Here is a 144,179-nt window from a genome sequence, read left to right as displayed (position 1 = left end):
CCCTGGATTTTATAACATGCGCGCGGCTTGCGCGCATGTTATAAAATCAGGCGTACATCTTAAAATCCAGCCCTTAGTGAATAAGCCCCGTAGAGCTTACAAACGTGATTTTGCATTGTGGATGACTTGTTTGAACTTTCATTTGTAAAAATGATTATGTATGGTCAAGGAATCATATCTTTATCTTTCTTTATCTTTATTAAAATTGTCTAATTGCTAATGCCTTAGCTCTAAGCGATTTACAGCCAACATACATAATTCCAGGTTACATAAAAACAAATACTACAACAATATAACATGCAAACAAAATAGAATCTAAACATTTTGGGATAAAAGCTGCTCAGAATAAAAAACATCATCAGTTGCCCAGGAAAGTAATGCCCGCAGAACAATATGGCTTGAGATATAAGGATTGTCTCATAAATAAGCCTGCTTGAAGAAAAATGCTTTCAACATTGTTTTGAAAGATTTTACACAGTCTTTCAACTGCAACTCTGCTGGGAGCGAATTCCACAGGGTAGGTGGCAGGTGCTGCTATTGAAAAGACACCGTTCCTTGTGTCTGCAAGGCACGCTTGCTTTACAGAAGGAATGGCCAGCAAGCCTCTCTCACATAGAAAACTAGAATTACTAACGTCTGATGGTTGCTCCGGTATTGCATGCTTTCATTCTGGTCAACTTTTTGAGCAAAATTCTTTGTCTTTTTAAGTGTATTACCTCTAGTACTTAAATGCATGGGCTCCAAAGTGGGAGGAAACACTTTAGGGGCTTTCTCTCTCTGTAGCAGGGCTATGTTGTGAACTCACTTTCAGAAGAAATTAGATTAACAACTGACAAAGCAAAATGTAAAAAACTACTAAAAAGGTGTCTTTTTAAGAAGGCTTTCAATATTGAAGCATAATATTTTCAAATCAGCTTCTTTGTGAAGGGAAGAATGGCATGTGAGCCTAATTTTGCATACATGTATAGTATGACCTCGCTGAGTTGTATGTTATTTTTCTATTGTTGTTTTCATTGATTTTTATGATTTTTTTTTTGTTGTAACCTGCTTCTAACGTTGAAGAAGCGGGATAGAAATCTTTTTTCAATACATTAAATAAATAAATAAGTTAATTAATTCATTAATTGATTAATTAATTAAATATTCAGCCACTGGCCAGCTTGCAAAGTTAACTGGATAAATTTATCTGGCTAATTTTGTTGGGATATTCAGCAATGCAGGAGAGCCACTGAATCTATTTAAAGATAGCTGGATAATTTTATCCAGCCAGCTTTAGAACTATTAAATTAGAGTTAGCTAAATAAGTTATACAGCTATTTATTTATTTATTTATTTATTTTGGATCTTTTATATACCGAAGTATAGCATTCTGCCTTCACTCTGGTTTACATAAGAACAATATGAATATTGAAGTTAGCCAGATAACTTATCCAGCTCCCTTAACTCTGCCCCAGAATGCCCCTACATTATTCTGCTAAATTGTATCCATACAAGTGGCAGAAATATTCAAAAGTCGGCATTTAGCCATATAACTCATAAGTTATCCAGCTAAATGCCATTGAATATGGACCTCTTTATCTTAGCAAAGAGGGTCTCTCTCTCTCTAGTCCTCACCCAACCATCCCATCCAGCTTTTCTTTTATATATTATAGGGTAGAGTCCTGATTTTTGCAGTTTTACCTGATTAGATCAAGAGGTCCCTGGGCTCAAGTGAACCCCACCTAATCATTCTGTTTATAATGGATTGTTTAAAATTGCTGAGAACTCTATTAAGATGGCTTGAAATAGTAATGAGTTTGGATTTTGTAGTGCACGTGGACACTTGGGCTGAGGAGAGGTTGGCGCTACCTGCAGGAATGAGCCCTGCAAGTCCTCTCTATTGGTAGGCAGAGCTGACTGGAGCAGAGACCCAGCAGGACCTTTACCAGTACCAACCCACATTCCCCTCAGGTTAAGCCCTTGGGTGCCGGGGCTGGCTGGACTTAGGTGCGGGCCTCTAGATGGCGAAGGATCCATTGTAAGGTGAAGGCCAGCAGAAAGGTTTAGGGAGTTCAGGACAAAGTCGGCAGGCGGCAAGCAGCAGATTCGAAGGCTTATCAGAGGTTGGGGCAGGTGGCAAATGAGCGAAGTCCAGAGAAGGTCCAAGATCAGCCAAGAGTCAGTCCAGGGAAGAAACGAAGTCGAGCAATCCGAGGTCCAAGCCAAGAGTCAATCCTAGGAAGAGAAGGGCCAACGAGGCGAGAAGGAATCAGGAATCAACACCGGAATGAGCAACTAGCTACTCACATGGAGTTTGACCTGTCGCTGAGGCATCTAGGGCTGGTCCGGACTGGCCTTAAATAAGAAAGGCCTGGTGACATCAGCACTGGGCATCAGGGTGGATTTCCTGCCGCAGACACTTTAAATAAGGTTGACTTGCAAGAGACAGAGGGAGCCTATATATCAGGGTGTGTGTGTGTGAGAGAGTGAGGGAGCCTGTATGAAGGGGGGGGGGTGTTTATGCACTAGAGCCTTTCTCTAGTGCCTTTCACTAGAGCCTATGTGAGAGCCTATGTGAGAGAGAGAGAGAGAGGGACAGAGGGAGCCTGTGTGAGAGGCAGTACTGAGAGAGGGGTCAAACTATGGAATTGGAGATAGAGTGGAAGGAGCTGAGCCTAGAGGGGGAGGGGAGAGATATTGGCAGGTGGAGGAGTTGGGGTCTGAGAGGGCAAAGTGGCCAAGGAAGTAGGGAGAGAGTGGAAGGGACACTCTTACAGTGAACTTCTAGGGTAATTCTGCTCAAAATATTTAAAATTCAGCATTTTTAAGTAAAAAATGTTTTCTGTATTACATTTTAAATTAATTACTTAGAGACTGTCATGTATATTGTGTTATTTTGACAAATATAAAGTATGCAGAATTTTGCAGAATTTTAAATTTTGGTGCACAGAATTCCCCCAGGAGTAGCATTTGTTTGAAATGAATGAGGTAAAAAACAATGCATGAGCCTATTTTCATTTCATTCATGGACCCTGAAACGAATGGAGGAGTCCCAGGAATTTGAATGAAAATTATTGTCTCCTTCATTTATGTTTCCCATTCAAGTCTATGGTATATTCAAGTATATGCCTGTGTTCTTCTGAGCAAAAAAACAACTGGTAACTATATCAATCAACTCTTGCCCGTGTAGTATAACAATCTCGTCAGAGCCAAGGCAGAAAAAGTTGGCAAGGAGACTAGACAGAGGACAACTTACAGTGCATCATCTTTTTAATTACCCTATAGCTGCTATTTGGATCAAGTGATGCTGACATACTCTCACTGTAAAGTCTGAGCATGTGCAAGAAGCTCTGTATTTCCTCTCTAGCAGTTGTTATTGAAGGACCTGCTTTGAGCAGCTCTCTCAGAGTTTAAAATAAAAAGCAATAAATGTTGGATTTGGCACTGGTAAAGGGCTGTTTTTGTTCTTCTCTACTGCAGTAGTCTCACTCTCTGTGCCAGAAAGACAGCAGCATTGGCACTGCTGCTTATTCCCTTTACTGAAGGAGGATCAAAGTAGGAGTGTAGAGAGTGTCTGAGACAGGACAACAATGAGGTTAACTTAGCACACTGACAGACTAAAGAGAAGATAAGTCTTACCAGGTTGCCAGTCTAAGTTCTTGGTTCTGTTTAAATAACAGGTTTTTTTTGTGTGTGGAAGGAATCATTCAGCTCTGAGTGCACACAGCACACATATGTGCCACGAAATTGAAAAGAGACTTTCTAAGCCACAGAATGGCAGGAGAAGAAGTCATTTCAAGGCAGAAGCAATTGAAATTTGGAGAGCATGTGCTATCGCTGCTTGTTCCTCTACATCTTGTTTTGGAACAGAGGGAAAAAGAGGAAGAGCTATCTTGGGCTGACGTTAACAGGGAACATAAGAACATGCCATACTGGGTCAGACCAAGGGTCCAGCAAGCCCAGCATCCTGTTTCCAACAGTGGCCAATCCAGGCCATAAGAACCTGGAAAGTACCCAAAAACTAAATCTATTCCATGTTACCGTTGCTAGTAATAGTGGTGATTATTATCTAAGTCAACTTAATTAATAGCAGGTAATGGACTTCTCCTCCAAGAACTTATCCAATTTTTTTTAATCACAGCTATACTAACTGCACTAACCACATCCTCTGGCAACAACTTCCAGAGTTTAATTGTGCATTGAGTGAAAAAGAACTTTCTCCGATTAGTTTTAAATGTGCCACATGCTAACTTCATGGAGTGCCCCCTAGTCTTTCTATTATCCGAAAGAGTAAAAAAACGATTCACATCTACCCGTTCTAGACCTCTCATGATTTTAAACAACTCTATCATATCCCCCCTCAGCCGTCTCTTCTCCAAGCTGAAAAGTCCTAACCTCTTTAGTCTTTCCTCATAGAGGAGCTGTTCCATTCCCTTTATCATTTTGGTCACCCTTCTCTGTACCTTCTCCATCGCAATTATATCTTTTTTGAGATGCGGCGACCAGAATTGTACACAGTATTCAAGGTGCGGTCTCACCATGGAGCGATACAGAGGCATTATGACATTTTCCGTTTTATTCACCAGTCCCTTTCTAACAATTCCCAACATTCTGTTTGCTTTTTTGACTGCCGCAGCACACTGAACCGACAATTTCAATGTGTTATCCACTATGACGCCTACATCTCTTTCTTGGGTACTAGCACCTAATATGGAACCTAACATTGTGTAACTATAGCATGGGTTATTTTTCCCTATATGGATCACCTTGCACTTGTCCACATTAAATTTCATCTGCCATCTTGATGCCCAATTTTCCAGCCTCACAAGGTCTTCCTGCAATTTATCACAATCTGCTTGTGATTTAATACTCTGAACAATTTTGTATCATCTGCAAATTTGATTACCTCACTTGTTGTATTTCTTTCCAGATCATTTATAAATATATTGAAAAGTAAGGGTCCCAATACAGATCCCTGAGGCACTCCACTGCCCACTCCCTTCCACTGAGAAAATTGTCCATGTAATCCCACTCTCTATTTCCTGTCTTTTAGCCAGTTTGTAATCCACGAAAGGACATCGTCACCTATCCCATGACTTTTTATTTTTCCTAGAAGCCTCTCATGAAGAACTTTGTCAAATGCCTTCTGAAAATCCAAGTACACTACATCTACAGGTTCACCTTTATCCACATGTTTATTAACTCTTTCAAAAAAGTGAAGAAGATTTGTAAGGCAAGACTTGCCTTGGGTAAAGCCATGCTGACTTTGTTCCATTAAACCATGTCTTTCCATATGTTCTGTGATTTTGATGTTTAGAATACTTTCCACTATTTTTCCTGGCACTGAAGTCAGGCTAACCAGTCTGTAGTTTCCCGGATCGCCCCTGGAGCCCTTTTTAAATAAGGGGCAGCAGAAGTGAAGCCAGCAACATGCTTGTCTATTATTATTGTTTCTGAGGCAGTGAACACAGTATTTCCACCAACTGATTCTGAAGAAGAATCTTGTCTGAGATTCTCTGAATCAGAACTTGAAGAGCTAGTAACTGAAGAATTTTTGGATGGATTAGTCAGTAGCTTCTTAGCCTCCAGTACAGTGATAGGGGAGATAGATGATACAGACAGTGTTGAGTGCACCCCCCAGGAAGAGCAAGCAGAACAGGTAAAGAATGTAAATGGATCACCTGGCATTTTACCTCATGGTCTAACCTCTACCTCAACTCCAGTGCCAGCATCAACCCCCAAGGATGTAAAGAGATCACAGAAGACATCCAAGATCTAGAGGCATTTTAAAATGGGAGAGTACCCATATTTTGCAGTATGGACAGAAGTTGAAGGAAGTGGGGCATCTGACAAATGCTGGTCTGCAGCAGCACCCACAAACATTAGCATCAGGGGAGGGTGGCAGTATTAGCCTTGGAACAACTTTTGCCACTCAAAGTAAAAGCCAGAGGAAAGTGGTTGAAAAGGGGAAGACATTTCCCCAAGCTGTTCCCTTGGCCCTTTCCACCAGTCAGATGGCAGGTTAGCAGCCCCATGTCATGAGTCCACAGTGGCATCCCAACATAGAGGAAATGGGGTGGTTCTCCATAACACTGTCCCAGGGTAAGAAGCAGGCAGCATCCAAAATAGTAGCGAAGAGCCCTGGGAAAATGATTGCCCTGGATGACTAGCCCCTTCAGGTAGTGGAGAATGTGGGCTATAAGTGTCTGCTGCATATGTTAGCCTACAATTACAAAATCCCCTCCAGGACTAGTAGACAGGTTATCCTGATCCTGTAAAACAGGGATGGCGAACTTCAGTCCTCGAGGGCCACAAACAGGTGGGGTATTTTTGTTCCCAGAAAAAAAAGTGAAAAATGAAAAGAATAGAAATTTCTCCCATCACCCTACCTCTTTTCTGGTTTTCTGTCTTCCTGTCTATACCTGTCTAGGCCTTTGTGCTGTTTGCAATGTACCACACTCTATGCTTGGGGCTTTAGACATCTTTGTGTTGTTTGTGATGGTCTGTAGAGTCATGGAGTGTGAGTCCTTTGGGCTGTGGCACAATTGGAACTGCCTGGCTGATGATCCAGCTAGGCCCCCACTGACAGCAAGCAATCTTGTTCATGCAGGTACAAGACTAGGCTTTACCTGTACCAGCCTCTTCTCCTGCAAGTTAAACCCTTGGGTTCTGAGGCCAGCAGGACTTAGGCGAGGGTTCCATAGAGCGCGGACATTCAGTATCAGTAACTGGGCCAAGGTTAGGGCAGCTAGAGATCAGGTGAAGTCAGAATTCAGGCTGGGATCAGGAAACAGGAGGACGACAAGGACAGGAACAGACACAGCATGGACAGGCAAGACAAGGATTGGAACAGGGCAGGGCAAGGAGCAGGACTGGAACGCAAAGAGCAGGACTGGAGCAAGGCAGGGCAAGGAGCAGGTGAGGCAAGGCTGGATCAGGAATGGAGGCAAGGCAAGGTAAGGAGCTAGAACAAGGCAAGGCTGGAACAGGAATGTAGCAACACTTACTGCAGGCAAGGCAAAGCAGGGGACCTGTTGCTGAGATGCTGGCTGGTGGAACATAAGAATATGCCATATTGGGTCAGACCAAGGGTCCATCAAGCCCAGCATCCTGTTTCCAACAGTGGCAAATCCAGGCCATTAGAACCTGGCAAGTACCCAAAAACTAAGTCTATTCCATGTTACCGTTGCTAGTAATAGCAGTGGCTATTTTCTAAGTCAACTTAATTAATAGCAGGTAATGGACTTCTCCTCCAAGAACTTATCCAATCCTTTTTTAAACACAGCTATACTAACTGCACTAACCACATCCTCTGGCAACAAATTCCAGAGTTTAATTGTGCATTTGTGCATTGAGTAAAAAAGAACTTTCTCCAATTAGTTTTAAATGTGCCACATGCTAACTTCATGGAGTGCCCTCTAGTCTTTCTATTATCCAAAAGAGTAAATAACCGATTCACATCTACTCATTCTAGACCTCTCATGATTTTAAACACCTCTATCATATCCCCCCTCAGCCGTCTCTTCTCCAAGCTGAAAAGTCCTAACCTCTTTAGTCTTTCCTCATAGAGGAGCTGTTCCATTCCCTTTATCATTTTGGTCGCCCTTCTCTGTACCTTCTCCATCGCAATTATATCTTTTTTGAGATGCGGCGACCAGAATTGTACACAGTATTCAAGGTGCGGTCTCACCATGGAGCGATACAGAGGCATTATGACATTTTCTATTTTATTCACCATTCCCTTTCTAATAATTCCCAACATTCTGTTTGCTTTTTTGACTGCCGCAGCACAATGAACCGACGATTTCAATGAGTTATCCACTATGACGCCTAGATCTCTTTCTTGGGTTGTAGCACCTAATATGGAACCTAACATTGTGTAACTATAGCATGGGTTATTTTTCCCAATATGCATCACCTTGCACTTATCCACATTAAATTTCATCTGCCATTTTGATGCCCAATTTTCCAGTCTCAGAAGGTCTTCCTGCAATTTATCACAATCTACTTATGATGTAAATACTCTGAACAATTTTTTATCATCTGCAAATTTGATTATATCACTCGTCGTATTTCTTTCCAGATCATTTATAAAGGAACTGAGCTTCCTTATATACCAGAGCTGGGATGACATCATTAGTCAGTTCCCACAGGAAATGCTGGCTGCATGGACTATACAAGTTCTACAGGAAGTGCTAGTGGTATCAACCAGGCCTTCAGATGCAGCATATTGCAAGAAGCTCTGCCAGAAGTGCTTGAGATAAGAAACATTACATGCAATCTATTCCTTGGGGCTTTAGATACCATAGTGCTCTTTGAGATAGATCGCACTGTATGCCTTGGCACATTAGACATCTTTGTGCTGTTTGTGATGGACTGTACTCTGTGCATTGGAAGCTTTAATGACTTTGTGCTGTTTGCAAATCCCCATACTGTATGCCTTGGGGTTAAGATTCCTTTGTGCTGTTTGCAATTCCCTGCACTATGTCTTGGGGGTCAACTCTCGACTGCATGTATTAGCCCTACAATTACCACAGTTATCCAGAACACACATGAACCATAACTAATTTAATAAGCCATTCACAGTTTCACTATACAGAATGTATGCATTTAACACATGTATGCCTGTATGGCTCAATCCTTACTTTTTGACAGAAACATATGCTACTGGTAGGATCAACCAAGTATTAATGCCTCTGACTGTGACAGGCACCCCCTACTTCAGCTAATGTTAGTTCTGAATTGTCCCCTCTGGAACATCATATCATAACCCCTAGTTCTACAGTTTCCTTTCCAGTGAAAAAGGTTTGTTTTTGCATAATTAATACCTTTCAGATATTTGAAGGTCTGTATCATATCCCCTTGCACTCCTCTCCTCCAGGGTTTACATATTCAGGTTCTTCAGTCTCATCTGTTATAGCTTTTGTTGCAGACCCCACACTATTTTGGTCACCTTTCTCTGGACTACTTCTAACCTGTCCTTATTCTTTCTGAGATAAGATATCCAAAACTGAACACAGTACTCCAAGTGAGGCCTTACCAAAAACCTTATCAGGCAGCATTATCACCTCTTTTTTCCTGCCACTTATTCCCTTCTCTATGCAACCCAGCATACCTCTGGCTTTTACTACCACCTTGTCACATTGCTGCCTTCAGATATTTATTTATTTATTTAGAAGATTTATATACCGATGAACGTTGGGAACATCTCATCGGTTTACATTAAAACAAAATTATAGCTAACCGAGCTTTACATAGAAATTGGAACCAATTGTAACAAGGAACAGAACAGATAATAACAAGACAGCATTAGAACTTAAGAAGAGGAATAAGTAAAAATGGATCAAACACATATCTGATAGGGAAAGGAAGGGAGGATCTATTTACAGGAAACTGGGGGGTATAGTAATAAAAATATAATAATATTAAGGAATTAAATTACAAGTAGTAAAGTGCCAGGGTAGGATGTTAAGCGAAAGTTTGCTTGAAGAGGCAAGTTTTTAGGTTATGTTTAAATTTTTTTGATAGATAGCGAGACATTATCTTTTTTTTTTTTTATAGATAACGAGACATTATCATCTCAAGGTCTCTCTCCCAGTCTGTGCACATTGAAAGACATGTTCTTTTAACTGGTGCAGTGTGCATAATGTCTTACCTTTTTCTGTTCAATTTTTAATAATCTCCAGTGCCACTGCTGCCACCACTGGTCCAAGCCGGTCTTATCTTAGGATGCTTCCTCCATTACTGCAGCTGTTTTCAAGCTTCTTTTCAAATTCCCTTCTCTTACTGTACTTGCTGATTCTTAGTCTTGCCCTGGCCATCCATTGCTTTGCATGCTTGCTGCATACTTGCTGATCTTTTGAATCCATTCTGCCTCAGCCTTCGAGGTACACCTTGGGTTTTTTTTTTACTACTCTTGCTGCATTGCTCTGCTACTACAAACCCCCTTCTTCTATGGTTATTGCTGATGCTTGGTATTTCCCTGGCCATCCAATGCTTATATAGGCATTACCCACTCAGTCATCTTTAATGGTTTCATGCTCTCTTGGACATTTTCTTAAAACTCTGTTCCCTTACAGTTCTTCTGATTATTGATCTCATTTGGTATGTAGCCTTCAATGGTTTATACCACAGCAAATGGTAAGGGCTGCAAAAGTATAGCTCCTAGAACTAGGACCAAGCTCCTCCATAATTACTGCTTCTGGGGTAAAGGAGGCAGTGTTTGCAAAAACTGATTCAGAAGAATACACATGTCCTGGATTCCATGAATCATGGGAAAGTATACAGCTAGTGGCTAAAGAGCATTTGGTGCTTCTAATCCAGGGATGCCAACTCTGATCATCAAGAACCACAAATAAGCCTGGTTTTCAAGATATCCACAATGAATATGCAGGAGATAGATATGCATGCACTGTCTATGTTATAGGTAAATCTATCTCCTGCATATTCATTGTGGATATTCTGAAAACCAGGCCTGTTTGTAGTTCTTGAGGACTGGAGTTGGCCAACATTGCTCTAGTCAGTAGCATCTTAGCCTCCAGTGAAGACCAACTTCAAGCCTGAATAGCTATCTCCTTCACCTAACGATGCCAGTTAAGTGATGATATTGTTAAAAAAAAAAAAAAGTAGCACATGGATTGGCAGCCTAATTTCCAGACCCCCATCCAATGATTAAAAAATGGGCCCTACTGGGCTGAGCAAACCCCTCCAAGTATAATTTTAAAAGCAATCATGGATACACTCACTTGCCTCCCCCCTATTACCCTTCTTCAGTTAACCAAACTCAGCAATCAGTTCCCCCTTCTCTTCCCCCACCCACCTGGCACCTTTCCAAAGCCCTTTCTGGCATCAGGATTGCAATATTGTAAGCAATATAAGGATATACATAGCTGGGAGGAGACTGCCTGTTCCTCCTCCCCTTCCCTCTCTGAGGGATATTGGTCATACTGTTATGAACCCTCCTGTAGCGAGGCTATGGGAGGCTCCTTACCTCTTCCTGGAGGCCGCTCCAAGCCAGGGTCTCGCCTGCGAACTGTCCAGGATTTGCTCCAGGGCCTGGGAGGCCTCAATGTCCATGGGGCCTGCCTGAGGCTGCTTGTGCTTGCATGGACTTCCTGGTTTGAGCCACGCCCTTCCCTAGGGGCCGGCCCGCAGCACTTCTCCGTAGTTATAGGGCCAGCTAGGTGTGGGCCTGCCAAACTCCTCCCAGGGAGTCACCGGTCTGCAGCCCTATAAAAGGACTTCAACTTCAGTCTATCTTTGCCTTGCATCATCGTGACTTCCCTCTGGAGGCTCCTGCCTGCCAGAGCCTTGTAAGGTCTTCTGTTCTTCGTGGAGCTCCTCGTCTCGTCTGCTTTTATACTACGTCTTCGTGTCTTGATGTCTTGCCTGAGGTCCCTGACCATGTCCTGATGTTCCGCCATAATCTTCCTCGTCCTGATGTGTCTGCCTGCCAGGATGTTCTTCCCTGCGTCTTCGTTTGGTGCTCCTGAGCCTTCTGTTCCTACAGAGCCATGGTTCCCGGATGGTGTATGCCCGAGGTTGGTGCGGTCTGCAGGTGGGATTGCTATCTGCGCTCCGGAGCCTCCGTTTCCGCCAGCCTTAGAGGGAGCTTCGGGTGACACCAGCTTCGTCATTGGAGTCCCTCCTTGCCTGGGTCTTTCCTGCGCTGTCCCGTTCTCCTCGTGGTCTGTGACCAGCCCATTGGGTCCACCCGTGAAGGTGGACTGAGTAGGGCGCCCTGAGAGACAGTACCAATGTCCTCCTGCCTTATGTCTTGTCTTGTTTGGATCAAGTTCCTCATCATGCTTGTGATGCCGTTGCATCAACCCAGTCTCGTCTGAGATGCCCTTGCATCCATCATAGTCCTGTCTACATGTCAAGGCCTCTGTCTGCCCTCAACCTCAGGCCAGGCCTGCTGCTCCAATGCCGATTAAGCGGCAGGTCCGAAAGGGCTTGGAACAGTCGGAGGACTGTTCCCCTACCAACATCACCTGTTGTTGGTTCTGGGAGCTTGCAGGCCTAGCAGAGGGTCAGCCCATCAGCCATGCGGAGTCACCGTCCACCCTCAGCTCGGCCCTGAAGGTCTGGGCCTGGCTGAGGCCAAAGGGCACACTAAACACCCCTGTTCACAACAGAATGCAAGGCCTGCCAAGGCCGCGCTCACAACACATGCTATGGAAACTTACCACTTATTACTTTATATGTGATCCAAAAGGTCTAAAAAAGGTCACTTGTTTGTCTCAGAATCAGACTGCTTTATTTTCAGATATTTCAGGCTTAGCAGTTTAAATAAGATAGTCACATGACTCTAATATCCTTAACACAGAACAAGTTTATACTGAGTAAAGCTCTGCAACATTACTAAACATAAACATATCAGAGGCGTTAATTTGCTTTGGGTACATTAAGAAATATAATTAACTAACTATCCTGATAAACTTAGGAGATTACCTTCCATTTCATGCTGGAGTAGTCGCTGGCGGAATGTCTCAGAGACAGTCTTTGCTGAAGAGAGCTTGCGTTCTTTGTTCCTGTCATTTGCTGAGCTAAGAAGGCTTGTCTCAGCCCTGGGGAAGAGCAGCCAGGTAACAGCAGGGCTTCTTGCAGACGTAGGACATTGGAGCTCATCTGCTTCATCGCATGGAGTGCACCCTAGTCCTTCTATTATCTGAAAGAGTAAATAACCGATTCACATTTACCTGTTCTAGACCTCTCATGATCTTAAAGACCTCTATCATATCCCCCCTCAGCCATCTCTTCTCCAAGCTGAACAGCCCTAACCTCTTTAGTCTTTCCTCATAGGGGAGCTGTTCCATCCCCTTTATCATTTTGGTCGCCTTTCTCTGTACCTTCTCCATTGCAGCTACATCTTTTTTGAGATGCGGTGACCAGAATTGTACACAGTATTCAAGGTGCGGTCTCACCATGGAGCGATATAGAGGCATTATGACAGTTTCTGTTTTATTCACCATTCCCTTTTTAATAATTCCTAACATTCTGTTTGCTTTTTTGACTGCAGCACACTGAACCAACGATTTCAATGTATTATCCAGTATAACACCTAACTCTTTTTCCTGGGTGGTAGATAAAGGTGAACCGGTAGATGTGGTATATTTGGATTTTCAGAAGGCGTTTGACAAAGCCCCTCATGAGAGGTTTCTAAGAAAACTAAAAAGTCATGGGATAGGAGATGATGTCCCTTTGTGGATTTCAAATTGGTTAAAAGGAAAGAGTAGGAATAATGGTCTGTTTTCACAGTGGAAAAAGGTAAACAGTGGAGTGCCTCAGGGATCCGTACTTGGACTGGTGCTTTTTAATATATTTATAAATGATCTGGAAAGAGGTATGATGAGTGAGGTGATCAAATCTGTGGATGACACAAAATTATTTGGAGTAGTTAAATCAAAAGTGTATTGTAATAAAGTACAGGAGGAAGCTGGAAGATTGGGTGTCCATATGGTAGATGAAACTTAATGTGGACAAGTGTAAGGTGATGCAAATAGGGAAAAATAACCCATGCTGTAGCTACATGATGTTAGGTTCCATTTTAGGAGGTACCACCCAGGAAAAAGATCTGGGCATTATAGTTGATTTGCATTGAAATCACCAGCTCAGTGTGCTGTGATGGTTAGAAAAGCGAACAGAATGTTAGGAATTATTAGGAAGGGAATGGCAAATATAATGGAGGATGTCATATATTGCCTCTGTATCACTCAATGGTTAGACTGCACCTTGAATACTGTGTGAATGCTGGTTGCTGCATCTCAAAAAAGATAGTTGCACAGAGAAGGATGACCAAAATGATAAAGGGCATGGAATGGCTCCCCAATGAGGAAAGGCTAAAGAGATTAGGGCTGTTCAGCTTGGAGAAGATATGACTAAAGGAGGATATCATATAGGTCTACAAAATCATGAAAGGACTTGATTGTGTAAATGTGAAATGGCAATTTACTTTTTCAGATAATACAAGCAATAGGGGGCACTCCATAAAGTTAGCAAGCAGCACATTTAAAACAAATCAGAGAAAATTCTTTTTCACTCAACACACAATTAAGCTCTGGAATTCGTTGCCAGAGGATGTGGTTAATGCAGTTAGTGTAGCTGGGTTCAAAAAAGGGTAAGTTCTTGGAGGAGAAGTCCATAAACTGGTATTAATCAATATGGAATAGCCACTGCTTGTTGCCGGCATTAGTAGCATGGGTTTTATTTAAATTTTGGGTACTTGCCAGGTTCTTATGGTCTGTATTGGCCACTGTTGGAAACAGGATGCTGGGCTTGATGGACCCTTGGTCTGACCCAGTATGGCATTTTCTTATGTTCTTATCTTGTTCTAAAGTAGAGTAATGACATTTGTGCTCTTGGTTGCAATAAGGTGTTTAGTTTAATTTGGGTCACCGCAAAAGTTTCTTTGTGTTTAATTGAGGGTTTGGCAGCCAGCTTCTTTTTCTCAATTCACCATGGATTTTCAAAGGTTATAATATCCTTGTGTATATTTTCCTTTTTCTAATCAGACATAATGTAATTTCTCCTCTCATAACAGCTTTAGCAGTTTCCCCAAAACAGAATAAAAGTATTCATATGAATTTCATTATGTATGGCATATTCTTCCAATTTGGATAACGGGACGTCCTTAACATTCGTTTCTGATATCAGATATGAAGAAAATCTCAAGTAGACATGAAAAGCCACTGACTATCCTTGGTTATGAGCAAGAGCAATGGGGTCTACTCTTTTGGATTCTGCTGGGTACTTGTGACCTGGATTGGCCACTGTTAGAATCAGGATACTGGACTTGATGGACCATTTGTCTCATACAGTATGGGAATTATGTTTCTGAAATTGTTGTCTGAGAGACTGACTTTACATCTTGCCACCCTCCTATCTTCTTCCACCCCTGAGTTGATAATAGATTCATGTGGCCAAATATTTGAACAAAAACTGAAAAACTGATTCAGAATCTAAAGCTGTTCAGTAGGTGCATGCTGTTTATTTTCTGTCTGTACTAGTAGTCAGACTTTGACTTGGGAGCAAAGTTCTATGCCTGAGTGTTAATTATTTACAATACGTTATCATAAACTTTGGTTTGCAATTGAAGGGAGATCAATAGATGGGATAGACCTGAGTTTCTAAGTGAGAAGCTCACTATTGTTCTTTGAAAAACAAGGTGGGCACTATTTTGGTAAATACGATGTCTTATTTTTCAGATCACAGAAACCAGAGGAGCAATTCAGTGATCTGTATCTTATTTGGATGTCCCTGTCCACAAGCAGGCTATCAGATATAAACCTATAATGGAGAGCAGTAGGAAGCCCTGGAGTGGGTCAGAAATCAAAATGAGCAGGCCAACTTCTTTTCAGAATGAAAACCAAGGATGTGAATGGGAAAAGTTTTTGACTGATTTTTTTTTTCAATTCAAAAGAAATTTTCTCACATTCTTTCTGAAATACCCAGTGTTCAGTTTGTTTTCAGAAGTTTAAATATGGTTTTACATGCACAAATTGAATGTTATGCACCTAAGTTATACTTGCACACATAAAATCTAATTTTTTTTCAGGTAACAATGTTTTTAATGCAAAACGGTTTTTATTGATTGTAAACATAGGCAGGGATACAGAACAAAGTATAACTGATCATTAGGGGTGGTACATAGAGAAGGTAAGCCAGCAAACAGGAGATCTGTATAAAGTCGATACTGTCCCCTAGAACACTGAATATATCCACCCACTGCCTCCCTTCCCCCCTCCCCTCCCCCAATAGAAAAACCCTCCCCCTGGTCAGCTCTCCGGATACCACCAATGGTCCACATAATCCCCTTCCTCAACAGATCCAACCTGTGTTCCATATATCTCAAGCATTCAGAATTTGGCTGCGGATTCGGTGAGGTAAAAATTGAATATAAGAGTCCCAAATGTGAAAAAATCGACGGTCCTGCTGAAAAGACGCAGCAGCCCACTGCTTGTCCATCTGCATCAATCGATGAAAATGATTCCTCCATTGCCAGTATGATGGTGAGTCCGGGGATTTCCAGCTGAGGAGGATACTCTTTTTCCCCACCGCAAAGGCCTTTCTCAGCAGTAACTGTGGCCCCTGTCCCCGGATTAAGCCGATGGGAATCTGTCCAAACAATACCATACTGAGGGAACAGGGAATGGAAACATCCAATAGGCCAGAGAGATAGTGAATAACCCAAAACCAGAACTGCCTCACACGTGGACAGCCCCAAAACATATGGGGAGCAGCTTGGAGAGAAGGTCGAAGCTTGCCTCAGGCATGGAGGGGACTGCTGTGACTAGTGTCTTACCGCGGTCGGGCCTTAGTGGTGAACCAGCTGGTGCAGCATGCTGTGGCACCACCTCACTGCTCTGAGCCGATCCATGAGATCCTTGCCCACACCCAGAGAAAGCTGCTGGGGTTTTTCTGGGCAGGAAGCACTGGGTCTCCGTGGGTATCCTGTCTCTCCCCCTTAGAGAAGGTACACACCTTCTGCCTCCAGGCCCTGCAGAGATTTCTGTACACAGATCCCACTCCGCGATGTTGTTCCCTGGCAGCCTACTTTTGCCATCAGGTGGGCAACCTGTGGAATGAATGACAGCTGTTTCTCAGTTACGAGAAAACTCGCCCCTTGCTCCCTCTTGCAGCTGCTGGGATTCTACAATGTCATAGTGAAGGCCTGGAAACTCCTGGGTGTGACCAGAGGCCCGGTCGATGTGGACAATGACTTCCTGGGTGAACCTATCTTCCTTAACTCCGCTCTGGGTTTGGAGGAGCTGGGAGTGCCATCTGTGAGATGCCGACTGGTCGCTTCCCAGATGACCAAGATCCCCACCATGGAGCGTCTATATGATCGGGCTCCTGAGACCATTTGAATGATGACTGCCGCTCTGCTCCAGATGGCGCCATAGGCTGGAGGTCCCCGCCCAACTACACCCCCTACTCTCCGGCCTTACTGAAAGGGCCTAGCCACCAGAAAGTGAACCCTCTCATGCGCTGTCTCCTTGGGTCTGCAGTCTTAGGCTGTGGGAGATGCCCCCACACATCTTCTAAATCATGTCCTGGAAGAAACCGTACCTGCTGATAACCCATATGGTGCACCGCCTTGCCCTCAGCTCCCGTTCTGACACACCCTGGAGGGAAGTGTTGGAACTGGGGGAGACGAGAGGGGTCCCCACTGGGAGTCATTCTACACCAGCTGGACGCTGGTGCACGGAGCCGTGGCCACCGGCAGGTTTTTTGCCAAGTTTAACCGGGCAAACTCTTCCTGTTATTTTTACGGACAGGAGGAGGACCTCAACCATCTGGTAATTGAATGTCCCAGGTTGACTCCATTCCTCTCCTTTATGAAGGTATTTATTTGGGGGGGAGGGGGTTGATTAAATTTTACCCCTCACCTCTTGATGTATGGGCGCATGGCCAGGAAGGAGCCCCCGTGTGCGACGGATGTCCTGGTCAACTTTCTCCTGTCCACCGCCAAACAGGCGGTGTGGAACTCGAGACAGGAGAGGTTGGCTGGGGGCAGTCCCCTCGAGTGCAGGGGCCTGTTCAAGGCCATGCTGCGTGCCCGTGTGAAAGCGGTGCACTTCTGTGCCGTGTCCGCCGGCTGGGTGGAGGAGTTCACCTGCTGGTGGGCAGTGGACAGGGTGCTCTGCTCCCCTCCCTGACCTTCCCATTAGGTGTTAACCCTTAATATTTACATTCCTTTCTTTCATATTGTTTCTTTTTTCACTGTTGGATGAACCCCTCCCCCCCAATCTGACCCACTTTCTTTTTTTTTCCTATGAGGTCAGCGACCCCCCCCCCCCCCAACTATTTACCTCTCTGGCCCCTTTGGGGTCTGGCATACCCCCCTCCTTTTTTTTACTTCTCCTGAGGAGAAAGATGCCAGGAACAGCAGCTGGTGGCAGGTGGAGCAGGTTGTGCTGACACTGAGGTGCGAGCAGTGGTGTAGTCATGGGTGGGCCTGGGTGGGCCGTGGACCACCCATTTTGAAGCCAGGCTCACCCAATTGCTGCGTCTGATTGGCGGTGCATATTTACATGGGGTGGCGGTAGTGCTGCTTCCTCTCTCTCCCCCCATCCCCTGCTGCCAGCCATTGAATGCACGTGCACACGCTGCTTCTTCTCACCCCCTCCCCCCGCTGCCGGCTGTTGAAGGCAGTATATTTTTTAAAGATTTCCTCCTGAGTGCCCCTGAATCCACAGCTACTGCATCCAGCAGAAGCTTGGAACCCTCTGAGCATCTGTTGTGTGCCGGCGCTGGCCTACCCCACCCCTCAGTCAATGGCTGAGCGGCAGAGGAGGCTAAATTGTCTTCAGGGCAAGGATCTGCTGGAAGCGCTTGAACTGCGCGAGGACTGGCTGGAAGGGAATTTAGTTTAGTTTAGTTTTTAGTTTATTAGGTTTTTATATACCGACAAGCCTTCACATCGGTTTACACATGTTAAAACAAGATTAGAAATACAATGTTCATAAATAGTAACAGCTAAAAACTATATAGAGTAAAAGAATAAATTAGCTGTTAAGAAAGATAAAACAAGAAAACAAGAGTGGTAGATGCTTTTGACGAGGCAAGGAGCCTTGTAAGTGTGTGTGTGTGTGTGTGTACGTAAATGGGAACCTGCCTGGGTTGTGCGTGTGAGGAAAGTTTGTGCCACCCCCATTCATCCACGACAATGTCAGGGTGACTGGATATCAAAAGTTTTTTCAGATATGGAGTGTGGGGGATTTTTCCATCCTTCGTTTTAATTGGAGGCAGTGGGGAATGGTGTGAAATTGATCTGAATTGGGTAACTTTTTGGGGGGGGGGGGGGTGAGACGGAACCTGAGGGTGAATGAGAAGTGAGTGAGAGCTCGGGGATTGGGTGTGGATTGGGACGAGAGTGGGGACATGGATTGGGTTAAGTTTGATGGGAGGATTGGGGACTGAGTGAGGACTTGGGGGACAGTGGAATTGGGTGGGAGAATGGGAGGTTAATGAGAGCTGAGGGATTGGGTAGGGATTGGAGGGATAGTGGGGATAAGAGACTGAAAAGGGACTGAAAAGGAACTAAGGAGAGTGTTGGGGAAGTAGGGGCTTCAGAATGGGGGAAAGTGTTATGTGTGCCGTCCACGGCAGACCCATGGCACAGCCCCTCACCTTTCTACAGTGACTCCAGCTCCTGGTTCCTCCTCGCTGGCAGCGGTGGGCTGTCAGCTCTGTCCTCGGGCCTCCGGCCCCGCTTCAGCTCCCAGCATTCCCGGTCCAACCACCGCGCCCATTGCTGCTCGTCGAGCCTCTCCGCGTGGCCCACAGAGAGACGCTGCTACTTGGCGCCATGCCCCTCCTTAGGCATGAGTGCACCTCACTGATGTTTAAGTAGGGACCGCGGCTAGAATGATGACGTCAACAGAGCTATAGTATTTAAGTGCAGGCTCCGCTCCCTAGCGTTGCCTTTGCAACAGGTATCCTCACTGGTCGAGTACTCGTTGCCTCCTTGAGATTCGTCTCATTCCTGCATTCCTGTTCTTCATTTGTTCCTGGTTCCTGTCTCCTTGTTCCAGTCCTGCTTCATACCTCGAATTGACTACACAGACTTTGACTCTGCTTTGCCTGACCACGCCATTGATCCTCTCCAAGCCCAGACCTCTGCTTCACCTGACCACACCATTGACTCTCTTCAAGCCCAGACTTCTGCTTCGTCTGACCACGCTATTGACTCTCTCCATGCCTGGACCTCTGCTTCGCCTGACTACGCTACTGCCTCTCTCCAGACCCAGACCTCTGCTTCGCCTGACTATGCTATTGCCTATCTCCAGACCCAGACCTCTGCTTCGCCTGACTATACTATTGCCTATCTCCAGACCCAGACCTCTGCTTCGTCTGACTACGCAGACTACGTTTGACTTTCTCTGTGATCTAACCTCAGCCTTGCTTGCCACTGCCTCTGGATTGCTGCCAGCCCTGACTCAAGCCTGTTCCTTGACGCCTCTTCAGCTTACTTCCTGGACTTGGTCTATTCATGCTTTGGCCTGCTTTTGCTCAGGCGCCCGCTGTCTGCCTTCGTTCCTTTGATGCCCGAGTCCCCGGGACACTACCTTGTCCAGTGTAAGACTGTACCATCCCTCATCTGCTGTCTCTGGGCTGAATTGACTACTACATAGACTACCTACAGAGGCCCACCTAAGTCCAGCCGGCCCCGGCACCCAAAGGCTCAACCTGCAGGGAATGAGGGCTGGTATTGGTGAAGCTCAGTTGGCCTCTGTCCATCAGCCCACTCCGCCTGCCGACGGTGGGGACCCGTAGGTCTCCTACCTACGGGTTGTGTCAACCCCACCTCGGCCCAAGGGTCCACCTCCGATGCAACAGCAAAAGCAGGAATAAGAGTCTGCGTGGGGTTTGGGAAGATAATGTGGACTTGGCATTTGGAAGGAATCTTATGAGATGGGTTTGTTGGGCTGGTGGATTAGTGGGGGATTTGAAATGGGGCTATGTATGTGAGATGGGTGTAAGAGAAGGGGGTTTAAAGATGGGGAGGAGTTGAGAGGTGGCATAAATGACCTGGGGTGAAAGACATTGGAAAAGGATGGGAAGAGAGTGGTGAGAGGAATTGGAAAGATATGTCTGTGAAGGGAGTGAGAGATGTTGGAAATGAGGCTAGGAAGGAGGTGTTAGGGGATAAAGGGTAGATGAAAGGGGCTGGAGGCAGGTAATTAGCAACATGCAAGTTGTTGGGGCTGGTGAGAACATTAAAGCAGAGAAAAATAGTTGAGGACTGGGAAAAGAGTGAGGACAGACTAAAACTGGGGGACTAGGGAATAGGTGAAAGACAGGGGAAAGAGACTGGGGAAGGAGTGAGAGGCAGAGGGGAAATGGGAGGGTGGATGAGATGGGGTGAAATAGGGAGATAAGTCTGGTAGTGAGAGGTGAAAAGTGGGATAAGAACATAAGAAATTGCCATGCTGGATCAGACCAAGGGTCCATCAAGCCCAGCATCCTGTTTCCAACCAGGCCACATGAACTTGGCAATTACCCAAACACTAAGAAGAACCCATGCTATTAATAGCAGTGGCTATTCCCTAAGTAAACTCTATTAATAGCCGTTAATGGACTTCTCCTCCAAGAACTTATCCAAACCTTTTTTGAACCCAGCTACACTAACTGCACTAACAACATCCCCTGGCAACAAATTCCAGAGCTTTATTGTGCGTTGAGTGAAAAAGAATTTTCTCCGATTAGTCTTAAATGTGCTACTTGCTAATGTCATGGAATGCCCCCTAGTCCTTCTATTATTCGAAAGTGTAAATAACCGAGTCACATCTATTCGTTCAAGACCCCTCATGATCCTAAAGACCTCTATCATATCCCCCCTCAGCCGTCTCTTCTCCAAGCTGAACAGCCCTAACCTCTTCAGCCTTTCCTCATAGGGGAGCTGTTCCATCCCCTTTATCATTTTGGTTGCCCTTCTCTGTACCTTCTCCATCGCAACTATATCTTTTTTGAGATGCGGCGACCAGAATTGTACACAGTATTCAAGGTGCGCTCTCACCATGGAGCGATATAGAGACATTATATTTTCCGTTTTATTAACCATTCCCTTCCTAATAATTCCTAACATTGTTTGCTTTTTTGACTGCTGCAGCACACTGAGTCGACAATTTTAAAGTATTATCCACTATGATGCCTAGATCTTTTTCCTGGGTGGTAGCTCCTAATATGGACCCTAACATTGTGTAACTACAGCAAGGGTTATTTTTCCCTATATGCAACACCTTGCACTTGTCCACATTAAATTTCATTTGCCATTTGGATGCCCAGTCTTCCAGTCTTGCAAGGTTCTCCTGTAATGTATCACAGTCAGCTTGAGATTTAACTACTCTGAATAATTTTGTGTCATCCGCAAATTTGATAACCTCACTCGTCGTATTCTTTTCCAGATCATTTATATATATATATCTTGAAAAGCACCAGTCCAAGTACAGATCCCTGAGACACTCCACTGTTTACCCTTTTCCAATGAGAAAATTGACCATTTAAGGACTGGAGTAATGAGAGGATAGAGATATAAAGAAGAGAAAATGGATAAAAGAGACATGAAAGATCAATGTCAGAGATAGATGTAGAAGAGAAAGTGAAGAAGACAGGAGGAGAGAAAAGAAATGGAATCTAGAAAGAAGACTTAAGAGAAAATAGAGGAAAGTAGGAGAGAAATAAGATGCCCAGACAACAAGAATAGAAAAAAATCATTTTATTTTCAATGTAATGACTGAAATATGTTGATTTTGGAAATGTGCATCTCTGATATCTTTATATTTGTTCAGTACAGGAGGAAATGCAGTTCTGTTTCTATTTTTCCACTGTTGTACTGCATGTGGAGATGGCTTCGTGGGGCTTCAAGTTTAATTTTTATCTACATATTTCTGTTTCTAGTTTGTGGTCGCTTATTCTGTATTAGGTAAACGTCAGTTCATTCTGTGCTCGGATCCATAGAAGTTCAGCTTGTTCTGTTTTCCAGTTTGAAGGTTTATTAGAGTTCTAGGGCCTGGGGTAATATATTTGCAGTGCTGTCTTTTCCTTGCTGTGAGCATTCTGGGAATTAGTGCTTTTGTAGGGTTGCTCTGTAGATCATGAGTCGCTTTTGGAGGGTAGCAAATTTAAAACAAAATGGAGAAAGTGTTTTTTCACTCAATGCACAATTAAGCAACGGAATTTATTGCTGGAGAAAATGGTCAAGGCATCTAGCACAGCGAGGTTTAAAAGAGGTTTGACAAGTTCCTGAAGGAAAAGTCCATAAACTATTACCGGTATATTGGCCAAGTGGACTTTGGAAAGCCACTGCCTATCCCCGGTAATGAGCAAAAGGAACTCATCTACTCTTTGGGATCTGCCAGGTACATTGAAGTAGCCCAGATTAGCCATTGTTTGAGACAGGAGGCTGGGCTCGATGGACCTTTGGTCTGACCCAGCCTGACACATCTTATATTATGTTTTGTGCTACTTCAAGGTGCCTGGCAGTGCAGAAAGTTTGTTTTACTGTACTAAAGTCACACCAGAATTTGAATATTCATTTAAAAATATGAAAGTAATATGCACAATTGTATTTTACAGGCTTGTTCTGGGGGGGGGGGGGGAGAATGGAAATCATCATTGGTTCCGTTACCAAAATTTGGTCTTGCATTTACATACGGGCCGATACAGTAAAAACGCGGGAGAGCGGGCGTGCAATTCAGTATTTTAATTTATTAAAATTAGGCCCGGCGGTAAAAAGAGGCACTAGGGACACTACCGCGTCCCTAGTGCCTCTTTTTTGAAGGAAGTGGCTGCTGTCAGCTAGTTTAACAGCCGATGCTCAATTTTGCCGACGTTGGTTCTCGAGCCCGCTGACGTGGCTGTCGGAAACCGGACACCGGCAAAATTGAGCGTCCGGTTTTCGACCCACCAGCCGCGGGCCCATTTTTAATTTTTTTTTTAATTTTTTTATTTTTTTTAACTTTCGGGACCTCTGACTTAATATCGCCATGATAGCTCCTAATATGGAACCTAACATTGTTTAACTACAGCAAGGGTTATTTTTCTGAAAGCAAATTGTGCGGCTTGGCTGCACATTTTGCTTTCTGAATCACACGAGAATACCTAATAGAGCCATCAACATGCATTTGCATATTGCGGGCGCTATTAGGTTCGGGGGGGGTTGGACGCGCATTTTGGATGCGCTATTACCCCTTACTGAATAAGAGGTAAAGCTAGCACGTCCAAAACGCGCGTCCAAATGCTGGCTAACAGTGCGCTCCATCAGGCACTGTACTGTATCGGCCTGATTGCTAGCATTGGACTTGGTGGCCTGTTCAATCAAGAGAGATGCAGGAAAGGAAGGGGTTTGAGATTTGACAGAAAGACTACTGGGGATGGGAGAGGTGTGGATGTAGATTTGAGAGAAGGACCCATTCCCCCCTTATCCATCCTGGCGCCAGCAGTCTTGCTGTACCTCAGTGCCCCTCCTCCAACAGAGAGAGTGAGAGACAAATTGTCTGCTGGGGGCCCGTGGGGTTTGGTTTGTGGACAAATGTATGATAGTTGTCACACTTGCATGCCTAGTGCCTACCTAAGTTAACTTCAGGGCCTGCCAAAATATGAGTTCTGGCTACCCCACTGGATGCGAGTGGTGACCTACGCCCCCTCCCCTTCTTCCCTTTCTATATTTCAGGGCGGGAGCGGACCTGGAGGCCTCCCCCCTCCCATTCCTATTCAGGGAGAATAAGCCTAGAATCCCCCCCCCCCTTTCAAAAAAGGGGTGATTCGGGGAAGACGGGCACAGAATAGACTGGCAAGATAGGGGTTTTCTTTCTTGTATTCGTTTTGTTGTGAATTTTAAAGGCATGTGCACCAGCCACATGCCTTTAGTTCAAGCATGTCCACTGTACTGAGAAAGACACTGTATCCTTTCTTTTCCGTCTCTGTGTTCCCCTCAGGGGCATCTAAAGGGGGCGGGGCGGGGTGGCCTACGGCCGCCCCTCCCCCCCCGGAGCATGCTTTGTAATAGAGCAAGGAAGTGGCTGGCGACTGGGAGGGTGGAACTGGCTTGCGTGATCTCCTCCTTTTAAAAAGCACCGCGGCCGCCGCGTGTAGGAGGAGGAGGGAAGGGCAGAGGTTTGCTGCATCGGGACCATGGCGGAGAGGGTGCCCTTCGACACCAATGTGATCACGCTCACCCGCTTCGTGCTGGAGGAAGGCCGGAGAGCCAAGGGCACCGGGGAGCTCACGCAGCTGCTGAACGCCGTCTGCACGGCGGTGAAGGCCATTTCGTCCGCCGTCAGGAAGGCCGGGCTGGCGAACCTGTAAGTTGGCGGCGGCAGCAGCAGCAGCGCGCATTGCAGGAGCCGCAGAGCCCCCCAGAGTGCACGCGCATCCCTGACCTGGCGCTGCATCCAGTGCCCGCCCCCGCTAACATTCCGGGAGGGGGGGGTCCAACCCACCCACCGCGGCCCCTTTAAAAGGGGACCCTGCTGTCTTGACCAGTGTGATTGCGAGGTGCCGCAAGGCGGGAACTGTTAAAAGGTTTGGGGTTAGCGCCCCTCCCTCCCAAAAAAAAAAAAGGGAATCGGGGCATGGATGTGGATTTTTAGATGTAGTTACTCCCCTTTAAACCCCCAAACTTAAGTTGGGTCACAGTCTGGTACACTTGGTAGGTCCCTGCCCCATAAGGCTTACACTCTTAACTTTATCTGAGGTAGCAGAGGGTGAAGTGACTTGCCCGTTACGGTGCCGAGGAGCGTTAGAGCGAGCAGTGGGATTTGGACTCCGGCTTCCCTGATTCTTACTCTGCTTCTCTAATGGAGGGCTGACACTCTTAAACTGTTAACAGTTTGTTTTTTTTCCTTCGTGAGATGTGGCTTTTTTTTTTTTTTTTTTTTTTACTTGTACTGCAGTGAGGTTTTGGTTCTGTAGTTGCAAGGCTTGCTTTGATTTATGTACTGTTAAAATATTCAGTGATGGTACACTTTTAAATTCTGCAATATCTGACAGCATTAATTTAATCTGATGCTATGAAGAAAATCTAAGCTTTGTTTTTTTTTTATTGTTGACTTTCACGTTTTGAAATTTTGTGAGGGAGAATCTGTTTAATACTACGGCTATATGGACCATAGCTGGGCTCTCTGCCATATATCTGATCTCTCTCATTTATTTATTTATTTAACATTTTTATAGACTGACATTCATTGGGAACATCACATCAGTTTCCAGATAACAAATAATGCAGCTTTACAAAAAACATAATTTTAACTGGGGGGAGTTATATTAAAGCTATAACAGGGAAAACTATAACAAGCAAACAGCAAATTGGGGAATGATATGAAAAGTGAGTCGTAAAAGTCAGATACGACAGAGACATCAGAGGTCAAAATGATGAGGAGGAAAAAGGAGTGAGGTGGGAAAGGCCGAAGGAGGGGGAAATAGATGAGGAAAGAGTTTTATACCAAAGGGGGTGCTGGAACTATTTATTTACAGGTGCTGAGAATATCAAGGGGAGGTGTTGGAACTGAACTGGGTCTATTAATGGGTGCAGGGGCTATTTACAGGGTTGTAATAGTAAAAGATTAGTGCAAGAGTGTAGGAGAGGATGGGGAAGAAGGAGAGACTGGAGGGATGCAGAGGAGGGAGGAGGTGAAGGAGAGGATTGGTGCTGAAGTTTATTACAAATTAGGGGGGAGGGAAAAGGAGGGGGGAAGGGGGGAATCAGCAGATGACTGTGAAAGGCTGGGCAGTGGGGCAAGTGATAGGCAAGAAGTAAAGTGTAGGGGAGGGGGTAAGGGAGGCTTAAAAGGTGTATGCCCATTTGCTAGCCATGTTTAAACTTTGGACTTCATTAGGCTCATGGCAAACTAATAATTAACCACTACCCCCCCCCCCTGGAAGAAAACGAAATTTAAGTATGGACCCTTATTATTAATCACTGTGTGTTTCCCAGTGTCTGAAAATGTTACCTGTATCTCCAGTTCATTGTTTCTAGCTCAAAGTGGCTTTTTAAAAATCTTTATCATAAAAAATGACTGACCACTTCACTTCTTAAAAATATATAAAATGCATTGTTTTTAGAGCCTAATTTGTTGAAGAATATATGTGGGTTGTTTTTTTTAAAGCCTCCTGGGAGTGCTGTTAAAGTTCTCATTTCTCATTTTATTTTGTGTAAACCAGTATGGGGCTGTGTCTCTAACAAACTACTTCTGGTCATGCTAGGTGCAGACTCTAAAATAAGCAGCACATCCTGGAATCATTTTTGCAGTCAAAACCATTGTAGGTTGTAGTTGTGTTTTTTTTTGTTTTTGTTTTTGTTTTTTTTAACCCCTCAAGTCCTAGATATACTGGGGTAGATTTTAAAAAGCATTTACTCGAGCAAAACTGGTTTTTGCTCGAGTAAATACACTTTACTCAAGTAAGTGGGCTTTTCAAAATTGCTACAATATATGCCATTGAATTGTCCATAGGATTTACTCAAGTAAGTGCACTTTACTCGAGTAAATAGCTTTTGAAAATTGCTACGATAGTAAGTCACATTTACATGCGTAACTCCTTTGAAAATGACCCCCTATGTGCTGTGACGCTTAACAGTGCATATTTAAACTGACACGGTTTGGCAGTTTTATGTCTCCAACTAATGCTTTAATTATCATAGTTGCAAGTTCCTAACTACAAATTCTCCTCTGTGCATCCCCTTTGGTACATAGACAGGTTTGTTTGGCATGTGAGGGGCGTTGTCACACTCTAACCAATCAGTCTGCTCCAGCTAAGAGCTTCCCTGCCAGCTTTAGGGAACTGTAACCTCCCAATTCTGTTTCACAGAACCAGAAGTAACAGTAACAAAAAGCCATGCTCGGTTTGTTGTAGTTTTTTTTTTTTTTTTTTGTTTTGTTTTTTATATTCAGATTCATAGCACAGAGCAGACCTCTTGACAGTGTAAGAAATAAAGGGCCTGCGGAATAATAGCAAAACATGCATTTTTATCATTAGAAAACAATATGGTAAATCTGTGAAAGCAGACTTTGAAAAGCAGTAGGCTTTTATCCTTTGAAAACTTTTTTTTAAATCTATATGAGCCTTTTTTTTGTTACTGTAGTAGAAGCAGTATTTTAGCTTATGGCACTTTAAGGGTAGATTTTGTAAGGTGCGCACACGTTATAGAATCGGCGGGCCTCACACACATGCGCTCTGGAATTTATAATCCACGTGCGCAAGGGGGGGATACAGTTGTACAAATTCGCACGGCGACACATCATGGACTTCCCCAAACCCTAAATCAAAATTTTTGGGGGTTTTTACCTTTTTTTTTCGTAACTTACTTCAGCTCCGGAACAGCGCGGAATGGCGCTGTCCCGGGGTTTATGTGCGTGGCCGGGCCGGTTTGAAAATTGGCCCAGCGCGCGGCCCGGCCACGCGCGTAAACCCCGTAACTTACACGCGCCGAGGTTTTTAATTCCGGCCATTAGAGTTTAAAATAATTTAAACACGGATTTCCCTTTTTGAACGTAATTAACTGTTCTTCGTACTTCTTTGTTCTGTTTTCAGACACGGTTTCTAAAGGTGAAAATAGTCCTGCTACACCTCCATCTTTTTTTTTTTTAATTGTGGTTCAAGTGCTGTGAACTCAGCTTGTTTACTGCAGCAGGCAGTCAGACGCCTTATCTCAGGTATCTTAGAATGTGCTAGAAGACACCAGACTTCGGTCATTCTTTGTCGAGGCCTCAATAGCAAGGCTGGGAGATGCAGGCTTACCCACACTCAGGCCGATACAATACAGTATGCTCAGCTGAGCGTACTGTATTAACACGCAATTTGGACGGGCGTCCACAGCCCCTTACCCCATAAAGGGTTTAGTGTCCAAAACGTGCATCCAGCCCCCCTCCCCCACCCGAAACTAATAGTGCTCATTGCATGCAAATGCATGCTGTGCACCCAGTCTACACAGCTCAGAAACTAATGCCAGCCCAGAGCAGGGGTTAATTTCTGAACAGCCCAAAAAAAGTGTACAGAAAAGCAGAAAATTCTGCTTTTTACTGTATATCCTCTGCCTTAATATCGTGGTGGTTATTAAATCGGAGGAACCAAAAGTTAAAAAAAAAAAAAAAAAAAAAGTGTGCTGGCAGTCAGGTTAGGAAAAGGGATGCTCAGTTAATGGGAGCGTCCGTTTTCCTAGCTTGCTGACAGCCGCCTCTCCTGGGCGTCCGCTACCAAGGAGGTGCTAGATGCGCTCAATTGTCCCTTGCACCTCCTTTTTAGCACGACCCCCCCCCCCCCATTTAAATATATCGCGTGCCCAGGAGAGGTGGCTGGGCGCATGTGAGGAACACTGAGCGCCTGTGTTTTCTGCACGTTTTTATTGTATCTGCCTACTACATAGGAAGCATTGCAAGCCTGGATTTCCCAGCAGGCACCACTAGGCTTGTGGCTAGGGTGGCAGAATTTTTGAGGGCAGCAAAGTGTGTGGCTCTTGGACTTCTAATAATCACCATCCCTCCGGACTTTTGGGATTCTTTGACTGGGCTGTGCACTCGGGCCCAGCTGCCTCCTAGGCTTCTGGGCAGTGCCTTTGAGTGCATGGCCCAGCCTGACTCAGACCCTGCGCTCACTGCCTCTTTTTTTTTTTTTTTTTTTTTTTTATAACAGCAGAGCTGGAGCCCTAGCTTTCCTCCTGAGGTGTGCGGAGGAGTGGAATGAGGGAAAGGATTGCAGGTTGGGGTGGGAATCTAATTATAGGTCTCGGTAGGGAAACTGGAGGGGATTAGAGGTAGCAGGAGAGTTGGAGGTCCACTGGCATATGTGTGGGTAACAGTAAGTCCATTGGGGGTGGGGGCAGCATGGCACCATGACACAAACAATGCCTTAAGGCTGTATTTGACACTGTAAATTCCATGTTTATAACTTTATTATGTTATAATGTTGTTTATCTTCTTTCTTATAAGTTTGCCTTATGTTCTGTTTTATGTACTGCACAGTTTTCATCTTATGTTATGCTTCTGCACCTGTTTCATGTAAACCGATGTGATGTCCTTTGAACATCTGTAATATAAAAGCCATAAATAAATGCCTAGAGCTGGCAAAGGGTGAAACCTCTTTGAATGTAAGTGGATTAAAACATAAAAAAGCCTGCCAGTTATGGTGACTGTAGACATGCAGTTGAAATGTGTGTGTTTGGGGAGAGGGAGGGGGTCTCATGTGAGACATGTCACACAGCATGATGGTGGAATTTATATACAGTTTGGATTGGAGTTACAATTTTTGAAAAGAATTGATTCAAGAGTTCCTGTAACTTTTTTTTTTCTCTCTCTCTCTCTCCTCTCTCTCTCTCTCTCTCTCTCTCACTGAGCAGGTTTGGTGCCTCTTCACCACAGCAGTAATGGGCAGTTTGTAACTCCAGATCCACAGATAGCTTTTCAGAGGCTTCTGGAGGTCGAACCTCTTTACACTACATAGCTTTTTTGGAGGTGGAGGGAGGGATTGCAAGTCGTGCTGTAATTCATCTTATTTTCTGGGGGTTTAAAAAAAATTCTGGATCTCATTTTTAGTTCTAACTTAATTAAATTCTGAGACGATATTTGGTTTGTAGAATATGCGAAAGCTGCTTCTGTTTAGTGATGTCCACCATTACACGTCCACGTAAACGGGGATGCTGCTGGACTGGTTCCTTGCAGGACTCCAGTACCTCCTAAAATAGGACTCCAGCACAGGCAGGTGCAGCGGGAACTAAAGGAGGAGAAAGTGGCTCTTATTAGCTGGTGGCTCTTTCTTCCAGAAGGTTATTACAGAAACCTTACTTTAAAACTCTACATTTAGTACAGTAGCGTCAGAACAGGCAAACGGATATTTTGAAGAAACCAGATGATACTGTTCCTTTTGTACTTTTAACATTTTAAAGGTGACTTGCCTCGCTCTTAAGGTGAGTGAGTAATACTTTGACTTGCTGAATTAGACTACGTGGCAGTCTTCCCCCTTCCTTCCAGTTTTTAAACTCTTCATGCTCAGATTCTCTGGCCAGCCCACTGTTTGCTGGGTGCGTTTGTCTCTTTGCGGATATTACAACATTACAACCAAGATTTATTGTAATTCTTTCCTCCAAGTTTCTTGTTTGACTAGTCAGGCTCAGATATTGTTTTGTACCTTGTCCTGTCTTATTCCAGCAATAAGGGTTTTTTTTTTCTTTGCTGTTTTTTTTATATATTTTTTTAAGCAGCCAAATAAACAAAACTCTCATTGTATGCACATCTATCCCATGTATATTCAATAGGGATATCCTGAAAACCCGACTTGTTGGTGGGATGAATAACACTGTGTCTTAAGAGCACATGTAGCATTTTTCCTGACCTGATTCATGTCTTTGCATAATCAGGAAATGTATTTCTTATGCAGAGATGAGATTGAACCTCCTCGCTGGTCCTACTTTATGGAGAGAGACTCGCTTGCCTTTCTCCAGTTCAGTTTCCAGCATAAATAGTGCTGATGTGCTACCAGACTAAGATCCTTATGCTGCATCCTGTCTGGCTCCTATTGCTTTGTCCATTACGAGTGTGACACAGCAGAAGGGTTTTCGGGAAAAGTTTCTCTTTGCGGATACTAAAATCTGCAACAGAGTAGACAGCCAGGAAGGAATGAAAAACATGAGGAATCTACAGAACCTTAAAGAACGGTCTAGGGTCTGGCAGCTATGATTTAATGGTAAGAAATGCGGAGTAATGTATCTGGTGCAAAAACCCAAGGGAGAGGTACAGCATTGGAGGTGAAATTAAGTGCGAAAGAGGAGCAGGATCTGGGGGTGAATGTATCTGATCTTAAGGTGGCCAAACAGGTGGATAAAGTGATGTCAAAAGCCAGAAAGATGCTTGGCTGCATAGGGAAAAGGGAGGTGATATTGTCTCTGGTGAGACCTCACTTGGAATATTGTGTATAATTCTGGAGAATGTACCCCACCAAGATACCAAGAGTATCTGTTCTTAATCCTCTTAGAGAAGAGTCTCAATGGAGTCAGTGCAGTGGGTGGCTACTAAAATGATCAGTGGTCTTTGTTCTAAAGCATATGGGGATAGACTTAATGATCTAAACATTTATTTATTTATTTATTTAACATCTCTTTTATACCGATATCCGTTCGCACATCGCATCGGTTCACAATAAACAAAAACTTTTGGGTGGTGCCCTTACATGTAACAGATAACTTAGTGAACTAGGAAAAATACAATTAACTTTTGGGAGGAGCCCTTACATATAACAAACATCAATGGGTAGATGCAAAGCAATAGAAATGTAACTATAACTATATACATGAGAGTGCACAGTACAAATCAGCGGACATAAGGTGTTCATAACAAAATGACATTGTAAAATTCACAGGGGGGTTTTATGTAATAGGGGGTGTCATGTGGTAGGCTTGTTGAAAGAGCCAGGTTTTAAGTTTCTTTTTGAAAGTGGGGGTATATGTCTCCATGCGAATATCATGGGGCAGGGAGTTCCATATGGTGGGGCCGGCAAGAGAAAAGGCTCTGTTTATAGTAGAGGAGAGTTGTATACTGTAGAGGGAAAGGCAAGATATGATAAAGATTTAAATATCTCAAAGGTTTTTTTTCCCTATGTACAGGAGGCTAGCATCTTTCAATGGAAAAAAAAAAAGGCTCTAGAACAAGGGATCATGGGATGAGGGTGAAAGGGGCTAGATTCTGGAGTAATCTTAGGAAATATTTATAGAGAAGGTAGTTGATGCATGTAGCATCCTCCCAATGGAGATGGTGGAGACAAAAATAGTATCTGAATTCAAGAAAGCATGGGGTAAATATAGGGCATCTCTGAGGGAGTGATGGGAATTGTAAAGCCAAATTAGCTGGACGGATGGCCAGGCTAGATAGATCATATGGTCTCTTTCTGTTGTCATGTTTCTAGATTTGTATGTAACATTGAGACTCTTCTCTAAGAGGATTAAGAACAGATACTCTTCAGCATCTATGCCCACTACTTATCTGCGGTCCCTCAATCATGCTGTTTTGTGGACCATCTTAAAGGACAGAGGGTGGGGCGTTATTTTTATAGTTATATAAGATGTTGTATATTTTCTACTTTCTCTGTTCACACTCCATGTTCTTGTTCCACCTTCTGTCAATCTCAGAATCCAAACCCAAAGGGGCCGATGCAATAAATAAGCGCTGAGTGTTGAGCGCCCGCTTTCCTAACACGCGCCCAGCCACTTCCCCTGGGTGCGTGATTCAATATCCAAACCAGGGGTCGCTCTGCCGAGGAGGCGCTAGGGACAAATGTGCGCCCCAAGCACCTTCTTGCCAGCGGGTAACCAGGAGAGGTCAGGAGGCTGTCAGCGGGTTAGGAAAATGGATGCTCATTGAGCGTCCGTTTCCCTAGCCTGATCGCCAGCACTTCTTCTTTTTTTTTTTTTAACCTTTTGGTTGCTCTGACTTAATATCACCACGATATTAAGTCAGAGGATGTACAGAAAATACCGCTTTTCTGTACATTTTGTTTGGGCTGCTCTGGGCAGGAGTTAATTCTGAGCGGGTCGGGCACACTTTTTTTTTTTTTTTTTTTTTTAAAGATCTGTGGAGACTAACTAATAGCCTCATCCACGTGCATGTGATGAGTTTCATGAGGGGTTGGTCACACGTTTTGGACAAGCTAATCCCCCCTTATAGCATAAGGGGTTGTGGACATGCATCCAACCACAGGTTAAACAGTGCGCTCGGCTGTCTTGCATCTGCCCCAAAGTAAGAAAAGTAGGTTTATGATATCAGTGTCGTCCCCCCCCCCCCCCCCCCCACTAACTTGTTTAGTGTTAGCCACACCAAAGATTCAGAATACATCTGGGTGCAAGGGGTATGTTTGTGTGTGTATAATGTCACTTTGTATTTAAAAAAAAAAAAAATAGACTGAAATGGTCATTTAATCTGCCCAGCATGCAGGTGTCCTGATTTGCTAACACATCTTAGTTTTTTCACCAACTTAGCTAGTGTTTTCTTTGGTTTGCGCTTTTTCCTGCTTTCCTGTCCTCATTCTTCTATATTCTCTAATAATGTTAACTCTTTAAGCCTATTCACTCACCTCTTTTGAGAACCGTATGCATCCTTTTCTTTTCTTTAATTGACTGACACAAGATTTTGTTCCTGTTAGATTTGTCTGTTCACTTGTTCTCCACTTTCCATAGATCATGCCCTGGCCCATCCAAGGTACTTGCCTAATTTTTTTTTTTTTTTTTTTTTAAATGTTGACCTCTGACATGTGGCTCAGATCTACAATTATTCATATACTGAACCATAGTGTCCAGTAATCACTGAACCTCATAACATATATGCAATGCTTTACCTTTAATGAGTAGCAGGTCCAGTATATCTCCCTGTCATTTGAGGGCTTAGCTACTATTGCCTAGGGAGACCAGGATCATGCTGAACTTGCTTCCAGGATGCTCCAGTCAGCAGTTAACAGATTGAAGTAGCATCCTATCCTTGGATGCTATCTTAGGCATGGCTTTCACCAAATCTTTCACCTCTGCTCCCTGTGCTCTGAATCACGCCAATGTGAGTGGTTGTATAGCGTTTTAAGCTCATGTCCTAATACCTTTTTTTTTGTTTGAACATTATCGTTCTCAATATGTTTTCTAGTTGTGTAGCTGTGACTTTCCTCTTTCCCATTTATTAGTTATGGAATTGCTGGATCCACGAATGTGACAGGAGACCAAGTAAAAAAGCTAGATATTCTCTCCAATGACCTGGTGATTAATATGCTGAAGGCTTCCTACAGTACCTGCATCCTTGTATCAGAAGAGAACAAAAACGCCATCTTAGTGGAAAATGAGAGAAAGGTATGTACCATGCAGATATGTCACCATGTCATAGCTATAGGTTGTGTGGCTCTGAATTTAATAATTCTATAATGAGAAGTTAAAAGAAACCAAATGACTGTATACACTGATGGCAAAAGGTCAAGTCACTAGAACTTCCTTCTCACAGGTTGGCCTTTGACCTAGGAATCCTGTGTTCTACATTTTAGGTTTCTGTAGAATGTGCCAGAAAATGCTGGAAAGCTGCAGCAACGTGCATGTCTGCTATAGGGAGTTGAACTACGTAGCAGTTAACATTGTGTAATTCAAACTTCTCTGACAGGAGGTGTATTTATTTACTGCATGGAAAACTATATAAATTAGAAAAAGATGAGTCTGCTAATTTTATTGGCAAAGCAAGGTTTATGGTATACTTCTCCCTTCTCTGTGGGAGATGCTTACTAACCTGATACGAATCACATAGTTTGGTGTGAAATATATTTATATTTTGATAATGGGAGATTTTTTTTTTCTTCACACCCTGGTATTTAAAATTCTGTTACAAAATTTGGAAGAAAAACATATTAAGATTCTCACAATAACCAGCTGGGCATGTCTCTTCCTATTGCTTCGTTGTTTATGCCACCTGATGGCAGGATGGGTTCTTGTCTGTAGAAGCTTTTCTCCTAACTCAGAATAGCAGGAGAGATGCACAGTCACCTTTGAACAAAATTGTATACCGGTTCCATTAAAATGTAGTAATTCCTGTTCTCTGTCAACAAGTAGACGGACATAAATTGTTCATAACCAGCAGGTGATGTCGTCTGACGCTGACAAGGACCCAGTTCAAGGAGCTCAGTCTTTCTGAACATGCGCAAGTTCCTGTGCACAGTCGCTTCCTCAAGAGCCCCTTAAATCTTTCTTTATCTGAGCCACCAAACAGATGGGTTTTCCCAGTCTGTCTGTTCTTCTTGATTTTTACTTTTTGCTGGGGATTTCCAAATTTTTCACTTTTTCTTTTTTTTTTTCTATGGGAGCCCCTCAACAGAATTCTAGGTTTTACAAAAAAAAAAGCACAAACATCCCCTCCGGAACAATCTTCTTAGCACTGAAAAGCCAGTACCATTTGGGAATGGCAGTTGCCAAGACAACTTTTAAAATTGGCTCGTGAACTGTATAATGCACTTGTACATGCTGCCTGGCTTACAGATGGCTGTCAGGGCTCATCAAGTGACAGCTATGGAAACTTCTTTGGCTCATATCTGAGGACCATTTCAGTTGAAGATATCTGCAAAACTACACCTTGGTTGTTTATCATAGAAAATAGCAGAAAACCCATACATGGTCCATCCAGTCTGACCAGCAAGACCACATCTCTACATCTTACTGTCTGGGACATGCTGTCCAGACTTTAACTTTGGACAAGCAGTTTTGCACAGCCTGTTCACCTGGTTGTCCACTTTCCAGCTGGTTGGGCCGGGTTGTCTATCAAGTAGCTGCTCCACCAGGCAACCCTTAGTGTGGGACTCCCCACTGGGTGGTTGTCTGCTTGTTATTGGAGAAAGTAGGTTATGGGGGGATTTTTTTTTTCTTACCTGTAAATTGAGGTCTCCATAGGATACATCAGCCATCCACTAAATACTCTCCTGCCTCTCTGGAGAGTCAGTTACCTTGCTAGTGTAAGCTCAGGAAGAGACTCTGGGACTTATGAGGCAGCGACCACAAACAGGATCTCTTCCTCATGGTCAGAATTTATTCAAGCTATGAGGGCTGGGCTAATCCCAACACAGTTGGAGGAAGTCACCTATGTTTATGGTTGACTTATCCTGATGACTATGGAGAACCCTGTTCTCAGGTAAGCAAACTTGCTTTAGAGTTGTTTTTTTTTCACTTCTGAATATATCATCAAGACCACCTAGATAAAAAGTCTAACATTGCCTCTAGATAAAGTGCATCTGTTCTGGAGAGTACTATGCAAAGGAAATGCTTGCATCACATACTAGTTGGTGGCTTTTTTTTTTTTTTTAACAGTTTTTCTCAGACCATTTCTAGCACTGTAAGACTGTGGTTCAAGTTTTTGCAGTCATTTCCTCACTTTGATGCTCAACTCGGAGATGTGAATGAGTTGAGCAGAGGGAAAGGAACAAATTGCACAGGACTTGAGTGGAGCACTTCCCATAATGCAGCATTGGAATACTGGGACTCTTGTTGCAAAAACAAGGCTGTGTAACAAAGTATCAGGTCCCAGTGAACTGTAGGTCCATATAGTTAGCTTGTAGTGATTTGTCACTCTTTTTCACTGCTTCCTCCTTGGCTCACAATGCACAGTGTAATGTAACCAACTAGCTAGGCAGTGCAGCAAAGCAGGGTGACATGAAGATGGCAGCCATTCTTATGGGGGAGAGTATACATTCAGGAACTTTGTTGGGCTGTAACCTGTTCATGTCTTTGACTGTGCCCAGTTTTGGAAGCTGAAGCATTTAAAGTTGGCACAAACTAACTTCCAGTATAATTTTATTTCCAGGGTAAATATATAGTCTGCTTTGATCCTTTAGATGGCTCTTCAAATATTGACTGCCTTGTTTCCATTGGAACCATCTTTGCTATCTATAGAAAGGTAAAATGTAATGCTTCAATTTACTGTAAATTTAGTAGGAGATAATTAATGCTAAACTTTGTGTGTGTTAAGTTTAGCACATGCTCATTTTATCTCGCACAAACGGTGAATTTGTCAGCTGCACCTCCCTACTATACACTTGTATTAACAGTAACTTTTAAAAGTTTTAATTTCATGGATATAAAAAGTAGCTGCTGTAACATGTTCATTTAAAAAAAAAAAAGCAAATGTACTGAAATACCACTTAGAAATATTTAATTTCAAAACCTGAATCCATGCAGTCATTGTGTAGTGATCTTTAATTTCAATGATACCCATCATAGCTGGGAACTCTCTGGATTTGGCCCAGAGACTCGAATTCTGACGAAATTGCCGGGTCTCCGGGCCAACATCCCAAAAACTCCAGGTGCGCATCCTGTAGAAGTAGGCCCCGGAAAATGACTGCAGGAGCCTCACAGGTAGGAAGTAGGAGGCACGTAGGCCTTCAGTTGAGGCTGGTCAGCGTCTCTGGTTGAAACACGGCCCACCCCCATGGCCTCAATTAACCCTCTACAGTGTCCAAAGAAACTGCCCTGTAGCAGGGCTGCCGCAGACCAGGCTTAGAAGCGAGGAGGAGACTGGGGCCCAGTTGGTGTGTGTGAGAGAGACAGCATGTGTGAGTGAGAGCCTGTGTGTATGGGGGATGGAGACAGCATATGAGGGAGAAAGAGAAGAAGAAACAGAAAAATAGACTGTGGAAAAGGAATTGGGTAAAGAACAAGAGGAGGAACATGAAAAGAGAGGCCGGGACCAGCCAGTTAGAAAAAATAAGATCAGACGAAGGTTAAAAAAAATAAATAAAAATTTTGGCATATGCTATCTCTGGGAATATGTATTATATATTTGTATTTTTGTCTTTCTTCAGAATTCCATCGTTAGTCTGGTTTCATTTTTGTTTGCATGTTTCTGTTTCTAATTTTTAGTCCCTTATTCTGTATTCTGCGTGACTGAGGTGTAGCTTCTCTGTAGGGATTTGTAGCAGTACGGTTTGGGCCGCCTGTTACAATATTTGTATTGCTGCCTTTTCATAGACAAGGTTGCTACTGTGTTTGAGTCCTGAGATTTAGTGCTGGTATGATATGACGAGGTTCTAAGTTCCTGTTAATTCACAAAGTGTCTGGCAGTGGAGGGTGTTTGGTTTGCTGTAACTAAGATAAGTGTGTGTGTGTATGGAAGAGGGGGGAGAATTGAGTGAGTGTGCGTGTCTGTGTGTGTATGTGAATGTGTGTATCTGAGAGTTTGTGCACAGACACCCCCCCCCCCCACACACACTAATCTGCCACATTCTCAGGGTGACTGGAAATCAAAAGTTCCCAGGTATGACACCCATATTCTCCCCTGCCTTCTCAAGCTGCAGTAGTAGAGGAAAACAGCAGCCATTCTGGCACTGCAGGAACTGTTAGCATACACTCATGGTCCCTGCAGGGGCTCTTACCTCTCGAGCTTTCCATGGAGAACAGAAATCTGCACTGCAGAGGACACCTAATGGCAGGAACGTGGAAACAAAGGGCACACCCCTCTATGTATTTTAGTTAGGGCACACCATTTTGAATGCTGTAGACTAGAGATGGGATGCACTGCAGTCAATTTAAGGATCACAGCATCCTCCTTCTATCTATGGCGACCGTCTGTTTATAAATCAAGGAGGCACTTAACACTAGAATCCTAAACGATCCAGAGTTGATACGCTGTAGTTGCAGATGTGATTGTAAAGTGTTTGAGCAGCCTGTAACAGGAGAAAAGGGATGCTGGGACAGTCTCAAAACAAATGTCCGTGTCTTGTGTGTGTGTTTCTCCTGCAAATGTAAGGTTGGAATCTCAACTATGGAGGGGGTGGGTGGGAAGCAAAGTATTGCATATGTTTACTGAAAAGTCAATGTCACATGGGATGCAGAAATTGTGCTCATTCATTCTTTTCTACTAATGCAGTGTGCTGGTCAGCTTTTATTTTGTAATTAATGGGATGTGTGTACTCGCAGCATATGGTGAGGCACTTGACATTATTTGTACATGCATCTATATAAAAGCCCTGTCTTGTTAATTGCATGGAGGTTCTTCTCTGATAATACAGTCCTGATTCTCTATATAACTTGTTGCTTTTCCTTTCTAGACTTCTGATGATGAGCCCTGCGAGACAGATGCTTTACAGCCTGGACGCAATTTAGTGGCAGCTGGTTATGCTCTCTATGGTAGTGCCACCATGCTGGTTTTAGCCACTGAATGTGGAGTGAATTGTTTTATGCTGGATCCAGTAAGGAACACTTATATTTTTTCTTTTTTTTAAAGTAAATCTTCTAAGTGATGAAGGCAATCTCTAAAAGCTTTGTTAATAGAAAAACACTATCTGTAGGAAGCTGTCACAATGGGGAAAATCTATTTTTTTTTTTTTTTATAGACTTTCATGAGGTTATATAGTAGCATTATATGAACATAATTGCAACTTAATCTATCTGTTACCATGGTTTTAATACAGGATATGTGATAGGATGGAGACTCCAATTGGTATGAACCTTAAGAGAAGCTGTAGCAGAACTTAGATAAGTTTGCACTGAATCTCCTAAAGCTATAACATACTGGCACTGGATATACTTCTAAATGGTGTAACTGACCATAGGAAAAGATTTCAAACCACTTCCAAAACTTAGGACATATCAGTTCATTTACTGACTTAATGTCTCCTCAGATTTCCCAGCTACTAATGTCAAGGCCAGTGGCTCTTTACGTACATAGATCTCTAGGATGCAGACTAGGACTATGTTTGCTATTGGTTATGACATCGCTCTGTTTCTTCCTAGTTCAGACAAGGTAAGGGCTGCTTTATCGGCGGCCCACACCTACAGCAGTAACTGCTGCAAACAGCAGTGCGAGGACTCAGTGAGTACATGCTCCTTGTCCCAATGTACTTCCTACCTAGAAAGAGAGAGCGATTTTGGGGCAGGGAGAAAAGCAGCCCTGGGGACTAGGAGCACGTGCTCATTGGGTTACTGGTACAGTGCCGGCCGCCTATCTCTGCTGCAGCTGTGGGGAGAATGTGAAAAGGTGAAAACACCCTGAAATGGGTAAGGGGGAAAGAAGAACCCGAAAGGGTAGATATGGTGAGAAGAGGGGAGCTTGAAGGCTCAAAGGAAGAAAATAGGAAAGATGGGATGGAGAGAAAGTGGAAGAAGAGCTGGTGATAGAAGAAAGGGAAAAGATCTATAACATTGGAAGGGCATGAGAGCAGGAGGAAGCAATGAGAGATTGAAAAGAGGTGAGAATCCTCACTTCAAGCCCGGTGTGTTCTCATCTGAAAATGTTGAAGACGGTGGTGGATAACTCTGGTCCTCGAGCCACAAACAGGTCTAGTTTATAGGATATCTACAATGAAAGTGGTGTATGCAATATGGAAATCTCTTATGCATATTTATTATGGATATCCTGAAAACCAGGCCATTTCTGGCTCTTGAGGGCCAGAGTTGGCCATCCCTGGTTTGACTTAAAACTATATATTTTATTTCTAGTGGGAGATGTTGGAGGGCTGTTTGTGGGAGAAAAGAGTGACACAGCGAAAGGTAGCTGATTAAAAATAGGCTTGAGTGAGGAGGGGCTGGCTATATGAAGTAGACATAGTTGGCTGCTTGGGACCTACATAATCTTTCATTTGTACTTCCTGCCAAATATTGCAATTTTTTATACACAGCATGAATGAGGGTAAATACACAAAAATAGTGCTTCAACTGCTGTCAGTTGAGCACCTTTTTTTCACAAATGCTGAATTCACTGGAAAACTAAAAGCTATGACAGTTGTGTGTTTTTGTTTTTTTTTTTTTTTGCCATGTGATTAGGCAATTGGGGAGTTCCTTTTGGTTGATCAGAATGTGAAGATCAAACAAAAAGGGAACATATACAGCCTCAATGAGGGATATGCCAAGTACTTTGATCCTGCAGTCACAGAATACTTGAACAAGAAGAAGTTTCCTGAGGTAAGTCTGCAGGATTTTTACTGATTTTATTCCTCAGTCGTGTTTTACGTACTATCTAGTGATAATGGCAAGGTTGACCAGACTCTGTACGTGCATGATCACAACATATGGAATGGTTCAAAATGAACTGAAGCTGATTTGAACCAAACAAATCCCTCTAATTTTGATCCTTTTCCCTTTGGGAAAGCAGGTGTTATCACAGGACAAGCAGGATGGTAGTCCTCACATATGGGTGACATCACAGGATGGAGCCCTGTACGGAAAACTTCTGTCAAAGTTTCTACAAAGTTTGACTGGCACACTTGAGTGCGCTGATCATGCTCAGCCTGCAATTATCCCTGTGAACCACAGGTGTCTCCCTCAGTCTCGTCTTATAGCTAAAAGCGCAAGCGAAACTAAAAAAAAAAAAAAAAAGTAAAAACGTATACATACCCAACTCCATGGGGTGACGGGTGGGTTTCGTGAGGACTAACATCCTGTGAGAACACCTGTTACAGGTAAGCAATACTTGCTTTCTCACAGGACAAGCAGGATGGTAGTCCTCACATATGGGTGAGTACCGAGCTGAGGATGCCAGAGAATGCACCCAAGATGCGCAATGACGGGAATGGAATTTGTAACGGAGGGCATCCTGAAACCTGTAACGGGTTGGTGGAAGGATGTTGGGTAGTTAAACCGAAAAGAATAAGAGTAGATGGACTGGCCAAACATGGAGCATGCTGGCTAGTAGCATCTAAGTAATAATGGGCTGCGAAGGTATGGCAAGAGCTCCAGGTTGCAGCCTGATAAATATGTACAAGCAGTAGCAGCCGAGGGGAAGCTATTGAGGCTGGGACGGACACAACAGAGTGTGGTTACACACAGTGTTGTAGTGAAATGCCTGCTTGTTGGTAGGAAAAGAGATACAGACCATCAATTAGGAGGAATAGGTCTGGTTGCCCAGTGGAACTCGCAGCTTGACTCTTGCCACAGAAGGAAAGAGTTAGGTGGAATTCCCATGGAGTGTAGTACGATCTAGATAGAATGCAAGTGCACTATTACTGTCCAAGGAGTGGAAAAACTCTCTCGCTTTGGTGAGAGAGAGGTGTTGGGAAAAATGGGCAGAGTATATCCTGAGTAAGGTGAGATGCAACGTCTACCTTAAAGATATGAAGTTGAATACGTAAAACCACTCTGTCGGAGGAATGCAGGGTCTAATGAGTATGTAACAAGGTGTGTAACTCACTGACCCTGTTGGCAGAAACGATATTTATGAGGGAAAGAATTTCCCACGTCATACTGTGAAATGAGAGGAATGGAAAGGCTCGAACAGAGAACGTATGAGACTTATAAGTACGAAATATAGGTTCTATTCCGTGACGAGTGAAAATAGAGGTGGCTTGATCAGTGGATAATACATGGCAAACTGACTCAGAAGGGGTTTACCGTTAATCTGGTATCCCCACTCCCAAACGATACACCAATTGGAACAAAGGTGTACCTATGTGGAGGATGTCTGGGGAGCAGAATCCGAGGGAGCAAGAGAAAAGAGTGGTGTAGAGAAGAAAAAGGGTAATGCCCTTTTGTATTCATCATGTGGTAAATCATGCCATTTTGAATGGTAGGATTTATGTATGGAAGGTTTTATGACGCTACCAGTACTTTGTTGAAAGAAAGAATAGTGTAATTACAACTCCCCAACGCGCCCCCCCCCCCCCATGCTTCGTAGCATCTGGGGGAGTGTACCAGGAACTTTGGTACAAAGTGGGGTGGCTGCTCTGATATCCGGCAGTTGGGAGACCAGGAGGTGTCCAACTGGAGGGGCTGATGTAATCTGGATATCATGTAACCTCCCACAGGAGCATGAGCGGTAAAGTCTTACCCGCATTTCTGTGTGCTGTACAAGGAGGCTTCGAGGTGGACTTGCACTTGAGGTAGTATTTGCTGGATCTCGTGTTTAGCAGATCAGCGAATGCATCTGGAACTTTGGTTCTGAATTAGGAACCAGAAGCCAGAGTATTAATCAGTACAGAGCCCCATTGCTCAAAATGGGAGTATGTCCTGATGTAATCCCAAAGAAATGATAGAGGGGTTCTCTTGGTATTGTAGCTGGCATAGTGATATGTGACACTAATACAGTTCTTGAAAGGTACGTGACCTAGAACGTTTCGAACAATGTGGCCCGAATTAGAGAACACATCTCAATGGGAATGCCGCAGGAGCGGGTACTTACCATCCAACATGGATCACCGAAGGACGAGCCGGTGAAGATTGCTGGCTCCATGGATTTCAGGAGTCATCGAGGGGTAGCTTTTTGGATGTAGACGCCCATCTCAACTCTGCCTGCTATGGTAGCGCAGGTATAGAGGAGACTGAGCGCGGCTGGCGCTACCATAGTAATTTGTGGAGGGCCACAATCCCGCACTGATGTCGGTGGGGAACACCTCAGGAATAGGGGAGCCAATTAACAGCTCGTGAACCCGGCCCTCGTCGCAGCGGCTCGATGTCTTGTGACACCAGTGCAGAATTCTTCGGAACTCGTTCCAGTGTCTCTGGAACACCAAGGACTGCCAGCACTGTGCAGAACAGTGGCGATGGTGATGTTGCTCGACCCGGTCTTTCCCCAGCACCAAGAAGGATAGCACCAATGTGCTGGATGGCATCGGTGGCGGACGGTCACAGTGTCGGTGACTATGGGTGCCACGGTGCTCGGCCCGGTCTTTCCCCAGCACAGAGATGGATGCCCTCGCTGTCTTGGATGGCGACTGATGGACTGTTAGCATGCCTGCACTGCTCCTGGCACTATGTAGTATCGTAGGCTAATAGGGGGCTTTAATAAGAACCCAAAGCATGGAGCACTGTGTTTAGGCGAGGGCATTACGTGGAGGTGCTATGTCTGTATTGACTGTGTCGATGGTGGCCGAAGCCGAGGGTATCGTCAAAAATATATATGAAAAAACGTCGATGACCCGGGCAGAGCACTGATGACAATGACGGAAGCACTGACGGCATCGGCGTAGGTATCTATGGAAACTATATGGCATTGAAAAAAACATCGTTGGCATCGGAAAAATGATACCAGCATCGACTGAGTCTATGACTGCATCAATAGGAACGTCAAAGACACAGATGGAAACGACATGAGCATTGAGGGCATCTATATATGGAGGCGGGTTCCGATGGCCATGGACGTTGACTCGATCAATTGGATCGACTCGGGCACCAGTGGTGTCAATGGCATTGATGCCACAGACATGGGCATCGGAATCGACCTGGGCATCTGGCATTGATAAAATAAACAATGGCATTGATGGAAGTGCCCTGGGCGACTATGCCACAGATGACACAAAGTGTGGGTCGATGGCATCCATCCGGGTGATGATGGCACTGATGAAACCCAAGGAAAAATCATTGCCATGGATGGCACTGATAGAACGATGCAGGGACCGATGACATCTAAGAATCCAGGACGATCTAAAAAGGGGTACAGACGGTAGCGATGGGGGCATCGACTGCGCAAGGGTACAGAGGGAACTTGACAGGGGCCCTGGCGGCAATGGAAACCGTGGAAGTCCCTGTCCCACTAGCGCTAATAACCAGGCAGAGTGTCACAGAGGGACACTAGCAGGCTATGTGTGGCTAACTGAAACATAGGGAGAGGGAAGGCTGCAGTCGGTTGGCAGGCCAGGGAGGTGACAGGAACCGACCGAAAAAACAGGGCATAGTACTCACAGAGCGTCGAATAAACATACGCGAAGGGAGACCCGTGCAGGGAAAAGTGTTTGTGACGTAAAAGTTTAAGTGTTTTAGTGAGGGAAAAGTATTCGAATTTCTCACAGAGCTCCTAATAGTTATGCTTACTGCAGAGTGGAAAAAGACTGAGGGAGACACCTGTAGTTCACAGGGATAATTGCAGGCTGAGTATGCTCGGTGTACTCAGTGTGCCAGTGTCAGTCAAAGCTTTGTAGAAACTTTTGACAGAAAAGTTTTCTGTACAGGGCTCCATCCTGTGATGTCACCCATATGTGAGGACTACCATCCTGCTTGTCCTGTGAGAATAGAAATTACAAAAAAAACAAAACCAAAACTTTAAGCCTCACTACCAAGGACAGTAGTGTCAGGCAGCAGAAACAGTTTGCATGTATTTTTAACAGACTTAGACATTTTGTTAGCACCAATGCATGCTGCAGGTAAGTTTGGGGTTTTTTTTGTTAGGAAGATGGACACATCATAAAACCTTCTGAAATAATCTCACTTTCCCTGACTATATTAACTTCCTAGTGAAACCTTTTCAATACCTAGTTAGTGAGTGCAGAAAGAAGTAGCACTAGATCTTACTCCTTGGTGAATTCTGCATTGCACAGAATTAGATGTAGGAACCAGAAAGCAGGATGCTGATGGGAAGTCTGACAGAGCTTTGGCGCTCTTCATTTCATACGACCTTAGATTCATTGGCCTCTATGAAATCTTTCTACTTCAGACTTCAAAATTGTGTGCCATGGTTTTTCACCAAACTGTGGACTAAAAATAGGGAACTTCCAGGGGGCTGAATGCCTTTTGGCATAAGAGCAAATTGGAGGTGGTCCTTTCTGCTTATGGCACTGGATTGGTCAGTTAATCTATTGACCAGGTCAACTGTGCATGGTATTCACCTACTTGCAATATGCTGCCTCTCAACTGTGTGAACTCTTTCAAATTGTTCATTCACTCTCTACATTTTCAGTTGAAAGTCCATTAGCTGACTCTCAAGCTGATTCTGAAGCTTCTGCCTCCTGGGATAATTTCACCCCAGCTTCTCCATCGGAGGTGGCTTCTATCCTATGTAAGGGTATTAGGGGGAGGGACCTGTGGCAGCATAGCAGACAGACACATAGGGACCTCTTCATCTATCCCCCATCTGTCAACCATCTTCTGTATATTATAACTGGCAAACCTGGATTCAGTGTATGAAGACTATTTAATCTTTCCTTCCCTCGCCATCTTTTTGGAAGGCTTTCTAAAAAATTGATCTTTCTCTGGCAATGTGTCGTCCCCCCCCCCCCCCCCCAAAAAAAAAACCAAAACCAAAAAACCAACCCCAAACATCTCCCCAAAACTTTATAACAGCTAATGTCGAGCAGGCACTTGAGTCCCCTCTTACAGCAGTCCTTCACATATATTTATCCAATAATGCCTTTTAAAAACTGGTATGAAATGGACTCCAGATGTTGGCCAAGAGAATTGAGCTTTTATAAGAACATAAGAAATTGCCATACTGGGTCAGACCAAGGGTCCATCAAGCCCAGTATCCTGTATCCAAACATTAGATCACAAGCTACTATTGCTTATTAATTAGTCATAGCAATTTATGGATTTATCCTCTAAGAACTTAACCAAACCATTTTTAAACCTAGTTATACTAACTTCTGTAACCACATTCTCTGGCAATGAATCCCGGAGCTTAACTATGCACTGAGTGACACAGAATTTTCTTTGATTTGTTTTAAATGGGCTACTTAACTTCATAGAGTGCCCCCTGGTCCTTCTTTTATCTGAGAGAGTAAATAACCGATTTACTTTAACTTATTCAAGTCCTTTCATGATTTTGTAGACCTCAGTCATATCCCCCTCACTCGTCTCTTCTCCAAACTGAACAGCCCTAACTTTAGCCTTTCCTCTTAGGGCAGCCGTTCCATGCCCCTTATTTTGGTCGCCCTTCTCTGCACTTTCTCCAGTGCAGCTATATCCTTTTTGAGATGTGGTGACCAGAACTGGACACAGTATTCCAGGTGCAGTCTCACCATGGAGTGATACAGGCATTATGAATCCTCAGTTTTATTTGCCATTCCTAACATTCTATTTGGTTTTTTTTTTTTATCACCACAGCACACTGAGCCAAAGATAGAACATAACCCTTGCTGTAGTTACACAATGTTATTTTCCCTATATGCATCTCTTTGCACTTGTCCATGTTAAATGCAATCTTCCAGTCTTACAAGGTCCTCCTGCAATTTATCACAATCTGCTTGAGATTTAACTACTCTGCATAATTTTGTGTCATCCGCAAATTTGATCACCTCACTCATTATACCCCTTGCCAGATCATTTATAAATATATTAAGTACAGATCCCTGAGGCACTCCACTGTTTTACCTTTTTCCACTCAGAAAACTGACCATTTAATCCTACTCTGTTTCCTGTCTCTTAACCAGCTTGCAATCCACAAAAGGACATCACCTCCTATCCCATGAGCTTTTAGTTTTCTTAGAAGCCTCTCATGTGGGTCTTTGTCGAACACCTTCTGAAAATCCAAATACACAACATCTACTGGTTCACCTTTGTCCACATGTTTTATTCACCCCTTGGCAAAGAGTTAAAAGCTCTTATTACAATGTAGTCTTAATTTATCAGTTTTGAAACTTTCCACATTTCCAATTCCAATAATGTGTAAGCATGTAGATCAATATCTGGGGGAAGTGAATTCTCATTGATTTCAAATACCTTAACTCTTTTCAGGATGGTAGCGCTCCATATGGCTCAAGATATATAGGATCAATGGTTGCTGATGTTCATCGTACATTGGTGTACGGAGGAATCTTCATGTACCCAGCTAATGAGAAGAGTCCAAAAGGAAAGGTAAACTTTAAAGAGATTTATAACCTACACAGCACTGGTCATGGGCTGATTCAGCAAGTAGATGAGACATGCTGAATTAAGAAGTTTTTTTTTTTTTTTTTTTTTTTAAGCAAAATGTTAAATTGCAAATCTGCCTAGCATGCACCCTATGTGTATAGGTCAAAGTACATGCAGGGATTTTATAATGAAACTTCTGCATGTGTGGGGTGTGTTTTGTTTTTTTTCTGTCCTCTCTCTAACCATGTCACCTTCCTCACAGGTAAAAGTACGCACACTCAAACATGCATTGTTTTAATCTTAACTGAACTTTCAAAACTTTGTGTGCATAACTGTTTGTGAATTTATTTTATTTTTTTGGAAAACTACTCTCAATTTCTTGAACTTGTGGCCAGAAGATCCTATTGGGCCTCCCTTGATTTCGGCATTCCAGCAACTTCCCATATATACTAAGTTGTCCTTCCTGACAAGTTATCCCTTTTTTTTTTTTTTAAATTACCTTTAGCTGAAATATTGCTTTAATTTGTAGACTGGCATTTTTTTGCATATAAAAATATAACAATCTATTTCCACCTGGATAAATTGAGACACCTAAAGTCTGCTTATAATTGTAATCTATATAAAAACTTAGGCCAATGTTTATTAAAAGGTATTTATCCAGATAAATAATTTGAATATTGCTGTCACATAGCTAGATAAGCCATTATCAAGTTTTTTGGGGGTGTTCCAGAGCAGAATAGAGTTAGCCGAATAAGTTATTCAGCTAACTGTAGACATGGGCAAGAGTAGGGTTAGTTATCCAGAAACATATTGCCAGATAGCTTTTTAACCTGCTATATTCAAAGAATATAGAAAGTCAGGTGGTCACCAGGGAGAATAAAGACAGCCAAGCTATTGTGAGTCAAAGGTTGGGCTTGGTGGCCCGATATCACCCTTCAGCCACACCAAAGAATACTTTAAAAGTGTATGGCCTCTTGGGCAATTGCCCCCCCCCCCCCCATTTGTCAAAAATGATTTGCATACTGTACTGTGATCCTGGCAGCTTCCAGTATTGATATTAGAATATTCTAGAAGCAATGTTTGGTAGCTTAAACTTCTAACATTGCTATCAGAGCAACTCTAAAAGCTGCCAGGATTGCATTATGAAGATACCATGATCTGGCTGACCTGACTGGTGCAGGTGGCGAATGTCCACGCGCCTGTGCGTGCGATTCGGTATTTAAATGAGGCCTAGCAGTAGAAACAGGCAAAAGGAGGCTGTCAGCGGGATTGAGCGTCCGGTTTCCGACCCGACAGCCGCCGGCAGACTTCAAATTTTTTTTTTTTTACCCTTCGGGACCTCCGACTTAATATCGCCATGATATTAAGTCGGAGGGTGCACAGAAAAGCAGTTTACTGTTTTTCTGTGCACTTTCCCGGTGCCCGAAGAAATTAACGCCTACCTTTTTGGGTAGGCGATAATTTCTGAAAGTAAAATGTGCAGCTTGGCTGCACATTTTACTTACTGAATCGCACGGGAATACCTAATAGGGCCATGCATTTGCATGTTGAGGTTCGGCGTGTTTTCCGCCCCTTACTGAATAAGGGGTAAGGGAAAACGTGCGTCCAATGGCAGGCTAACAGTGCGCTCCGTTGGAGCACACTGTACTGTATCGGCCCGTTAAAGGGCTATGTTCTTCGACTAAGATTGATTAAAGTTAGTTATCAGAGAGCATGTTTCCAGACTACTTTGCCTTACTGGCAATATTCAAACAACTAGTTAGGTTTCCAAGTTATCTAGGTAGGTGTACCCTAATAACTTTAAGAATATTTAGTGGGATGTTTAGCCTGCTGAATTCACTTGATAACTTTTTAGCTGGCTAATTTTAGCTGAGAAAGTGGGTTTTTGTGTTAATTTTTTGAAAATTAGCCTCTTAATGTCTGTCTTGTGAGTTGCTTTTGTTTTTTTGTTTTTTTTTTTCAGCTGAGGCTTCTGTACGAGTGCAATCCAATGGCATATGTAATAGAGAAGGCTGGGGGAATGGCCACAACAGGAAAGGAGGCAGTGCTGGATGTGAAGCCGGACAACATCCACCAGAGGGTGCCTATCGTCCTGGGCTCTCCTGATGACGTGAAGGAATACAAGGCCATATACAAGAAACACTTTCCCAAGTGAAGATAAGGCAGGGAATCCAATCCAGCTAGCCAGGGATCAAAGATGAAACTGCTTTTTTTTTTTGCAAGAAGTATTTCAAAGTGTTGCTGCATAACCCCGACTCCCCTCCCTAAAGGACCAAAGTTTATACTGCATTGTGGGAACATAATGTGAAATTTAGGAAGCAAAATTTCTGAATAAAACCTTTTTTTTTTTCTATGCATAATTTGTTCTTTACTCCTTTTATTTATATATATATATAAAACCAAAAACCTTTTTTTCCACTACCCCTCCCCATACATATACGCCAGCAAACATTTCTGCAAGGGTTTTCAAGTCACAGGAAAACGTGGCTTGGTTAAAGTTTCTCTGCTGTTCTATACTGTAGTCTGGAGAGCTCCATGATGGACAGACACCCACATCAAATGTAACAGCGTGTGTTCAAAATTTTGAAACTTGCTGAAAAAATGGGAGCTGCTATTGGATGTATCGTCTGCCCCTGAGAGGGGCAAAGCACTCCGATGATGATGTATTTTTTAGCCAGAAGAAAAGATGAATATTGAGAGCTGTTTGAGTGTGTTTTGCCAGTCAACCCACAAATGCTCATCCCTGTATTCCTCCTGTTTACCCTCTTTCTGAAGGCTTTTATGTCTTTTGCTCTTACCCTTGTATTTTTTTCTTTTTGTTTAACTGGAGAAAGTTCTTTTTTTACTCCATGCACAATTAAACTCTGGAATTTGTTGCCAGGGGATGTGGTTAGTGCAGTTAGTGTAGCTGGGTTTAAAAAAGGATTGGATAAGTTCTTGGAGGAGAACTCCATTACCTGCTATTAATTAAGTTGACTTAGAAAATAGCCACTGCTATTACTAGCAATGGTAACATGGAATAGACTTAGTTTTTGTGTACTTGCCAGGTTCTTATGGCCTGGATTGGCCACTGTTGGAAACAGGATGCTGGGCTTGATGGACCCTTGGTCTGACCCAGTATGGCATGTTCTTGCCTGTCTTTTTTTTTTTTTTTAAAGCTGAATTCATGTTAACTTTATTCCCTTTTTGCCCTCACATCAATGTTCTTTTTTTTTTTTTTTTTGCAAATGACTTTGCCCTTCACTTTGCTCCATTTTTCAAAGCAGACCACCTTCATTGGATTTGTTATTTTTAAACCCTCCATATACAAGTTTACACTACATTTGTGCCAGTACCCTTGCTACTTCTCTACCTGTGCCATTCCTTCTCCAACAAAATGCCCACATACATATGTTAACACTTTCAGGCATTCACTATAAGTACAGACTAGTTTGATTTTATTTATTTATTTATTTATTTAAAATTTTTATATACCGACGTTCATCCGGGATATCACATCGGTTTACAGTGTAACTGAAACAGGCGCCTGGGATGGCAGTTTACATCGAACAGATATAACTAATTTAACATATGAACAAATGAGGAGGGGGAAAAAAGGAGGGAAATAATTAGACAAAACTTATGAGCAAAATTTACAAATATAGAGTATCACTATGTACAAAGTATTCATAAATACAGCAATGCCATGGAAATACAATTGTGTAGAGTTATAAGAGAGGAGGGGGGATGGGGAGGGGGTGGGGGGTGTAGGAGGGGTGGATGGGGTAAAAGGGGTAAAAGGGGAAGAATTTTATTCTTAATCATGTATTTAACATGCAAATTCTACACTATTTAGGAAGTTCAGACTGACAAGTTACTCAATTCAACTCTTGTGTATGGGGGGGGGGGGGGTAAACCCCCTAAAAGCGCCTGCATTGCCACTCATTTGCTGATTTCGGGGGAAGGAGAAGCATTAGGTTGCCCTTAATACTCCTTTTTTGTTCTCTAGCCTGATGATGCTGATTTCCTCTATGACGGACAGTCACCCTGTCCACAGTGCTCCTGATGAATCGTCTGAGGTAGATGGACCCTACATGGTCGGTGGTACTTGAATTGGCGTCGATGGAGCAGTCTGTTTTTGAAGCAAACAACTGCTCCCTTTTGTCCAGGCGAGCACGACGGCCTTTGGGGGTCATTTGTGCACAACTCGTGCAGACGGACTTTGTGCGAGGGGCCCGAGCACAAAACACATACTTCATGTGGGTCCATTATGGACATGGTCTTCGGTACTCAGGACACTTTCTAAACCCAGTCACCATGTTAAAACTTTGGCGGGCACGCAGTCTGTGACCGGGCACCAAAGCGGTAAACTGCCGGGAACCAACTGCAAGTACCGGAAAAACACTTACCGAGCGTCAGGGGGAATGGAGCGCGACAGGGGACCCTGCTGAGGATTTTTTGAGAAGATAAAACTTCAAATAGTTCTGTGAGAAATTTCTCACAGAGCTCCTAAACAGCAAGGCAACTGCTGTGTGGAAAAAGAGACAGAAGGGGGACCCCTGCTGGCTGCAGGGGTTAGTGGCATGCTTAGTGTGCCTGTCAGTTCTAGAAACTTTGACAAAAGTGTTCAGTGACAGGGCTCCATCTGATGATGTCACCCATGTGTGAGTACTACCAGCCTGCTTGTTCTGGGAGAAAATTGGATTGCATTATGACCACTGCTGCCAAGCAGCTCCACTAGCATTACCTCTCATTCCAAATCCTGTGGTCTATTAAGAATTAGGTCTAAAATAGCTCCTCCTCTTGACAGTTCCCAGAGCATCTGCTCCATAAAGCAAATCATTTATTTAATTTAGAAACTTTACCCCTAGCATATCCTGATGTGACATTCACCCAGAATATAAGGGAATTGAAATCTTATTGTGCTGCCAAATTTGTTAGCTTCTCTCATTTCATCATCCGTTTGTAGATACAACCATCCTGTGCTAATTTCATGATGGCTCTTCCCTCATTAAAAAGGCATGCTTAGCCATGTGACAATTTTGTTTTTAGATAGCTTTACCCAGCACTAATATCAGGTTCATGGATCTGTATTTACTTGGGTCACCACCGGAGCCCTTTTTAAAAACTGGAGTTGCATGTATTGGTCTCTAGTCCTTGGGGCTAGAGCCAGATTTGAACCAGTCTAAAGATCATCAGTACCAGGTTCCTTAAGCAATGTGGGGTGAAGACCATCAAGTTTTAAAAAGACTTTACTCAATTTGCACTTATTTGGTTCAGTTCCTCTGAATAATCAGATATGAAGAATGGTTCAGACAACATTCCCTATTATAGCCTTTTCCTCCACGTGCCCCTTTTTAGGCCTTGGTTATTTGAGAGCCCAAATGATTCAGACTCAGCTTTATTTTAAATGTACTTGAAAAGGTTTTTGTTTTGGTTTTTTAAATCAGTTTGTGCCTCTTTGACAAATCTCTCACCTTCTCGCTTGACTTGCTTTATTAATGTTTTGCATCTAAGGTGGCAGTGCATTTATAGCTTGCTATAAGTCCTACCTTCCATTTTTTAAGATGCCTTTTCTATCCTCTTTTACAGCACCATATAGCCATGGTGGCAGATTTTGATCTTTTAAACTAGAATACATTTGATCTGGGCTTCGACCATGTTTTTAAGCCTCCATGTCTCATGCAGACTTTAACCCTTGTAACTGTCTTTATTTTAGCAGACTCCCTTTTATAAAGTTACTTTATAAAGTTACTGATTCTTATTATTGCAAAATGGCTCAACAACTATTCCTTGCACAAGTGCCTACAGTGTAGTGAGACCTAGTTCTAAAGTACCTCTACCCTCTCCCCCACTTATTCTATAAACTAGTCAGTTATGGCATATTGAAACTTAATTTCCTTAAAGAGGCACTGTTCAAATATTCAATCAACACTGGGAGTAACTGAAATCTCAGTATTGTTTTTCTATAGTTAATAGGCTAATTTCTTAGTGTTTCACACTATCTGTCCATATTTATAGTACTTTTGCTTTTATCAAAACAATTTTAATCATGGACACTTCTGTTTTGTAGTACCATTGCATGTTTGTTCAACAGACGCCCCAGTTGTAGACAATATGCACAATGGTATGTTCCAAAATAACGAAGCAGCAGAATGCATAATGGTAAGGCCAAGATGTGATAGGAATCCTGGCCATCTGCTCAAAGATCATCGTAGAGATGATGCAAGGAAATAAGTAGGCAAGGAAAGCAATCCCTCAATTTGGGACCTTCTAAGGTAACCAATAATCTAAGAACAGAACAAAATAAAGAAAACAAGTCACACTATATTCTGTAGCAAATCTTTGAAAAACTTCCTTAACCTCAATTTTTCTACCAAGTGCATTCCAGTAAGCTAGCATCTTATAAGTAGTACAATATTTTAGGGTAAATGTAACTGCCATCAAATCTAGGACTTGCAGATTGGGTGAATAGTCCTTCTCAGGGTCTGAACTTGAGTAATTAATTTCTGAATATTACTCTCTGGTAGAAACATTCTGCCTTACTCCATATCAAATCACATGTAGAGATACTTGGTCGGAGGTGGCTGTAAACTGCTCTTTGCCAAGTTCACCACCTAGCCTAGTTCCTGAAGCAAGGAGATCACCTTGCGAGAAGCCAAGCAACTCTTCTGCACTTTTGGCCTGAACCAAACCCATCATCTAGATAGATGGACTAGAATGCTCTCCTTGTGGAGAGATGCTGCTACCATCACCATGGTGGTGAAGGTGGTCCTGGGCACTGTAACCAGTCCGAAGGCAGGACCTGAAACTGATGACGTCTCAGAACAGCAAAGTGCAGGAAACGCTGCTGTTCATGGTGAATGGGAATATGTAGATATACCTCCTTCAGGGTAAGAGACATGAGAAACTCCTGTTTGTACTGCCATTATCACAGAACATAAGAGTTTCCATTGGGAAATGAGTCACATGCAAATGTCGATTGACAAAGATGCAGGATGGGCTGAAAAGACCACACCTCTTTCTTGGGAACAGTCAAAATAAATAGAATAGCACCCCATCATTTTCTTGTGATCAGGAAACAGGAATTACAGCCTTCAAATCCAACAGCTTCCTTAATGTACCTTCCACTACCACTCTTCAGTACAGCTGTTTGGAAAGACCATAAAGGCATCTGGAGGAATTTGGCAAAATGCGAGTGCACAGCCAACCCTCACCACTTCCAGGACCCACTGGTCTGCCATAATCTGGACTCATCTCCTGAACCAATAGGTAAGCTCTCACATCTTCATTGTGAATATCAAGGTGGACCATTCTCAGAGCCCACATCCTTTCAAGGCTTTCTAGGCCAAAAGACCTAAATTTCTTCTAAAGGGAAGAGACAGTCGAGTAGATGCTCTTCTGTAAAAGGACAAAACCAACAGGAATCCTTTTAGAGACCCTTTATCCCAAAAGGATGCCCTCCAATAAAATGAGGAATTTTGGATTCTCCCCAGCTATTCACCATTTTCTCCCAATCACTGCTGAATAAGAGAGAACCTTTAAAGGGAAACTTGTGAGACTGGACTTGGAAAGTGTCTACCAACCAATTTTGCAGCCACAACTGGTTCCTAGCCATTATGAAAGCCACCCTAGTAGCAGCCTTCTGCACCCAGTCACTGCCCGCATCTGCTAAGAGTTCAACCCTGGGTCCATCACCACCTCACCATGGACCCCACTCCTTGTGTCTTCTGAGAGAAATGCAAACCTGAGCCACCAGGATGCAGCAAGAAGCAATCTGCAAATACATTGCCATGGCCTCAAGGCCTGCTTAAGGATAGCCTCAATCCTCCTCTCCTAAGCATCTTTTAGAGCTGCTCCTCCTTCCACTGGAATGGTGGTTCACTTGGTAACAGAGCATACTAAGCCATTCATCTTCAGGAATCACAATTAATCCCTTGCCTTTGGATCCAAAGGGTACAAAACCCATTAAAACTTGCCTCCAGGGCACTACATTCAAGGTTAATCAACTCTTGGATTGGAGGGGAAAGAAACAACACTGTGTGCAAGTTGCCTAATATGGGATCCACCTTTTTGAAGCCCGAAGTGTCTCTCCCCCCCCCCCCCCCCCCCCAGCATCTTCATGGTCTGAACCAACAGACTTGGCAACTCATCCCTATGAAAAAAAACAGGAGCAACATCTAATGCGGTTCTAAATCAGGTGGAATTTCTTCCTCTTCAAGTCCCTATTGGAGTCAGCTGATGTATCTTTGATCCATATTCCCCTGACTATCCCCAGGGACAGCTTCCCTGTGGCACTTGGCCACAGTGGCAGGCAAGTGCAAGCCTCAGGTACATGAACTCTTCTTAGTAGGCTGCTTCACCTCAGCTAAGTACCACTTCAGAAGTCTGCAGACCCTTGAAAAATTCCACCCAGGAAAAAGGTGGATCCAAACTGGGCCCATAGCACCAAACCTAACACTCCCCAACCCTTCTGTATGAGTGCTCTGTCATCAGAAACAATGGGGGCAGGGACACCTCCACTGAGTAACCTTCTGCCCCCTCCCCTCTGGAATCCCTACAGACTGGACAGCCCAACATCAGCAAAATCCATAGAAAGCAAATCTCCTTGAGCCTCCAAACAGCACCAATAAATGTGTAGAAAGAGAGATGACTGGAATACCCTTATTTGGCAAGCTTCTCAGATAGCAATCTGCTTAGATCATTTTGTCCCCGGCCCGCTAGCCAGCCACACTGTACTCTGGGTGGCTTTCTGCACAACCAAGGTCTAGGAGTACATGCACAATGTGCAGAGATGTAGGCTGTGGCTTTGCACACATAAGTGAGTATGAGCATGCTGCCATGTGCCAAGAATGCACACGGGGGGGGGGGGGATCTCTGCCACAGTCTACCACACAGCTGATAGAACAGAGCCTAACCCAAAGGCTGCTCAATCTGCAGAGCACAAGCTGCCTCCTCTCTACCCTAGCTACCCAGAGAAGTGAGAAGGAAAGGAGGTAAGAGACAGAACCACAAATGCTGAGGGAAGATTTTTTTTTTTTTAATTTGAACTCAGCTCCCCCTGGCTGAGAGTACAAAAAGGGCACCAGCTATGGGGCAGAGGGCACAAGCCTTCATGGCAAAGCACTGCCTCATGTTTACTTAAACAAAAAAAAACCCGACCTGGCTCCCAGACTCAAAACAATTAACTCACCTCAGGAGCTTAAGTGGCATGCCAAAATATGTGTATACACACATTCACACACAAGGTGGCCCATGGAAAAGTAGCCTGCCTCCACTACCACTGCCACCCAGGAAGGCTACTTTTCCATGGGCTACCCTGCATATTTTTATAACAAGCAATCCCCAGTAGGGAGATGCATATCTATCATCTGCTGGCAACAGAGGCTAGGGGTGGGCTGAGTCACCTTTACTTCCTCTTTCTTCTGCTAGGAGTGCATAACCCTCTTTCCTGGATTGGCAAATGTGGAAAGGCTAAGGAAGTTAGGGCTTTTCAGGTTGGAGAAGAGACAACAGAGGGAAAATATGATTGAGGTCTACAAAATCATTCAAGGACTTGAACAAATTTAATCAGATATTTACTCTCAGATAGTAGGACTAGGGGGCACTCCATGAAGTTATAGCAAGTAACTCATTTAAAATAAATTTGAAGAAAATTCTTTTTCACTCAGCACATAGTTAAGCTCTGGCATTCATTGCAAGCAGCTGTGGTTATGGCAGTTAGTGTAACTGGGTTAAAAAAATGTTTGGATAAGTTCCTAGAGGGAAAAAAAATCCATAAACTGCTATTAATTAATAAGTAATAGTAGCTTAATATTTATTGGAGAAATTACTTACCTGATAATTTCATTTTGCTTAGTATAGACAGATGGACTCAGAACCAATGGGTATTGTGCTCTTCTGCTAGCAGATGGGAGACAAGAGTCAGATTTCAAACTATCATCATCCTGGGTACATATACGCCTGCACTGACCTCACTTCCTCAGTACTCTCTTTGAAAAGCCAAATGTGGCTATATCTTTGCTTAATTAACAAGCTTTGAACTTAACTAGTTCAACTGATTTCCAACTGGAGACAGCCAGTGCACTCAACCAAATTAACACCAACACTGGACAACTGTGGGTGTCTTGAACTAGGGGTAGACAGTGGCTTAGCAAACCTCACGACTAAGCAAATATGGGTATCAGAGGTTCTCCCTTTTCTGGGGCAGCCGTGGGCAGGATGCTGAGTCCATCTGTCTACAGTAAGGAAAATGAAATCATCAGGTAATTTCTCCATTTCCTAGCATGTAGCCAGATGGACTCAGGACCAATGGGATGTACAAAAGCTACTCTCAGTCAGCGGGGGAGGCTGCCCATGGCCCACTTAGTACTGCTCTTGCAAAGACTGTCCCCTCCCAAGCCTGAACATCTAGGCAGTAGAACCTGGCAAAGGTGTGGAGGACCACATTGCCACCTGACAGATCTCGGTGGGCGACAGCCTGGTTTCCGCACAGGAGGCTGCCTTGATTACTTCTTTGATCCAGCAGGCTATGGTTGCCCGCGAGGTTGCTTCCCCTTTTTTCCCGCTGTGAAGAACGAACAGGTGGTCCATTTTGCACACAGGTTCCGATCTTTCCAGGTATCTGATTAGGAGTCTGACGACCTTGAGATAGCGAAGAAGGAGTGAGTCTTCAGAGTCCTTATGTTCATGGTAGCGAGATGGTTTGGTTCACATGAAACTGGGAAATCACTTTTGGTAAGGAGGGGACAGTGTGCAGTTGTATGGTTCCAGGCGTGAATCTAAGGAATGGTTCCTGACAGGATAGTGCCTGTAGTTCGGAGATGTGACAAGCTAAACATATTGCCACCACGAATGCAGTCTTCAATGTTAAGAGGTGTAGTGACAGACCGCATGTTAGTCTGAAAAAAGCCCCAGCTAGGAAGTCTAATACCAGATTTAGATTCCTAAGAGGTACCAGCAACTTTAGGGGTGGTCGGAGTTGTTTAACCCCTTTCAGGAAGCGGGTCACATCTGGATGGGTTGATAATTTGATACAGTCCACTTCGGTTCTGAAGCAGGTCAGTGCGGCAACTTGGACCTTGACGGAGTTGAGTGACAACCTCTTCTTCATTTCATCCTGTAGGAACTCCCATCATCATGGGTATTTTGGCTGTCCACGGGCTAATCCCGCAATCCTCACACCAGGCTTCACGCTCCAGATCCATATATAAGACAGGGATGTGGAGAACTTCCACGCTCAGAGCAGGGTGTCAATCACGGCCTTTGTGTAACCGAGCTTCTTCAGGCAAACCCTCTCAAGGGCCAGACCGTAAGAGAGAATAGAGACTGATCTTCGTGGAGGATCGGGCACTGCCGGAGAAGGTCCCTGTGTGGAGGTAGGCACAGAGGATTCCCCGCAAGGAATCCTCTGTGCCTACCTCCATGTCTTCACATGTCTGCGTACCATGGTAGTCTTGGCCAGTCTGGGGCCACTAGTAGAACTAGTCTCCTGTGCTGCTCTATCTTGTGGATGACCCTGCCCAGTAGTGGCCATGGGGGAAAGGCATACAGTAGGTCTTCCTCTGGCCAAGTGCGTCAAGTCCTTGGGATTGAGGATCTCTTCTGGGGACTTGGGCACTGAGACGGGTGGCTAGTAGATCCATGGCTAGGAGGCCCCAGCAATTTACTATCAGTTAGAAGGCTGTGGTCAACAGTGTCCATTCCCCAGGTCTAGGCTCTCTCTGCTGAGAGAGTCTGCTGCGATGTTGTCTTTTCCTGCGATGTGGTAGGTAGAGATCCCTTGTAGGTTTATCTCCACCCATGCCATGAGGGGGTCTATTTCCAGAGACACCTGTTTGCTCTTGGTTCCTCCCTGGCAGTTGATGTAAGTCACTGTTGTCACGTTGTCAGACATTACCCTGAATGACTCGCCTTGCGGTCTATGGCTGAATTGCAGGCACGCTAGTCTGGCTGCTCAAGCTTCCAGGCGGTTTACGTTCCATTTCGAGTCAGTCTTGTTCCATTGTCCCTGGGCCGTCAGTTCCTGACACAGTGGGCTCCCCACCCTCCCAGGCTCGCATCCATGGTGAGCAAGATCCAGTACAGTGGGGATATGCTTACTCCTCTGCTTAGGTGGTCTTCCTGTAGCCACCATTGGAGCTGGGGCCAAACCTCTGCTGGTAGATAGAGGTGAATTGAGTAGTCCTGGGACAGTGGGTTCCATCGTGACAGTAGGGAACACTGGAGCAGTCACATATGGGCCTTTGTCCACGGAAAGACCTCCAGAGTTGATGCCATGAGGCAGACGACTTGAAGGTAGTCCCATACCTTGGGGCGTACATTGGTCATCAATTGTCGCATCAGTTTCCTTCTCGGAGGGGGGGAGGAAGACTTTGTCCTGTTTGGTGTCGAATCAGACCCCAAGGTACTCTAGTGACGGAGGGCTGTAGACTGCTCTTGCTTGTGTTCACGACCCACCCGAGTTCCTGCAGTAGGCTCTTGACTGTTGGTCATGTGCCAGCTCTCCTCTGAAGATTTTGCCCTAGCAACCATCCTGGGGACGGTTGCTAGGCCAAAGGGAAGTGCCTGGAACTGGTAATGGTGACCCAGTATCGCAATGCACAGGAAGTGCTGGTGATCCTGATGGACTGGGATAGAAGATAGGCTTTGGAAAGGTCCAGGGAGGTTAGCAACTCTCCCGGTTGTACTGCCATTATAATGGAGCACAGACTTTCCATGTAGAAGTGTGGCACCTGCAGATAACTGCTGACGTTCTTGAGATTCAAGATGGGCCAGAATGACCCTTCCTTATTGGGAACAATAAAATAGATGGAATAGCACCCATTATTTTGCTGGGGCGCAGGCACCACAGTTATTGCCTTCAGACTGAGTGGTCTTGTTAGTATGGTTTCTACTGCCAGTCTCTTGGAGTGGGAGTGGCAGGGTGACCTCAAATTTGTTTTGAGAGATGCTGCAGAATTCCAGAGAGTATCCTTCTCTAATGTTTAGGACCCATTTTGTCCATCGTTATCTCCTGTGGATGGGTCGGCCTCTTCTCATTGTGTGGCCCGGCTTGAGCCTGCCCCATGTCCTGCTCCCCTCTTGGTCTGTCTGCTCCGAAAGGACTGCGACCTTCTGGAGGGGCGAGGTGCCTGGAACTGTGCATTCCTGTAGGGTCTAAAGCGCTGCGATCCGCTGCTCTTGGTTCTTCTGTGGGAGGGACGCAGAGATCTTTTATTTCTATCTTCAGGTAGATGAGGTACTGGGGATTCACCCCATTTGTTGGCTAACTTCTCCAACTTGCTTCCGAACAAGAGATCCTTTAAAAGGCATTCTCATGAGATTTGCTTTAGATGTCGCATCCGCAGGCCAAATCCGTAGCCGTAGTTGTCTTTTGACTGCCACTACAGAGGCAACGCCCCTGGCTGAGGTGCGCACTAAATCTGAGCTTGCGTCAGTGAGGAAGGATGCTGTAGGATCCATAAGTCTCCCCAGTATGAAATTCGGAGGTATTTGTCTCTCTCTCTCTCTCTCTCTCGAGAGGAGTAAACAGGAACGTGCCACCAGTGCACAGCAGGAGGCAATCTGCAGTCATTGCTGTTGCATCAAAGGCCTGCTTAAGGATGGATTCCAATAGTCTGTCCTGCATGTCCTTCAGTGCCGCTCCTCCCTCAACAGGAATTGTTTGCTTTGAGACGGCACAGACCATAGCATCCACTTTCGGGAAATGCAGGCATTCCTTGGCCGCAGGTTCGAGGGTATAGGGCTTCCAATGCCTGCCTCCCTTTGAAACTGGCCTCCGGGGCATTCCATTCCAGGTCCATTAGTTCCTGGATGGCTTCCATCATTGGAAAGTAGCATGAGGCCTTACGAAGGGACACCAAGATGGGGTTCTTCTTTGGTTCCACCACAGGGTCGGTGCCCGGAATACCCAGCGTCTTACAAGGGCTGGTAATTCTTCCTTGTGGAAGAAGCGAAGCATGGTTCGGTATGGTTCCATCCCTGGAGGGATTTCTCCTTCTTCCAGGGAGTCACTCATCTGAGTTGTCTGGATCCCTGTTAGGGAAGTTCCTGGTTAGGAGAGGCATGTCTCTAGGCATCGGAGCTGGACCGGGAGGACCTAGAGCTCCTGGTAGGGTTTGAGCATGGTGCGCAGCTAGGGCTGGTTGCGACTTAAAGGTTTGCAGCCCTTTGAAAAATTCCACCCAGGAGAAGGTCCCTGTTGATCCTGGGGGTGGAGTAGGGGCCCCCAAGAGGTGCCCCTCCTGTGGGGAGGCCATTTCAGATACATAGGTCCGGGGAGTAATCGTCAGTAATTCCAGACCCCTCTCCCGACAGTAGTGGTCCAGGCTTTGGTTTCCCTGCAATGCTGGCACAGGCAGGATTCCTAATCAGCCTGTGTGGCTCTTATGAGACAGGCTGTGCAAATGAGTTTGTGCGCTTGGCTGCCCTAAAAACGTGTCTGTGCGTGGTTATGCGCACAGGTGTGTGCCATATCAGTTAAGTGCCGTGTGTGCGTTTCAGTTGTGCACGCCGCTGTGCGCACAGCTATGCGTGTCTATATTGAACACGCGCAAGTTAGGCGCATCAGCTGCCCCACGCGTACTGCGTGAAGGAATATGGCGCCGACGACCCAGCGTGCAAAATGGCACCCTCCTAGGGTCTCCATGCGTGGACCCTTGCACAGGATCGGGGCCTAGCCCAAGTAGGGCTGCTCAACCCGATCGGTGCCCCTTTAAAACCACGCTGGAAGAAAATTTCGGTATAGCAATCCGAGCTCTGGAGACCGGAGATTACGGATTTTTACCTTACCTGTTCTTGGCACTTACCGGCCATGTGCCAGGCAGTCTCCAGCTGCAGGGGGAGAGGGGAATACTTTCACCACCACACTCGATTCTGCACCCGCTGCTTTTCAGCCACCCTGAGGGCTAAGTCCACACCTCTGAGGGATATCAGAAATCACCTCAGGAATTCTCAACTGGGGGAGGGACCCTTCGGTTTCACCACAGGAGAGCAGGGCTAGATCTTCTTAAAAGGTAAATTTTTCTTCTTTGCTGTAATTGTTAACACTATTCTAGTGTGTGGTATATTGTCCGCATCTGCTAGGAAACAGAGAGAAACTGAGGAAGTAAGGTCAGTGCAGGGGTATAAGTACCCAGTTTGAAATCTGACTCAGTCTCCCATCTGTAGCAGGAGAGCACAATACCCACTGGTCCTGAGTCCATCTGGCTACACGCTAGGAAAATGTTGTTTGGTACTTGCCACGTATTTGTGATTTGGACTGGCCATTATTGGAAACAGGATACTAGACACTTGGTCTGACCCAGCATAGCATATCTTATGTTCTTACTATTTTGATAAACAGAATAAAACTACATAAATTTTACAGTGGTAGGAATCTTAATTAAAAGTACATAGCTTAAAATGTTTGATAATGAACATGTTCTTAATGGTCTTGAATTAAGATTCTTCTTCCATTCCACAAAGCTTACATTTTCTCGAAGATTTCCAACTTTGCTGCTTTGAACTGTTTATCATTTCTTTATCTATATTAATGCTATTTCTGGAAAAGCTTAGTAACTGACTCACCCACCTAAGTGTTTAGAAATGTGTTTTGATCCTGTCCATTCATTCTTTACAAGATGAAACAGTACTTATTAAAAAAAGTTTGGTGAAAGTATCTCCATTTCCATAATTTGTACAATATTTAATGTCACTTACTACTCCAAATAGTGTTTTTCCTCACAGCCAATCTTCACTCAATTATCTTCCAGCAACAGACACCAATAGAACCAGCAGTGCATTATAGGAGTTAGGACTTAACTTCTTGCCTCCAGTTTGATATTTTTTTGTGCATTTATATACCACCAATTTACTTTTCATAAATTTTGGATCACCTTTCACCAATGCAAAAATGTGTCCCTGGCAAGCAAATATGGACACTCAAATCCCATTTCAATTAAACAAAAAAAAAAAATTAATGGCTGTTTATACCTTGCAGGTAGATATAGGTGATTTTCACAAGGTGGGGGAATAGGTATTACCAAATACCTCACACTAACACCACAGGGTTCATTTCAACTTTATTTAAAACATATATACTGCCTCCCCAGGCTTTGGAAGGTTGTCTCCAAAAGATGTAAAACAAAAGATGATTCTTGTATGATTCTTACAGTTTCTTCCCTTCAGGAGGGTTTGGTTAAGACTGGAAATTAGGATGCACATTCCTGGCCTGTGCCTTGTTTGCTAAACTTTGCCACCTTCATGCATTTAAGAGAATCATGAGAACTGAGCTTTATGTACATAAAGTACAACAGGTTCTTGCTGGCCTGCTGAATTTTTGTTTGTTGTTGCTGCAACTATTAGTTTAAAAAAAGAAAAGGTTAAGAACACTTCACTGCAGTCTTTAAGAATTTGTAACAGTAATAGTAAGAGTGGTGGACTTAAACTGCCAAGAACTAGGGAGATGGGGTTGCAGTGGAGAAAGAATGGGAGACAGATGAAGTGGCAGAGATGGGGGAGATGAGGACAATTATGAAAGACAGTGAATGTTTTGATGTTTTTAAGTTAGACCTTTATATTTTGCTCTAAATAGGATCTTGTCCCAACAGGGAGCTCTTCTGAAATGAATGATTTTTTTCTTTTAATATATTGTCAATATAATTCTAACACTAATGATCAAGGCAAGAATATTTTATTTTCTGCTATATCAGACCTGGCATGCTCTCCCTTATTTTCAACTCATTTTAGACACTGCAACATTTTGTAGCTATTTTAGGGTTATCTAGCAATGGCTTAAAAGCCACCAGCCTCACTGCAGAGGATGACAGTATAAGGAGAAAGTGCAATAAAACAAGCCATAATGAAATGAGGATTTGTTTAAAACACAGTGACAGTTTGTTTTAAAATTGTTTTCAAAATTGTTACATGCCTTCCCCTTCCCCAACATTCTATCAAAGGCTGTTGTGCAATTTTTATCCATTCATTTTTGGTCTCTCTTGCTCAGATAGGTCAAACCACACTGATGTATTCAAGGCCTTATGGGAGGCAATCTTGGTATAATAAATACTTGCACATATTTCACATAAGAGCTAATTTTAAATTAAGCAAACATCTACCAGCTTCAGATTAAACCCATATACCAAGTATAGTTACCTGAACACATACATATAACACTATGTACACATGTATACTACACACAATTTATTTACACACACCTTAACTGTAATAAAGGAAACATTTTCATAGAATAATCTCACAGATATTTACCGTGTCCAACACAAGCTAACAATCAAGAACATGCACAGGTTTTAAGTATTGGAAGTCCATAGAGGAAAGGGAGATGCAAGGATGATCAAATGAATGCATTTACAGGAAAACACTACATTTTGTATTTTATACTATGACAGATATTATAGTACTTCCAAGAATGAAATTGGTGGTGCATGTTGGAATTTAAGTACTAACGTAATTACTATACCCAACATTTCATTGTAAAACACTATAAGACACTAAAAAAATTTAACACTGACCACATTAATCAATTAGCAGAGACGCAAGAGGACTAGTCATATGCAAACCCTAAGCCAAAATGGAAACTAGTGTCCCAGAGGACACTATGAACTACCAAAGTTTATTAGCTATAAGTTGCATAGTTTTATATTCCTTATTAAAAATCAATTTATTAAGAACAAATACATGTAAGAAGCTTTCTTTTTGGATGTTTATCCCATATGCATATGGCAAAAAATTAGAGGGAATGGGAAACCTGTGTAGCATTGTACTTATTTTCTAAGCTGACATTTCTATTTGTATTTCATGGACAATAGATGAAATAGTTTGGAAAACCATTGAAATTTAAAAAAGCATCTTAGATAAAATGGATTGGCCTCTGCAGTATTATGCAAGTATATTTTATTGAAAAAATGTACAAATAATTGTTTCTTAAATTGTTAGTAACATTTAAATCACTGTCTCATATGTTCCTTTTGTGAAATGAAGTGTAGTTATCTAGTTGAATTCAATCTGTAATTTGAAATTTTAAGTATGTGATCCTGAAGACTGAAGGTAAACGTAACAATTAATTTGGTATTCCTGAAAATATGAATTTTCCAAAAAAGTGATGTAAATGAAAATGGTAATAGTTCAAGATCCCTAGTACTTTTTGTCTCTGATTGCACTTTCAGAAAATATTAGTGAATATGCTGTGCAACAGCAGAGATCTTAACAGTTTTGCATAAGATATTGGAAATTAAGTCATGTTCCTTTATGTATGTTTAAAAAATTTAAAATGTCAAGATATAAGGCTTGATAGCACTGGTGATCTTGTGTACCCTTTCTGCAGCAGCACCAGAAAATGGAACCACCACAACTGTAGACTTTTAATCTGTAGAAGGGGGAACGTTGACCAAAAATGAATGTTTTCAAAATTCAGAAACACACACAGCCTTCATTTTTTTTAAATTAAATTTTATTTGTAAGAATAAAAAAAACATTTTAAAACAAACTGTCACACAAAGTACTCATTTCAGTACTGCTCACTGTACAGTCCCCTTTCAACCTCTTGACATCAGATCTGCAGCAAAGTCTGCCTGGACACAAGGGCACCACAGCTCACCTAGAAAAATGGAAAAAAACAAGATTTTTTTGAGCTTTAGCGGCCAGCATATATTCCTTTGCATTACATATGGCAACGTGATTGCTTTTTATCAATGATTTTAATATACTGCATAAAGACAAGCAGTGGAGGAGTATGGAATGAACTTGCTACTGTTCAGTATGGGCCAGATTTTCAAAAGTATTTACATGCATAAAACTGGGTTTTACGCATGTAAATGGGCTTTTGAAAACTGGTATAAATATGCCACTGAATTGTCTGTAGGATTTTAGCTTCCTAAGTACACTTTAAGCACATAAATGGCTTTGAAAGTTGCTACTATAGTATGTTAGATAAATTTTAAGGATTTACGTGCAAATTTTATGAAAAAAGTACATCACTGACACAGAATCAATAGGGCTTGAATAAAATTCATTATGACACCAAGCATCCTATGTCGCTTTCCTAATACCTCTTGACATTTTATCCAACAGCATTTTTTTCCTCAAGTGATGATTATATAGTCCAGAGAACATAAATCAGAATAGGTCAACAGAATTTTCTGCTCTATTCTGGCATACTTCTATACGTAAACAGATCCATCCAAAGTGCATGGCTCAATTTCCCCAAGTAGAAGAAACTAGGTATGTTACAATCTGAACACAAATTGCTGCCTTTTTATGGCATTCAAAAACTCAAGATTTTATATTGTACCCTTTCTGGACATATTCACATTCTTCTGTGGCCCTTTAGCTTAAAGTGATCTAATGCATATCTTGCTTAAGTAAGTGTTGGGCTTATACACTCAATACTTCAGACTGAGCACACCACCATGCCAGTAATAAAGAAAAATAAACACAAACTTACAGAAAAAAGTCAAAATATTACCATAGTTTTGCAAATAAGGATTTTAATAGCCTTGTTTAACCAAATGGATTTTTAAAGGCATGGCTGGTACCCAATATTCTAATCTAATGAATCAAAACAACTTCCTGTTGCATCTTCTGTACCTTATATAAATTACTTTGCAAGGTGATGCCATGGCAGAATGAATATAAAATTATTTCATTAGTCTGTTGGTATTCACTTTTAATTTTCTGGATACAAATCTTAAGTGTTTAGAATAAGCCTCAATGCAGATATAAAACAAAAGCATCAGTTCACTAAATTTATTTTAAAAATCATAAAATGTTTTACAAAAAAAAAAAAAAATTACATTCCGCGCACTGCTCTGAACTGAAGCAAGGAACAGACTGGCAATATACTCCCTCCACAACATACAGTGTACTTAGAACAGTGCATTCACAATAGTTACAGAAAACATTACAATTTATCACCGACAATCAACAAAAATAAAATCCACTCAATCTGCTGCTGTTTCCAATCTACAATGTTAGTTCCCCCCCACCCCAACCCTGGTATCTAAAGAACTAAAACATTACATCTGGTGAACAGCAAAGATTTTTCTACACCTCAAATGCAGTACACCTATGAAGCAGAGGAATGTTGGCTTTTTATTTTAAACAGAAGTGCAGATAAAAATAAAAAATGAAAAAAAAAAGATGCAGGACTCCTTCATTCTTCACTAGTCTTAGAAAAACTTGCCAGAATACTGCTTCACACTATAAAAAAAGAAAATCTTACATTAGAACCCTTGAGCATGTGCCTCTCAATGTTTAGAAGTCAAAACCCATAAGAATAATCTTCAGAATACTGCTTCACACTATAAAAAAAAGAAAACCTTGCATTAGAACCTTTAAGCATGTGCCTTTCAATGTTAAGAAGTCAAAACCCATAAGTATAATTTTACAGCTGAATTAACTTCCTATTTCAACAAAAAAGATTTTAAGTTTTATATATATATATATATATTTTTTTTTTTTTTTACTATTAATACATTTATGCTAGCTTGAGATTAGTTAATGCAAACACAAATGCTTACTACAGTACAAATATTAGTATTGTGAAATTAAGCAAAAGAAATCTAAAGTTGTTAATAGCAGAAAAGAATGCTAGTAAGGTGTGAAATGCTGCATTAAATAGCACCAATCAAAACCCACTTTCACTTGTCCTGTAGAGGCATGGTCTGTGCCATATGGCAGACTGTGATTTGTTGTCAATTTAGTTATCTAAAAACAACAAAATCACTAGTCTTCCACACAGAACTAGACCAACATCCACTGAAATCTTCTCTATATTCTACAGGCTCTACTATAATATGAAGTTTTTCTAATTACAAGTACTTTTTGCAGCAGTTTCACCAAAGAAAGGTGAAAGACTCATTGGTTAAGACTTCTTCCAGCAAAGTTGGCTTTGAGTATTATCTTCCATTTTAGTAAGAAATAGAGAATAAAACAAGAGAAAATCAGAGCAAAACTATCACAAAGGAAGAAATTGAGAAGTTAGGTCACACTCAAGACATGTCTTAAATCATGTCTACTAGCTAAGGAAACTAAGGGAAGAAAAGCATAAAGAATTTGTACAGAAAATGTACAGATCCTAAGCTGCAGCTGCACTTGCCTGTTTTGCAGTAAGTATTGTGCATTCTGTATCTGGTCCTGTGTGCCGATGATGGTAATAATACGATCTTCTGATCCTTCTAAAGGTTCATCGATTTTGATGGAAGCCCCCGATTCATGACGAATTTGTTTGATCCTCTGACCTCCTTTACCAATAATAGATCCAGCCAGCTGAAGAAAAAAAAAAAAAAGTTGCATAAGAATTTTACATGACCTGAAAAGCCATATGGATTTTAACATCACACTCAAAGACAAGTTTTGATATCACCACATCCTTCAAGAAAATTATTTAATAGTAACACCAAAATACTTTCAAAAAATTTAAAACTATTTCTTCGAAAAAGTGGATGGCTGTATGTGCTCTTTATTGGTCAGGTATAAGATACCTCAACATTAATATCTGGAAAATCTAACAGACAACATGGTGTGATTATGGCAAGGAAAGAAATATTTTAAAATTCATGGGCTAGGTGACAGATACAGAATTTGTTAAATTTTATTTGTGGTATCCTGCATTGATAAGAAACATGTAATGAACTAACTAGTATGCCAACTTCCTCTTTAATGCTGTGTTGAATGATGATCAAAACCCAGAAGTCATGCTAAGAGCTCAATTTAAAATTTTTAATATAAAGCTGTGCAAAACAATTTAATTCAAATTTTGGATTTATACTCTGCCTTTGTCAAAGTGGATTACATTCAGGGATTGTACGTATTTACAATTATAATACTTGAAGTATAAATACTTGGTCACATGGAGGAGCTTGTAAGTAGTGTACATTTCAAAGATAGGAAAGGCTGAGCAAATTATTTTGTTGAGGCTGGCTTGGGGACAAGGTGGAAGCCAAGATTCTATGATCCATGGAAAATGTGGGGAACATAGGTTTTTTGAAGTTGTTTGTCTGTGTCCTGATGTGGGGTTTTCTGGGGAGAGAATTTTAGGGCAAGACTCAGTTGGCCTTGGAATGAAAAGACATGCCCCAGTTAGTTATGATCACCAGTGACCAATAAATGTCCAACACAGTAACACTTATAGTGAAACTTTCTTCTTTGCCACACAAAAAAAAGTTTCAAGTTCCTGTACGGAAATTGCCTTGCGAGCCACCTCAGTTGATATTTGAGCTAATTCCATTAGCTCTAATATCAACTGAGTAGGTATTCTGAATGGCTAATTCATCATGATGTGGAAAACAATTTAGTTAGAAAACTTGATTTTAACAGATAGGCAGGCTGAATTAGCCAGGACGTGTGGAGTCCAAGCCGAGTGTTGCAGTGAAGCATTTACTGAGTAAGCAACATGGAATCTGCTGTGGAGAGTAGACTACTGCAAAAACTGAATACGTGAAACCATGTCCAGACAGTAATGACCAAGCTGCAACTCTGCAGATGTCTTCAAGAGGTACCTCAAAGATGAGCAATGGAAATTGCTAGCGCTCTTGAGTTATAACTTGAGTCTATAATGTACAGTCCTACTATCAAGTAGCAGTGCTGAATGTAGTCTGTCATCTAGTTCTACAACATATGTTTTATGACTACTGTGCCAAGTCTTGAGATTACATGAGAGCAGCTGAGCTTTTTTTTTTTTTTTGGGTATGTGGAGTACCACCCTACTGTGGAAGAACTGCATGCATGGTGGATAGTGAACGAAAGCTTGGCGTTCACTTCTGTGTTACTGCAACAAGCATGCAGAGTTGCTTACCTGTAACAGGTGTTCTCCCAGGATAGCAGAATGTAGTCCTCACATGTGGGTGATGTCACTGGACAGAACCCTATCACGGAAAACTGTCAAAGTTTCTAGAAACTTTTGACTGGCACAGAGCCTACTGAGCATGCCATGATCCCTGCAGCCACAGGGATCTTCCTTAAGTCTCATTTGTAGCAATAAGTGCAAGCAAAAAAAATAAAATAAAATGTTTCAGACCCAACTCCGTGGGGTGGCGGGTAGGTTTCGTGAGGACCACATTGCTACTGTATGTTTGTATCAGCACAGTCTTGTGAGAGAGGCAGTCTTTGACGGCATAAAGAGCATAGCATATCACTCGAAGTTCTAGAAAGTTGATTTGAGACTTTACTTCGAGCGGGGTCCATGTACCTTGTGTTTGGAGATTGTTGACGTGAGCGCCCCAACCCAAGGTGGATGTATCCATGGTCAAGGTTACTTGAGGAGCCGGTTGCTGGAATGGTAGGTTTGTCTGTCATCCAGCGAAATGAGAGACGTAACTGGTGGGTGACTTATTAGGGACAATAGTGGTTGAATAGCTTGAAGCCACTGAGATTTCAAAGTCCTTTGAGTCCTTCTCATGGCTAATTTCACCATAGGGGTAATGTGGACTGTAGACACCATAGGGCAAATTGATGGGCAGAGGCTACTTTGCACATACTCAGAGAATTTGCAAGTTTTGCAAGGTTGTGTGCATGGTCGTTTGGCAGAAAAGCTTTTGCGACCATGGTGTCGAGGTCTGCTCCAATGAAGAGGAGGAGCTGAGACTGGATCATATAAGAAAACTGGTTCTTACCTGCTAATTTTCATTCCAGTAGTATTAAGGTTCAGTCCAGAGAAGTGGGTTGTGTATCCCTACCAGCAGATGGAGTCACAGAGCCAAAACTTCGGGCACTGCCTTAAATACCAGAGTGCCACCTGCAGTTCGTCAGTATTGTCCTGTACCCAAGCTCATGAGAATATAAGTAAGAAGCGGGAGGTAGCTCAACTAAGCCCGACTACCTCGCCGCTCAAGACAAAAACAAAACAAAACCAATGAAAAACTGAACAACTGCTCCATCAAAACATACTTTAAACGGGAGCTTCGGCAAATACGTATAGGCAAACTATAGCTAACACAGTCTTTCGGAATCTGAAGTAAGGGGTGGACCTCTGGACTGATCCTTAGTACTACTGGAACGAAAATTAGCAGGTAAGAACCAAATTTTCTTTTCCCAGTACGTACAGGATCAGTCCAGAGAAGTGGGATGTACCCAAGCCACCCTACACTGGGTGGGAACCCGAAAGACCCGCACGCAGAACACTCTCAAAGGACGATTCCCCCGACGCCTTAACGTCCAAATCGATGCTGCTTAGTGAAAGTGTGAATAGAAGACCACACTGCCGCCCTGCAGATCTCCTGAGACAGTAATTGACACTCTGCCCAGGAGGTAACCTGGGCTCTAGTGGAATGAGCCCGGAGCCCCGAGGGGACTTGCCGGCCCTGGGCTATGTATGCTGAACAAATGGCTTCTCTAATCCAACGAGATATGGTCGCCTTAGACACCTTATCTCCCTTCTTCGGACCACCAAAGAGAACAAACAAATGGTCGGAACATCTGAAACCATTGGTAACTTCCAGATACCGTAACAAGATTTGTCGTACATCCAAGAAATGAAGATCCCTGTCCTGGGACCAATGTGGAAACCCCGGTAACTCCACAGTCTGATTGACGTGAAAGGCCGAAACCACCTTAGGAACAAAAGACGGAACGGTCCGTAACGACACCGGATTGTCAGAAATCCGCAGAAAAGGATCTCGACAGGAGGGCGCCTGCAATTCCGAAATCCGATGGGCCGAGCAAATGGCCACCAAAAACACAGTCTTCAAAGTCAGATTCTTCACAGAAGACTGGCAAAGAGGCTCAAACAGGGCATCACAGAACACCCGGAGCACTAAGTTCAGGCTCCAGTCCGGACAGACCGGTCGGACGTAAATGCTGGACTCCCTTAAGAAAGCGAGCAATGTCCGGATGTGCTGCCAAGGAATAGCCATTGAACCGGCCCCTCAAAGCCTCCAGAGCCACAACCTGTACCCGAAGAGAATTGAACGCTAACCCCTTAGCGAGCCCCTGCTGCAGGAAATCCAGCACCCAAGGGACTCCAGCCGATACGGGTTGCAGTTCTGAAGAGTACACCATGACTCAAAAATCTTCCAGATATGCCATCGAGGTGGCCGGTCGATGTGCCTGCAAAAGAGTGGAAATGACCTGTTCGGAGTATCCCTTTAAACGTAAACGTCGCCTCTCAAAAGCCAAGCCGCAAGAGAGAAGTGATCTTCCCGATCCGAAAATATGGGTCCTTGACGGAGTAGGCACGGTAGATGGGCCAGCGGCGATGGGCCTTCGAGAGCCAGACGCACGAGATCCGCAAACCACGGTCTGTGTGGCCACTCCGGCGCCACTAGGACCACCATCCCCGGGTGGAGTTCTTTGCGACACAGAAGCCGACCTATGAGAGGCCAGGGTGGAAAGGCACACAGAAGAATGCCCGTGGGCCACGGACGGACGAGTGCATAGATGTCCCTGTTCTCGGCGACGGCTGAAGAAACGCTCTGTCTTCGCATTAGTCTGCATTGCCATCAGGTCCAACTGCGGCACTCCTCATCTGGCGCAAATGCGGTTCCACGAGTCAGCTGACAGCTCCCACTCCCCTGGATCGAGTTGCTGTCTGCTGAGAAAATCCGCTTGAACATTCTCCACCCCCGTGACATGAGACGCGGCGATGCCTCCGAGGTGACGCTCCGCCCAGGTGAACAGACTGCCTCCAGCGCCACAGCAGGACTTCGTGTTCCACCTTGCCTGTTGATGTATGCCACTGTTGTTGCATTGTCGGAGAAAACTCGCATCATGAAGGCTTGTAAGGCCGGTCTCACTGCTCTCGTCTCGAGACGATTGATGACCATGAGCTTTCCATCTCCGACCAAAGACCTTGAGCTGACTTCTCCCCGCACACTGCTCCCCAACCGGATAGACTGGCATCGGTGGAGATTATCAGCCAATTCGGGGTTTCCAAGTCCATCCCCTGCTCCAGATTACCACGCGACAACCACCATGACAGACTGACTCTGGACTCCCGAAGTGGCAAAAGTGCGCGTTGTAACAGACGCAAGTGAGCAAATGCCCAGGGAACCAAGCCCAAGGTGGAAGCCAAGGAGCCCAGGACCTGAAGATGACAACACACTGTGGGAGAGGGCCTTCGCAGCAGGGAGCGGACCTGGGCTTGTAATTTTGCTACTCGGTCCGCCGATAGAAACACCTTGCCTCATAAGGTATTGAATAGGATCCCCAGATAAACCAGTTTCTGGGTGGGTTCCAAGTGCCTCTTTTGGAGACTGATCACCCACCCTAACGACCGCAACGTGGTCATCACCGTGCGGACCGACCTCTCGCAGTCCTCACACGACACTTTGCGCTAATCAACCAGTCGTCCAGGTACGGGTGGACCAAGATCCCTTCCTTCCGAAGGAATGCTGCCACCACCACCATTACTTTTGTGGATGTTCGAGGGGCTGTTGAGAGACCAAAGGGTAGGGCTTGAAACTGGAAATGTTGCCCCAACACCTTGAAACGCAAGAACCTCCAGTGACTCAATCGGATAGGAATATGAAGATACGCCTCTGAGGTCCAGGGACGCTAAAAATTCCCCTTTCCGAACTGCCGCCACCACCGTCCGCAAGGTTTCCATTCGAAAACGAGGGATTCGAAGGCAGCGGTTCACTTTCTGCAGGTCTAGGTTGGGGCGAAACGTGCCCTCCTTTTTGGGGACCACAAAATAAATCGAATAATGTCCCCGGCCCCGTTGTGTCTCTGAAACAATCGCTCTGAGGTCGAGAAGACGCTGCAGGGTTACCCGAACAGCCTTGCGCTGCTGAGAGAGGCCACCCGGAATTCTACAAAACACTTCCCGGACTGGACACAAGAATTCCAAAAGTGTAGCCATCTCTGATGACCTCTAAGACCCAGCGGTCTGAGGTAATTCTTTCCCATTTCGTGTAAAAGTTGGATAATCTGCCACTGACAGCTTTTACGATGGAATGAGTGTTCGTGGCTTCATTGGGAGGTCTTGCTGGTTCCGGCACCCAGGTGTCTCTCCCAGGACGACTCCTCCCGCGAAAGGACTGCCGACGACCTGGTGTCTGTTTAGAAGAGGTCGTTGAAGTATATTTGCTAGTTCGGAATCAACGGCTTTCCCGAAAACAAGTTAGAGGCGGAAAGGTCTTCTTAGAAGATTTCCTGTCTTCTGGTAAGTGAATGCCCTTGGATTCCACCAACAACTTCACCAGTTGATCCAGATCGTCGCCAAAGAGAAGCTTGCCCTTAAAACAGCAGGTTGCACAGCTGGGATTTAGAAGACAAATCCGCCTCCCAGTTCCTCAGCCAGAGGAGCCGGTGTGCTGAAACCATAGTCACCATACTTCTTGCTGAGGTCCGCACCAGATCATACAGGGCATCCGCCACATAAGCGATACCGGCCTCTAAACAGGCGAACTGCAACGCCCTGCTGCTGCTGTTGCCGGCACTGATCGTAGCCTCCTGTACCCAACACAGGCATGCTCTCTGCATTAGGCTAGCGCAAACTCAGCACAGAGACTTCAAATGCCCGTTTCAACTGGATCAATGCCCGTTTCAACTGGATCAATGCCCGTTTCAACTGGATCTCCAGTTTCCGGTCCTGCATGTCCTTCAGGGCGGCCGCCCCAGCCACCGGGATTGTGGTCTTCTTAGTGACCACAGAGACCACAGCGTCCACCTTAGGAATCTTGAGCAAGTCTAACACGTCCTTGGACAGGGGATATAGTTTCGCCATCTCCCTGCCCACCTTCAGTCCAGCATCAGGAGCCTCCCACTCTCGGTTCACCAGCTTTTGTACTTTCTTTGGCAAAGGAAAGAAAGTAGTGGGGCCCCTAATGCCATCGAGAACTGGGTTAACCCTTTCATTATCAGATTCCTCCAGAGTAACTTTAAGTCAGAGTACCTCCAAGACCTGAGGAATGAGAGGCCGCAGTCCATCCCTCTTAAATAGTCGGACCACACTGGGATCGTCACCCTCCGCAGACAGGGTATCTGGATCATCGGAAACATCCGTATCCGCCTGATCTGGGTCTGTCCCCGCAGCTGCTACCGACCCCAGGCTCAGGGTCCTGAGGAGCCTGAGGCCCAACATCCCGCGGGCGAGCTTGATCCACGGGGTGCTGTCCTAGTTCTGCTCCCCAATTTTGCTTCTCTGGTGGATGCCCTATGTCCCCTTGAGGACTGGGTCTCTTAATCGGCGCATGCTTGCGAGCCAAAAACGCCTCATGCATGAGGAGTACAAATTCTGGGGGAAACCCCTCCGGACTCCCCTCCCCCTCTGGAGGAAGAACCGGAGGCACAGTGCCATCTCTCCCTATAGGTGCCAAAACGGGAGGAGCAACCTCCACCTGTGAGTCCCTGTCTAGGACACCTGGCCCCTCCCCCCCCAGAAGGGCCTTCCGAAGGCAAGGAGTCCCCTGACTCAGAGGCACAATTAGGACCACAGGGAGGCCGCATCCAGGGCCTCACCGCGTGTGCCACACACGCGGCAGGCCGGGGATTGAGGGCTGTCCCACCTGTGAAGAGGTGCGCAGACATGTAGAGCTACGTGGAAGAAGGCCGCGATTATGCAACCCCCGCTCGCAGCAGTGACGCAGGAAATCCAGGCAAGGAGGCCGGCGCCAAACTATGGGGGAAGAGAATGCGACGCTGGAAGCCCGCTCGCAGCCGTGATGCGGGAAAAAAAGACAGATAGGTTGGCTGTCTCCATCACTGATCCCGGTGGGGAGCGCCACGGTGCCTCGGGTACAGAGGGGCACGGAGACTCATGTACCCGGGCCCGGTTCGCTATAGGATCAATGGCCATCGATGCCGATGCAGTATCTGTTCCTCCACTTGGCATGGAGTCGGTCAGATGACAGACGCCTTTTTCCCCAGATGCTCGGTATGGTCTTTACTGGGCACAGAAGACAAAGCCACTGATGTCCCAGACGAGTCGGTGACGGCCAGTCATCGATTTTCTTCTTTTCTCAGTGACTTTTCTCGATGGAAGAGAGGATTGGCATCAGTGCAGATGTCGATGGAGTAACTTTTTTTTGAAGAGGTTCTCCATTTTATCGAGACCCGCACGCCTGCGCAGGTGGAACATCTGCGGACATGACTGGGACCGAGGCAAAGTACGCATATTTCATGTCTGTCCGTAATAGACATCGTTCGGGGGCAGTTTGGACACTTTTTAAACCCCGTGGCAAATATTAAAGTATTAGGCAGGGAACGGGTCGGTGGCCTGTGGGCACCGATGGTGAGGTGGCAGGAACAGATTGAAAAATCCTCCGGAACAGTACTCACTGAATGTCATTCGAAGGGAGATCCGAGTAGGGAATTTTTTTGAAGTGAAAACTTCGAATTTCTGTGACAAAAATATTTGTGAGAGAACTCCCAGAGCTCCTTAAAAGCGAGGCTAACAGCAACGCGGGAAAAAAAAAAAAAAAAAAAAAAAAAGAGAGACTGAAGGCAGACCCCCGTGGCTGCAGGGATCATGGCATGCTGGGCATGCTCAGGAGGCTCAGTGTGCCAATCAGATGTTTCTAGAAACTTTGACAAAGTTTTCTGTGATAGGGCTCTGTCCAGTGACATCACCCACATGTGAGGACTACCATCCTGCTTGTACTGGGAGAAGGTAACTTTAACTGGACCCATGGTGAGTATCCAGGCAATAGCAGAATGAAGAGATGACCCAGAAGGACCCATAATAAAGGCAGCAGGATTTTCTGCAATATGGCTCAGATATACACAAAATGGATCTGCTCTAGTACTTTTGAATAAAGTTATAGCTTCTTGTGCTTCCACTAAATGTTGCTGTCTTGTTATTCAGGTGGTGGAGTTTTGGGTGTATGGGAAAGGAGCGAGCAGGAGTTCATTGCTAAGGTATCTCAAGATTCTTATGTTATGCGAACTAATTGCCATTTCATAGAACATTTTACACCAATATATTTGCTCAAGACTGGCTTTTGTGTAACAGCTTTAGAATGAAAATAAACTTGAACATTTCTTTTCTAGAATTTAGCAAAATGACCTATCCTTCTTTAGAGTACAAAATTTACCAAATCAACGTAGCTGAAATAGATTACTATTGAAACAAAATCTTTTCACAACAATGGCAGAAACCAGTTTTATAACTTAAGGTTCTTTGTACATCACAAAATAAGGAAATTACACACTTACATCTTTGGGAATTGTTACTTGTGTCGTGATGATAGGTCCACCAAGGTCACCGTATGAGCCCCGGCCCCCTATGGAATAAATGTTTGCTTGATCAAACGCATCTTATGCACTTTTCAAGGTGAATTTAAAAAAGACTGAAGATTACAAAGAACACAGATTACAGTCACTCCTACCCAAAAACCTCTTTCCACCACCAAAAAAATAAAATAAAATCTTACCGTATGCAGAGCCACCCTAAAGACATCCAGAATGCATACAAAAAGAGGTGGGGGGGGGGGGGGGGGGGAGAGAGGGGGAAGAGAAGAGAAAAATAAAGTTTGTATAAGTCTCCAAGAACAACACAACTTTATTGCAATCCATGAATATTAAAATATACCTTTTCCTAACTCCTCATAGGAAAATTTGTTCTTACCAGCTAATTTTCTTCCTGAAGTACCACAGATCACGTCAGACAAGCGGGATTTGCATTTCTACCATCAGATGGAAGTAGAGAACTAAAAACTTTGAGACACTGCTACATAAGAGTGTCGCCTACAGTCCCTCAGTATTGACTTGTACCCAAGCCAACTATAGAGTACCAACTCAACAACCCCCTAAACGAGGGCGAACGCCAAACCCAAAGGTTGGAGCCCCCCACCCCCCCCAACAGAAAAACCCCAAATCAACCCAAGGGACTAATCACAACCTGGCAAACTTCTTTAGGTTCTGTATATATACACATTCTGATAGCTCTTCCCAGTAATCATGCCAGAACACAGATTTGCTGTAACGGTCTTGAGAACATTAAGGGGCTGGGTCTCTGGACTGATCTGTGGGTCTTTAGGAATGAAAATTAGCAGGTAAAAACTAAAATTTTCCTTTCCTGTTCGTACCCCAGATCAGTCCAGACTAGTGGGACGTACTAAAGCACCCCTACACTGGGCAGGCCCGCAAGAGACCACCTCCCACACTTTCACTCTTCTGGAGCCTTAACATCTAAACAGTAATGGCAAGAAGAGAAGCCAATGTCACTGCTCCTCAGATCTCCTGTGGGGACACTAATTTATACTCGGCCTACGACACTGTCTGCCCTCTAGAGTGCGCATGCAACCCCTCAAATTCTTCTCCCCTTACAAAGGTAGGCCAAAACAATAGCTTCCTTCAGCCAATGCATTACATTTCTGGCATCTCCAAACAATGATCCGATCGCCGAAAACTATTTGTGACCTTTGCTTCTGGCAACTCAAACCAATTCGGTAAGGCAGGAGCTCGAGTGTCCGACTCGGGTGAAACAAAGATACCTCCTTAGATAGGAACAAGAGTAGCATGCGCAAAGACAACCGCTCGTCTGAAGTCTTCAGAAATGGTTCCGTACATGACAAAGCCTGCAGCTCTGAGATCCTTCTGAATGAAGGAACCACCACCAAAAATACCACCTTCAGCATCTTCAACAGCTTGAAACGGAAGCCCACAAAGCACACCCAACACCAAGTTTAAACTCCACGCCGAACCCAATCTAGGCACTGGCAGCCACAGAGGCTCAACCCCCTTCGAAAATGTCAAAAAAATACATGAGAGGCCAGTGACTTTACTTGTCACAAGTGCCTGAGCCCAAAAGTCAAGCTACGAAACAAAATTAATCTGCCTAATCCAAGAAAATAGGATCTTGCCTTAATAGCTCGCAAATGAGCCAATCTCAGGGACCCATCAATTGTGTGCTGAACCAGGTCTGTGAACCATAGACAATGCCTCTCTGGCGGCGGCACCACCACCACCTGGCCCGGATGCCTCTCGATACAACTAAAACAAACACTCGACCTATTAACGGTCATGGAGGGAACACGTACAGCAAGATCAGCCTACGGCTGAAGAAACTTGCTGCCTTGGTGTCACTCCTTGATAGCATTAGATCCAGATGGGAACTGCCCCAATGAGAATGGATAAGGCCGAAGACCTCCTTCGACAGTGCTCACTCTCACAGGTCTAACTGTTGCCTGCTGAGATAGTCCGTTTGCACATTGTCCACTCCTGCAACACGTGAAGCTGGTATCCCCTGCAAATGTCACTCTGCCCAGACAAAAAGGTTCTGGGCTCCTTGGGCAACCGTGCGATTCTTCATTCCTCCTTGCCGATTGTTATAAGCCACCATTGTCGCATTGTCCTAAAACACTATTTGACCTCAGACTTGTGAAAGGAATTCCACCAATGCCTTGCACACTAGTTTCCAAGCGATAGACAGGATGCTTCCACTGATGACCACAGTCTTTGTGCCATCCGTTCTTAACAGTTCACCCACCAACATTTCAGGTTGCAATCCGTGATCCTTATAACCCAGTCCAAAACTTCTAGGCCCATCCCTTTGTCCAAATTGGGTTGTCTAAACTCCCCAGACAATGGATTCCAGCAAGACAGCAACACCCCTGTAGAGAGGGCACATGTGGGCAAAAGCCCAAGGCACCAAATTCAATGTAGATGCCATTGAACCCCGGACCAGAAGATAATCCCAAGTCCTGGGCACTGACGTCCGCAAAATCTGCAGCACATGGGATTGTAACTAATGAATCCTCTCTGAGGTAAGAAACACTTTGCCAAGTTGACTAACTTCACCTCCAAGTATTCCAGCATCTAGATAGGGCTCAGGTGACTTTGCCAAATTCACCACCCAGCTCAAGGACTGCAACATATCCATCACTGTGCGCACAGGCTGCCGGCATACCTCTTCCGATTTCCCTCGTATAAGCATAAACTAGGATCCCCTCCCTGCGGAGAGCTGCTGCCACCTTTTAAGATACAGTTGCCAAACCGAACGGGAGGGCCCGAAACTGGAAAAGGTACACCAGAACCATAACACGAAGAAACTGATGTTCTTCCCAAATGGGCATGTGCAGATAGGCTTCCATCAAGTGCATTGAATCCTGAAAAACCACATGACTAACTACCGCTATCACCACCCGCAATGTTTCCATACAGAAAAACAGGGAATGTGCAGTATCACATGTCATCCCATCCTTGATCTGCAAAAGCTGAAAGGCTCCTTTTTTTGGTACAACACAGTAAATCAAGTACCTCCCACGACCATGCTCCCTGGCCGCCACTGTTACTATCATTCCAGCAACTGAAGATGACAACGTATCCTAAATCACTGCCTGCTTGCCTCAGACACTGTAGAGAGGCACCACAAAAGCTTCCGTGTGGGGTGAAAAAATTCTAAAGCACAGTTGATCCTTATTTCCTCTAGGACCCATTGGTCTGAGGTAATCCTGGTCCACTCTTCCACTGCCATGTCGAAAGAGTGGCACAGCCTGGCTAAATTTGTGGAGCCTGTCACTGGTCCCTTACTTGGAACCCTCTCAGGGAAGTCTGTGGGTGCTTTGAAAAGACTGCTGCCTACCAGGCCCCAGGTTCTGTGCTGAAGACTGTGCAAAACCCTTATTGGGACAAAAACTGCCACACATCCTGAAACCTAGAGCAAGCTGGAATATTCTTACTCACTGTCATCTTATCCTTCAGCAGCTTTTTCCTTTTAGACTCCCCCAAAACCTTCAAATTGTTTTAGGTCCTCCCCGAACAACAAATTTCCTTCCTTCTCCCATACAAGATAAACACTTAAGGCAATTAGTGACGCGTGTTCGTTGCCTCAGTTTTCGCCTACCAATTTAAAGGGAAGATTACAGAGTTGAGACTTGGACCACATATCAGCTGACCAATTCCGCAACCACAGAGACAGCCGTGACTGTATTACTGGCCAGTCCAGCTAAAGTCAAAAGCATGTCAGCCTCATATGCAATACTGGCCTCCCCCGAGTTGCCTGGCTATAAACACCAGTGCCTGCCGAAGACTTCGAGAGAATTTTGGACCCATCGCAAACAGGCCCTCTGCATCAGACTTCCACAGATCACTGCTCGCAGGCTCAGCGCTGAGACTTCAGTCATCCTCTCCCAATGAATCTAGCTTACAGTCCTGAGCGTCCTTTTAACATTGCCAAAATCACAACCAGAATGGTCGTCTTGTTAGTGACAGCAGAGATCGAAGCATTCACCTTCAGCAATATCAACAGCTGCAGGACATCCTCGGTGAGGGGATACAACTTTGCTACGGCTCTAGCCACCTTGGGGCTTGCCTCCGGTAAGTCTCATTCCTGGTTCACAAGCTTCTTAATCCTTTTAGGGAGAGGAAAAGCTTTCGGTGGGCTCCACAGTCCAACCTGGATCCACACCTTCATTGTCTGACTCCTCCTGGACCACACTAATACCCAGTTCCTTTAAAATATAAGAAATAAGGGGCCTCAACTCCTCCTTACGGAATAGAGCAACCACCCATGGGTGATCTCCCTCAGTTATCAGAACCTCTTCCGGATCAGCCATGTCCTTATCCCCGTCCTGATCGACATCTGCCATGAGATCGGCTGGCTCATCCTGATCCACCACCGGACCAAACCCAAGACCATCTTCCGGGTCATCCAAGTCCGAATCATCTGAGCTGCCAGGCCCAGCTGGCGAAGGAGATTCCCCTGACCAAGCCGCCCCATGGACTCTTTGCAGCAAGACGAGATGGCTGACAAATGCCATTTTATAGCCAGTGCTTTTCCTGGTTAAAAAGGTCTTAATCATAAGCAAGACAAATTCTGAGGAAAACTCCACATCCTCTCCCTTGTCTGACCCAGAGCTCGCATCTCCGCCCCCCCCCCCCCCCCCAAAGGGATTGTCGAGACAAGGGAGGGGAGTCTCTGGACTCCCAGGAATCTGGCACCTTCTGAGCTGTAGCCCTTCTCCTGCCTGACAGGTCATTTAGGCTCCCAGTATTGATCCTGACAGTGCCTTGGGAACCTGTGGCTCTCCAACCAGCCTTGTTCCCCACCCAGAGGGGCCCTCCCCTCCAGAAACAAATCACAGCATAGCGCCGATGCGGCATGCAGGAATGGGGGGGGGGGGGGGGGGGGGGTGGTGCGGGACAACAGCCCAACGCAGCCTCTGGCTCCCTAAGCAGCCTGACACCACAGAGGAGCTCACTGCTCCCTTCCCCAGCCCGGTCCTGCCCAGACAATCAAACCAGAAACAGCCTGAGCAGAAAAGTTTAACAGCATCGACAGCAAAGGAAGAAATTCAAACAAAAAGAAAGGAATAATTCCCTGCTGCTGGCAAACACCTCTGGGGATAAGAGGGAACCAGGACCCCTGGTTTGCACCTCTATCATCTGCTGGAGACATATTGAAGGACTGTAGGTGGCACTCTTGGTTATGAAGCAGTCTCAAATGTTTTTAGCTCTCTGCCTCAATCTGCAGGTAGGGATGTAAAACCCACTTGTATGAACTAATCTGGGGGTACGAACAAGAAAGGAAAATTGGTTCTTACCTGCTAATTTTCATTCCTGTAGTACCACAGATCAGTCCCAACTCCTGGGTTTTGCCTCCCTTACAGCAGATGGAGACAAAAAATGTTTACAGCCACCTGCATTCAACCTGGTGTAGCACCTGCAGCCCCTGAGTATTACTATGTACCCAAGCAGATAATGAAAAAAAAACACTTCCAATCAACTTATGAATACAATATTCCCCGAATGAGCAGAGGATACAAATTTTGGAGGTAAGACAAAAAAAACTCTGTACCATTCTTCAAATAAAAGTCTGGAGAGACAGAATGAGCAGACTTTCTTACTAACCCTACCCCAATGGGCAGGACTCTGGACTGATCTGTGGTACTACAGGAACGAAAATTAACAGGTAAAAACCAGTTTTCTTTTCCCTGTCCTTATGCAAATCAATCTAGACTCCTGGGATGTACCAAAGCTTCCCTAACCTGGGTGGGACAGAGAGTCCCGCTTGAGGAACACCCTCTCTGAAACCAGCAACTTCCGGAGCTTGGACATCCAACCTATAGTGCCTGGCAAAGGTATGCAAGGACTTCCAAGTCACTGCACGGCAAATCTCCTGTGGAGACACTAGCTGACGCTCTGCCCAGGAGGCTGCCTGGGATCATGTTGAATGAGCCCTTAACCCCTCTGGGACAGGACGACTGCGACAAATGTAGTGTTCAAAGCTTTCTGACCTTTTTTTTGCAACACTCTACAGTACAAAGCTGTTGGTCACCTCCAGTACTGCAACAAGGTCCGCCTGACATCCAAACGCCTTAACTCTGAAGCATGAGCTGTACCCGACTCTAGATTCTGAAAAGCTGGAAGCTCCACCAACTGACAAGTGGAACGCAGACACCACCTTAGCCAGAAAAGACAGAACCGTCCTCAATGAGAGCCCTCACCGAGATCCATAAGAAAGACTCCCTGCAGGACAAGGCCTGAATCTTTGAAACCCTTCTGGCCAAACAAATAGCCACCAAGAAAGCCACCTTCAGAGTGAAATCCTTAATGGCAGCCTTTCTAAGGAGCTCACACGGCACCGTACACAAGCCCTTAAGGACCAAATTCAGGATCCAAGATGGACAGACAGCTTGAGAAGGAGGGTGCAAATGCTTTGCTCCCCAAAAAAAAATGAACCACATCTGGATGTGCCGCCAGTGGCCTACCATAGACCTTGCCCCAAAAACAGCCAGGGCAGAGACCTGCACTCTCAAAGAATTGAACAATATGCCCTTAATCAGCCCATCCCGCAAAAGCGCCAGAATTTGGGACAACGAGGCTCGCTGAGGGTCAATTTCTTTATGAGCGCACAAAGACTTGAAAACCTTCCACACTCTAGCATAAGCCAAGGAGGTAGAGGAGTTACGAGCTTGCAACAAGTGGTGATGATATTCTCCGGATATCCCTTTTCCCTTAAAACGCTGCCACTCAAAAGCCAAGCCGCTAGATAAAAGCGATCTGCCTGATCAAAAAATACGGGACCTTGATGAAGCAGGTTTGAAAGATATCCCAGCCTTAGCAGACTGTCCACTGCTAGACTGACCAGGTCTGCAAACCAAAGCAGTCGAGGCCACTCTGGAGCCGAATTACTCTTCCTGGGTGGACCTCTATTCTCCTGACTATATTAACCACCAGAGGCCACGGTGGAAACACACGAGAATGTTGCTTGGCCAAGGAAGTACCAGGGCATTGACCCCCTTCTGCCCCTCGCTCTCTCCTATAACTGAAGCGGCAAGGAGCTTTGACATGCCGCTGAGTCACCATTAGATCCATGAGGAACCCCCATCTGAGGGTAATGAGAAAGCAAAATTGCTTACCTTGTAATAGGTGTTATCCCAGGACAGCAGGATGTAGTCCTCACATATGGGTGACGTCAGCAACGGAGCCCTAGAGCGGGAAAACTTCTATCAAAGTTTCTAGAAACTTTTGACTGGCAGCCTGAGGCTACTGAGCATGCCCCGGCATGCCATGATATTCTCTGCCACAGGGGTCTCACTTCAGTCTTGTATGTAGCAATAAGCTGTAGCGAGAATAAAATAGTAATAAAGGTATAAGCCCAACTTCGCGGGGTGGCGGGTGGGTTTCGTGAGGACTACATCCTGCTGTCCTGGGATAACACCTATTACAAGGTAAGCAATTTTGCTTTATCCCAGGACAAGCAGGATGCTAGTCCTCACATATGGGTGATTAGCAAGCTAGAGGCCGAGTCATTCTATAAGGAGGCACCACTGATGTGTTGTTGAATGAATCAGCCAAAGATCTCTTCAGGTTGGTTGTAGAAGGAGTTGGGATTAAACTGGAAACAAGTTCTTTAAGACAGATTGTCCATAGGCTGAACCTTGTCGTCCTTCTTTGTCCAAACAGTAATGAGCTGCAAAGGTGTGAAGAGAAGTCCATGTTGCTGCTTTGCATATGTCAAGGATTGGCACTGAACGAAGGTGTGCTACTGAAGTTGACATTGCTCCTACTGAATGTGCTTTTACTCGCCCTTGGAGAGGAAGGCCTGCTTTTTCATAGCAAAACTGTATGCAGTCTGCTAGCCAATTGGATAGAGTATGTTTACCCACTGCTTTTCCTGGTTTGTTTGGGTCATAGGAAACAAAAAGTTGTGTGAATTTCCTGTGTGCGGCAGTGCAGTTTAAATAAAAGGATAGCACATGCTTACAGTCCAAGGTATGTAAGGCTGTTTCTCCTTGGTGAGAATGAGGCCTTGGGAAGAATGTGGGTAAAACTATGGATTGGTTCAAATGGAATTCCGTAACTTCTTTAGGGAGGAATTTTGGATGTGTACGGAGAACCACTCTGTCATGTAGGAATTTTGTATAGGGCGAGTACGTGACAAGTGCTTGTAACTCACTAACCCTTCTAGCTGATGTAATGGCTATGAGAAAGATAGTCTTCCATGTGAGAAATTTAAGATCACAGGAATCTATGGGTTCGAAAGGAGAACGCATGAGCCTTGTTAGTACCAAATTCAAGTCCCATTCCGTGACTGGAGGTCGAATTGGTGGTTTGAGTTAAGCCTCTCATAAAACTGCTGACGAGAGGTTGTGTGGAGATTGGTGCATCTCCTATCTTAGTATGGTAAGCAGAGATTGCACTTAAATGTACTCTTACAGATGAAGTCTGGAGACCAGAATCTGAAAGATGGTATAAGTAGTCTAGGAGAGAAGTAGCAGGACAAGTGAAAGGATCGATGTTTTGCTTGCACCAAAATGTAATCTCTTCCATTTGGTAACGTAGTTCTTTCGTGTGGAAGGTTTACGTGAAGCTATAAGCACTTGAGATATATGGGTTGAAAGATTGAGTGGTTGTAAGATCAAGCTTTCAACATTCATGCTGTCAGGGATAGGGATTGGAGGTTGGGATGGCACAACCGACCCTGATCTTGAGTTATTAGAGTGGGAGCTACTCTCAGGCGAATTGGATCTCTGACTAAAAGATCTAGAAGTGTGGGAAACCATACTTGTCGAGGCCAATATGGGGCTATAAGTATCATGGATCCTTTGTCCTGTTGTAGCTTCACCAGAGTTTTGGTTATGAGCGGTATCTGAGGATACGCGTATAATAGGCCTGAGTTCCAAGGGTGAGCAAAGGCATCCTTGGTTGGCTGGTTCTTCTGTTTTTGAAGAGAACAGAATATGTCCACTTTGTGATTTAGATGTGATGCAAAGAGGTCTATTGTGGGTTGACCCCAACATTGAAAAATCCCAGTCGCTACTGAGGGATCCAGGGACCATTCGTGTGGTTGGAATTGATGACTGAGTCGATCCGCTATTACATTGTGAATGCCTGCTAATAAAAATAGATAAGTGGCCCGGAGAAGCATTGAGTGATTCAGGGACAAATTCCAAATCTGTGCAGCTTCTTGACAAAGGAGATACGAGCCCGTACCTCCTTGTTTGTTGATGTACCACATGGCTACTGAGTTGTCCGTTTGGATGAGAACAGTCTTGTGTGAAAGGCAGTCCTTGAACGCATGCAGCGCATAACGTATAGCTCGAAGCTCCAGAAAATTGATTTGAAATGTTGCTTCGAGTTTTGTCCAAGTACCTTGGGTTTGGAGAGTGTCTATGTGAGCTCCGCAACCCAAGGTGGATGCATCTGTAGTTAAAGTTATTTGTGAGACTGGTTGTTGGAAGGGTAGGCCCTTGTGCAAATTGTCCTTGTTTGCCCACCAAAGCAGAGATGAGTGTAGCTGGTGGGTTATTAGAATTGGAGAATGCAGTGGTTGAATGGCTTGGATCCATTGTGATCTTAAAATCCATTGGGTTACTCTCATGGCTAGTCTTGCCATAGGAGTGACATGAACTGTGAAGGCCATGTGGCCTAGTAAGGTTAGAAACTGATGAGCTGTTGCTTGCATCTTTGAGAGAATCGAGTTTGCTAGCAAGGATAGTGTTTCTGCTCGAGTCTCAGGTAGAAAGGCTTTTGCAAGGGTGGTGTCCAGGTCTGCTCCTATGAATTGGAGCATACGAGACGGTGTGAGATGGGACTTTTGATAATTGATGAGAAATCCCATGGAGTGAAGTAGAGCAATTGTCTGGTTGAGAGAAGTTATTGCTCCTTGTTGAGATTGGCTCCTGATGAGCCAGTCGTCTAGATATGGGAAGACATGGACACCTTGCTTGTGCAAGTGTGCTGCTATTACTGCCAAACATTTTGTGAATACTCTGGGAGCAGAGGTGAGTCCGAATGGCAGTACTCTATTAGAAATGTTGGTGGCCTACTATGAAGTGCAGATACTTGCGATGAGGAGGGAATATTGGAATGTGAGCATATGCGTCTTGTAGGTCCAGAGAACAAAGCCAATCTTCTTTTTGGAGAAGTGGAAGCATGGTGCCTAGAGAGACCATTCTGAACTTTTCCTTTTTTAGAAATTTGTTTAGATTTCTGAGGTCTAGAATGGGCAGAAGGCCTCCTGTTTTCTTTGGAACGAGGAAATATTGAGAGTAGAATCCTCTGCCCTGCTGAGACTGGGGCACTGGTTCTATGGCCCTGGATTTCAGAAGGGTGGATAATTCTATTTGAAGTTGAGTAATGATTTCTGTTGGGAGGAATCTGAGGTGCTTGAAGTTCTGTAGGTACTGCTAGGAAATTGAGCTTGTAACCTTGAGATATAATGGACAGAACCCATTGATCCGTTATTATAGTTTTCCATGTGTTGTAAAAGTTGGATAATCTTCCCCCCACAGGGTGCTCTGGTTGAGGATTCATGAATTGGCTTAGTTCTCTGGAGATGTTTTAAAAAACCAGCCGTGGGACCTGTTTGAGTGGCAGGTGCAGGTCTGATTGTTCTTTGTTGGCGAGGTTGTATCCTGTGCTGGGATCTTGCCTGGCGAGGCCTAGTTGCAGGAGGATATCATCTTTTAGGACGGTAATAGGGCCTGCGAATATCCCTTCGCTGGGACCGACGTGCAGCGTGGGTAGTGGTATCATGAGGCATGGAGGATAGCTGCCTTAAGGTCTCAGTATGTTCCTTGAGTTGAGAGACTGCTTCCTGAACTTTTGTTCCAAATAAGTTGTCTCCTGCGCAGGGTAGGTCTACTAATTTCTCTTGGACCTCTGTCCTGAGGTCTGATGCCTTTAGCCAGGCCCACCTCCTGGCGCTTATACCAGAAGCTGCCACCCTTGAGGCTGTCTCAAAAGAATCATAGGCAGCTCTCACTTCATGTTTCCCCACCTCAAAAGCTTTATAAATTAGATTTTGTGCTGGTTCTCTGAATTCCTGGGGTAAAGATGGGATAAACTCCTCCATCTGTTTCCATAGGTTCATTTGGTATTGTGTGATGTACAATAGATAGGCTGCAATTCTGGAGTTTAGAATTGCACCTTGAAATACCTTACGACCTAAAGTATCCAGGAACCTATTATCTTTCCCTGGAGGATTAGAGGAATGCACTCTTGATCTTTTTGCTTTCTTCTGTGCTGACTCTACAACTACAGAAGAATGTGGAAGTTGAGATTTTTGGAAACCCAGTGCAGATTGGACTAAATATGTGGAGTCCATTCTTTTATTAATGGGAGGAACAGAACAAGGATGTTCCCACATTCTTTGCTGAAGTTTGAGAAGAATATCATGGATAGGTATTGCCATGATTTGTTTGGGGGGAAATCGACAAATTGTAGTACCTCAAGGGTTTGGTGGCGTAGACCCTGCTCAGACTAACTTAAATGGGATAGAGTCGGCCATCTCTTGAATAAAAGCAGAAAAAGTAAGGTCTTCTGGTGAGGACTGTTTTCTTGGATGTGGAGGAGACGGGTTAGACATAAATGTTTCTGAGGTGTCAGACTGTGTATCACTCCATGAGTCATAATCTGGAGTATGTGGATGTGGTTTTCCAGTTGGATGTGGAGGAGGTACACCAGAGGGCCCTGGAATGGGTTCTTGGGAAGAAGACTCCTCCTCCACTGGATTTGAAGGTAAGGAATCCAGTAGATCTTGATATTTTTTCTGAAGCACCGAGTTTAATCTTGCTTCAGAGGATACATCAACTCCAGCAGGGAGTGGCATCGTAGATTTTGTTTTTGTCATCGATGATATCGATGTCTTTCCCATCGATGACTGTTCGGTAGCAGTACCAGCTATGTACGTCGATGCTGGATGGAAAGACGTAGAAAACATCAGTGATGTACCCGATGGAAATGGGGGCATCGATGAGGGCATCGTGGTTAAAATTGACGCCCGATGAATAGATGTGTCCTGTGGTCTTGGGAAGTATTCTGAAGTCAAGAAAGAACCCGGGAGCTGGACGGGGCTTGGCACTGCTATTGTGGCTGTAGTCATGGCAGTGAGCGGCAACGAGACAGTGGCCGACACGGGGAGAGGTCCCGGAATCGGTGCCATCGTCGATGGAACAGACATCGGTACCGATTGTACCAGCATCGGTGACGTCGATGTCGAAGTGGACGTCACCGGCATCAGCGATGTCGCTGGCATCGGTGGAGGCACTGGCAAGTATTCTTTGATGGCCTGTAAGACTGCTTCTTTTATATAGGCTGTGAAGTCTTGCGGTATTGAGGTAGAGAGTGGCACCAGTGGAGGTGTCGATTTCGTGTGCGGTGCAAGTGTTGACGAAGTAGGCCCTTCAGGCATCGAGGCTGTGGTAAATTTAGCCCGTTTCTCTAACGGTTCTCCTCGGACAGATCCGATGATGAAGCCGAGGTGTGTCGGTGCCGATGTTTATGCCCAGGCCTTATGTCTGCCGCAGAGCGTATCGATGATATCGGAGTAGGGGAGGATTTATCTCCGGAACCGTCGGGACGGCGCTTTTTTTTTTTTTTTTTTTTTTTAACAATACCTTTTTCGAAACTCCTGTTGGTGAAGACTTTGAAGAAGTGGCTGGCGAAGGAGTCAGTTGTAATCTGAAAAGCTGTTGAATTTTCTCCTGGTGGAGTTTACGGCCTTTTGGTGTCATTTCTTGCAAGAGGAAATGTCATGTTTTTCGCCCAGACATCTAACGCACTCTGTGTGCGGATCGGTAACAGACATTGTCCGGTTGCAAGTCGGGCATTTCTTGAATCCTGATGACATTCTGTCATCGACGTCTGTCGATGATTTAAAAAAAATACTAGTGGTTTTTTGTTTTTTTTTTAACGCTCAAATATTTCACCAGCCGGTGAATTGAGAAAAATGAGACCCCTTAAGGGAGAATTGAGAAGAAGTTTATCTGATAGGTATCGCTGAGGTAAACTCAGAGGACTCCGGTATCCGTGCTGCTGTCCAGCGGCGCGGAAAAACGAAGACTGGAGTGAGACCCCTGTGGCAGAGAATATCATGGCATGCTCAGTAGCCTCAGGCTGCCAATCAAATGTTTCTAGAAACTTTGACAGAAGTTTTTCCCGCTCTAGGGCTCCGTTGCTGATGTCACCCATATGTGAGGACTAGCATCCTGCTTGTCCTGGGATAACGCATCGTCCGATAGCTCCCATTCTGCGGGATCTAACTGCTGATGGTTGAGAAAAATCAGCTTGTATATTTGTCTGACTCTGCAATGCGAGAAGCCGCTATCCAAGCTAGATGCTGCTCCACCCAAGACATCAATACAAATATGAATGGATCCACAAATATCAGGAAATAAATGACATCAACAATTTATAAATGATTCCTGAAATAGAAGAGCGGTGGGAAGCTCATGGAGACCTCATATATTAAATGCCCAAAAGTTAGGCTAACATATATTAAATGCCCAAAAGTTAGGCTAATGAGAGCTTATAATGGCGTAAGCTTGTCTTTATTTGTAATCATCGGTCTCGATGAGCACATTTGAGAGGGCGCCATATAAAGTATAGCTGCCCCAATTATGCACTTAGAGTCAATTGTACTATGATATTGTACTTAACTTGCGAATTTTAATCTCCGGCATCGAGGTCCAAATGCTACTGAAGTTGATGGTAAAAGTGGAAGAAACCGACTTTAATCCAGTTTCTTCCACTTTTACCATCAACTTCAGTAGCATTTGGACCTCGATGCCGGAGATTAAAATTCGCAAGTTAAGTACAATATCATAGTACAATTGACTCTAAGTGCATAATTGGGGCAGCTATACTTTATATGGCGCCCTCTCAAATGTGCTCATCGAGACCGATGATTACAAATAAAGACAAGCTTACGCCATTATAAGCTCTCATTAGCCTAACTTTTGGGCATTTAATATATGTTAGCCTAACTTTTGGGCATTTAATATATGAGGTCTCCATGAGCTTCCCACCGCTCTTCTATTTCAGGAACCACCCAAGACATCAGCATTTTCGCTTCTTGAGCCATTGCTCAACTCTTGGTCCCCCCTTGGCAGTTGATATAGGCCACCGTTGCCTGAATCAACCATCCTGCCATTGTTGGGCAGGATCCTGACTGAGTGACCGCGCAACAGGTAAAAACTCCTGAAGGGCCAACCATACCTCTCATCTCAAGCCTCTGAGGACCCGGGACTGGAAGTCACCAAACCCAAGACTGCAACTTGAGCATGCGCTCCTTTGGGAGAAAAACCTTCCCCACTCTGGTATCGAAATGTGCCCCCAGAAAATTCAAAACTTGGGGGCAGAAGATGGTGCCTGGATAGGTTCACTACCCATTCCAATGCTTGCAAGTGGCGCATCACTACCTCCACCGCTTGCCTGCATAGGCCCCGCAACTTTGCTCGAATTAGCCAGTCATCCAGATATGGATGCACCAGAACACCCTCCCACCTGAGGGCCATTGCCACCACTACCATCACCTTAGTATGGTCCGTGAAGGTGTGACTAAACCGAAAGAAAGAGCGCAAAATTAAAAATGCTCCCCTAGGATCGTGAACCTGAGAAACCTCAGATGGTCTGGACGGATTCCGATGTGCAGATAGGCCTCAGTCGGATCCAAGGATACCAGGAACTCCCCATACCAAATGAATGGCCGTGATGAAGGACCGCAAAGTTCACATTCGAAACCATGGCACTTTCGAGAGCTAGATTCACCTTCTTTAAAGTCCAAAATTGGACAAAAATATGCCCTCTTTTTTGGGGACCACAAATGAAGAAATTACTTACCTGATAATTTTGTTTCCTTAGTGTAGATAGATGGACTCAGGACCAGTGGGTTATGTGCTCCTCTGCTAGCAGATGGGAGACTGAGTCAGATTTCAAAGTTGACGTCACCCTAGATATACCCCTGCAATGACCTCAGCTCCTCAGTTTTCTCTTTGAAAAGCCATTGTGGACATATATCTTGACTGCTTAAACCAATTTGATTTCCTAGTGTGTAGCCAGATGGACTCAGGACCAGTGGGATGTACAAAAGCTACTCCTGGACAGGGTGGGAGGCTGCCTGAGGCCCAGTGAGTACTGCCCTTGCAAATGCTGTGTCTTCTCAAGCCTGGATCTCCAGGCAGTAGAACCTGGAGAAGGGGTGTAGAGAAGACCACACGTTGCCGCTCGACAGATGACAGCAGTTTGGCTTCTGACCAGGATGCTGCCTGGGCCCTAGTAGAATGAGCCTTAACCTGCAGAGCTAAGGGCTTCCCTGCCTCTATCTAGGCTGCCTTGATTACTTCCTTGATCCAGTGAGCTATGGTCACTCACGAGGCCGCTTCGCCTTGTTTCTTCCCGCTGTGAAGGAACAATCGATCAGTTTTGATCACCGGTTCTGATTGTTTCAAGTACCGTATCAGGAGTTTGCCAATATTTATTTTTATTTTCTCTTTATTAATTTTAACAAACATACAAAGCATCCACTTTGTCATGAAATATGGTTTAAACAATTGAAAGGAAATCAATTTACCATATTAATATTACTCAAGAACAATACAAAACCAATTGTTAATTAACCCATTAGACCCCTAAAACCTGGGGGCAGAGTGCATGCAAATTAAAGGAGAATACAGGCAATATTAAATCAAAAAAGAAAAGCCACCATAGTCATCTGTGGTGTCTGGATCCCTGTCAGGGACATTCTTGGTAAGGCGGGGCATGTCTCGAAGTACATGAGCAGGGCCAGGTGCTTCCGCCTTGGATTCCACCCGGGTTGTGGCTGGGGCTGCTTGTGCCTGAACGAAGGCTTGCAGTCCCTGAAAAAATTCCAACCAGTAGAAGGCCCCTGGATTTTTTAGTTCCAGGAGGAGTCTGAGTAGGGGCCAGTGAGCTGCCCCTCCCGTGGAGAGGATACTATTTCGGAATTGCTTAGATCCGGGGTGCTGTCGGATGAGGTAGTTCCCGACCCATCCTCAGACTATGAAGGCCCACGCTTGGATGGTCCTCCCTGAGCTTCCTCGCAGTGTTGACAGGCTGGACTCCAGTTCAGGCAGTGTGGCTCTGATGTGGCAGGCTGTGCAAAGGGAGTGAATTCTGAGTATCTTTGCTGCCGGTGCCATTGCCTGTGTATAATCGCACAGGAAATATGCGCGGTGTTATGTGCATGTATTTACAAACACGGTTATGCACACATGTAGAAATGAGCAAGGCTGTGGGTGCGGCTATGTTACCAACACGCAAGTTGGACGCCCTGTCTGTCCTGCCCACGAATACCAACAGCCAAAGGGGGAGGGTGAGGGGGGGAAGAGATGGTGTCTGAGCCCACCGTGAGCTACATGGTGTTGCCACGTGGCTGACTCCCCAAGCTGAAAACGGGGCCTAGCCCATCAGGGGCTGCTCAACCCGTTCGGAGCCTCCTCTTGTTCCCTCGCTGGGGGTCGGTATGGCTCGCCGAGTAGGAGACCAGAGAAGACTCACCGAGTCCCTCTTGTTCTCTGGCTTTAAGGGAAAAAAAAACAAAACCAAAAAACCCCACACCTTACCTGGTCTCAGCGCTTACCAGCTGAGTGCAGAGACTATCTCCAGCTGCAGGGGGAGAGGGTTTTGGTCTTCACCGCTGTGCTAGACTTGCGCCCACCGCTTTTCAGCCGCTTCAGCAGCTAAGTCCACACTGGGAACCGGCTACCGGACCAAGGCACCTCTGAGGAATCAGAATCATCTCAGGAATTCTTGACTGGGGAGGGATCCTTAGGTATCACCGCAGGAGAGCAGGGCCAATTCTTCTTTAAAGGTAAAAATTTTTTTTTGGATCCCGCTAGCAATGTGCTAGCGAGAGAATAGTGTCCTCATCTGCTAGGGAGACTGTGAAATACTGAGGAGCTGAACTCACTGCATGGGTATATCTAGGGTGATGTCAGCTTTGAAATCTGACAGTCTCCCATCTGCTAGCAGAGGCGCACATAACCCACTGTTCTTGTCCATCTGGCTACATGCTAGGAAAACAGATGGAAGGTCCCTTCCCTCACTTGAGTGGAGGAATAGGAACTATTGCCCCTAACATACGCAGATGAGAGTTTGCCACACGACCAACACTTTGCATGCAGAGCCACATGGGGACCCTATAAAGAGAGACTCCTGAGCAGCCGAGCAAATTCGAAAAGCATAACCTTTTCCTATCACACTTCGGACCACCGGTCCATCATCATCTTGGCCCACTCCTCATAAAAATGCGTGACACGACCTCTTATCCTTGGGATGGAAGAGTGGGCCAGCCTTGCTTCATCGTGTAGGATTTGTTGCTGCCAGAACCCTGGCTGGAGATCTCCCTGCTTGATCTATGGGCCCAAAAGGACTGGTTCCAGGTCTGTTCTGCAAGGAAGCCCGAAGCATAAAATTACTGCAGGCAGCTGCCCGGATGCCCAGAGCAGAGACCTAAAAAATGTTCTTTAGGTACACTTCCAGTTTTTTGTCCTGTAAATCCTTCAGACCCACGTTCTTCACCATGGGTATGGTCGTTTTCTTGGTAACTGTGGAGACTGAGGCATCCACCTTCGGGACCTGCAGGAGCTCCAGTGTTTCCTCGGGCAAAGGATACAGCTTGTCCATAGCCTGCCTCACCTTAAGGCCAGTCTCCAGAGTATTCCACTCCCTGACCATCAACTGTCTCAGATTTGTGAAACAGGTCTTAGCTGGGCCCCCTAAGCCCGCCATGACCCGGTCCACATCTTCATGGTCAGATTCCTCGACGTGCCGGTACACCCAACTCCACCAGGACAGTCTGTATCAGGGGACCTAACTCGTCCCTCTGAAAAGGGCAAAGCTCCTTGGGATCGTGCAGACTTTGATCTGGCTCAGTGTCTGGGGAGCCATCCCCCAGCAGCAGCCCTTGGTCCAACTCCGAGGAAAGTTCCCATACAGGTACCACAGACCCTCTGAATCCTGGTTGCCCCCCCCCCCCCAAGGACCTTGACAACTTTGAGCTTTTTACCAGAAGGTTCAACAGTCCTGCGATTGAGAGAGGGCCGCCCCGTGGCCTGGCAGGCCAGAAAAGCTTTGTGCATTAAAACTGGGCGAAAAAGGAGACACACTCAATCCTCCTCCAGAGGATCTGATTCCTCCCCCAAGCCTCTTTAGGACTCAAATTGGGTGGTGAAAGCACCGGTAGGAGATCAAAGCTTCTAGAAACTTTGACAAACGTTTCTGTGCCAGGCTCCATTGGATGATGTCACCCACATGAGGACTACCATCCTGCTTGTCCTAGAAGAAAAAAAAAAAAAAGAACGAACCGGGAGCCAAAAACAAAGACAACCCTCCCGGGCTGCCTCCCTGCACCTCCAGCACCAGGGAGAAAGCAGAGACAAGGCTAAGCAAACGCTGACCGAAACACCAAACACACCCCCCCCTCCTTATTTTTTTTTGGAACTGAACTTTACAACAAAAAAACAGCTGGACACAGACAATAAAGGAGAAAGACAGCCTTATCTGAAGCCTGGCAAAGGTGTTTGCTTCCCCAAACTCCGGAAAGAGAGGAACGGAACCATAGCTTTCAGCCTCCAGCGTGGCAATCAGGAACAAATTTGTGTCACCAACCCCTGCCCCTGTAACCAGGAGGGAAGTCCCACCAGGACCTGCCAACCTCCTAGGAGGGAAAGCCTCTTGGAAGAAATCCTTCCTTTTTTTTTTTTCCCCCAACGAGGTTTAGAACTGCAGGTTTTGCACCTCCGCCTTCTGCTAGAGACAGAGAAATACTGAGGGGCTGCAGGTGCTACACCAGGTTATATGCCAGTGGCTGTAAAGATTTCTGTCTCCATCTGCTGGAAAGAAGGCAAAACCCAGGAGTCTGGACTGATCTGGGTACATACAGGGAATAAAAGATTTTGCTGATAAAAAAAAATTTCACCAACAGGTTTTTTTAAGCAAGAAAGAGGCAGTGTGCCAAACTTGTACTTGATAACTACTTTAATGCAAAGCTTTAATGCCACAAAGATGTTATTTTAAAGCAAAAGCATTCAGATGAGAATGTATTCTCAGTGATCAATATTTAAAAAAAAAAAAAAGTTGCTTAGCAACGTAAGACATACACAAGACAGCAAACTGAAGAGAACCGCTATGAGAAAAATGAAACCAACTCCACAGCTATCAAGAGTTTTAAAATTATATCCAATGAAACATATGTACATCCAAAATGCATAAAATTAGGGAATGTATCTTAGTTAACTTTACAGCAAAGCAGTATTACCAGAACTCTAAAATTCAGTTGGCATATATATTAAAAAAAAAAAAAAAAAAGTCAAGACTGCCACCTCTGCTCTCATTTTTTTCATTTCACACCAAATGACATTTAAATAAATTGAAATAAAGTATCAATGCAATATGAAATGATTAGCTGGAAAAAGGAATGTGATCAAATGTCACATTATTAGGACCAAAATAGAAACACTCTAGAATCTGGCCCAAAAAGAAAGCAATGAAGCCAAAACAAGGCAGAATATTGTCTGAGGTTTCTAATTAGCACTGCTATGTTATTAATGCAGATCAACAATTTGTTTTAATATCTATATTTTCTGGTAAAATATCTGGATAATTACACAACCTTAAAATGTTTTCTGTATACAATCATCCTTGTCCTCATGCAAATTCAAGTACAGAGCTATACAACACGCAAATATGAAAAAACTGATTTAAACACCCCTTTCCAGTTTTTAATATGACTTTTTGAAAAATCTGCAACACTGATGCAATAAACTTGATAAAATTAATGCTTAACAGCTTCTTGAATACAATATAAAACTAGACTAGAAATTGTGTTAAAATGTTTAACTTTACAATGCTAGAAAATTAGAGAAATTAAAATTTCTCACCATTCCATCATAATGGTCACCAGGTCTGCCTCTTCTACAAGTTAGAAAAAGAATGAGCAACAGGGATAAGTATACAATTTAATGGGATATTTTTCAAAAACTATTTGTTATGTTCTAATATACAATACATGGCTCTTAACCATGTTACAATGTTAACAGATATATAAAAATTTCTTCTGCTGATAGAACACTTGTAACACTGATGTGATTTGATAATTTCTAAATGGAAGCAGATGTGTGTGTTTTATATACTCATTAGGAAACCAATAAATACATTTAGAACAAAAAAAACAAAACAGAAAACTAAACACCTTACCCGCCTCTAGGTGGAGGAGGGGGAGGAAGGGGAAGATTACGAGCACGGCTACCCCTGCCTCCACGACCAGGTGGTGGTGGGAGAGGACCTCTACGAGGGCTCATGTCATCATAATCTCTTCTTGACTGTGGCATAGGACGCCCACCTCGGCCTGGAGGCATCCGATCAAAGCCACCCCTTCCACGCATGGGGAATCCCATTGGACGTCCTCTTCTATCATCAAACATCATTGTGAAACCACCATAGTCATATGTTTCATCATAGAAGTTGGGATCGTAAGGCTGTGCACGTCCTTTGATTGGAGACTTAAAACAAAACAAAAAAACACAAACAAACGACGTAGATTATACTGAAATGACAAACCAAGCCAATCTAATTAAAAAAAAAACTCCAACATTTAAAATATTACCTCAGATATAAGATCAAGGATAATCTTGATGCATTCTACAACTCTGTCAGGTTTTCCACCAATGAGAACCACTCGATCAGTGGAATGAGGACAGCACTCCTGGAAGAGCTTAATGGTTGTTTGAGTATTCTGTAAAACAAATATAAATTTGTTTTGAGTTAGTCTTGATATACAACTGTTTAACAGGTCAGAGGCAAAAATAAAAAAAACTGTACAACTGTTCCTTTATATTCTTAGCCTAATCACAAACATACCGTATTTTGCGGTCCATAAGACACCCCCGACCATAGGACGCACCTAGGATTTTGAGGAAAATAAGAAAAAAAAAATTTTGTCCCCACGACGGGCTCCCCCTGGAGCGAATGTAGCGTCTTTCCCTCTAGCGCACCATCCCCCTCCTCCTAACTCAGCCCAATCAGTATGGCGCAGATCAAACATCCGAGGTTGTCTTCACTCACACAGTCCGCTGGCTCATGCCACTGAACTTGTTTGCTACAACCAGGAAAAAGCGGAGCCGAAAGCACCCTCCCAATACACTAAATATAACGGACCTCACAAATCCTCCAGCTGCAGCAAGCAACTCAACACCCGGCGAAGCCAAGATGAGAGCCACTGCTGCAACAAGAGCAATCGCTGCGTGCGCTCAGCCACACGCACGCACCCACAGACACCACCGCCATAACACAAAGGGCCAGAGCACATCCTAGAGCAGCTTCCACAGCTCCGCCCCAGTACCCAGTCACAAGCATTCAAACAGAAACAGCAAAGAAGAAAACGAAATACTTGCGGAGCCAGCAGGAGGCACACCCTCGACTAATAGCACAGAGAAGAAGCGGAGTAAGGGAAAGCCTGTGCTGAGCTGTAAATAAGCGGCTGCATTTGCCTGGTTATTGTGAAGTGCCCGCCCTGCTGCGTGCGGAACCTGGGCTCAAATCAGCTTTCTCGCCTCCTCTCAGGCTGGCGCCGCACGAGTGCGTCTAATTTTCAATCTGCCCACATCTGCTGAAACAGACCAATCAGAGCCCACGACCACCCGCCATGGCAACCGAAGTCTGCATGCTGCGGGAGGCCGGGGACAGGAGGCGTCACTATGGACAAGGCGCGGAGAACACGCTCCCGGCCCCTAAGGCGGGTGGGATGGGGCAGTGAGTCAGACGGCTCCCGGGTGGACAGGGTAGATCTGCAGGCTTAGCCTCGTCGCGCCTCCACCCCTACATACACACATGCTGCTTCTGGAGATAGTGTGAAATAAACCTCCCTCCATGGCACCCCGGGAACAGCGAACCTGCAGGGACCTGTTTGAACTGGAGGGGCCGCCGTAGCGCACATGCTTCAAACAGCTGATGTTTGACCAGCGCCATACTGATTGGATTGAGTTGGGAGGAGGAGGAGGAGGGGACGGCGCATGAGAGGGAGAGACGCCACATTTGCTCCAAAAGGCGCAGACATTCCCCCCCCCCACTTTTGGGGGAAAAAAAGTGCGTCTTATGGAGCGAAAAATATGGTAAGTAAAAACAATTTAGTGGCTCTTAAGACTTAAGATTCAATTACTCCACATGAACAGCCCTTAAAGTGCTTGACTCCCCCCAATTAAAAAATATGGCAAAAATGGCATTTTAAAAATTGGGGCAGATAGACTTAAGAAGCACACAACTGGAATCCTAAAAACAGCAGTTTATTATACCACAGGATTTAGAGGCAGTTGCCTATTCTTGCCATCTCCTCTGCACTAGAAAGGAGTTGTCACCACAAAGGAAGGATACATGTTATACCTCCCTACTAGCATGTTCTACCCTGGTGATAGCAGGAGCAGATGGATGCAGTCTGTCTTATAAGATGATAAAGAACTACTGAATAATAGATAATGATAATCCTTAGAACTACCCCAGAATAATATATGATATATGCAGTCAAACTCCTAGGAGACTCCTCTTTCTCCCCAAAATAAAAGTTCTTAAACACACACACACACAAAAAAAAAAAAAATCTTACCTCTCTGAGCTCCTTGATTTTTGCACCTTTGACACCAATAATCCCTCCTGCCAAACTCTGGTGAATCAACAGTCTTAATTCACAATCAAAGTCACTCCCTTTATAGTGTTGATACTGTAAATGACATACAAAACAAGTTGTATGGTACAACGTTTCAACAGAATGTATTCCACAAAGTTTGACACCCATTTTAAATAACTTAATATTAGGAGGCAAGCTAGCTATCAAAATATTTAATTTTACAAAATAACATTTAAAAACTAAATTGTAAAGTTAGGCTACCAAAGACGCTTTAGTTCTGCAATTCTACTTCCAACTCGAAAAAGTAAAAACAGGTTGTCAAATATATATCTTGCGGGCTTTAAAAGAGCCATTATAAAAGGCAAGAACTACATAATAAAGGATGTATGGTGCTACTCCATACAATAGCAGTGCATGCATAAAGTACATCTATAATCACCGACAAAATTATTTTCAGACTAACAAAATGTATGAGAATTCTGCATAAAATGCAAGGTAACAGCATAAATCACTTACCTCTTCTAAAGTAGGGATGATTTTTTTCAAAATTTCTCCAATTGTATCTATATCTGCACTGATACTCAATATGCTGGAAATGTAAAGTCACATAGTACAGGAAAAGCAGAAAGAAAAAAGTAGTAAGTTTATCTGTTATAGAGAACTCTATAAAAAAAAAAAACATTTTCACTTCAACGCATAGCTAGAATTCCCCATTCAAAATAAACATTTGATTTTTTTTATACTGAATTTTACACATGCATCTGTTTACGTTCAAAATATACATGATAAATTTAAGACTATGCCTGGCAGACAAGCGGCTTCTGGAAGGGCTCAGATTAAGTGGGCAAAATACTGAAGCAGAACTGAAAGCAGAAGTGAATATCAACGTTCCCCGCCACCACTAATTTAGGATACACTCCCTAATCATACTGGAAAAAAATTGGCGCACCTTCTTACAGGAAAACTGGGAATATGCAAGTGGTGAATATTATACTTGGAGTAAAGTTATGGAGACCAGTTAGAAATTAGATTACTAATGGGCTCTGCAAGAAACAAATACAAATGCAAGACAAAAACAAAGACAACACAAATGAGAAGCGAAGAAAAGTGAACCAGAGAGTTAGCATTTCATCAGAAAAAATTATGAACAGGCAATGTTGGGGAGCAAGGTGGGTCACAAAGACAGAGCGAAAAACTATTCTGTAACAATCTGATGTACGATGCAGCAAATATGCAACACTTGAAGCTGTGCGCCTTCCACTTCAATAACATTAGCTGATTGTTTTGGGTGGGTAACTCATGTACAAGTTCAGTGACAAAAAAGACTTAATGGGGAAAATAAGACAAAACAATACACCGTCTATAAGGGGTTACTATTTAATTATATTAAAGGCAGGTAATAAAATACATTTCTCTTTCTAATCAGGCAGTGAGGCATAAACTGTTGGGACATACCGCTCGGGGCCACTGCTGTCTGGGACTGAAACACTGGCATTGTACTGCATTGGTCATTGGCGTTCGTGGATGTTGGCATTGGGCATGGGTATTCAATCAGAAGTTGTCAAGAATGGTGCCCGTTTGGCAACGAGCACATTTTTGGGCAAAGCCAACCAGGGTTTTCACATGGGCGTTCAGGGGTGGATGGGCCAACGTCATGGTGGGCAACGCGGGGCAAGTCGATCCAGTACATGGGCAACGGAGATATGTGGCCAAAAAAACAAGGAGAGGGAAAAGGGGGAAAAGCAATAAATTTTAATTTAATACAAAACTATACTCATTCTCAATGAAACAGTCTTAATTTGTATTGTATTAAGATTAATACAATAAAGGATTGCTTTACATTTACTGTGACTTAACATTTGTGGACCTTATGAGTTACTTGTTATAACTACATTACTTTTAAACATACGATGTTTCAAGTAGTAGGCTGGCTCATGAGGGTAGACACATCCTATCAAGGTTTTTACAGAATATTAGAATCTAAGGCAAACAGGAAATAATATAATCCAGGCATGTAAAAACTATACTATCTGGATTCAGATTCATGATTTATACAATTTATATAGGAAAGAAGCAGCACAAACTGGGAAACTGAACAATTTGAAAATTAAAGTTTCATTTCAATTTATGGTAAAAATAAAATTACTACATTTCATGATTTTATAGAAAAAATTAAATACTAACAAATTTCTTATGCTCAAATTGCCTTATCTGAGGTGGCTCAAGGTAGAAAAGAAAACATAAAACGTATTTTAATGCATTTAACTAAGACCAAAATAGCCACAACATGTGTCTAATCACAAGAGTCAACCCACTTTAAAATTAATGTCCAAATATACCATATGTTACTGAAACTGCTGCCTAGCTACAAAATATTAAAATGGATACTGTTCTATACCGAGATTTAAATCATGCAATCTTCTTTACATTTATGTCTTTGTGCTTCATGTGCAAGCTGTTAAATAAGAACAGACGGACATTTAAAAAGTTTGAAATTCATCTTTCTAGTTTAAGCCAGTCAGTTACCTGCAATGATTTCACTAACACTAATTGAATCAGACATATGGAAAATTGCGACTGTTAAAGCTTTGTCAATAATTCTAATGGAAATATTATTGCTGTTTAAAGCTATAGTTTAATGGAACACTGTTAGAAAAGTGTCTTACTATAAATTTCATATCGCCTAACTCAAATACTCAGTGTATAAACTTCAAATAATTTATATCAAATCACCACAAATGGTTTTAAACTATACTATAAAGCATATATTTCTATTTGATTTTTAAATTATGTATACAATTTAAACAAGAATTTAAAGTTTATATAATTGAAAACTTACATCTGTACGAAGTGCCTTAATATTTTTGCCACCCTTTCCAATCACTGCTCCAGCATTCTTTAAAGAGGGGAAAAAACAAAACCACATTTTACTTACTGCCAAGAATCTGCCCAACTCCCTTAAAATTATTTTCCATTTACCTGAAATAAACAAGCTATACTGATTCTGCCACAAAGGATAAATGATCAGAGATAAACCAGTATTTGCCAATTCTGTAGTAGGGATTTCAAATATACTTCACACTGCATTTTGCGTCAAATATCATTGTCTTTTAGTTTTGGTAAATTATAAAACTGACAGTATAAAATTAAATGTTATGAAATCATAAGGTCCAAACCCTTTTCTATTTTGTATTGGAGCCAGGAGAGAAGGAATGGAGAAAGCAAGTGTTGCTTACCTGTAACAGGTGTTCTCACAGGTCAGCAGGATGTTAGTCCTCACATATGGGTGACATCACAGGATGGAGCCCAATCATGGAAAACTTGTCAAAGTTTCCAGAACTTTGACTGGTCCCTACTGGGCATGCCCAGCATGGCACTAACCCTGCAGCCAGCAGGGGTCCCCCTTCAGTCGCTGTGGGTGGGTTTCGTGAGGACTAACATCCTGCTGTCCTGTGAGAACACCTGTTACAGGTAAGCAACACTTGCTTTCTCACAGGACAAGCAGGATGGCAGTCCTCACATATGGGTGAGTACCGAGCTGAGGATGTCCATGCACCAAATGTACCCAACAGCGTGCAACAGGCACAACAACTGGGGTGGAATTTGGTAGAGGGCATCCTGAACCCCACCGGGCAGGCGGAAGGGTGTTGGTACGTCACGTTGGAAATAGGTTATGCAGGACAGACTGGCCGAAGATGGAATCTTGTCTTCCGGCTTTGTCCAAGCAAGTGGGCTGTAAAGGTATGGAGAGAACTCCAAATGGCAGCCCTGCAAATGTCAGGAAGTGGCACCGATCGTAGGTGTGCTACTGAAGTCGCCATGGCCCTCACAGAGTGTGCTTTAACACGGTCTTGAAAAGGAATGCCTGCTTGCTGGTAGCAAAAAGATATGCAGTCCGCCAACCCGGAGGAGTCTGCTTACCCACAGGTTGTCCTAATTTGTTGGGATGGAAAGAGACGAATAACTGAGTGCTCTTTCTGTGAGCAAGTGTACGGTCTAGATAGAAAGCTAGAGCCTGTTTAAAGTCAAGGGTATGCAGAGCCTGTTCCCCTGGATTGGAATGGCGCCTGGGAAAGAAGGTAGGTAGTATGATGGATTGATTAATGTGAAACTCCGAAACTACCTTAGGTAAAAACTTATGGTGAGTGCGGCGTACCACCTGGTCCTGCAGGAGTTTAGTGTAAGGCAGATAGGTTAACTAGGGCCTGTAACTCACTAACCCTGTGAGCTGAAGTGATAGCTAAAAGGAAGATCACTTTCCATGTGAGATATTTTAGGTCACAGGAGTGAAGAGGCTCGAATGGAGTTTTCATGAGCCGACCGAGAACCAGATTAAGGTCCCAAGAAGGGGCCGGGGGACGTAAAGGTGGCATGATATGGAGCAAGCCCTTTAAAACTCGTGTTACGAGGGGTTGTACTGATATAGGGACATCCCTGACACCTTTATGGAAGGCGGCTACCGCACTGACATGCATTCTGATGTAAGAGGTTTTTAGACCCGACTGACAAATGCCAGAGATAGTCCAAAAACCTTGGGATTGGACAGGAAAAGGGATCAAGGGACTGCGAAGTGCACCATGATATGTACCTTTTCCATTTATAGGAATAAGACTTTCTTGTGGAAGGCTTCCGTGAAGCAATCAGGACACGAGAAACTGAATCTGAAAGGTTAAGTGGTTGAAGGATTAACCTTTCAACATCCATGCCGTCAGGGACAAGGCCTGAAGATTGGGATGGCGTAGGCATCCGTCGTTTTGAGTGATCAGATGCGGGTTCATTCCCAAGGGAATGTGCCTGTGGATGGAGAGATCCTGGAGTATGGGAAACCACACTTGGCGTGGCCAGTGAGGTGCTATCAGGATCATGGTTCCCTTGTCCTGATGTAGCTTCACGAGAGTCTTCGAAAGAAGAGGAAGTGGAGGGAATGCATAGAGTAGACCGGTTGCCCATGAGAGGGAGAATGCATCTCTGGGCTGAGAGCGCTCGCGCTGAATGAGGGAGCAGTAATTGTCCACTTTGTGGTTCTGAGGGGACACAAGGAGGTCTGTCTGGGGGCATTCCCATTGGCGAAAAATTGAGGTCGCTACCAAGGGGTTGAGAGACCAGTCGTGTGGCTGGAAGACGCGACTCAGTTTGTCTGCCAAGACATTGTCCACTCCCGGCAAGTAGGTGGCCCTGAGGTACATCGAGTGGGAGAGCGCTTCCGCCCAAATCTGCGCAGCTTCCTGACACAGGAGGAAGGAGCCTGTGCCTCCCTGCTTGTTGATGTACCACATGGCCACCTGGTTGACCGTCTGAATCAGGATGATGTGATTTGATAGGCGTTCCTGAAAAGCTCAGAGCATATCGCATTGCTCGAAGTTCTAGGAAGTTTATTTCGGGATGCACCGAACAAACTCATAGTAATGTTAATTTCATACCGGTGAGAAACTGTCATACCAAACTAATTAACTCACTTAAACTTATAGCTCTTTGCACTATATTGTTACCAAACTATGTTGGCACATATTCAAGTTGTAAGCTGTACCACTCATTTGTTATCGTGCCTATATGTAAACCGTTGTGATGGTTCTCCAACTTAACGATGGTATAGAAGAGTTTTTTAAATAAATTAAATAAAAAATAAATTTGATGTTTGGCTTCCTCTGGAGACCAAGATCCTTGTGTCTGTAGATTGTCCACGTGGGCTCCCCACCCGAGGTGGGAAGAGTCGGTGGCGAGATTGCGTTGAGGATCTGGCACTTGAAAAGGCAGTCCCTGGAGGAGATTGGCCTGATCTTTCCACCAGGCGAGAGACAGAGTGAGTTGGTGATGTGGACAATGGTCGACAGAGGCTGAACAGCTTGAATCCATTGTGACCTCAGAGTCCAATGCATGAGTCTCATGGCCAGGTGGGCCATTGGTGTAACATGGACGGATGATGCCATGTGTCCTAGCAGGACGAGGAATTGGCGAGCTGTTGCTGTATGTTGAGATTGCAACTGGAGAGCGAGGGCCACGAGTATTAGCGCTCGTTGTCGAGGTAGAAAGGCTTTTGCCTGTAAAGTGTCCAAGTCTGCCCCAATGAACGACAAGTTTTGAGATGGGATTAAATAGGATTTCCCGTAATTGACAAGAAACCCTAGAGAAATTAGAGTGTGTAGGGTGAAAGTGAGGGACGACCGAGCGGCTTGCTGGGTTGGAGCCCTGATTAACCAGTCGTCCAGATAGAGGTAGACGTGTACACCTTCTTTCCTGAGGAAAGCTGCTACAACTACGAGACATTTGGTGAAGACTCGTGGTGCAGATGCTAGGCCGAAGGGAAGCACTCGATATTGATAGTGCTTTGGGCCTACTAAAAACCTGAGGTACTTACGATGAGTTGGAGTGATTGCAATGTGTGTATATGCGTCCTGGAGGTCCAGAGAGTAGAGACAGTCTCCTCTTTGTAGAAGAGGTAGAAGCGAGCCCAAGGTTACCATCTTGAACTTTTCCTGCTGAGGTACTTGTTGAGAGCACGTAGGTCCAGAATCGGATGAAGCCCCCCGGATTTTTTGGGGATCAAAAAGTACCGGGAATAGAACCCTAGGCCTTGCTGCGGGAGTGGGACAGGTTCTATTGCTCTTAACTGGAGAAGGGAAACCTCCTGCTCCAGAAGGATAGAGTGGTCGGATACTCTCCACGCCTGCAGAGGTGGTGAGTCCGGTGGAAGAGTAAAAGTTTAGGTGGTAACCCTGAGCAATGATTGCTAGCACCCATTGGTCGTTTGTGAGTGATTGCCACATGTTGTGAAAGTGGCACAATTGACCTCCCACTGGTATGCTTGGCAGAGGAATCAGACTGCTGCTCTCCAAGTGAAAGTCAAAAACTGGAAGCAGGCCCCGGCTGGGGAGCTGCTTGTGGCTTTTGCTTTCGGGCCTGGCGAGGCTGAGGCTTTTGATAAGGTCTCGTAGCCCAGGACCTTGCTGGTGGAGGATAGTACTTCCTTGGATGGAAGAATGACTTCTTACTGAAGGGCTGTCTTAAGGGGAAGTCGGAAGGTATCGATGAGAGCTGTTTGAGGGTCTCATGATAGTCCTTTAATTCAGCCACTATTTGCTGGATCTGCTAACCGAACAGATTGTCTCCTACACATGGTAGGTCAGATAGCCTGTCTTGTACTTCTGGGCGAAGGTCAGAAGATTTGAGCCAGGCCCATCGGCTTGCTGAAATAGCAGCTGCAGACACTCTAGTAGAGGTGTTGAAGATATCGTAAGCTGTTCTTATCTCATGCTTTCCTGCCTCAAACCCCTTGTTGACAAGGATTTGAAGCTGGTCTTGGAATTGTTTAGGCAGGGTTTCAGAGAAGTCCTATATCTGTTTGAAGATGACACTATTGTATTGGGAGATGAGCATGGCCCCTTGGAACACTCGACCAATATTGTCTAGGAACTTATGTTCCTTAACAGGAGGGGTAGATGAGTGAGGCTTCGTCCTTTTTGCTTTCTTTTGAGCAGATTCTACCACAACTGAGTGGTGGTCGAGCTGAGATTTTTGAAAGCCGGGGGCTGACTGCACCAAATAGGTAATGTCAGCTTTTCTATGGACTGGGGCCATGGATCCAGGGTTTTCCCAGTTCTTTTTGAGGAGGACAAGAAGAACTTGATGAATGGGAATGGAAGGAATCACTTTAGGGGCATCCAGGAACTGGAGCAACTCCATCATCTGGTGCCTATCATCCTGCTCCGTCTGAAGCTGAAAAGGGACCAACTCAGACATTTCCTTCACAAAACTAATGAAAGAAAGGTCCTCTGGAGGAGAACGCTTTCTACTTTCAGCAGGAGAGGGAGGTGAAGTTAAGTCTTCGGTGTCTGTGGAAGTATCATCACCCCAGGTGTCATAAGGATCAGACTGACTGACCTGCAGGACAAGAAGGGGGTTGGATACCCGAAGGCCCTGGCTGAGGCTCCGAGAAAATCGAAGGAATCGCCGGGGGCACCATGGACGGCATCGAAGGCGCCGATGTGCATATCGCCCCAGATGAATGAATTGGCATCGATGGCTGAGGCAGTACTCCCAAAGGAGAAATGTGGAACGGTGTTTCTCCTCCCGATGAAGCTGTCAACAGGGAGCGCACCGGAGCCATCGGAGACCCTGGAATCACCGGTGGAAGGACGGTCATGAGCGCCTCCATCCGGGATAGCAGTGGTGCCAGCGCTGCTGTCATCGGGTCGGTGACCGGTTCCACTCTCGGTGCCGGAGGAACCTGGAGCCGTTGCATCGCCTTGTCAATGGCTTCCTGGACCAGCTGGTCCAGTTCTTCCCGGAGACCTGGAGCAAGCAGCTCCGGCTCAGTAACAGAAGAGGGAGGCGGAGGCACAGTCGGAGGGACCAGCTTTACAGGCGGAATCGCGACTCCCAAACCCAGATCGGGCGAGGGTGGCCTCTATGTCTCGGTCGCAGAAATGGTCTGTGCCATTCCTGGACGAGGCTTCTTCGATGGTGGCTCGGACGGTGGCGAGGTCGACGATTTCACTCCCTCAACGGTCCGAGACTTACGATGCTGATGGCGATATTTCTCCCTACGATTCCCTCGATCTTGAGGGGGAGAAACGGGAGTCGATGGCCGAGAAGACATCGATGGCGGACGGTCACTGGACGGTGGTCGATCCTGGTGTGACTTCGATGGTACTGGTTCCGATGACGTCGATGCGATGGACGGCGTCTGGGTGTGAGCACGGAAGAGGCTTTGCGACCTTTTGGTGTCATGAGGGCACATTTGGTGCAAGTCAGGACATCATGCTCACGGCCTAAACACATTACACAGACCCCATGAGGGTCTGTGATAGACATGGTACGAGTACAGTCTGGGCACCAACGAAACCCCCGACGCCATGGCCATCGAAAAAAAATCAAGCCGCAGTACGGTCGACGGCCAGTAGGCCGCGAGGGCCAAACTCTATGGTAATTGACGAAAGACGGTCAAAAACTTACCGGAGTACCGCGGCCTGAGACAAGTTAGAGGAGGGACCCCTGTGGGGCAATTTAAGTTTAACTCCGTGAGGAAAATTCCTGTCAGGAATCTCTTCAGAGCTCCTAAACCACGAGGCTACTGCTGCCTGGAAAAAAGAAGACTGAAGGGGGACCCCTGCTGGCTGCAGGGTTAGTGCCATGCTGGGCATGCCCAGTAGGGGCCAGTCAAAGTTCTGGAAACTTTGACAGAAGTTTTCAGTGATTGGGCTCCATCCTGTGATGTCACCCATATGTGAGGACTACCATCCTGCTTGTCCTGTGAGAAGTTACTTACCTGATAATTTCGTTTTACTTAGTGTAGACAAATGGACTCGGGACCAGTGAGTTATGTGCTCTTCTGCTAGCAGATGGGAGACAGTCAGATTTCAAAGCTGACGTCACTCTAGATATACCACTGCAGTAACTTCAGCTCTTCAGTATTCTCTTCGAAAAGCCATTGTGGATATATCTTAGCCTAAATAGCTTGATTAAAATTAAACTTGATTGAACTGATTCAACAGATTTAAAAAACTGGAGATCGCCAGTGCACTCAACCAATTAAAGTCGACACCGGACAAAACTATGGGTGTCTTGAACTATAGGGGTAGGAAACGGTTTACTCGTATTTGCTAAGTCTCAAGGTTCGCTTTCCGAGGTCCTCCTTCTCTGGGGCAGCCGTGGGCGGGATGCTGAGTCCATCTGTCTACACTAAGGAAAACGAAATTATCAGGTAAGTAATCTCTCCTATTCCTAGCATGTAGCCCCTGATGGACTCAGGACCAGTGGGATGTACAAAAGCTACTCTCGGACAGAGAAGGAGGCTGCCCGTGGCCTACTTAGTGCTACCCTTGTGAAGGCTGCGTCTTCTCTGGCCCGAACATCCAGGCGGTAGAACCTGGAGGTGGTGTGTAGGGAGGACCATGTCACTGCCCGACAGATCTCGGCAGGTGACAGCAGCTTGGTTTCTGCCCAAGAAATTGCCTGGGCCCTAGTAGAATGAGCCTTAACCTGCAGTGATAAGGGCTTTCCTGCCTCTATGTAGGCTGCCTTGATTACTTCCTTGATCCAGTGGGCTATGGTCACCCGTGTACAGTAAGTCTTCCTCTGGCCAGGTCTGGACGACACCATCGATCCCTTGGGAGTGTGGCTCTCGTCTGCGGCTGAAGAACCTGGGGACTTGAGCACTGAGAAAGATGGCCAGTAGGTCCATGGCTGGGAGGCCCCAGCGATTTACTATCAGTTGGAAGGCTGTGGTAGACAGTGTCCATTCCCCTGGGTCCAGGCCACCTCTGCTGAGGAAGCCTGCTGAGACGTTGTCTTTTCCTGCGATGTGGGAGGCAGAGATCCCTTGTAGGTTTATCTCCACCGATCCCATGAGAGGGTCTATCTCCAGAGACACCTGCTGGCTCCTGGTTCCTCCCTGGCAATAGATGTAAGCAACCGTTGAGAATTGTCAGACATTACTCGAATCGCTTTGCCTCTGAGTCTGTGGCTGAATCGCAGGCACGCTAGTCTGACTGCTCGAGCTTCCAGGTGGTTTATGTCCCTTCCCGCCTCTTCCTTGCTCCATTGTCCCTGGGCTGTCAGTTCCTAAAAGTGGGCTGCCGACCCTCGCAGCCGTGGTGAGCATGATCCAGTTCGGTGGGGATAGGCTTACTCCCCTCTGCTTAGGTGGTCTTCCTGTAGCCACCACTGAAGCTGAGAACATACCTCTGCTGGTAGTTGGAGGTGAATTGAGAAGTCCTGGGACAGTGGGTTCCAACGTGACAATAAGGTGCACTGGAGTGGTCGCATGGGGGCCCTTACCCATGGAACGACCTCCAGGGTTGATGCCATGAGGCCGAGGACTTTAAGTTAGTCCCATGCCTTGGGGCATGCATTGGTCATCAATCATCGTAATTGTTCCATCAGCTTCCTTCTCCTCGGGGGAGGGAAGAAAACTGTTCTGTTTGGTGTCGAAACGGGCCCCCAGAGACCGAGAAGGCGGTAGACTGCTCTTGACCGTGTTCACGACCCAACCGAGCTCCTGCAGTAGGTTCTTGACTGGTCACCTGCTGGCTCTCTTCCGAAGATTTCGCCCTGATCAGCCAGTCGTCCAGGTAAGGGTATGTACCAAGAATCCTTCCTTCCTCAGTATTGTTGCCACGACCACCATAATATTGGAGAATGTTCTGGGAGCGGTTGCTAGGCCGAAAGGTAGCACTCTGAACTGGTAATGGTGACCCAGTATCGCAAAGCGTAGAAAATGCTGGTGATCTTGATGGACTGGAAAATGAAGACAGGCTTCGTAGAGGTCCAGGGAGGTTAGGAACTCTCCTGGTTGTACTGCCATTATTACAGAGCAAAGAGTCTCCATGCAAAAGTGTAGTATCCGCAGATGACTGTTGACGTTCTTGAGATTCAAGATGGGTCGGAATGATCCTTCTTTCTTGGGAACGATAAAATAGATGGAATATCGCTCCGTATTTTGTTGGGGCGAAGGAACCGGAGTTATTGCCTTCAGACTGAGTAGTCTTGTTGGCGTGGCTTCCACTGCCAGCCTCTTTGTGTGGGAGTGGCAGGGTGACGACAAATTTGCCCAGAGGGATGCTGTGGAACTCCTTCACGAATGATGTTTAGTACCCATTTGTCAGATGTGATCTCGACCCATCGTTGATAGAAGAGGGAAAGTCGACCCCTTATTCCTCTTCCCGTGAATGGGTCATTCCATTTTCATTGGGGAGTATGGCCGGAGCCTGCCCCCGGGCCTGTTCCTCTCTTGGTTTGTCAGTTCCGAAAGGGCTGAGACCTTCCTGAGGGACGAGGTCCTGGAACTGCGAGTGCCTGTAGGGGTGAAAGTGTTGAGAGCCTCTGCCCCTAGTTCTTCTGGGGGAGGGGCGCTGGGAACTTTTACCCCTGTCCTCTGGTAGCCGAGGCACTGGAGATTTGCCCCACTTGCTGGCTAACTTCCCCAATTCGCTTCCGAAGAGAGATCCTTTAAAGGGCAACCTTGTGAGATTCACTTTAGAGGTCACGTCCGCAGACCAATTGTACAAACCTAACTCATCTGGCCGCCACTACCGAGGCTACTCCTCTGGCCGAGGTCTGCACCAGATCTGAGCTTGTGTCTGTCAGAAAGGCTGCTGCTGGTTCAATTGTTTCACTGGTATATGTTCCTGAGTTGTTTGCCTCGAGAGAGAGAGAGGAGCAAACAGGAATGTGCCACCAGAGCGCAGCAGGAGGCAATCTGTAGTGTCATTGCTGTTGTGTCAAAAGCTTGTTTAAAGATGGATTCTAATAGTCTATCCTGAGTATCCTTCAATGCAGCCCCTCCCTCAAAGGGAATGGCTGTTCGCTTTGAGACGGCACAGACCCACTTTTGGAAAACGCTATGTCGCTGGTTCCAGAGGGTATTAGACTTCCAAGGCCCGACCTCCTTTAAAGTTAGCCTCCGGGGCATCCCACTCCAGGTCAATGAGTTCCTGGTTGGCTTCCATCATTGGGAAGTAAGATGGGGTGGTTCTTTGCTTCCGCCAAAGGGTCTGTGCCTGGAATACCCAGAGACTTTAGAGTCTCGGAAACAAGAGCCGGTAATTCATCCCTGTGGAAGAAGCAAAGCATGGTTCAGTATGGTTCCAGGTCTGGAGGGATTTCTCCTTCCAGGAAACCATCATCCGAGGTGTCCGGGTCCCTGTCCAGGAAATTCTTGGTTAGGTGAAGCACGTCTCGAGGCATCCGCTCAAGGCCGGGAGGATCTTGTGCTTCCGGCAGGGGTTGAACCCGGGTCACAGCTGGGGCTGATTGCGCCTGAACGAAGGCTTGCAGCCCTTGGAAAAATAAATCTAACCAGGAGAAGGTCCCTGGGTCCATGTTAAACCCAGGTGAGAGAGAGTAGGGGCCCCTGAGGTGCCCTCCTGTGGGGAAGCCATTTCGGAATTGCATAGGTCCGGGGTGCTATCAAATGTAGTAGTTCCGGACCCATCCTTAGACAGTGAGGGACCAGGCTTTGGTCCCCCCTGAGCTTCTTTGCAATGACTACACAGGCAGGACACCAGATCAGGCAGTGCGGCTCTGATGTGGCAGGCTGTGCAAAGAGTGCCTTCTGGGCTTCTTGGACGCCGGTGCCATTGCTTCTATTCACTGTGCGAGAGCACAATGCGCCTATGCAAGTAGTTGTGCGCGTGTCTATATTGGATGCATAAAAGATGGGCACATCGGCCGTCCGGCCTGCCCAGAGCATAATGCTGGTCAAAAAGGGAAGATGGCGCAGACGCCCCACACACGCAAGATGGTGCGCGCCCCTGAGGGTCTCCACGTGTCTGGACCCCTGCACCGGACCAGGGCCTAGCCTAATCAAGGCTGCTCAACCCAATCGGTGCTCCCTTTTTACCTCGCCGGAAGAAAAGAGGAATTGGTACGGCAATCCAAGCTCTGAAGACCTGAATTTAAAGTTTTCTGCTTACCTGGTCTCGGTGCTTACAATTAGTGTGCCGGGACGGTCTCCAGCTGTGGGGGGAGAGGATTTTACCTTCACTGCCGTGCTCGGTTGTGCACCCGCTGCCTTTCAGCCACTCTGGGGACTGAAAAGCACGCTGGGAACCGGCTACAGGACTAAGGCACACCCCTGAGGGATACCGAAATCACGTCAGGAATTAGACTGGTGGAGGTACCCTTTGTTATCACTGGAGGAGAATCTGGGCTGGATCTTTAAGGTAAAACATTTTTCTTCTTTGTTATAATTCTTAACACTGTTCTAGTGTGGGAGAGTGTCTGCATCTCCTAGGAGATGAAGGGATACTGAAGAACTTAGATTACTGCAAGGGTATATCTACAGTGACGTCAGCTTTGAAATCTGACGCTGTCTCCCATCTGCTAGCAGAAGTGCACATAACCCACTGGTCCTGAGTCCATCTGGCTACACGCTAGAAAATGGTGATTTAGGAACCACAAATTAACTTGCCAAATTCAGACATTGATCATATATAGTCACTCAATACAATTGAAGTCTGAATTTGTACCTTGTTTTTCAGCTTTGTTCAATTTATAAGATTTTTAAATAAAATATATGAAAATTGGTCCAAAAAAGTGGGTTGTGTATCCCTACCTATATTTATTCATATTCTGTGTCATACTTAACCTTCTGGTTACGTATGTTCCATCTCACAGTGATGTACAGCCACATTTATTCGCATAGTCTTATTTACTCATCTTGTTACTTTTTACTTTAATTGGCTGAAATGTAAATATTGCTCTGTTCTTTTCTCTCCCCTCTTCCAGTTCCAAGTTAATTTTTCCCTATTTTATTGTAACTTTCTCACATCCTTTTTCTGATTCCCTGTATTTAAAGTTCAAGGTTTTTATTGAGAATATTGTTTGTAAACCGGGTTGATGTGATGCCTGTCATGAAACTCGGTATAACAAAAACAATAAATAAATAAATAAATAAATACCAGCAAGTGGAGTCAGAGAACAATTAGAACTTAGGACACTGCTACATAACGAGTGCCACCTGCAGTCACTCAGTATTGACCTGTACCCAAGCCCATGCTAACAGAACTAAATAACGAAGGGAAGCACCAAACCAAATTTCCGGATTACCACTTTGTTGCTGGCAAAAACCAGACCGAACTACTAAAAACTGCTCCATGAATCATGTCTGCAAAAAAGGGAGCTAACAATAAAAAAACAAGCAGGTTCTGACCAAAATAGTCTTTCGGTATCTGAAGAAAGGGGTGGGCCTCTGGACTGATCTGTGGTATTACAGGAACGAAAATTAGCAGGTAAAAACCAATTTTCATTTCCTGAACATACCCAGATCAGTCCAGAAAAGTGGGATGTACCCAAGCCACGCTACACTGGGCGAGAACCCGAAAGACGGTTCATCAGAAGCCTTAACGTCCAAATCGGTAATGTTTCGTAGAAGTGTGAATATATGACACCGCCGCCCTACAGATCTCCTGAGGAGACAGTAACTGACACTCTGCCCAGGAGGTAGCCTGAGCCCTAGTGGAATGAGTTCTGAGACCCAAAGGCACCTGATGCCCTCGGGCTATGTATGCCGTGCAAATGGCTTCCTTAATGCACCGGGATATGGTCGCCTTTGACGCTTTGTCCCCCTTTTTTGGGCCACCAAAGAGAACGAACAAATGATCAGAACATCTGAAGTCATTGGCAACCTCCAGATAATGCAATAAGGCGCGCCGCACATCCAAAAGATGAAGGTGTCTGTTCTGAGAAGACTCCTGGGACCAGTTAGGGAACCCCGGAAGCCCCACAGTTTGATTGACGTGAAAGGCTGAAACCACCTTAGGGACAAAGGACGGAACCGTATGTAACAATACCTGATCGTCGTAAATCCGAAGAAAAGGATCCTGACAACTCTGAGATCCGATGGGCCGAGCAAATGGTGAAGATTATCAGCAAATTCGGAATGTCCAAATCCAACCCCCCCCCCCCCCCCCCCCCCCGTTCCAGATTGTCCAGTGACAGCCACCATGACAGTCTGGCTATGGATTACGGAAGAAGAGGCATTGGTAGATGGAAATGTTCCAACACCGGCCTCTAGAGAGACAAAAGTGCACGCTGTAAAGGTCTTAAGTGAATCGCCCAAGGAACCAATTCCAAGGTTGAAGCCATGGAGCCCACGACCTGAAGATGCCACACTGTGGGATTGTTCCTTCCAAGAAGGGAATGTATTTGTTCCTGCAACTTCTCTATTCGGTCCGCCGCTAGAAACACTTTGCCCAGCAAGGTATCTAATTGTGCTCCGAGATAAATCAACTTCTGAGTGGCTTCCAAGTGACTCTTCTGCACATTGATTACCCAACCTAGGGATCGCAATGTGATCATCATCATGTGCACCAATCTCTCGCAGTCCTCCCGAGACTTCGTGCGAATCAACTAGTTGTCCAGGTACAGGTGGACCAAGATTCAATCCTGATGAAGAAAGTCCACCATCATCATCTTGGTGAATGTGCAAGGAGCTGTTGAGCGACCAAATGGGAGGGCTCGAAATTGGAAGTGTCGTCCCAAGACCTTGAACTGCAGAAACCTCTGGTGATTCAGCCGGATCAGAATGTGTAAATACGCCTCCATGAGGTCCAGAGAAGCAAGAAACTCCCCTTTTCGAACCGCGGCCATCACCGTCCTCAGGGTTTCCCTACGAAAGCAAGGAACATGAAGGCAACGGTTCACCTTCTGCAGATCGAGGATGGGCCGAAACGTGCCCTCATTCTTGGGGACCTCAAAGTACACGGAGTACCAACCTCATCCCTGTTGAGCCTCTGGAACTGGGACAATAGCTTTGAGCTTGAGAAGTTGTCGTAGAGTCACCTGGACCGCCTCTCACTTGACACTTGAGGCCCCTCGGGACTCCAAAAAACCTCCTGGACCGGGGGCGAGAACTCCAGTGCATACCAGTCTTTGATCACTAAGACCCAGCGGTCTGATGTAATTCTTGCCCATTCCATGTAAAAATTGGATAATCTGCTTCCGACAGCTTCGACAATGGAATGGGTGCTCGTGGCTTCATTGGGGGTTTTTATTACTTCCTGCACCAAGATGTCCCGAATCTCTTCCGGGCCGGCGACCCCCTCGAAAGGACTTCTGGCACCCTGAAACCTAGCTTGAGGAGGGAACACTTTCTTAGAAGATCTTTTATCTTCCCGCAAACCGATTGCCCTTGGATTTGGCAAGCAGCTTTACTAGCTGATCCAGATCCTCCCCAAAGAGGAGCTTGCCCTTAAAGGGTAGATTACAAAGCTGGGACTTGAATCCGCCGCCCAATTTCGCAGCCAGAGGAGAACAAACGCACCACGCTGGGGTCATCCCCCTCCACAGGAGGGTCATCGGGCTCATCCGGATCATTAGTATCCACATCAGCTGGATCCGGTCACAGATCCGGGTCTGCCGCCCCTACTACTCCAGAAACCAGCATTGCCCCAGACCCCAGGATCGGATCTCGCGTACCCTGGGGAGAATCCCCTGTGGGGTGAACCTGATCAGAGAGGCGCTGACGAGGGTCCGCACCCCAACCTCTTTTCTCAGGCAGGAGACCAGGCCGCTTTACCGCCGAGCGTTTTTTTGCCAGGAAAGCCTGGTGAATAAGGAAGACAAATTCTGGGGAAAACCCCTCCGGGTCGTCCCCCCCCCCCATGGGAGGAGGCAAGAAGCCCTGAAGAGCCCTCTAACCCTGGGGAACATGCTGCGCATAAGGAGGCCGCATCTAATGCTTGGCCGCGTGACCCACACGCACGGCAGGCCTGCGATTCTGTTTTCGGTCCCATCTGCAGCATCGCGCAGATAGTCTGACGTGAAATAGAAAAGGGCGTGAATAAAAAAAGAAACGCTCGGAGCCGCGACGCGGAGAGAATTCCAGTGAGGCAGGACCAGAAAAACAAACTTTCGTGCTGCGGGCTAAGAGACTACCGGCTGAGGAGAAAAAAAAACATGCACAGCCGTGCCGCGGGAAAGGAGCCTGTCTATAGTGAAATCACAAGGACCCCAGCAGGGAAACGGCGAGTAAATGAGGTACATAGAAAAAAAACCTCACCCTTGCCCTCAGAAAACAACCCGGAGCCCCAGGAGCTGAGGGGAACACTGCTAACAGCTTCCCCAGCCTGCATTAAAAGATCCAGTCCCTCCTGCATCTCTCCTTACCTTAGCACTGAAGACATCTCTTTTTTTTTTTTTTTTTAATTAAACTTTACCAAGACACAGAGAAAAGCTGTTGCAGGAGACAAGGGAGCAGCTGAAACAGAGAATGTGGTGAGTAACCAGGACCCCCTGGTCGCCAGACACTGAACTGTGGTGGGCGAAACCCTGACAGGAATATCCAATTCCCCGGACGCCAGGCTTCTACTGAGGGATGGCCCACGAAGGCGCCTAACACCTCAGGAAGTGACCGTAAACAAAAAAATTAAATTCAAAGTAACTAAATAAAAGATATAACTAAAGACTGTAGGTGTGCATCTGTACCACCCTCTGGAGTCAGAGAAATACTGAGTGACTGCAGGTGGCACTCTCGTTATGTAGCAGTGCCCAAAGTTCTAATTGTTCTGACTCCACCTGCTGGCAGGGATACACAACCCACTTTTCTGGACTGATCTGGGTATGTTCAGGAACAAAATTTGCCTGTTATATCCCCTTTAGACCACATAAATGCCAAAATACACACTTTTTTGTGTGTATAACCCAGATTTTCAAAACAAGGTACTCATATACAATGTGTTGGAATATCAGCTTGTAATGCAGCTAAAAGTATGTGTATACTTAAGTGCTGTTGAACTATGGTGTTAAGAATGCATTTGCAGTACATCTGCTACACATGTACTCTTTAAAAAACAAAAACAAAAAAAAACAACAAACCACAAAACAAAACCTTAAGATTCTAATTTCTAACCATACCTCTGAAACACCTCTTTCTAGTACAAAAAAGAAGTTGCTACTTGCCTGATAATTTCCTTTTTTCTAAGGAAGGCAGGCCAATCCACAACAGTGGGTTTTGCACTCCTACCAGCAGATAAAGATGGGAGTAAAACACTCATTGATATTACTGATATATAGTCCGCCAATATCTCTAGAAAAGGAAAACTGTGGACAAACTGATTATACTTCAATGTGCCTATCAACAGTCAACCACTCATGTTTCCAACCAACTGGGAAACAATGAGCTCAGCAAAAAAGGTTAACATTAATCTTAGGGGCTATGTCACTTACCAGTCCTTCAAATGAATTAATAGAAACACTTCATCATCCTCATATAAAGGCCGAACTAACAGCAAGTAGGTAACTCAAGGTGGGTTGTGGATTGACCTGCCTTACCTGATTACTACTTAAAAGGAAAGGAAGTTATTTCTCCTTCCTCTGCATGGAGGCAGGCCAATCCACACCAGTAGGATGTACCAAAGCTACTCCCAAAAAAAAACAGGAGGCTGCTGGCAGTCTCATTAACACCACTCAAGTGAACATTGCATCCTCCCGAGTCCTAAAGTCCAAAAACAGTGATGCTTGGGGAAAGTGTGCAATGAGGACTACATTGCTGCACAGCAAATCTTGACAGGAGACCATAACCGAAGCTCCGCTCATGAAACCATCTGAGCTGTAGTGGCATGCACCCTGCCTTAGGTAAATGGGACACTTGCATCCAGATAGGCGGCCGTGATTACTTCTTTCACCCAATGGGCTATAGTAGCCCACGTGGCTGTTTTCCTCGTTTACCTCCACCATGGAGCACGAACAGTCAAGCTTCCTGAAAGAGCGTGTCAAGGACTGCACCAGGCGATAATCATGCTCATCTCTATCCCTGTCCAGTGTAGCAGGGAAATACCGGTATACCAATTCTAATGAACTCCGCAGCCACATTTTGCAAAAAAGGAAGGTACATTCCTAAGCAGTACCATCCCCGGAGTCTTTCGTAGAAATGACTCACGACACGAATGCATTTGCAGCTCAGACTCATTGTGCCGAACAGATCACTACCAGAAAAACGGTTTAGGGTAAGCAGCTGGAAAGAGACCATGCACTAGTCAAAATGTAAGACCCACCAAAAACTGCAAAACCAGAGTAGTGTCCCAAAGTGACACAATACCTGGAAGGGGGGGGGACGGGGACGTAGTAGCTTAACTCCTTTCAAAAACCTAGACACATCTGGATGGGAATATAAGGGTCCACTATTGACCGGTCCCCTATAATAAGCGAGGGCTGTTACCTATACCATCTGAGTGTTTAAGGCCAAACCTTTAACAGAACCTTCCTGCAAAAATTCCAATATTGGTGGAATTTAAAAAAAACTTTAAGAGGGTGAGAACAAAATTCCACACACCAGCCATTGAACACTCTTCAACCCTAACATAAGCTAGAGATGTAGAAAATTTCCTGGCCCAGAGCAAAGTGGAACTCACTGCAGAAGAATAAACCACGCTTCAGCAACCGAGCCCCAGGGCCAAATTTTTAGACAAAAGTGACCTGGATCCTCGTGCAATATGGGCCCGATGCAATAGATTCTTCCTGAGTGGTAGTCCAAGAGGACTGTCTACCCGAAGCCTCTGATCTGCCAATATTCAGTCTTCAGGACCAATCCAAAGCTACCAGAAGTACAGTTTCAGTCTGACTTGCAAGCTTACAAATGACCCTGCCTACCATTGGCCATGGCGGGAATGCATGTAACACCACGCTCTGCAGCAAAACTTGAAAGCATCAATGCCCAGCATTCTTGGATTCCTGCTGGGACGTACGAAATGAAAATTGGTTCTTACCTGCTAATTTTCGTTCCAGTAATACCAAAGATCAGTCCAGAGATGTGGGTTGTGTATCCCTACCAGCAGATGGAATCAGACAGCAAAACTTTGGGCATTGTCATATATACAAGAGTGCCACCTGCAGTCCCTCAGTATTGTCCTGTACTCAAGCCCATGCTAACAGAACTAAGGAGTGAAGGGTAGCAAACAACCAAAACCCTGAATACCACTTCGCCCCAGGAAAAAACAAACCAACTGCTAAAAAATGCTCCAATCATATCTGCAAAAAAGGAGCTTCGTGAAAAACAGCCAAACTCTACCCAAGAGTATGTTCTTTCTTAAGACAGTCTTTCGGTATGTGAAGAAAGAGGTGGGCCTCTGGACTGATCTGTGGTATTACAGGAATGAAAATTAGTAGGTAAGAACCAATTTTCATTTCCTGAACATACCCAGATCAGTCCAGAGAAGTGGAATGTACCCAAGCCACCCTACACTGGGCAGGAACCCGAAAGACCCGCATGAAGAACACTCTCACCAAAGGACGAAACATCAGAAGCTTTATCGTCCAATCGATAATGCTTAGTGAAAGTGTGTATAGAAGACCACACAGCTGCCTTACAGATCTCCTGAGGCGACAGAAGTGGACACTCTGCCCAGGAAGCAGCCTGGGCCCTAGTGGAATGAGCTCTGAGACCCAAAGGAATTTGATGTCCTTTGGCTATGTATGCAGAGCAAATGGCTTCTTTAATCCAACGAGATATGATCGCTTTAGATACTTTGTCCCCTTTCTTTGGACCACCAAAGAGAATGAACAAATGGTCAGAACGTCGGAAGTCATTGGTAATCTCCAGATAACGCAACAAGGCGCGCCATACATCCAAAAGGTGAAGGTCTCTGTCCTGAGAAGAGTCCTGAGACCAAAGTGGAAACCCTGGCAGCTCCACAATCTGATTTACGTGAAAGGCCGAAACCACCTTAGGGACGAAGGACGGAACAGCGAGCAATGACACCCAATCGTAAATCCGAAGAAATGGGTCTTGACATGACAGCGCCTGTAATTCTGAGATCCGACAAGCCGAGCAAATGGCCACCAAAAAACAAACAGTCTTCAAAGTCAGATCTTTCAGGGAAGTCCTGAGGATAGGCTCGAAAGGGGCGTCACACAGAACATGCAGCACTAGATTCAAGCTTCAATCCGGACACACAGAATGGACAGGAGGCTACAAATGCTTGACCCCCTTAAGAAACTGAGCAATATCAGAGTGCGCTGCAAGCAAACAGCCGTTAAACTTTCCCTTCAAGACACCCAAAGCCGCAACTTGTACACGAAGGGAATTGAACACTAAACGCTTAGCAAGTTCCTGCTGCAGAAAGTCAAGCACCTGAGGGACATAGACTGCTAATGGATCGCAGGAACGCTGACACGTCTCAAAAAGCTTCCAGACTCTCACATAGGCCATAGAGGTGTCTGGACGTCTCGCCTGCAGCAGAGTGGAAATGACCTGTTCGGAATACCCTTCAAGCATAAATGTCACCTCTCAAAAGCCAAGCCGCGAGAGAGATTTGATCCTCCCGATCTGAAAATATGGGCCCCTGGCGGAGCAGATGAGCCAGCTGCAATAGACCTTCTAGAGCCATGCGCACCAGATCGGCGACCCATGGGCGACGTGGCCACTCCGGTGCCACCAGGACCACCTTTTCTGGGTGGAGTTCTATGCGATGGAGGAGCCGACCTATGAGGGACCAGGGAGGGAAGGCATACAGGAGAATTCCTGTGGGCCAGGGACACATCTTGATGATCTGATCCAGATCTTCTCCGAATAGGAACTTACCCTTAAACGGAAGTGACCCTAGAACAGTCTTGGAAGAGGAATCTGCCGACCAGTTCTGGAGCCAAAGGAGGCGTCGAGCCAAGATCGCTGCCACCATTGATCTGGCGAGGACCCGGAGCAGATCATACAAGGCGTCCGCCCCATAGGCAATCATGGCCTCCAACCTGACCGCCTGGTGCGTCTCCTCTGGAGGCAGTTCCTGCGACTTGAGAAGCTGTTCCACCCATCGAAGACCAGCTCTCGGCGCCGAAGAGCTGCAGATGGCCGCCCGCACTCCCAGCGCCAACACTTCGAACACTCTCTTGAGTTACACTTCCAGATTCCTGTCCTGGAGGTCCCTCAGGGCCGTGCCCCCCGTAACTGGGATGATGGTACGTTTGATGACCGCCAAATCCACGGAATCAACAGTCTGGACCTTGAGTAGATCCAGAAAATCCTCAGGAAGTAGATAAAGCTTCTCCATGGCGAGTCCCATTCCCTAGAAACCAACTGAAGGAATGTAGAATGGGTGGGAAATGCCCTCGTGGGCGTACGGAGCCTTGCCAGCACAGGGTCCCCCTTCTTTGCCGTGGGTTCGGGTCCTGGAGGATCAGGTGGTGCATCAATGTCCAGCTCCTGCAGGATATGCGGGATCAGGTCCTCCAGCTCTTCCCTTTGGAAAATGCGCAGGACCAAGGGGTCATCACCCTCCATCTGGGCCGCCAACAGCGTGTCATCGCTGACCGTATCTGGGTCCGGCTGCCCCCCTTGCCCAGGGGGTATCCTCTGGATGATCCAGGGGGATCCTGGGATAGGCCTGCCCACCCCCCTCCCGGGTGGCCGATCACCTGGGGGAGAGCTCCTCCAGGGGAAAGGATCCAACCATGCCAGCTTGGGGGGGGGGGGGGGGGGGGGGGGGGGGGGGGGGGGGGGGAAAGAGGCCTATCCGGCCCAAAAACGCATTATGTATTAAAACCACAAATTCTGGTGAAAAAGATGGTGGGCCCAGTGAGGTCCTAGGATCCCCCGACGGCATCAAAGAATCTGGCGCCTGTACTGGTTCCAGAACTGGCGGTAGGGCAGAAAACGAGGCCTCCGCATCCTCCTCCGAGGTGTCTGAGGCAGTCTGTTCCTGTAGTAAGATGGCCACCATTCCCGTGCTCCGCGGGATTGGGGCAGGCCGCTGTCCACAAATGTGGCCCTGACTGTGCGCCTCAGTGTCGTCCCCCTGCCGCGAGCTGGACTCCCCACTGGGGAGGCAGCCGGTACACAGTCCTCTCTGGAGCGGTGACCCCCAGGCCGGCCACACGCGACGCATGCAGAGACTCGCGGCATGTCGCATGGTGGGGGAAGGGAGGGAAGAAGCGCGGGAACCAGGATCCATTAGCGCTGCGAGCGTAGAGCTCGATCTGGGACTGCTATCCCCCCCCCCAGCCAAAAATGTGCAGAAGCCACCGGGGAATGGGACTTCCCGGTGATCGGCGGCCCCGTGGAATGGAACTTCATGAGGCCGCGGGTCGGAAGGCGACCGAGGGGGGGGGGGGGGGGGGAAGGAGAGGCTGGAGCCTCCAACATGCACCCCAGCGGTGTGGCGCGCTAAGAAATCTGTGAAGGGAAAAATAAACACAAGCAGGCACTTACCCCACCGACTAGAAACGGCGGTAGGAAGCAGACGACAGAAGAGTAAGACAAAAGGAAAGTCAGTACAGACCTGTCCGCCAGTGCCCCGAAGCCAACAAGCAACTGCAAGTTGTTTTTATTTTCAATAGAAACTTTATCCCTCACAAAACACAAGCAAGCAAAGTAAAAAACTGAGCGCTAAATTAGTAAAATAAACCAAAATACTGGGGAACTGATGTTCCCCTGCTCCTATCTGCTGGAGTCAGAAATATACTGAAGGATAGCGGGGTTATGGGCTTATGTGGCTCCTCCCTCGGAAGTTCTTGTCTGACTCCATCTGCTGGACGGGGGACATAACCCACCGTCTGGACTGATCCTGGTACTTACAGGCCTGTATTTTCTTGTGACCGGGAACAGGAAATACAGCCTTCAAATCTAAACAGCCTCTTTGTCTCCACTGTTGCTCTTTTCTGTAGAGATTTGCAAGGAGACACCATAAATGCATCTGGAGGAATTTGGTGAAATTCTAGAGCATTGCCATACCATACCGCTTCCAGGACACTGATCTGTCGTAATTGGGCCCACCTTTCATAAAAGCAAGATAGATGCCCACTTATCACCTGGATTTACTAGGTGAGCCCCCACACCATTGTGAAAAACTTATGAAGCTTCTAAGGCCGAAAGGACTGAGATCTTCGAAAGGGACAAGGCCTTTGAGTAGTTAAGGACAAAACAGATGCGAATTCTTGAAGTGGCCCTTCACCCTAAACGACGTCACTTTGTCTCTGGCAAATCGAGGAACCTTGGATTCACCATCTTACTTCTGAATAAAAGACAACCCTTAAAGGGTAACCTTGTGAGATTGTACTTGAAAATAGTATCTGCCAACCAATTTTGCAGCCACAACTGGCACCTAACCACTATAATGGAAACCACCCCTCTAGCAACCATCCACACCAAGACACAGCCCACGTTGGCCAAGGAGGCGGCTCCAGGTTTTATCACAGATCCAACATTGGAACCCGCTTCTTGCATATCGAAAGATACGAAAACAGCCAGAGCCACCAGGCAGCAGTGGGAGAGCCAAGCAGGCAATTCCTTCTTAGTAGGTTGGTTCTCCTCCGCTGTGCTCCCCTGTAGAAAAGCCTGCAGGCCCTGGAAAAATTTCCTTCAGGACGATTGATCCATACAGGGGTTCATAGGCCTAAACTTGGCACTTGCTGACCCCTCTCTCTGGGATGCCTATGCAATTGGGAATGGGGAGGGGCGGGGGGGGGGAACTGACTGCTGTGTCACCTCCCGCCCCGCCGTTGCCAAAGCCTATACATGGCTGACTGAGAAGGGCCTAGCTAAAAGCTGCTCAATTCACCTAGCCTGAGCCGCCTCCACTCTATACTAATTGCCCAGAAAAGTGAGTGAGGAAAAAGGAGGCAAGAGAAATAGAGGGAAAACACCAAGGGAAAAAGGATCCGGTAAGTAAAAAAGGAGGGATCGTAAAACTTCCTTGCTCAATCTTCTCTGAAGAAGATTCAGATGCACCACTTGAGCAGGGAAGTTTTAGGTTACCTCTGTTTTTACATACTGGATCCTCCTTCCGTTGGAGTTTTCCCTCTGTCTCTAAGCTTTACTCAGACTGCATCTGCTGGTAGGACTGCATAAACCTACTGCTGCGTATTGGCCTGAGTGCAGAGGAAAGTATGTACGCCCTGAAATCATGCAAATACTTTTGGAAAACTGAAAATCCACTACAGATTTAGCAATTTTACCCTTGAAATGCCTTACTGTCCATGCAGAGGTTCCAACTGACAAAGTTTACAGAAGTGTGTAGTGCTTAGGTATAACCATTTATGTATGAATGCATCTACAAAACAAAAAAAAAAAAATCAAGCCAAGTGAAATGAATGGTCAATATTTAGGCCAGAGCCCTTTTGTTAGGTCATTTTCCAGCTGGGATTCAAAAGCAGGTCAATGCCAGAAATTCTGTCTTCCCCCCCCTCACAAGTTTCAGATTTTCTTAAAATCGCCAACTCCCTTCAGTGTGATGGTTTATATTTTGATATTGAACACCAGTCCTTGAGGTCTACAAATAAGTCTGGATTTCATAAATTATCTGGTCTAGGAACTAGGCTAATTTGTCATCTTGAAGACCTGTTTTTGCACCTTGGGGATTGAACTGAATACCTACAAAATAAATACAGATGTTTTTGAAGAAAGCAGCACTCTTTCCTTCAACAAAGTTTCTACAAATATAACTAGGGGTCGGATTACCAAAGACTTTTCTCCCATGCTATGTCCACAGGAGAAAAAGCTTAATAAGTCAGAGCTTAAGTGTTACCATGGAGGTTTTTGTATGTTTACTACATATGTATATCTATGTGTTCTCAGCAACAGTACAACATTTATGTACACATATATACAGATTACTACTACAGATTTACGGACAAAGTACACACTTTGCTTTGCAGCAGGATGCGAAGTTCAACCATCTCATCAGTATTGCGCGACCTCTTGAATGCTTGCTCCTCTTCCATATCTTCTGCAGGGCGTTTGCCTACAGAAAAACAAAAAAGCTTCATGGTCAAACGGAGAAATTCTACTATACTTCATCATCGTAAAAATTGGTCAATGCATGAAGTAACACCTAATCTTAACAATGATAGTGTTTACTTCTGATGTTATAAATCACAAATTTAAGTTTCATACTAAGAATGTTAACTGTCCATGATTAGGCATTTTCTGCAATATAGTGCAAGCTGAAAAAGCATTACATGTATTGACATAGAATTCTTTTTAAACTTCCATGACAACTTCCAGATATTAAAAAAATCTCAGTTACAATACAATACTGTCAAGCCAAGTACAAGCTGGAAAATGCAGCTAATGGTGCAACAGAATGGTACATTTCCTTCCCCTCCCTCAATGGAGCAATATTCCCTGAAATCTTAATTACCCAAACATTTTTAGTGTATATTCAGCAAGGTTAATTTTAGCAGAATCCTCAATTTTGGTGTTCTAGGATGCAATCAGATTTGAGTAGTGACAATAGGTAGTTTCACATTAATGCTGAGAAAAAGCAACTAAAAACATTCAAATTCCACTAAGGGTAAATTGAATACAACGAGTTGTTGCTTACCGAAGCAAAAGACCATATTACTGATTTTAGTTTTTAAAATGTATCAAATTCAGAATTAAAATGCAAACCAGTGTTAGAAAATTATATATCAGAATATATCTTTGCACAAAACTAAGGCTTTAAAAACTAAGCATGAGAAAAGCTGTGAGAAATTATGTAAACAGAGTGTCGTAAGAATAAAACAGGTTTTGAACTTTTAACACCAGATGCCTGACCTTTTAAAAAACCATCTTGGCTCTTAAAAACTTACCATTTGTCTCTGTGTTGGTAAACTCGACCTCTTCCTGTTCAGTCTCCATTTTCTTGTATAGTAAGAGAATGAACCTATCAAAAGAGATGCTAGCATATAAGCTTCACATGAATGATATATGCATCCTGCTTCAAGGAACTAGCAGCAAATAAAAATGTCTCTGGAACATACCAGTATTATATATCCTTGCAGAACGGAAGTGTTCTGGGCGGGATCAACAACTGGCACTCTAATGCAACAGCAGCCTATAAAAACAAACATTGGTTTTTGATTTCTCATTTACAATTCTGATACAGGAGATTACAACCATAAACACAAAAGTATATTTGAATTTTTACATTACAAATATAGCTCTTTTATAACTACTACTCAAAAATAAGTTAAATGAAAAAGCAGTTTTGCAAAAATAAATTAAGTTAGCGCCTCAGACTCAAATGTCAAGACTGACCAAACAGCCACTTTACCCATTAGTTCTACAATGCCACTGTATGAATTCAATGCTTGTCTCTCTACTCCAAATAGCTTGCAACTATATGAGAGCAATTTTAATGTTCTTCCATTTGGTTAAAACAAGTCAAATACAATCTCCTGAAAGCAATGAAACATCTTGTGTACTTTAGCTTATGAACTATACAAGAACTCAAGTATCATTGCTGTAAAGGTTTTGCTCAATATTCATTCTAATTTTGGTCCATTAAGTAACTTCTTGCATTCGTTATCTAAAATGGGCTCCATCTACAGGAATCCTAAACAAGAAATGCCAACAGATGACAAAACCAGTACATTAAAAAAAAGATCAATTCACTTTAAAATCTAGTTAATTTAGTCTGCTAGTTGCAAAAGCACAGCTGTTTTTAGCCCATTCTGAAGTCATAGTAGTTATTAGTATTAATACTTCCACAGTTCCATTTCTCAGGTGATTCTTTCCATTACCTGAACCAAAATGCTTCTAACTATACTATTTAACCTTTTTTGAATGCAAATATGTTTGCTAGACAAACTTTCATGTATTTATTCTTTAGGAACTTGGAGCTAGTCGATGTGCCAGATTAAAAGCACTGGGAACAAAGGTTCTCCATTCATTCACAATAGTACAGGCAGGAGCAATACAAATCTGCCTCAAAACTGATCTGAAATGATACTTATGTAATCTTTGACTTATATACTGAGATTGTCAGCAATGGTGCCAAAAAGATAGTGGGATTTCTTTGATGTGATCAATTGATTTTGACCTTACTGATCTAAGCCATATTTGAACTGTGTCTGACCACTAAGGTGAAAATTTCCTTATCCCAAAAGCTGTTCCCTTCAGTCAGAAAACATGTTTATCAAAAAAAAGCCACAGCCCAGGAATCAGTTTTTTTTTTTTTTTATAATGCAGTGACAGAATGTAGTATAGTAATTTCACTAAAGCAAATATATATGTGATAACCTGTGCTTCCTAGCTCACTGCAGAAATCGGACAGGGAGGAGAGCACAGTTTAATAATAAATGAACTAAAAGCAGATCTAAAATGAGATGGTAAAGATACAGTGAATTCATCCATTTTCTTAAATATTACACAAGCAGACTAACACAAGCTAAACCTTTCATTACCAGAACAGATGCAGTTTTGGGGTTGCTAGAGTTCAACTAGGCAGAGGAAATCCCTACCTACCAGAAGAGTCACCCAACCAACCTCTTGGTTTCCTTCTTTTAAAAATAAATAATCGAACATATATGTAAGCTAAGCTAAGAACATATATGTAAGCTACAGACTCCTTGAGATATACGCCTTCAAGGGCTCTTACCCTCAAAAAAATCTCATTAAGAGACAAAGAAATGCCATGCTGGAAAAGAACAAGGTCCATCTGACAGTGGCCAATCTGGGTACCCAGCAGATACCATAAAGTAGATCTATTTGATTTTTCTTCTTTTCTGGTACTTGTCTGACCTATTCTACTTGTTCAGGAAAGAGAGCTGGGTGCGCACATTGGGAACCCCCACATATTCAGGAGAAGCTTACTCTGAAGTAGAAAACTCACAAGTCTTCTATCATTCACAGGAATAGCAACAGCTTCCTTTAATTTACCTGGCTGTTAATGCCCAAACTTTTTAAATCTAGCTATGTTAGTCTGTGAAGTGCTACAACTACTCCTAAGAAAATTGTATGTAAACTCGAGACAGATTTCATGTAAAATAACCAAATAATCAGCAAAAGCACAAAAAAAGGGCAATAATCCCACTATACAGTAACTTCATAAAACAATAGTTTCCCTTTAACATGTGTCGTGACAAATGTTAAGGGAAAGCTATAGTTGTTTTATGAAGCTACTGTATAGTCTTTCTGGAGTACTCAGAGCGAGATACAGGATTATCTGCGAATTATACAAAAAAGGGGCTAAATGCAAGTGCCTAAACAGCGCATAAATACACCAAAAATAAACATAATACATATCTAGACAACGCAGAGATATATAGAGCAGGGTTTGAGGTAGAAGGCTGGTGTAATAGGACAATCATGTGGGTGTGCTGTTTTGCTTACAGTACAGAAGATTTCTTTCAGATGTGGAAAGGGCCACGATATTAAGTGAAACTTCATTCTCCCATACCAAATAAACACTTAAGGCAATTAGTGACGCGTGTTCGTTGCCTCCGTTTTCGCCTACCAATTGACTCAGACTATCATTTCTAAGGAACTAAGAGAATCGCATATCTATTTAACACCCCCTAACGAGTCATGCCTTTTTTGTTGGATGCGTATACCTAATAAAAGGAAAAATTTAAAATTAAAAAAAAAAACCCAGCCTCAGGCCGGAGATCATCACACGGTCCATTTCTACAGCTCGCAAAGACCTCTGGGAGAAGTGAAAGCGCAACATGGCTGAGGGAAGCAAATACCCACATGCACGTCGCAGTACGTAAATCCTCCCTCCGCGTGCGCGCACCGCCGCGCGAGCATTGACAAGAGAACGAAGGGGAGTCGCCCGAGCGCGCGATCAACGCTTTGAAAAAACGCGACCGTTTACTGGATGTGTTCCAGAATGGCTCGGGAAAAAGACCCCCGCAGCTTATTCCAGACCTCACAGCACCATTCCGTTTCAGACAAAAAAACCCAAGCCAGCGTAGACTGTTCGCAGTCTGTCTTCATCACGCGCGCTTTCCTCGCCGAACAAAAGAAAGCGCGCGAGGCACTGGTCAGAATGAATATTTCTGCAGCACCAATAAAAATTACAAATAAGTATACCTGCAGAGCAAAAGAAGAGAGGACGCGCCGGGATAACGAAAGCTATGGGGGAGGAAAGCGTCTCGACCCCTACGAACAAAGATGTCGCCGGTGGCGGCCCGGGCGCGTGCCTTTTCTGCGCAATCACCCAGGTGTCGACCACCACCAAACACGAGTAATAGGAACATGGCACGAATTTAAAAAATAAATAAATATATATATATATATATATCATGCTGTTCTAACATACAAAAGTAAAAAAAAAAACCCAGCATGAGAAAATTCGTTCCTGTCTTTACTAAAGCGGTATCTCATACAGCTACGGAAATCTCACATTTCTAACATCCTTCATAGCATAGTAGCTAACATACGCTATTTCCTATACATTAATAAAGTAATAGAGATGATTTGATGAGGAGTGCGGTTAATATTTTCTTCCTATTCTTTCCTATCTGCTTACCACGCACACAGACGGCCCAAGCACACTCACCAGACAACGAAGCAGAAAAAGAAAAATTCGACTACAACGTTCACATATCTAGTTACACAGCTTTGTCGGCCAAACGGCACACAATGATTGGCTCCCTGCATAACTTGAGCATTCATTTTCTTTCCTATTGGTTAGTTATAATGCCAATCACGCTACAGTTTTATTTGGCTCCACCTGCCACCGTCTTTACCCGCCTAGTTGTAGGACGTAGCATACATAGTTTGGTTGGTCAGTCATTTTTTTTTTTTGTGTTATTGCGACGGTGAAAAAAAAGAGAAAATTAAAAGAGAAAGTGATTAGCGTGAATAAATCTAGGTTACCAACATATATACTACAATATAACAATTAAAATAGAATGATAAATATCGGTTTGCTACACAGAAACAAAAGCGCCCTAGAAACAGGACTCGGACCATGATAAACCCACCAGTACAACCCGTATCTCCCAGATTTTAAGTATACAAAATGGAAGCCGCTTGCAAGGAAATCTCGCGAGTCTTTTTTTTTTTTTTTTAAATTCTTCAGACGAGTGCGGGAAGCAATATGTAGCCGCGGGAAGGGAGCTTAGTTGCTGGTAGGGGTGGTTAAGTTTGGCTCTTGGAGTAACTGCTTAAGCGCAAAATGGCGGGAAGACTCTGAACGATTTATGTTTGCTCCTAGAACACCGACTTTTCCCTCACGTTTCAGATTTCTTTTAACGGGATCAATTGGAAAATCCTAATCACGGAAAATCAGTAGGGTAGTTTTTTTTTAATATGTGTCGTTTTCTTCCTTATGGGGGTATTGCCAAACGTTTTTTTTCTTTGTATTTCCTCTCGGTTGTATTGGTGTTTGGGACCCGTTTGGTTGTAGGGTTATGGAGATAGAGGGGAGCTCGGGATAGAAGGATAAGGGATGCAGAGAAGTGCGGATTCCCCACCCGCCCATATATATATATATTTTTTTTTCTGGCTGTTGCTAGCGTATGTGCTTAGTGCAGTATTTTTGTGTACATTTGCACAGCGCCGGGTATGTCTAGTAGCACTTTTATGATATATAGCCCGAAAGGCACTGTAAAAGGAAGAAGAGTGCATGTAGTAATCTCTGCTTGGTAATATCTGGGTGCAGTTTTTATCGGCAGATTTTCGGGGAGTTTAAGGTAATAAAGCATTCAGAGGGCACGAAAATGTTGGGCAGCAAATCTAAAAAAAAAATATATCATTCGTAGTCGTTACAAATCTGTTAAACCAAGGTTTTTTTTGTTTTTTAATTAGAGATGGGGTGAAAAAAATCGCCATCAAGGCTGTAAAGCGGATCTACTGAGTTTGGGAGGTAATGGTAATTGGGTCCCTGAAACTTGGCAGTTTTGTAGATACTGATGTAGATCTCTGGTAATCCGATTAACTCTGCCCGGGGTTTGCAATCCTGTATCGAGATTTTCTGTCGGCACAGCTCTGCATGTAGGATCATTGGGAAATCTGCTTGGGCACGCAAACTTTCAGCAGTGTAAACGGCAACTATAACTTTTGGTAATATGTAATAAGGCATGGCTTACCCCCTGATTTATCAAAATGCGTTAAGGGTTTATGCGATAGCACCATATGGTATGGTGCGATGCAAATCTGAAAAAGAGGAGGAGTTAGGGGCGGGAATGGGCTGGGTTTACCATTTGCCGGTTTTCAGTAGCGTTAAGCCTTTACTGCTCTATCACCATCGGGGAAGCCGGTTTTGGTAGTTTGAAGCTCCCAGAGACCTAACCTAGCTATCAGGAACCTCAGAGGACAGAGAGCGAGCCTAGCCATAATGCCCTCGCACTAGATAGGTATTTATATCCCTATGGGAGGCCCACCTAGTAACACGAGGTGAGGTTTAGGTAGTAGTGTAGGGGTTAGGGGCCACTCTGACATTCAAACGGGCTGATACAGTAAGGTGCGTTAGTGCCTGGTGCACTTGCGTTTGCCGCACGCACAGTTCGGATCACATACCGCTTGATACTGTATTTAAATGGCATGCAAATGCAGGCCGCGTCCAACGCGTGTCCATGAAGCGCACTCCATTTTACTGTATAGGCGCTATACGCTGGTCCGCTTCTGAACATTGCCTTCTGACCTCGGACCACTGCTGGACTTCCACTCTTGTCCGACCCCGGACCCGGTCCGGTGTCCGCTCTTCTCGGGCCTACTGCCTGACTCCCGCAGGCCAGCCTCTGGACTTTCCTTGCTTAGCCTAAGTCCCGAGGGCCTGGGTCCCTACGGGCTCCTCCCGGGGGGATTCCGGGTTCCGGGTGAAACCTTGCCAGGCACTGACTCCGCCTCCCGGTCTGCCATAAGGATCTCTCCTTGCAGCCCGGCCCAAGGGTCCACTATTCCTCTACCCCAGTATCTCAACTGTAACAATTACTGTGTCCCGAAATTATGTTTGTCTAAAAAGTGTATCACCAACATGAAAAGTTTGGAAAGCTCTGGCTAAGTGCTGTCTGACCGATTGTTCTAAAATGTTAGAGTACAGTAAGTGGTAAACATCTTCAAAACTTGTAAATCGGTGATCTATCAGTACATCCAGTCCATGAATTTTAGAAGTACTTGTGAGTGTGCTGTGTGCCAGCCAAACAAGCTCAGGCACATTTTCTTCTTTTGACTTCCTTCTTGATCATCCTATTCCTTCCATTTTCTATTCCTTCCATTTTCATAGCCAATAGCAATGACTTCAATGGGATGCCCAGAGCCCTTTATCTTTTGCTTAAGTATTTTTTTATATTTTCTGGCTAGTTTCTCATGATGCACGAGATCGGCACAATTGTTCTGCAAATTTTAAAATTACTTGTGTGCTGCACAGCATGAGTTGTAACTGTCCAACTGCCTCTAATGCCCTGCTTCATTCTTTTCTTGGGTGGGAAGAAATTCTTTGCTTTCTTTCTTTCATAAAAAAAAAAAAAAAGACTGTGGCATCTATAAATTTACCTAGTACACAGTCAAGTTATATGTAATAGCATTCATTCTTACTGGTGATGGCTCCAGGCTTCTCTCTCCTTCAGCAGCATGCTTACTGAGGCTCCTGAGTTCTGCAGCACTGCTTTTGTGCAAGGCCAGGGAGCCTGCAGGGAATTGCTTCTGGTGGACAGGGTCTACTTCAAATGGTTTTGCAGCATCAGATAGCAGGAACTTTGGTTGCATGATGGGTGAGGATGCAGGACTTGAAACACAGCATGGGAGGCACTGGAGGGTGAGCGTTTTCATTGGTGGGGAGTAGAACTTGAAAGACAGCGTGTGCTTTTATTTATTTATTTATTTAGAGTTTTTCTATACCGGCATTCACGATGAGAATCGCATCATGCCGGTTTACAATTAACAAGAGGTGAAGGAAGATAACAAATAATAAGAAACTTTAACAGGTGCTCAAAAAGATTGCAGTTACAATAAACAAGGGAATTACAAAACTTGGGCAGTGAAAAGGTGAAAGGAATATAACAGTAAGAATAAATTTACCAATTCATGGTGTGAACCAGGTTATGGAGTTTGCAGAGTTATTGAATTACCATGTTGAGGTTCCGTTATTAATTACCCTCTTAAGAAATTCATATCTTCACGGTGACCTGTGAAGATATGAATGGAGGACCATGTTGCCGGTTTGCAAATATCCAGTAGTGGAACATTGTTTAAGTGGGCAACTGATGCTACTGTGGCGTGTATCTGATGCGGCTTAGGCTTATCTGCAAGTTAATGAATGCATTGTGATAGCCAACTGGCTATAGTCCTTTTTGAAACGGGTTGACCCGGATCATTGGGGTTAAAGGAAAGGAACTGTTGAGTGCCTAGAAGCGGACTGAGTACTTTGTAGTAGGCGAGAGCCCTTTTACAGTCTAGGGTTTGTAAAAGTTTTTCTCGATCATTGGCATGTGGCTTTGGCATAAAAATGGGAAGAGTGATGGTTTGATATGAAAGGCGGAAACTACCTTTGGGAGAAAGGTAGGATGAGGTCGGAGGGTTACTTTATCATGGTAGAATTCCAGATAAGGGGAGTAGTGAACCAAAGCTTGCAGTTCACTGACCCTCCGTGCTGATGTAATGGCCACTAGAAACACAGTTTTCCATGTCACATATTTTATGTGGTTGATGTCCATAGGTTCAGAGGGTGGTAGCATGAGCTGCTCCAATACAACGTTGAGATTCCACGGTACCGGCATGATTTGCCCATATCGAATGGATGATTCGATATGGGCAAATCATGCTGCTGGTCATGAAACGCTGCAATAGCATTCATGTGTACTCTGACCGAAGTGGTAGCTAAACCTGCTTCGTAAAGTGTGTGCAGATACTGTAGTACTTGAGAGGCGGTAGCAGAAAAAGGATTTATGTTCCTAGGGCTGCACCAGGTGAGATAGCGATTCCATGTACCCATATAGTTTCGTCTTGTGGAAGGCTTTCTGGATGCGATAATTTACCCACTGAAGTGGAGGATATTCTTAAGGTGAGTCAATACCTGCTGTTCAATCTCCATGCTGTGAGATGAAGCATTGATTCAGCGGGTGAAGAAGAGAAGCCCCCTTCTTGTGTCAGAAGATGTGGATGGTTTTGTAGTAGTATTGGTGTGCGTATGGAAAGACGGAGCAGATACGTATACCATGGCTGCCTTGGCCGTGCTGGTGCGATGAGTATCATGTCCGCCGCATCCTGTATGCATTTTTGAATTGTCCGAGAAATTAGTGGAATGGGAGGATAAGCATACATCAGGCCTGTTGTCCATGGAATGAGGAAGGCATCAGGGGCTAACCGTGTGCTGCTGGGATAAATTGAGCAGAAAGTTTGAACTTGTCTGTTGCTTTCGGTGGCGAAGAGATCTATTGACAGAAAACCCCATTTCTGAAAAATGTTTTCCGCCACTTTTGGATTTAAGGTCCACTCGTGTGGATGGAACACTCAGCTTAGACGATCTGCTGTGATATTGTCTAGGCCCGGAAGGTAAATTGCTTGTAGGGAGATTTGGAATTTTAGGGTCCAATGAAGTATTCATAGTGCTTCCCGACATAGTATCCAAGAACCGGACCCTCCTTCCTTGTTTATGTAAAACATTGCCACTTGGTTGTCTGTATACACCATGAGGTTTGAGTAGCGGATCTGAGTTGAGAAGGTTTGAAGTGCCTTCCATATTGCTCGCAGTTCTAAGAGATTGATCTGGTATCGAGATTCCTGGGGAGTCCAGAGACCTTGAGTCTTCAGGACACCTAGGTGGGCCCCCCAACCCTTCTTGGACGCGTCTGTAGTGAGCGCAAGCTGATGTGGAGATAGCCTGAAGGGGACTTCCGTTGATAGGTTGGAAGGAGAAAGCCACCAACGAATGTCCTCTTTCATTGAGTTGGTAATGCGTATCCTGGAGCTGAGTGGTTGTAGAAACTGAGACCACTGCGTCTTTAATCACCATTGTAAGTGGCGCATGTGAAGCTTGGTGTAGGGAACTACATAGATGGCCGTTGCCATATGACCCAGAAGTTGAAGGATTTGGCATGCAGATGCTTGGTTTTTGTTGATTAGGTTGTTTGCTAACGTCATCAGAGTGAGCATTCTGTCTGATGGGAGATATGCTTTCTGGTCTGTCAAATTGATGAGAGCACCTATAAACTGAAGTATTTGTGTAGGTTGGAGTTGGGATTTTTCGAAGTTAATTAGGAAACCCAATGTCTGAAGGCAATTTATAGTGCATAACGTGCTCCTGGAGAGTGGACGGGTTGGAAGCCACTATCATCCAGTCGTCCAGGTATGGAAATATCTGGATCGACATCTGTCTGAGATGAGCCACCACCACTGCTAGGCATTTTGTGAATACCCTGGGGGCTGAGGAAAGACCAAAGGGGAGAACTTTGTATTGGTAATGTGAACTCTGAGCTTGAAAGCAGAGGTATTGCCAAGAGGAAGGGTGAATTGGAATATGGGAGTAGGCATCCTTCAGGTTGATGGAGCATAGCCAATTGTTGGGTTATAAAAGAGGTAGGATGTTCTTGAGAGAGGTCATCTTGAATTTTTCTCTCTGAATGTGTTGGTTTAGGAGACAGAGATCCAGAATAGGACGAAGGCCCCCTGATTTCTTTGGAATGAGAAAATATTGGAAATAGAATCCTTGATTCTGAAGATGAAGAGGGATTGTTTGAATGGAATGCTGCAGGGTCAGGTTGGTTAACTCTGACTTGAGGGATGTTGTATGAGTGGGTACAGACCGTATTGGAGAACTGTGAGGAAGAGGTGGGATAGATTTGAAATTTAGTTGATAACCCTCTTTTATGATGTTGATTACCCATTGGTCTGAGGTAATGGACTCCCAATTGATGAGGAAGAATTGAAGATGACCTATGAAATTCAGGGGTGGTGGTGGCTGAATCGTCGTCAAACAGACGAAGTTGATGGTGGTTTTTGTTGTGCAGCTGGTGCTTGTTTTTGTTGTCTCTGTCTAGGTTGTCCCCTTGTCGCAGCCTGTGGTGTGGACCTAGCAGAAGTATATGGCTGTTGTCTATACTGAGTTAAAGGGTCGAGAATATGCCCTCGGGTAATACCGATGACGGTAAAATGGAGGGTATTTTTGCCGATGTCTTTGTGTTTCAGTTGTGTAGGTAAGTGATTGTACTGCTGCAGACTGCTCTTTGAGTCGAGAAACCATATCCGTAAACTGATCACCAAAGATATTGCTTCCCACGCATGGAATATCTGCCAGTTTTTCATGGACATCTGATCGAATAGCATTGGCTTTTAACCATGCAAGACGCCTGGCCGCAATGGCTGTGGCAGAGGCTCGTGATGTTGACTCAAATGACTCAAAAATGGATCGAAGAAGATGTCTAAGACCTTCTTCAAGATCGAGGTATGGCTGTGGAACAGTATTGTCTTCTGAGATACAAACAGGGCGTAGTTTTTGCAGAGTCTCAGAGGTACTGCGTGGTATAAAATTGGTGATGTTGAATCTGGAGGTTAACATTGAGGAATGGTACACCTTCTTTGCAAAGTCGTCCAGGCATTTGCTCTCTTTAATTGGTGGGGTGTTGGAATGTAGCTTGAAGCATTTTGCTCTTGAGAGAGCGGACTCCACAACGACAGATTGATGTGGAAGTTGAGGAGTCTCATAAATGGAGGAATTGCATATTTTGTATTTTATATCCATCTTCCTGGAAGTTGCAGTATTTGTAAAAGGGGTCTTCCAATTTTTTAAAAGAAGATTCTGTAAGACATCATTATTTATTTATTTTTAGATTTTTATATACCGGTGTTCCTGTATTAAAATACAGATCACATCGGTTTACATTGAAACATAAAAATTCCGCCAAGAGGCGGTACATATAACAAGGTTATAGAACTTGGAGAACAGGGAAAACAGATTCAAAAAATAACATTGAGAAAATTGTAAAGTCTCTTTGAGAATCCAAATCATAAAATAAGGCGTAACTGTCTAAGTTAAATGTGATCTGCAGAAGGGATTGGAATCAATGTCAATGTCATGTGGTGGTAGGGCAGTTGGTTCAGCAGGAGCTTCGAATATCTTTAGGATTCCCATCATTTCAGCATTTGGGTCCGGTATTTTCCCTGTCGGGACTTGGAGGGTGGTTCCTACCTTTTCGATAAACTTAGCATAAGTTAAGTCCTCTGGAGGAGAATTAGGCTGCGGTGGTCTTTCTGGGGAATCAGAAGGAAATCCCGTCTAAGAGTGAGAAGAAGCAATGGAAATTTGGGAACCCGGGCTGGTAGGCTGCAATTCTTGTTTTGAATAAGGTTCTCTTGGAACAGGTGAAGGTGATGGAGAAGATTGCGAGGGGGAATCAGGTGGTAACTGTTTAGCTTGTTCTAATTCTTGAAAGAAAGAGGATAATGCCTCCCGAGATTTTTGACATGGCTGATTCTGCTAGAGTTCCCTGCGGAGGAATGTGTATTTTTGGCTTTCTTGATTTTGAAGGAAAGTGAACAGAAGAGTCCACAGCTTGAGATGCAGACTTAATGCTGGGAGTTAAATGATGTCTTTTGGCCAAAGGAGTTTGATCTGTGGAAGACAGTTCTTTGTATTTAGAAGCTGATGACTTCCAGAAAGAGAGAAGTCACTCGCAACAGATTGTAATGATGGAGAGGTTCCTGCTGTGGAAAGAAACTCCACGTCAATGTCTCTACTGGATGTAGAAGCAGTAGGTGAAATCTCTTGGTGCTTTCTCTTTTGAGTCCTTTTCTTAGGAATGTTTTCTAAATTTAGAGATATTTGGTCTGAAGAGGTTTGTGTTGTAGGGGCGGGTGCACTGGTTTCCCTTCTTTTCGTTTGGTAATACGGTTTACTTCATCCGAAGTATGTTGTTCAGACGGTCTCTTTTTTGATGTTGTGTTTAAAATGAGTGAGGAGTAGCTTAAGTTCTCCGTGCTCCGCCCTTGCGTCGTATGGTTTGGATATACTGTACGTCGTATCTGAGCCGTGCAACTTTTCAACGATATGCGTCGTAACTGCTCCGTGCGTCGTGGATGCACCGTGTGTCGTATGGGTGGGAGGCTCCGTGGAAGCGTCATGCTTCCGTTGCTTCGGCTCCAAATGGAGGGGTTCTCTAGGCTTGAAAAGCCTGATCCCCCTCAACGCATCTCCCTCTTCTTGTGATCTACCCTTCAATGTCGGAGCCCCGACTCATTTTAAGGGTGGTTTGGACCTTAAGGATCCCGAAGGTACACTGCGGCGCACTATAGAGGGGTCTACTCAAGAAGCCCTTTTTGTATGGGCCTTACCAGACGTCGCCGGTCCCGGCGATGAATGGACGGAGTTCGGTGGAGCAGAAGATCCGGTTCTTAGACACTCTATCTTCGCTGCCCTGTGCCACTGAGCCTGGGGAGACATGTGGCCGCAGTCTCTACACGACGATTGGTCGTGTTCCAGACCTAGGCACAAGTAGCAGTAATTATGTCCTTCGGTTAAGGACATAATTTTGCCACATTGGCAATATTTGAATCCCGACGGCTTGGGAGCCATCAGAGATTCAATTGATGAAAAAATCTTCCGTGAGGAGGAAAAAACCCCGCGTGCGATCAGCTCGCGGAAAAAAAGAAACCAAGGAGACGAGGGAACTGCGCGGGAACTCCACCGCGCAGCCACACAGTCAAAGCTCTGCTGTTAGCTGAGGAGACTCCGCCTACCTCGGGTCGCGAGTCTTCCCAGACAGCCTGGCTAATTCAGCCCTGCTATCGACAGGAAAAGGTTCTTGGCCATGTATGCAGGTGCAATCTTACACCATTTAAAAAGACCTGGATATGTGTTTGCAAGTCTGAACTGCTGGGAGGGCATTCATTTTAATTATTAGAAACCTTGATGATTGACTTTGCTACTGACAAGTTTTAAACTTGTGCTAATTCAACCCCTTTCGGTATCTGTTAACATGTGTCCAATATATGTGCACATATCTGCTGATGTTGAGGGCATTTTAGTATATAGAAGTTCATATATTTGGAAAGACAAGGACTCTCTCGAGAAAATATAAAAAGGGTGGTTGCAGTATTTCAATTCAAAACATATTTCACGGTTAAAAGTTTGTAATATGTCTTGGTAAATTGTTTTTTGCACTTGTATATATTTGTGTATATATTTTATATTTGTGTGTATATGTATGTGTATATATGTATATATTTTACATATTGAAAAAGAAACAAGGTAAATGTGTTTTCAATACATTTTTCCATACTTAAATGTGAATATTTTTGCAAAATTATGCAAATTTGCTACATAAATTTTGCAGAATTTTGAAAAATATGCTACTGAATTTTCTAACTCTTGAGAAGAAGCTTGAAAAATCTGCCACAGGAAACTGGAGGCTCTAAATACAACTACTTAAATCAATGCTGACATGTTGGTGGTCAGGTACTTTCTATCAAGCCATGGGACTTAGGAGGCCAACAGACACTAGTTTTTAACTGTTTAGATTATTGCATAATTTAGTGGTAAAAAACATTTGGATTATAAACTGGCTGCTAGATCAAGTATGGGAACTTTCTATGCTCATATAACTATTGATGGTTAAGAACCAAAGAGAAAGAGAGAGCAAAACTGACTTGGATAAGAGATATTTCCATGGTTGTCATTATCCACTGTATCAACCAAACAAGACAAAGACTTGCCTTCCAAAAAGGTGTTTGCTAGGCATGTAATATTTATAGAAAGCAAAAGTACAGAACAAATGACAGCTTTGAAGTATTTGATTTAAAATGTGCATTATGTTTTCTTTTTCAGGGAATTCATTTGTGGATGGACTTTCATTTAAAGGAAAATGAATACATCTAGTGTTGCTGTGCGAGCACATACCTGGCTTTCATCTACATGGCATATAAAAGTTCCTGATCAGTGGTTAAGAGCTTGCATTGACTGGATCAAACAAGAAAATAATGCCGGTAATTTGTCCCAGGCAGAAATTAACAAACAAATATATGAGCAGTGGCTTCTTACAGATTTGAGAGACTTGGAGTTTCCTGTCTTGCCAGATAGTATTATGGAAACTCCAAAATGTGAATTAAATGGCTTTTATTCTATACAGATTGATTCACTAATTGATGTTAGCCAGCCTGCATATTCTCAACTTCAAAAGCTAAGGGGAAAGAACAACACAAATGAGCAAGTATCTGCCTCTTCACAGAAGTCCCAGAAGCCTTGGGAAGCAAAACCTACTAGAATGTTGTTACTAATGCTCACTGATGGAATGCAGAGGATTCAAGGTATGGAGTATCAACCGATTCCTGTCCTTCACAGTAATATTTCTCCAGGTACAAAAATTATGTTACAGGGAAAAATTGCATGTCGCCTTGGGGTCCTTTTATTGAAACCAGAAAATGTGAAAGTACTTGGTGGTGAAGTTGAAACTCTTGTTGATGAGTATTCCCAGCGAAAAGTTCTTGCTAGGTTAATTGGTGAAGAAGAGAAGACACCTCCCATCCAGCCAATTAATCCAGTACAAAGTGCTTTGGAACCGGTAGATGAAATTGGCCAGAGTCTAGGACCTTCAGATGAAGAACTTTTAGCAAGTCTTGATGAAAATGTTGAATTTACAATGAATAATGAAATTAGTTCAGAAAGTGGATATTGCAGTAGAAGTGACCATTCAGCCACTCCATCTGCTGCCCTCCCAAGCAATGGAATTGATGTACAACAAAGTAGTGGAGTTATTTTTCAGGGAGGCATGAGAACAATACACACAGACGATGGTCCACTTGAGGACTCTGTCATAGATTTAGATGATTTTTTGGGTGATGAGTGTGACTTGCTAGATGACTTATTTTTAGAAGAGGAGATCCAGAAAGAACTAGAAGAACCTGGCATGTGCCAACCACAGATTATGAATGGAAATCGAGATATGCCTACAGCAGAATTTACAGATTTGTCACTTGTTTCACATGATTCACCTTTATGTTCACCTGTCCTACAAACCAGAGGTCAGAATGATATGCACAAGAATTTGGATAGTCCACCTTTTACGTATCTTTCAGTTCTGCTGGCCAGAAACATCAATACAGTAAAAACAGTTCAAATCAAATCATTTATTGTAACCTTAAATGGAAATCTGAGCAACAGCAGTGGCTTTTGGAGTATAAAAGCGAAAATCTCTGATGGGACAGCTTACTTAGATGTAGACTTTAAGGATGAAGTTCTAACTAAATTAATTGGATTCTCCGTGTCTGACATGAAACGGTTAAAGAAGGATCCTAATCAACATCAGCAACTTACAGCTGGTCTACAGAAGTGCCAGAGAGAATTAATAGATCTATGTTGTTTGATGACCATTACATTTAATCCATCTCACTCTAGTGCAACAGTGTTATCACTGCAAGATGTGAACATGGAAGTTGCAGAGGATTTAAAAAAGCGTTTAAATACATACTAGTGGTCCAGGGAGTTGAGGGAAATTGGAAAGGATGAGGTAGAAATTTTCAAAAACACATTAATGTTCCAAAGAATGTTGTTCTGAAACATTTTGCAAACATTCAGAGAAGTAACAAAACATTTTATTTGTTTATATGCACGGATTATTATTTTATTTAATAAAATAAACTAGTATTGCTCTTAATTAAAAAAAAAAAAAATAAAAAAGTGGCCCTTGTTGTCCTAGTCATTTTAATACACTTTATTGTATACCGTAATTCGTGGACCTAAAAAAGTCAAATTTTTCTAGCAATGATTATACGCTCTGCAACAATATATGCTTTAATATTTAAAACATACTGTGTCTGATTTCAGAATGTAAATTTTTGTTGCACCTGCATCCATCCAAGCCTTAATTTTAAACCATCTTGATTCCCTGTACGTACCTACATCAGTCCAGACTCCTGGGTTTTGCCCCCCCTCTAGCAGATGGAGACAGAGAAGTTTTCAAAACAAAACTCCACCTTAATTAGGATGGTATCACCTACAGTCCGGCAGTATTTCTCTGTCTCCAGCAGATGGTGGAGGTGCAAAACCTACAGTCTGTGCTGATAGCTCATTAGATTTAGTCAGAGTTGTGAGATCTGTATGAGTTAGAGATTTGGCCTGTCATACCATTTTTTTTTTTTCTTTGGCTTACAAAAAAAAAATAGAAGGGAGCAGTTTCTGTCCAGATCCTCCCAGGGGGTTTGTAAGGTCCTGAGGGGACCATCCTACACTGGTATTGAGGCAGCTGCCTTGCAGGGTCGAGGGCCCTCTTTCTTCCAGCTAGCTTGGGTGCGATACCGGGGAGGCCGGATCAGGACCTTGGACCACAGGCCGGGCAAGTGTTTAAAAAAAAAAAAAAAAGGTTTGAATTGCTTTCATATGCGGCCTCTGTTGCCGGCGCTGCGGCTCTCTTCCCTCTCTGTTTTGGCACGTTGGCGGGGCCGCCTTTCTTTTTCTAATTTTTACAGAATTAAATTTTACCTTCCTCGGGCCTGCTGCCCGATGCCGTGTTCGTCAGCATGCCACGCGTCTTTCTTGTGAAGGGCTGTGCTTGACGTGTCTTCCCGGGGCTGGGGGGGAGGGAGGGATCCTCTGGGGCTGCGAAAGTAGTTAAGAGCAAGCCTGCACAAGCTCCTGTAGGCTTAGCTGCGTCGCGATCAGCTGAGGCAGATCCGTTCCCGCTGAGTTGGAATCTATAAGATCAGTGACTTGTGCAGCTATGGTGGAGGAGATTCTCCTGCCTCCTCTCTCTCTCTCTCCTCATCCAGGGTTTCCCAGGGGCAGAGCTTCGGTGCAACTCACTCACTTGCAACAGAGGATGACCCCGAGGGGGTTTCTGACTCCTCCTTCTCCTCTGAGTTCATTTTATTTCTCCATAAGGCTTTTAAAGCCAGGAAGGTAGGGAAACTGCAGGCTTGGGGGTAAA

At 44.6% G+C, this 144,179-nt stretch overlaps 3 protein-coding genes across 12 annotated transcripts; 2 read left to right on the top strand and 1 right to left on the bottom strand.

Moving 5' to 3' along the window:
- Positions 1–24,507: 24,507 nt before the first annotated feature.
- Positions 24,508–49,816, top strand: FBP1 (fructose-bisphosphatase 1). The gene is made up of 7 exons (XM_029617429.1): positions 24,508–24,788; positions 34,132–34,294; positions 36,777–36,869; positions 39,019–39,159; positions 40,733–40,870; positions 47,345–47,464; positions 49,425–49,816. Exons 1-7 carry the CDS (start codon positions 24,619–24,621, stop codon positions 49,614–49,616), a joined length of 1,017 nt encoding a protein of 338 aa, XP_029473289.1. The 5' UTR covers positions 24,508–24,618; the 3' UTR covers positions 49,617–49,816.
- A 13,676-nt stretch (positions 49,817–63,492) lies between these two features.
- On the bottom strand, positions 63,493–130,943 carry HNRNPK (heterogeneous nuclear ribonucleoprotein K). Of its 4 annotated transcripts, none has more exons than XM_029617407.1 (16): positions 130,883–130,943; positions 127,359–127,432; positions 127,188–127,261; positions 126,258–126,355; positions 103,027–103,083; positions 101,643–101,686; positions 100,704–100,776; positions 100,167–100,280; positions 98,175–98,303; positions 97,766–98,070; positions 97,450–97,483; positions 77,752–77,767; positions 77,534–77,601; positions 68,538–68,707; positions 67,662–67,740; positions 63,493–66,038 (listed from the first exon to the last, which is right to left on the bottom strand). In XM_029617407.1, the coding sequence occupies exons 3-15, from the start codon at positions 127,234–127,236 to the stop codon at positions 67,701–67,703; spliced, it is 1,197 nt and encodes a 398-aa protein (XP_029473267.1). In that variant the 5' UTR covers positions 127,237–127,261; positions 127,359–127,432; positions 130,883–130,943; the 3' UTR covers positions 63,493–66,038; positions 67,662–67,700. The 4 variants fall into 4 exon arrangements, with proteins under 4 accessions (XP_029473267.1, XP_029473260.1, XP_029473277.1 ...); XM_029617400.1 differs by having other exon boundaries at positions 130,853–130,936; XM_029617417.1 differs by lacking the exon at positions 63,493–66,038 and having other exon boundaries at positions 67,090–67,740; positions 130,853–130,937.
- RMI1 (RecQ mediated genome instability 1) lies at positions 130,061–143,060 on the top strand. Of its 7 annotated transcripts, XM_029617373.1 has the most exons (3): positions 131,465–131,616; positions 132,136–132,193; positions 141,086–143,060. In XM_029617373.1, exon 3 carries the CDS (start codon positions 141,123–141,125, stop codon positions 142,725–142,727), a length of 1,605 nt encoding a protein of 534 aa, XP_029473233.1. In that variant the 5' UTR covers positions 131,465–131,616; positions 132,136–132,193; positions 141,086–141,122; the 3' UTR covers positions 142,728–143,060. The 7 variants fall into 7 exon arrangements, with proteins under 7 accessions (XP_029473247.1, XP_029473239.1, XP_029473218.1 ...); XM_029617387.1 differs by lacking the exons at positions 131,465–131,616; positions 132,136–132,193 and adding an exon at positions 130,061–130,083; XM_029617379.1 differs by lacking the exons at positions 131,465–131,616; positions 132,136–132,193 and adding an exon at positions 131,087–131,110.
- Positions 143,061–144,179: the final 1,119 nt, after the last annotated feature.

This window comes from Rhinatrema bivittatum, chromosome 1 (assembly GCF_901001135.1).
Source record: "Rhinatrema bivittatum chromosome 1, aRhiBiv1.1, whole genome shotgun sequence".
NCBI lineage: Eukaryota > Metazoa > Chordata > Amphibia > Gymnophiona > Rhinatrematidae > Rhinatrema > Rhinatrema bivittatum.
This window is presented reverse-complemented; position numbering and strand designations above follow the sequence as displayed.

Coding starts and splice junctions, on each gene's coding strand:
- HNRNPK (XM_029617407.1), bottom strand. CDS start 127,236: ATGGAGACTGAACAGGAAGAGGTCGAGTTTACCAACACAGAGACAAAT. Junction 100,777..101,642: donor GACAGCAGTGGCCCCGAGCG/GTATGTCCCAAC, acceptor TTACATTTCCAG/CATATTGAGTATCAGTGCAG. Junction 98,304..100,166: donor AAATCAAGGAGCTCAGAGAG/GTAAGATTTTTT, acceptor TTTGTTTTACAG/AATACTCAAACAACCATTAA.
- FBP1 (XM_029617429.1), top strand. CDS start 24,619: ATGGCGGAGAGGGTGCCCTTCGACACCAATGTGATCACGCTCACCCGC. Junction 36,870..39,018: donor TCTTTGCTATCTATAGAAAG/GTAAAATGTAAT, acceptor TTTCCTTTCTAG/ACTTCTGATGATGAGCCCTG. Junction 40,871..47,344: donor ACAAGAAGAAGTTTCCTGAG/GTAAGTCTGCAG, acceptor AACTCTTTTCAG/GATGGTAGCGCTCCATATGG.
- RMI1 (XM_029617387.1), top strand. CDS start 141,123: ATGAATACATCTAGTGTTGCTGTGCGAGCACATACCTGGCTTTCATCT.